General features: G+C 42.8%; 6 protein-coding genes and 1 long non-coding RNA gene across 17 annotated transcripts; 2 read left to right on the forward strand and 5 right to left on the reverse strand.

Annotated features, from left to right (window-relative positions):
* Positions 1–7105: 7105 nt before the first annotated feature.
* On the reverse strand, positions 7106–15420 carry foxl1 (forkhead box L1). The gene is made up of 2 exons (XM_086208467.1): positions 15263–15420; positions 7106–9894 (listed from the first exon to the last, which is right to left on the reverse strand). Exon 2 carries the CDS (start codon positions 8576–8578, stop codon positions 7475–7477), a length of 1104 nt encoding a protein of 367 aa, XP_086064593.1. The 5' UTR covers positions 8579–9894; positions 15263–15420; the 3' UTR covers positions 7106–7474.
* Positions 10343–14609, reverse strand: acd (ACD shelterin complex subunit and telomerase recruitment factor). The gene is made up of 2 exons (XM_086208466.1): positions 14355–14609; positions 10343–13876 (listed from the first exon to the last, which is right to left on the reverse strand). The coding sequence occupies exon 2, from the start codon at positions 13828–13830 to the stop codon at positions 12127–12129; it is 1704 nt and encodes a 567-aa protein (XP_086064592.1). The 5' UTR covers positions 13831–13876; positions 14355–14609; the 3' UTR covers positions 10343–12126.
* gan (gigaxonin) lies at positions 13655–22375 on the forward strand. Of its 2 annotated transcripts, none has more exons than XM_086208464.1 (13): positions 13655–13845; positions 15643–15867; positions 16021–16135; positions 16281–16631; positions 17387–17455; positions 17570–17721; positions 18063–18184; positions 18375–18487; positions 19020–19169; positions 19454–19590; positions 20101–20235; positions 21132–21241; positions 21330–22375. In XM_086208464.1, exons 1-13 carry the CDS (start codon positions 13829–13831, stop codon positions 21500–21502), a joined length of 1869 nt encoding a protein of 622 aa, XP_086064590.1. In that variant the 5' UTR covers positions 13655–13828; the 3' UTR covers positions 21503–22375. The 2 variants fall into 2 exon arrangements, with proteins under 2 accessions (XP_086064590.1, XP_086064591.1); XM_086208465.1 differs by lacking the exon at positions 13655–13845 and adding an exon at positions 14642–14796.
* A 9172-nt stretch (positions 22376–31547) lies between these two features.
* cmip (c-Maf inducing protein) lies at positions 31548–73046 on the forward strand. Of its 3 annotated transcripts, none has more exons than XM_086208468.1 (21): positions 31548–32493; positions 51306–51431; positions 54604–54654; positions 55082–55243; positions 56301–56342; positions 56741–56803; positions 56920–57000; positions 57545–57648; positions 57839–57943; positions 58686–59138; positions 60769–60834; positions 63382–63408; positions 63494–63542; positions 63630–63737; positions 63821–63937; positions 64357–64497; positions 66764–66811; positions 66905–67051; positions 67167–67272; positions 67740–67810; positions 68756–73046. In XM_086208468.1, exons 1-21 carry the CDS (start codon positions 32170–32172, stop codon positions 68807–68809), a joined length of 2445 nt encoding a protein of 814 aa, XP_086064594.1. In that variant the 5' UTR covers positions 31548–32169; the 3' UTR covers positions 68810–73046. The 3 variants fall into 3 exon arrangements, with proteins under 3 accessions (XP_086064594.1, XP_086064596.1, XP_086064595.1); XM_086208470.1 differs by lacking the exon at positions 31548–32493 and adding an exon at positions 48328–48879; XM_086208469.1 differs by lacking the exon at positions 31548–32493 and adding an exon at positions 49378–49739.
* LOC147258557 (uncharacterized) lies at positions 35875–37905 on the reverse strand. Its single transcript, XR_015116788.1, has 3 exons — positions 37779–37905; positions 37185–37337; positions 35875–36103 (listed from the first exon to the last, which is right to left on the reverse strand). It is a non-coding gene; the product is annotated as an uncharacterized LOC147258557 (long non-coding RNA).
* A 684-nt stretch (positions 73047–73730) lies between the features above and the next one.
* Positions 73731–105155, reverse strand: plcg2 (phospholipase C, gamma 2). 5 transcript variants are annotated; one of them, XM_086208472.1, is made up of 33 exons: positions 105005–105155; positions 93274–93469; positions 91871–92020; positions 91362–91455; positions 91232–91279; positions 90925–91009; positions 90099–90179; positions 89930–89970; positions 89747–89819; positions 88900–89001; positions 88085–88203; positions 87227–87312; positions 86773–86890; positions 85996–86164; positions 85803–85898; positions 84327–84413; positions 82993–83156; positions 81707–81907; positions 80947–81066; positions 80668–80848; positions 80408–80476; positions 80199–80302; positions 79949–80045; positions 79794–79866; positions 78558–78730; positions 78172–78274; positions 77306–77509; positions 77039–77178; positions 76354–76462; positions 75838–76002; positions 74951–75039; positions 74680–74846; positions 73731–74577 (listed from the first exon to the last, which is right to left on the reverse strand). In XM_086208472.1, exons 2-33 carry the CDS (start codon positions 93455–93457, stop codon positions 74535–74537), a joined length of 3735 nt encoding a protein of 1244 aa, XP_086064598.1. In that variant the 5' UTR covers positions 93458–93469; positions 105005–105155; the 3' UTR covers positions 73731–74534. The 5 variants fall into 5 exon arrangements, with proteins under 5 accessions (XP_086064598.1, XP_086064597.1, XP_086064599.1 ...); XM_086208471.1 differs by lacking the exon at positions 105005–105155 and adding an exon at positions 101039–101090; XM_086208473.1 differs by lacking the exon at positions 105005–105155 and adding an exon at positions 94181–94196.
* Positions 105156–106800: 1645 nt separating this feature from the next.
* On the reverse strand, positions 106801–114770 carry meak7 (MTOR associated protein, eak-7 homolog). 4 transcript variants are annotated; one of them, XM_086208476.1, is made up of 9 exons: positions 114695–114770; positions 112557–112733; positions 112103–112345; positions 111853–111997; positions 111565–111776; positions 110364–110550; positions 109002–109120; positions 108549–108728; positions 106801–108301 (listed from the first exon to the last, which is right to left on the reverse strand). In XM_086208476.1, the coding sequence occupies exons 2-9, from the start codon at positions 112725–112727 to the stop codon at positions 108179–108181; spliced, it is 1380 nt and encodes a 459-aa protein (XP_086064602.1). In that variant the 5' UTR covers positions 112728–112733; positions 114695–114770; the 3' UTR covers positions 106801–108178. The 4 variants fall into 4 exon arrangements, with proteins under 4 accessions (XP_086064602.1, XP_086064604.1, XP_086064603.1 ...); XM_086208478.1 differs by having other exon boundaries at positions 112557–113065; positions 113141–114767; XM_086208477.1 differs by having other exon boundaries at positions 112982–114767.
* Between the last annotated feature and the right edge of the window lie 10059 nt (positions 114771–124829).

Raw genomic sequence — 124829 nt, forward strand, 5'->3', positions numbered from 1 at the left:
AGTGGATGAGCGACCAGGTGTTTTATGCCAACAGTCTTGATAAGTGATGAGCCGCAGGTGCGTCCGTCCAGGCGAACCGTGAGGGTTAGAGGCTTGATTAGACCTGGTGTGTGTTTTTCTGTTCATCAAATTATTTCAAGTTCTGTTACCAACACTGAAAACTGATGAAACATTAGCAGACAGTTCAATTGCATTATTTTCGATACATTTGTTTTTATTTCGTTGTAAGATTTTCTATATATGTTGCATTATATTACATGATATTATCATTATATGATATTATATCCGTATATCATTATCCGCGTAAAAAAACTCTGAGTATTTTTCACAGCCTGTATATTTTCATTTTATTTGAGTTAAAGAAGACCAATCTCTGTCCCTCCATCTTTACCAGTCTTTTTAAGTCAGTAGTGTGTGTGTGTGTGTGTGTGTGTGTGTGTGTGTGTGTGTGTGTGTGTGTGCTTATGTGACTCCTGCCTATTCACAAAAGTATAAGACATTTCAAACCCTCAAAAACTCTTTGTGGAACTCAACCATGCAGTTAGAGTGGAACTGGACCTCCTGAATGTTCATGCTCTGTACCAAACACGTCAAAATGAAAAGACAGTTCCATATAACAAACGAATGTGAACTCTGGTCCACTCACAAGCTTTCTAACATCACAAGATTGATTTTCAGATCTTCTTTCAGTGAAGCCGCAGCAGGCTTCAGATTGTTTTCTCACACGTTTTCTCTCGCACTGCTCCAAAGGTCAAGAATGACCCTTCATGTTAACAGCTGTAGTAGTGCAGTTCTACCCGGGCAAAGGTTCAAAGTTTCAGTTAAAAATTTTATCTTCTTTGTTGGATTTTCTCTTTGTTTCCTCTCTGAATGGCTTTAACTGTCATTTCATCGTGTTTTATTTCATCCCTGAGTGCAAACAATCTGCGACAACTAATGTGCAACATCAGTCACACATCTCTGAACCGTCCAAGTGGCTCAACATCAGCAGACTTCACTTAGATTTTCCTCCCTGTTGCACTTCCACACACAGTCACCACACAGCTGAGACTTGTGGGTTTCACAGTAGACACACACACTTGCACGTGTACACAAACACACCTGCACGTGTGCACAAACACACACACGCACACACACACAAACACACGTTGACACGCTCACAACACTCTGTACATAGAAACAAAACTATGATGCATTCATAGTCCCTCTCAACAACAACACTTTCTGCAAACGCTCAATTTGTGCAAGAACAGCTGTGTGGTATAAATCTTAGCTGGTTTTGTTTTGGCTTAAGTGTTACAGACAAGTAAATGTGTGTGTGTGTGCGTGCATGCATGTGTGTGTGCGTGTGTGTGTAATTGTGTGTGCGCACGCATGTGGGTGTCTGTGCGCGTGTGTGTAGTAGTAACACAACTCCCACATTGCATGGACGTTTCTTCTTGTACTGTATATCCCTGCATGTTTCTGTTTTAAAGATTTCACCGGTACCCGGGTGCAAGGACCCATATGAGACAAGGATGTGTTTTAAAGTTGAGACAGAGTGTGTCTCCAGGATGTATAAATCAATGTAATGTCCTTTGAAGTGATGGGGACACTTGCGCGCGCGCGCGCGTGTGTGTGTGTGTGTGTGTGAGAGAGAGAGAGAGAGAGAGAGAGAGAGAGCGAAAGAGACAAGGGGCGCCGTGGCCAAGAGTGAGCCTGTGATGCAGCTCCCCTTCCTCCTGGATTAAGTGTTAAAGTCAGGGTGGTCCCAGTCTTTTTTTTTGGGGGGGGGGGGGGGGTGCCTTGTAATCCTACTGCTGTGTGGTAGTCCTGCTGCCAGTGCTCATGTACATATACACATGTATACACATATATACACACACACACACACACGGACGCACGCACGCACACAAACCCCATGAGACTGTCAATATTTATTTACAGTTGAAGGGAGTAAAGCAGCAGTGATGTTGAAGAGTCTCAGTGTGAGCAGCGGTTCAGCAGCCAGCCGTCTCCTCGCTAAAGCCAACAATGATGCCATCAAGATTGGAACTGATTTCAGCTTCGCTTCAACTATAACACATGCAATGTTGAACAAAAATAAATATTTGTCTCTCTGAGTTAAACTACTACCATGCGCTTGTGTATTAAATATGTAGAAAAAAAATCTCACTGTTTAGGTTCGACCTCCAACAAGCACGGAAGAACTACCGCAGTTTCAGAATGTAGAGCTGGACGATACTGGCATTTCACTGATATAACAGCGTCAGCGGGGGTTGGTCGACATGCACTGATATGATGTATTGACGGATCAATGCATTTATCTATAATATATGATCAGTTTGTAATCTGTACATTGATCGTGATTGCTACCTCTATACCGCTGTATGCTTAATTTACATGGCTACCTTACAATACCTACATAAGCACATTCGAGAGATAGATGATACTTATACATGTGAATTAAACTGGGTTACATTGATAAAATTATCAAAAAGAAAAAGGAAAAAAGAAAAGATAATCATGTACCCTACAGAGTCAGATGGCTTCGATTGATTTTGAACAGAATTGTATGGTGGAACAAGGCTGAGTTTAACAGTTTGGGGTAAAGCAAAAACCAATGAAGGGTTCAGCAGCAACATTTGCTGCCTCCAACTCTCCATAGCGATGTCAGCTGCAGCTTTCATGTGGAATGATTGTCGGCTCTGTCTGAATTTGTTTGGTATGAGAGGATTAGTCTATTTCCAGAAAGTCGTGGCTTGCATGTAGGCTATATTTTGAGCAGTGTGGGTGCACAGTGTGATGTGTGTGTGTGTGTGTGTGTGTGTGTGTGTGTGTGTGTGTGTGTGTGTCTGTGTCTGTGTGTCTGTGTCTGTGTGTGTGTGGACCTCAACTAGCAGCTATCTTTTTAAAACACCCCCAAAATCTCCAGTCGCTGTTCGTTAAATGTCAAGGCGATTGTGAACAGTGTGATTCGTGAGAGTAGCAAATGTGTGAGCAACTCTATTGTTATTCTCTGTTCATCCAATTCAGACTTTCCTGTAATTTGTCTAAAATATATATGAGATGTCCATAGCCTGAGCTGCATGAGCACCAATGTGTGTGAGATTTGACACAGTTACTCTTTGTTTGTGCATGGGTGTGCGTGCGTATACGTGTGTGTGTGTGTGCGTGCGTGCGTGCGTGTGTGTGTGTGTGTGTGTGTGTGTGTGTGTGTGTGTGTGTGTGTGTGTGTGTGTGTGTATGGGGGGAAGTTTGAGCTACATGATGATGATGATGATGATGATGATGTACTGGGGTGTTGAGCCAGGAAAGCTGATTAGCAGCTAATGTTGCCTGAGCCGAAGCCATCAATCTTCATCACGGCCCCGCCCTCCTCCCTGTGCTGAGTGTGTATTTGGACAAGTGTAGCCGGTTTATGTAGAGAGTGAAAAAATACAATAAACACTAGGATTAGGAACCCTTTTGAACCGGCGAGCTTTTAACCATGTGATTTAGCACTGAGACGTGATTGCACACGGGGACAATGACTGGCGCTATGTTCCTCTGTTCCTCTGACTACAGAGACTCGACAGTCCAACAATCCTCATTTATACCCACGCTTGGACCCCACAGGAGCTCAGGATGACCGGTTTCTCTCACTGAAAGACTCATCAGGTTGAACAGTTCATGTTTGATCCCTGAAGATAAATCCATTTTATTCTGGTCAAAGGAATTTATCACCACAGTTACCATCAGATGAAATGTGTTCCACTGTCAAGGAGGCAAATCTTTTAAGGTTCCAAACATTAAACTTCATCAGCTGAGGAAGAAAGTGATACAGTGTGTAAGCCAACTGCGAACCCAAGACACAAAAGGACTAATATCTTGACAATGTAATGACAGCATCAGCACACGGGAGATGTGACCGAGTGTGTGGAGAACAAAATGAAAGTTTGTTACAATACCAACCTTAAAAAAAGGATTTCACCTGGATGGAGTATTTTCATAATCGTGATATTCTTTAAAAAAAAAAAAAGAATAGCTACAAACTAATTTCAAATAAAATCTACAATATAATGGCCTTTTTATGTGTGATATTTATATTTTTAGATTTGATCTGACTTCCGTTAGCAACGTAAATTTCAAGTCCGTAATGGGAGTACGATCAACCGTATACGTCTTTTTTTTTTTTAGGAGTTGGATGGTGATGGTGTGTTTTCATCCCTACAAAAGGGACATTCGATGTTCTGAACACCCACTGTGTCTGATGGGTCTTTTCCTGGGGAAGAATCCTCTTTCAAACAGGAAATGATGCATTTTCTGTTTCTGGTTTGTTTGGATTAAACAGAAGAAGAACGAGGTTTCCAGAGCAGCCATGGCCACGGTCGCTGAAAGAGACGGTAGTTGACATTCACTGAGACAACCTGAAGAAAGGATAAACACCACTCTCAAGGAGCCGTCGCCACCAGCAAAAATGATCATTATTATTCTATAAAGAACATGTAAATGAATTGATTACATGTTTATGATAAAAATGGGTGAGTGTGATTGGAAAAATGCCCCCCAAAGTCACCTGACCAGCTTTTTCCCCCGGATTTATGGTGTGGAGGGAATAGTGTTGTGTCTTTATCATAGGCTCAAGTGGAACGTGTCTACAAGTTTAAAAACAAATGTGATTTTAGAGCAAAATTATCAAAGCATTTTGGATTCTCAAAGAAAGGATTCTGTTACACTTTAACTCATCTGTCATGATATCTTGTTATGTTTTGATAATTTTGTTTTCAAATGACATTTTTTTTTAAATTGCAAATCTGTTTCGGTGAAACAATAAAGATAAAAAAGCGCTGTGGAACAGTAATGAATCCTGCAATCCAGGAGGAAAATTGATCCCAGAGGACGAGGAAAGATTTCGTTTTAAGCTGATTGAGGAATTGGAATGTTTCATGTCATTTATTGAGAACGAATGAAAGTAAATGCATGCAGCTGATGCCCTGGTGACACAGACTGGAGGTTGGGTTGTAACCAGGAGGAGAGAATCTGAGCCGTGTTCCACGGGCATTAAGCATCTCTATGTCCTCAGTGAGGAGTTCAGACCGGTGCTAATGCTTGACCACAACCCATCAGCACCATTTATTTTCTTAGATAACAAATAAGACTGCTTGGATTTCCTTTTTGTCTGAGCTGCTTTCTCATGAGGATCTTTTACAGTGCAAACACTCGCCCAGACCATCCGAAAACTAACATGTATTAATTGTCTTTGCTTGTGGAAGCTCTCCGAGATCACCGGAGGATGAAGAGACGGCCGGGCCAATTACGGCGCCAGCTCTTCACTTCAACCAATACTTCTCACTTATTTTTTTTCTCCTCCTCCATTTTCCCCCCCTTCCGAGTGTTTCATTTGGTTTTATTTACACATCCGACCAAAAGAATCCTATACAAAGGAAATGCTTGTGATTGTGAGTTCCTCTCCTCAAATGTGGGGACGTTTATTTATTTCAACAAACATTCCTGATTTGCAGAGCGCCTGCCTCACACAGGCGTGTGTGTGTGTGTGTGTGTGTGTGTGTGTGTGTGCGCGCGTGTGTGTGTGTAAACTATAAAGCTATAGGCCTATATTTAGACATGGCTGCTGTCTGTTTGTAATGATGCTGTCAGCATAGCACTCTGATTTCATGCAGGTGTCATTCTGCGGCATGTTGGAGCTATGAAAGGCTCATTTAGGCCTGACAATAGCATCAGACCATTAGATGCACACTGGGATGAAAGAGTTGGAAAGAGTCGGAGGGTCATGAAACACGGACCAGAGAGATCAAGAGCTTCTGTAGTTGAAAATAGCTCAAAACCCAAAATAGCATCGTGACTAAGCAGGTTTTTCTCAGAAAACGATTGTTAATGGACGCTTGATTTTTTTTTTGTTAACTTTTTCTTGTTAACTTAAACAAAAACAACGATTCTGTGAGGTTTGTTTTTCATGAACTGATGCTATGAGGCCAACTTGCTATGGCAGGGGTTCTCAAAGTGGGGTCCAGGCACCCCATGTTTCCTGAGGGTCTGTTAGTTGGTCCCCAGTTTGAGGAATTGCTTGAGTTCGTTTCTACTTAAATGCTTGTTACGGATTTACATGAGCATCATGTGAAATCTGATTAAACGTCACTAAATCCGATCATTGAATAAATCGTAATAGGAAATATCATTTTCCTACCATTTGTTACCTTGTTCTAAAAAGAAATCAAGCATATTTGGTGTGAAAAAATAAATCTGATTAGCCAAATTAGCAAAAGATTAATGACTTAATTTAGGTGTTGTTTTTTTTTTGCAATAATAATAATAATTAAATAATTTTGAACATTTACAATGGAAAAAGCATTGTATCAAATTGTTTCTAAATTCATCGTTTACATCAGATATCCTGTTGAAATAGTTGGTGACAGGCCGCTGAATGTCAGGCGCAATAATACAACCTCAGTGTCAGTATTCTAATGTGGGTCTGTTGCTTAATGAGACTCATCGTGTGTTCCAGAAGAAGTTTAAAAGCGTTCAATAACCTCTGGTCAATGGAAGGCTTGGACCTCATAATAATTGTTTTCAAGCACAAATGTGAGTATCATTTTCCATAATAGGAGCAGCACAATTAATACATTCATCGTGTTATCTGCATAATTACTATTATCTACTAATCTGATGTTGTGCGAGAGATCTATATTAATTCAGTAACAACAACAGAAACTTGAGTCACGCTCACTGGGACGTGGCACTTTAGGCCGCGTGTCCGCATCTTCCTGTATGGACATAATAAATGAAGCTTGATACTAAAACTAGTTTTGCACTGATGGTATGTTTACATCCTGGATTGAGACTGGAATGGGTTTGGTCATATTGTCTTCACTGAATGGGCAGGACAGCTAAACTGACAGGTGTTTAATTCTCAACAGCTCAAGCCTGGTGACCCTCAGTCCACATCAGCATTCAGAAGAACGCAATCAAGAACGTTTCATCCACATTTGTAGAACTGATGGCCTCTTATTGGCCCCTTTAATGTCATTCTACCACTTTCTGTGAATGCAGCAGCCTTTTAATTACAAAAAACAGTGCGAAGATGTCATTTTATTCAAATAGCAGCAGCCTCCTGCACTTGAACAGGGTGTCTCATGCCAAACTGCAGTTTATTAATAAACTTGATTGTATTTCACACATGAAGCTCAGAGAAAAGTTGAATGTAAAATAGTTTTTGATCTTGAGCACAAATCCTTTATAGTACCAGTGCCCCAAGTCCGGTTAACAAATGCGTCACTGATGTGCTCATAGTTACTGTAAGTGGGTTTTTCTATCATGAGTGACGTAGCTTGCATACCGGAAGCATAACAAGATATTTATGTGTTTGTGTTTAAAAGCGGAACAACATGTGCAGAGCAGAAAACAAGAAAGCAGCAAGAAGCAACTTGTGGACGTGACACATTCGCACATTTGTGCGTATAACACACCAGTCTGGTTTTCTGGGTTTGAAGTCTTCTCATTTGTTATGGAGGACTTTGTCGGGGTAGGTGAGTGACAGGTAAGAGCAGAGAGGAAATCCCACCGGGTACAACTGATGCTGCACAGGTGGACCGAACACCGCGCGTTCTGCCTCCGTCGCCAGTCCGCTGTTGTCGCTGAGCATTTCGTCATCGTTCTTGGATAAGATGCTCTCGATGCTGAAACCTTTGGATTTTTCCCTGCTCGTAGCATTTCCTTTATGTCTGTCATGCACACGCGAGACTAAGTCCGTGTTTCCTGTGCAGCTGACGGCGCAGAGCGGACCTCTGCCTCTGAATGCGGACCTCTCCTCTGGCTGGCGGCGCAGCGACGCGCCGGGGAGTTGTGCGCCCTCCATCCACAGTGACGCGTGGCTCTGAGCCGGACACTGTTCTGACTGAGGGCCGTCAAACCTCTTCCTGGCAGGCGCAGTGACGTATTGATGGGGTAAATTTTGCGGCTGTTCAACATGATTGAACTCGACAAGAACAGGTTTAGAGTCTGGTTGTGTCTCCGTCCTCTCTGCATCCTGCCTGACTGAGACCTCCGCCACCACCAAGGCGCTTTGTTTCAGAGAGAACTGAGGGTCCCTGGACGGCCCTGGACCTTTGGTTCGCTTGTGTCCAGCAGCTCTGGAGTCCAGGACCTCCTGCTGAATCTTCCCCTTTCTCTTTCTCCGGCGATAGTTGCCATTCTCAAACATATCCAAGCACTTGGTGTCCAGCGTCCAGTAGCTGCCTTTACCGGGTCGGCCCTTCTCTCTGGGCACCTTGATGAAGCAGTCGTTGAGAGAGAGGTTGTGACGGATGGAGTTCTGCCAGCCCTGCTTGTTGTCGTGATAAAAAGGGAAGCGGTCCATGATGAACTGGTAGATGCCGCTGAGCGTTGCGCGCTGCTCCGGTGCGCTCTTGATGGCCATGGCGATGAGCGCGATGTAGCTGTAGGGCGGCTTCTGCGGGGGTTCCTGGCGCGTCGTCACGAAGCTCAGCGGACCGACTCCTCCGCTGTCCCCACCGTACAAGTAGATCAGCGGAGGTCCGGAGAGGTTCAGAGCCGAGGACGGCACCCCGAATGAGGCCAGACGGCCGTGGTAGAGAGCCATGACGCCGGGGAAAGTTGAGGCTGCTCCCGGAGCTCCTCTCCTGCACTGACTGACTCCCCAACCTCATGAGGACCCCAGAAGAAATGTTAATAATTGTTGTAGGTTTGCTCTGTTATGTTGACTTTGCGCTGGGAAATAAATTGTCCATCATAAACAGTCAGTGGTGTTCTCAGCCCACCCACATTAATTAAAATTTCATTGCGCTGAAACTCCCTCACGTCCCCCTTCCTCGGCCCAACAACCAATGAGGTGCCGGCTTATTCCCTCATCTGTTTATAGAATTAGCCGCTTGATAAGTCTGCCCACCCAGGTTGAATCAAGCTGTGTTTATTTGGAAAAATTTCCGGGCACCCAATACATAAACGCACTGATGTGCTGTTTGAAATATCACGTCCACCTCTGACGCTGAGAGTTGCTCACACAGAGAGAACAAGCAAACATTGCAGAGTCCTTTCTGGGACTTGCTGCGGCTTTGAGCAAATGAAAACAAAGTGTATAAAAGGAAAATAACTTAAACAATTTCTTTTAACTCGTGTCAGACTCGTCTCCTAACTCCACTTCTCAGGACTGCGAAATTCTCTAGAAAACACGCAATTACAAGCAAAGCACAGAACTGTCCAAGTCACATTATAATCAGTATTATTATCAATAGTAGAAGTAGTAGTAGTACTAGTAGTAGTTATTTATAGCTGAAGATTTTCCCACTCCTCTTAATGATTCTAAGTTGATTAAATAAATTAAATTAAATGAATCAATAACATTGTCCTGTGTTTCTTTCCTTTTCTCTCTGTTCAGTAGCGTCACAATCATCAATCCTAATCGTCTGGTCTTTGAAAAACCTTTACATATCAATCTGTTTGCTCTATTTAAACGCCGTTCTTGTTATTATGTTGAGGTCATTGTTTGACGAGAACGCCGCCCGCCTGTCACAGTGACCTTGACCTTTGACCACCGAAACATTTGCAGTGGATCCTTGTGGCCTATTCCATTCCGGAGATGGCAACTTTAACCGTTCTCATGTGGGGCGAGAGTGACCTTGACCCTTGACCTTCGGTTCATCTGCGTGTCACAGAGGAAGCAGAGTTCTCGAGGCCCTCCTGAGGTATCACGTTAACGAGATTAAGATGGATGGATGGATGGATGGAACGACGGACCACTCCTCCTCTCGCATATATTTTCCACACTTGCGGTGCATGTTCCTTTTTTTCTCTCTCACCATAATGAAACGAAGATTTAAACATGAAGAAAGAAGCTCCGCTGAAAGAGGTTTCCACCAAATCGAGAGGCGCTCTTCTGATGAGGAAGATTTGTTTCTTCTGCTTTCAACAAAGACAGACAAAAGGAAACACGATGTTTTTAATTATTGAGAAGCTGCAGGCCGCTGCTAAGGGCTACATTGCCTTACAAGGAAAACATGGACGGTGTATTTTTGTGGATATGTGCATGATGCTTTATATTATGTATTTTCCTGTTTATAGGTCAAAGGAGGATTATAACAACTTTACAAGTGCGCACAGCTGGCTGCTGCTTACATTAGAGGTTTGGAGCGTTTCAGTGGATAAACTCAGAAACTCAGCCTTTTCTCTGTTTCTCTCTCAGCAGACTCGGTGATTCATTAGCAAATAAAACTAAACTAACATGAAAGTATGAGACGTTTGCAACATGCAGGATCTGACATTTTCGAAGAAAGGCTGCTGGAAAATTCTGCCTCTCTGCATTGCAGGAGATTTTTAATTTTTTTCAGAATACTCGTGTCACATTAGCGACGAGAGCAGGAAGGATGTTCCACGCGTTACTGCATTTAAGATTCACGAGTTTACAGGCCGACAGTTAGAGGAGGTGAATTTACAAAATGTGTGGAATGATGACATCATGCAGCTCAATGAATCTCACATGTGAACCAGTATGACATCATCAGTGTGAGAAAAGACATAACTCAGGCTCCAGACACAACATTTCAACAGGTTATTACAGATTGGAACCGGTTGCTTCAGCGTTGTTATCAAGTGAAATTGTGAGTCTTATAACAGCGTGAATCCACATTGTGTTTACTGCCAAACGTTTTAGTTGCGGCCTCCACACAAAACCCCAACACACTTCACCGTTGAAGTGGAGTCCAGCGCTGCATACCATGTGTATGTGTTCACCATCATACTCACTGTGTGAATCCTCACTTCCACAATAATAAACTGTTGTAACCCCATCAACATAAGAGTATATTTATACTACAAATACTGCATCCCCGATATACTGTATACTATAAATACTGTACTCATCACAGTGACCGTGACTTTTGACCGCTAAAAACATTCCGGCTAGTGCTTGAGTCTTCGTGGATGCTTGTGTAAAACTCTGTGTGTGTGTGTGTGTGTGTGGAGGGGGGGTTCTTGCGTGCGTTCCTGATACATCCCATTTTTGTGCAGTGACAGTGACCTCGGACCCAATATTCAGCACCGTGCAAAGGATGAAGAAATTCTCTCCTGACAAGTATTCCTGACATGGACGGACAGACAACAGGACAACGTTAAACCTCCGGTTAACGGTCGTCAGTCTGGAGGTGTTAAAATTGATCAAACTTATATTTAAGATACCAAGAGCTCAACTTCAAATACAGCGGTGCCGGTTATTACGTGGCAAGAGACTCCCAAGCAATACCAGATATTGACTGGACAAATAAAACACACCTCTCTAATTGTGTTTCACCGCCTGTTATATTTTATGAGTATTTTAATAGTCTGATGGTGTTCAGAGAGACAACAAAACATTTCCACGCTCCCGGGGAGTGAAGTGTTTTTAAAGAAGCACCAGTTAGTTACAACTGAACATGGTGCCTGCAGTGAAGATCTGTTAAATCATCTGACTGATTTTAAAGTGTATAAGAATCCACACACAGGGAGTGAATTATGGAAGCTGATTAAAAAAAAGGGGGGGGGGATCTTTGTGATCTGTAAGAATGGACGAATCCAACAACCTGTGTGGACTTCGGTGACATCTACTGGCCTAATAGGAGAGTACAATATTCCGCTTCAACTCGAGTTGCTCAAGGAATTCATTATTTGTGCAGGGAACAATAAAGAAACTTGCATCTAATTGGGGAAATGCTCATCACCTATTTCTCATGTTTTACCTCAGATAGCCTGCATGAAGAATCTCGACTCAAATTTCAGTACATAACAACAACAGTTGGAGTTGACATCACATTGGTACTCAACTACTTTCAGCAGAAGTGTGATCAGAAAGTGAGAAAGTGGACCTTGAGGAAGGATTGTGTTTGCATTTCTTGAACCTGATCAATTCTCTAAAGTTCTGTAGGTTTGTTTTTTTCATACTTTTTTACAACTCTGAACATCAATGGACCGTTTACTTTTACAAAGCAGGTTTTAATTCACTTCACTTCTTAACCATACAAAATGGATTCAACTAAACAGAGCTGTTCGACGCAACAAGTCACCATATTTAGTAAATCAAACACATTGTTCTGAATAGTTTCTAACACGAAAAAAATAGCACCAACATTTTGGAGCTAACGTGACGTGACCTCGCTCATGTCAGCAGGGGTCAGAGCTGCTATGTACGGGTACCGTGTGTGTCGGAACCAGGAGATACTTCACGGCCCAGTGCAACAGAGACTCAGACATTTTGAATTGACTGAAATCCTGCAGATTCTGTCCAGACACGCTGTAGGTGTAAGAGAAGCACTTGCCGTCGCTGTGAAGACTTGGTGCTTTTCTTTTATGTGTCCTTCCAGTTTGAGCCTGCTGACACGTACCTCTGTCAGACCCTGAGCCCGCCTGTGAGTCAAAGAGCCATGAAGGGGGGCTAGCAATGATCTGAGCTTCCTCCTCCACTAATATGCTCAGTGCATCTGGTGTGACCTCTCTGTTTGTCTTCCTCTTTGCTTTTCTACATGTTGTCTCTACGTGTGCGTTCATGTCCTGTCTGTCCTCGTGCAAAGCAGGAATGTTTTGTGCTGTGTGGGTGCTGTGGTCATCTGCAGTGGGCGAGAGGTCTGTCGGCCTTGTGAGTGTCTCAGATAGACTACTGACACAAACTGAAGTTGAAGAGCAGGGGTTGGTGGGCGGCGGGTTCTGGTATGGCGGGAAGTAGCTATGCTCCTCTTTGCTGTGGACAGGAAGCTGTGTGCTGGGAAAGATGGCAGGCATCTCTGCTGTGCCGTTAGCAGCGGTGGGACTGTGCAGGGACCCGACTGATTTTGCATCTTCAAACTCATCAGAGGACCAGGAGGACACACATGGTGGAGGAAACATGTCCCAAGGGTTGGCTGAAGGTCCTTCATAAATATCAATCATCCCTGTGACCATGTCCTCCACAGAGGAAGATGAGTTGTGGTGTTCCGTCTCTACAGCGGCTGGCTCAGCTATCCACCAGGCAGCCTCATCAACAGACGGCTGCGTGGCCTCAGAATGTTCCATCCTTGTGTCCTCAGAGGCAGCAGGAAGCTCACTCAGTGTCCTGCTTCCTCTAGTAGATTGTAGAGCATTTTCTTCTGGGATGAGAAGGCACTTTATAGGGACGCTGAAACCGCTCTCTCCTTTATACTGGATGCGGTCTATGTCCCATGTTGTGGTGGTGAACGTATCTTGATGGTTCAGCTGTGGGATGCAAGTCGAGGTGGAGGGCTGCTGGCTCACAGCTTGGCTCTTTACTGTCATCAGCCTCTCTCGCACATCTTCCACCACATCCTGCAAGCAGTCATGCTGCCACTCCCCCAGCAGCTCTGATAGATCAAACCCAGACTGGCTCATCTGGGAGTCCACGGTGTCCCGACTCAACAACTCCCTCCATGTCCTGTGGATCTTCAACCTGACAGAAGGCAAGATGGTGCAGCAAGGGGAGCTGTCCTTAACTGGACCAGCAGAGGTTGAGACCAGCTTTCCAACTGATAAGAAGAACCTGCACTTGGTCTGCTCCATGGCCATGTGAAACTGTAGCTGGTAATCCCGGATGCAAACAGTAGTGTTTATAAGACTGGTGCAACACTCCCTGTCCTCCTGGTCCTGTAGATGCTCCCAGGCTTGTGAGGTGAGAATGGCAGGGATCTGGACCACATCATCAGACAGGAAGAGGACCCATGTGGGGCCCTCAGAACCCTGGGCCTGGGACTGAGTCATCTGACCCACCGAGGTGACATGAGCCTTCAGCTGCCCGCTGCTACGGTCCCCCTCACCGCCGTAGCACTGAATCAAACGCTCGATCCACGGAGATAATTTGCTCCGGGTATTGCGAGACATGTTTGGACTTCCACGGTGCGTCTCCTGTTACGTTCTGTCAAACACACTGTTCGAGCGAAGAACAACATTTAAATATTACTTAGTAGCCATTATATGTCGAGTAAATGTCCTTTAAAAGAATAAATTTTGAGAGGCGCTAGCACATTTGGGCGCAGACAACACCAACAGTTTTACAAAAATGTTGCTCTCCCATCTTAGCTAGGATAGCACATTAGCACGTCAGCATCACTTACTGCTATGATTTACAGATTTACTGCTATGATTTACAGATTTACTGCTTCTTTATTAATATATATTTGTTTTGTTTAACTTAATTGTCTAGTAATATTGCTGAAGAACACCGGAAGTCCGTTTGGTTGTAGACTTTCTCGTTCAACTGGCTGTGTCACAGCCAGGCCTCGATCCACTACTTTTTCATCCGATCTTTGTACAACCAAAACGAAATCTAAACAATATATACACGTGTCTTTTTTGGTTTATCTCAAGTCGCGTATTATTTGGAGAAATGCATTAATACAACATACCGTTTATTTGTTGCTAAAGTCATTGGTTTGCAATACAAAAGTTTGCAAACAAAGTATTGAGACGTCTCTTAGCTCCACGTTTTCCGTTGCGCCGATGCTGCGTTCAGGGCGGCTCAGGACCACCAACACTACCGCTTCATGACAAAATGTACACATTTCGTTTAGAGCTAATCCGTGGATTTGTTTCAGATTAGCGTTCGCCACATGTTTCTTTTTATCAACACATTTTCGTATTGTTACTTCTTTTTTAGGATGCGGAAGCCATGTATTCGTGTCTTCACAGAAGTTGTTTTAACGAGCCCACCATGGGCCGTAAATCTAACGCAATATGAGTCTTGACGTATACATATAACATCCTACCTTAGAATGACTCTTGTCGCTGGAAATGTAGTTAGGTCAGGCTGTGTCCTTAAGCAGGAGAGGCCCGCTTTCTTATTTTAAGGTAAGACACCCAACACGAGTACATTTTCATTGTAAATAGAAGGAAAACATGAGACAGCAACATTGAACAATTGTAAACAGAAACGGGGCTCGAGCTCCCCCCGTTTGCGGGCTCACTCGGCTAACAATAATGTTGACATTGGTGAACTCACACCTTCCAACCACAATGAATTGTGAATGGGAGACCTATCTGTAGTGAATCCTTTTTTGGTTTGTTTTGACATAGGACATTTGTAAATACATGTCGGTTGCAGTGCTAACGTTAGCTTGTTAGCTTTTCTCCAGCTGTTCGCCGAACCCCATTGATGAGCCTGGGAAGTTGGTCATGGAACTGAACTCTGATTCACCACAATTGCCCGTCTCCGAGTTAGGCGTAGGCGACTGGACTTCTTCTGGTGTAGACGTTTCACCTCTTATCCAAGAGGCTTCTTCAATTCAGTTCCTACAATGGCATGTTGTTAACTTACCTGTTCCTGTTCAAACGAGTCGTTGTACGAGCCGTAAATCTGCTCCACAGTCGCCATTCAAGTGATATCCCTGCCGACGCATTTAATTTTATTACACACACATGTTTATGTATATATTTTGGCATTTGGATAATTCCTATTAATGCTATTAATGTGACAGTGTGTTGTCACCACCCACTGTGGCGTGTTGTTGCAGAGGACGATTAGGGGCGTGGCATCATGAAAAGAAGTGCTGTGTCTTGTCGTTTGTGTAAGCCGAACTGAAGACTGTCACTTGAACATTTGCACTCATTCTTAACACAATGTTTTATTGTTTGTTGGTGAGTTTTGATTTAAAATTAAAAGACGTTCTGTAAATTGTCCTTTTTCTATGCACAAAGGAGTGACCAACGCCACAGCTGGACTGTTAGAGGCCTAAACATGCCAGATTCTGCACCTACTGAAGCTGGTTCAAAGGTTTCTGACCCACAACATTCCCAGAATCTCCTCAGAGTCCTTCGCAGCTTCTGGCAAGAGCAGAGCTTCCACGATGCCCTGCTGGTGGTGGATGGAGAAGAACTTCCTGTCCAAAAGAACATCCTTGCTGCGGCCAGCCCTTACATAAGGTCAGTAAACCTCATCATGTGTTGCTGATGTTTAAGCTACATGGGTGTGGCCACTTCCACACTGGCAATGGCACTAGGCAGAGGTTGAAATTGTTGAAGGTGTCTTATTTTCATATTTGGTCACATTCAGCTGTTTTGATGATTTGATGTTAGGACCAAGTTGAACTACAATCCTCCAAAAGAAGATGGATCAACGTACAGGATTGAGCTGCAGGGGGTCTCCATGGCAATCATGAAACAGATCCTGGACTACATCTTCAGTGGTGAAGTGAGTGTAGATACTTTCAAAAGTGATATAACATACATCAGCAACATATACAGAGTTAAGGTGTGGGAAATACAAATCATTGTCATATTTAATTTCACTGTTCTGCCCCACCCTCTAGTGTTTGACTGTCTGCTCTGACACACAGATTACTTTGAATGAAGGGACAATCCAGGACATGGTGCAGGCGTCTGACCTGCTTCTCATGACTGACCTCAAGTCCTTGTGCTGCCAGTTTCTTGAAAGTTGCATCACAGCAGAGAACTGTATCGGTATCCGTCTCTTCTCCCTCCACTACTGCCTCAACCACGTCCACTATGCTGCCACCGAGTTCCTGCAGACGCATTTCCGTGATGTGGCGCTCACTGAAGAGTTCAGAGAGATGCCTCCAGACCGTCTCTGTGAGGTGTTGGCCATGGAGAAGTTGAATGTTGGCAATGAAAAGCATATCCTTGAGGCTGTGGTGAGATGGCTCGCACATGACCCGGATGATCGCAGGGTAGGTAACACTGACTCACTCAGGTTCAGTGAGGACATGAGAGAAGTGTAAGTTCTATAAACAGATATTCGTATATAAATGCAGAGTCTGTAGGCAAAGGATGATGTTTTAGTACAAGTGTTCTTGCTTGTGTAGGCTTTTGGTCCATGCAGGTAAACAGCTAAAGATGTGGAACAAATTGGCAACACATTGGCAGCTTGAGTGTACAGGAAGCAGAAACACCTGCAGAGCCACATTTGCTGGGGCGACATGGTGGTGCAGTGGTTAGCACTGTCGCCTCACAGCAATAAGGTTCTGGGTTTGAGCCCCGGCTCTAGCATGGGGTCTTTGGAGGATGAACCCCGCCTCTTGCCCGAAAACTGCTTGGATAGGCTCAAGCCCCCACCCTCAGTGACCCTTAACAGGATGAGGAGTAGAAAATGGATGGATGGAACCTTCAATATTTCAGCACAGTTCTGTAGCTCAAATTGAGGAATATGCCAGAAATGCTTTTTTCTCATTGCTGTGGTAAGTGTCTGTGTATATATGTGTGTGTGTGTGTGTGTATATCTATATATATAGAGATATAGATATAGATAGATAGACAGATATAAACTATATCTCAGAGTTTTGTTTATAGACTTGTCAAAGTTCCTCTGGGATGAAGAGCGATGATCACTGAACTGGTCTTGATATCAAAATAGGTGGAATGCTCCTTTTTAAATGTTCTCACATTAAGCCACACAAGTGAATGTTGCTCCAATGTAAATCTGCAGGTTCACATGAAGGAAGTGATGTCTGCCGTGTGGCTGCAGGGCCTGGATGCCAGTTACCTGAGAGAGCAGGTACTGAAGACCTGAACCCCTCCACAGAAGCCATTTGATGGAGGGGCTGTGGGATCAAGGGTTGTTTTTATGGTCAGTAGCCAACCTCAGCTGTGCTGTATCCTATCCCATCAGGCCATGGGGGAGCCGCTGATGAGGGAGGTGATCCGAGAGCACTGTCAGTCAGTGCTGGGGGACACTCAGCTGCAGGGCGAGGCTCTACTGGCTGCTTTCAAACCTCGAGGTTACTCTGAGTGCATTGTTATTACCGGAGGAGAGGATCGCAAGTGAGTATCAGTCTGGTGTTTTTTAACTCGTGCCATCTACAGTCTGTTTAATTCTTCTTCCAGATTTATCACCAGATTTAAGATTATCATAATCTTGTATGGTATAGTAACACTTAAGTAGCTGGTCAAATTTTCCCTGACATTATAACTTTATACACAATGTTTCAGATGTTTTCATCCAACTTGATCAGATCAAGCTGTTTTTCAATTACACGCAAATCACAGTTTTGCCCTCAATGGAAGTGGAAATGCTAAACTCATTTAGGAGTGAAATGTAGGCCTGGGCAGAGGAGATTACATTTGTGATCTGTCTTGTCTTCTTGCTTTTCTGTCCTGCACAGAACCAGGAAACCATCTGCTGTGACTCGCTGCATGTGTCCACTCTACGACACCAACCGCCAGGCCTGGATTGAGCTGCAGCCTATGAGCATCGCCCGCTTGGGCCACGGGGTGGTTGCCGCTGGTCAGTGAGGAATTAAGACAGGAAAATACATCCATCATACTGGAAGTGCTGCTGTCGTCGCTTTTTAACAAAAATATTCATCTTTGACCAGGATGGGGTTTTTTTATGTGGTCAATTTTACGAACTACATTCAGCAAATACACGAGTCTGTAATAACGTTATTTTTCCTTTTTTTAAATTTTTTTTTTAGAGGGTTTTCTGTTTGTGATGGGTGGAACAGATGAACACAACACGGTCCTGGACAGTGGAGAGAAATATGACCCAGACTCCAACAGCTGGAGCCCCATACCCCCGATGCTACAGGTGCACAACTGCTTCTTTTTATACCTCATGATCCCACATAGTTTCTACATCTTTAGTTTGCTTTGCCTTTGAAAACGCTTCATTTTGCTGTTGTGCTTGATTATTTGAAGCAAGATGAATTAATTGCTGATCATAGAGCCAACTTTACATTATTTTAATCAGTGATCACTAAATATCAGCAGTATTCAATACTCAAGTATCAGAATCAGACTTCATTAATGACTGATTGATTTTTATGGACACAGGACTGCTGAGCCTCAGCACCTCCAGTATGATGAGACAACATGTTTTTGTTACAGACCTGCGTTTTGAAATTACTAGAATTGATAAAGGCATGTTTTATGACCCCAAAGCTGATCTCCACTGATTTTACACTCGAGTGTTTCCAGGTGCTGGATAGTCAGAAAACCTTGAGTGGGCCCAGAGGGAGCTACGTGACATCAGAATCTGTATAATTATTGATCAGTGCGCAGATGCCAGACATTCAGGGCATCACAGCGCCATTGTTAAATAGTCATTTGACTGTGTGCAGGCTCGTCAGAACATGGGTGTGGTGGAGCTGGATGGTCTGATCTATGTTCTTGGAGGAGAGAATGAAACAACGGAGCTGATCACAGTTGAAGTGTTCGACCCTCACTTCAACACCTGGAAGATGCAGACCAGCATGACTATGATCCGAAAGGTAGCACATAGAACCACTGACGGAGCTTCCTGTCTGATAAGTGACTCCAATCCAGACGTGCCTTAAACCTGCATTCTCCTAGTGGCCAGTGGAGGGACTACTGTCCATGTGACCTCTGAAATGACCATGCTTCTCACTTATTCAGTGGTCTCAGTGGAGTTCTGTGCTCCAGAATTTCAAGATGAAACAACAGAACTGAGCTGTCCGGGGGACCAGACAAACCGCAGTGAATGTCTCTTCATGTACAGTAACGTGACTCATACAGTGTCTTCCTTCTCCCTCAGGTGGGCTGTTATGCCACCATGAATAAGAAGATCTATGCCATGGGTGGGGGCTCCTACGGGAAGCTCTTTGACTCAGTTGAATGCTTTGACCCCAAAACTCAGCAGTGGACAGGCCTCTGTCCTCTTAAAGAGAGAAGGTAAACCTCGGGTTGTGTGAGCTTTTTTAGTAGAGCTGGACAAACAAATATTTGTTTTCTTCTTCTCTATTTATTTTTCCTGTAATGTCCCTTTTTTATTTATTTTTTTTTAACCATCTGTTTTAATTCTTACTGCGTAATTCACACATTTAACTGAGCTTGCATGTATGGCATGACGGGAAACAAAAACCGCCTTGTGGTCATTGTCACCTCTGAAACGTGTCAGTTTTATTTTCAGTTTGTCTTCATTCAAATGTCAACACAACCACACTGACCTATTTGTTCAGGGCAACGAAGGAGCCATTATTCAGCCTGTTCAATCGCTCTGTGTCCTATCATGATTTATAGCAGCACCTGGAGAGATGAAATGAAACACTTAGCTGGTTTTGGATATATTTTGATTTGAAATCTTAGCTGTTATTCACAGAATTGCTGTAGCTTTGTTGAAAGTAATCTCAATTTGTGTGTAACAGTGTATACATCAACCAAATTTACATTTTTCCTGTTCAGGTTTGGCTCAGTGGCATGTGGCATCGGCCAGGAGCTCTACGTGTTTGGTGGAGTGAGAAGTCAAGAAAATGATAATCCCGAGCAACGGCACATGATGACCTGCAAGTCTGAGTTCTACCATGATGAGATGAGGAGGTCTGTAATAAACTGCTTTGAAGGCGTTTTTTCCCCCCTCCATTTAAAATCAAAATGTTTTAATACATATTTGATTTCCTGATACCCGGCTTTGCATATGGGCCTGTGACTGACATATATACTTTTACCAGTGTCATCGGTGTCCCCTCTGTACCACACCATGCTATTACATGGTCAGCTGAGGCTCAGGTGCGCTTGATATACTCACCTGTGTATATATATTTCTCCTCAAATGTACACTATTTGTAAATCTGTACTTTGAATGCAGGCAGGATTCAGTAATCCTATCTTTCTATCTGTGTGATTGGAAGAGTAATAGATGCACTATGCAGCAACATGTCTTTTTGATGTAAATGGTAATTTCTTCATGATAATAACCTTTAGCATTAGCATGAAGCGCGCTAATAAACACAAACTATTTTGGGCTGCTTAATAAAGATCTACAAATGCAAATAATTATGAATAATTCACTGACATGGCTATGAAAGTCGTAAAATGCAGTCAAGGCTGTTCTTATTAGCAGGTAACAGCAACATTAGCCATCAATTGTCACTGTTAGACCTAACATTCAGCAAAACAATTTTACAGGAAATATACATGTAATACAAAAAAGATGTAGCTAACTCAGTATTCATGGACCAGTAGTATTGTGAGGACCCACTGCAGTAGGAGAGGCAGTCTCATTGTGTCTATAATTGTGGGAAATTCCCGGCTTCATGGCTCTAGCTGTTGAATGACCAGGAGGGGGCATCTTAGTACACAAAAGCTTCCTGATTGTCATCGGACACTCCAGGAAGCCCCAGATGTTGCGGTTGAGTGATACAAATATTAACCAGTAAGCAAACAGGAAACACCATTTTAACAGTTTTTCCCTGGTATTGTGTGGTGGGTTGCAGGTGGATGTTTCTGGACGACCAGAATCTGTGTATCCAGACTAGCTCATCATTTGTCTACGGCGCAGTGCCCATCGGAGCAAATATCTATGTCGTGGGAGACCTGGACACAGGTCAGAAACAAACCAACATGCTTCACTGAGTCCAGTAAAACAGCCTTCACATTTGAATGCATAATGTTGATTTTTCCTGTGTGCACAGGTACCAACTTCGACTACATCCGTGAGTTTCGCCGTAGCACAGGGACATGGCATCGCACCAAGCCTATGTTATCCAGTGACCTCTCCAAAACAGCCTGTGCTGCCCTGCGCATTGCTAACTGTCGACTGTTCCGCCTTCAGCTGAGTCAGGGCTTGTTCAGAATCAGAATCTGATTTCAGGACCACCACAGCTGCTCCTGCATCAGTCCGCACTCCTTCACTTTTGCACACTGGTACTGTCTACCTACACACGGTCTAGCTTTAGGGATTTATAAGGTATTGTGGTCGCTACATAAGGTGGATCATGATTCTCCATTGCTTACATGGTGGGGCAGAAGTTTATCTTAAAACACTTAAATTTTTCTTAGTTTGTAGGTCGAGCATTTTCTTGTATTATGCTCTTTTCAAGAGGTTTATATTTCTTTGTTTTTAATGTTTTCTGGCGATCTGCTGTTTGGTGGGGGACTCAAGCCATGGCCCACCACAGTATTATAGAAGGAATTACAGTTTGAGGCACATTTTAGAAAGGGAACCTTTTAAAAGTTCTGTTGTGGTGCAATTTACATTTGTGCTGGTGGTCCTGCTGCTACTGTGGAGTTTGAGTCCAGAATATCTGTTAGAGTTCAGTGTTGGGACCAAAGTGGGGAAGTGCCTTAAAACTGCATTCTTTTTATTGGCCAGCAGGGGGCATCTCCACCGGTTGCAAAGAGGTGTCTGTTCTTATCGAGTGTTTCAATTGATTTATTACTTTGGTGAACATTTTCGTGAAGAGTTTCTGATATCAGTCATTTACAGGGAGGATATCAGTAAGGCGATAACCGTCATTATCACAGTGAAATAAAACAATTTGCTTTTCAATTTGTTTTGGAACACAAAATCACGTGGAAAGAGTGCAGACACTTAGCTAAAATTGATGTACGTTCCTTATGATGTAAAGATGCTTGTTCTAGTAATAGGACGCAGGTTACAGTAGATTAATTATGTTGCAAATGCCAAGCTCACAGTGTGACAAAAGCTAAAGCTGAATTAAAATTACCATTTGCACAATTGCTGATAGTTGTGATGGTTGTGAAATTAAATTTTAAGTGTGATATCTTAGCTTTGTCTTATGAAACTACATTATGCTGCTGGTGGTGCTTTCATTCTTCTTCTGAGCTTCATTCCTCTTCTGTTTCCGCACTAAATAACTTGAGCAGAAACCCCCGCTAACTTGAAGTACTGCTTTTAGGTACTAGAATCTAGCTGGGAATAATCAGTACAGACATCAAGAAGATGTTTATGAAGGGCACAAAGAAGAGATAAACCCTTCCCCATACTGCCAGTCACTCAGTCCGTGTGATGCTAGTCGCTAGCAAGTAGGTTTTAATACAGAAACAACTGCTGCAGCTCCAGATTGACAATCACAGATATCAGATCAGTCGCAAGCATGGATGGTTTCACAGTAGAGCCCGATGTCTTTTGACTTCTCAATCACTGTCTTGTTGTCTGAATCAGTGGTTCCACTTTGGGTCGTGTAAATATTGTGCAGTACTCTGCTAATCCTTTAGTTTAGCATTTGTACCAGCAGAGGCTCCCCTCATCTGCAAAGCTGCACATTTAAATAAGTCAACAATTGATGTGTAGCGTAAAAACTATATATTTTTTGTTTTGTGTGATGCACGGTGACCACATCACAAAATTTGTGAGATTTGATGCAAAGTCACTAGAAAAGAATGTGGATGTCATTTTATGCAATTGTGGTAATCATGTATCGTGGCAAAGCAGACAAAAACATAAACACTGTCCTTTTAGATGTGGCAGCATTCGGGTTTATGACTTGTTCATAGGAGCATGTCTGCATCAGGTATGGACATAGTTGGCGTGGCAACACCCTTTGTTTTAGAATTCCCATTTTGAAGCCTCACATCTTGGCTTTTTGTTAATGAAGATGACCATATTTGGCAAAAGCAGTGGATCTGACTGAGACACCAAAAACATTTCATTTATCAGATCCAAAAACTATGTCATTGAGGAAGCTGTGACATTTTTATAGAGCTACCAAGTGCGTAGAGGGAGGAGTTTTGGATGAGGGGTGAAGTGAAACAGCAGACTTGAATTCTCCGATAAAGTGTTGTTCTCCTAAAAAGATTTTTGGCTTTTGTCATTAAACATCTTAATCAGTGGTAAGTGATAGTAAATATATGACCAACATTCAGTTGGGCCCCTACAGTTTAACAGCACGTCGCTCTGAGGCTGTTACTGAATATCTCTGCTAATGTGTCACGGTTGATCTTTTATAACAGTCTATTAAAAGCAGAAGCTTCGGTGATCCTGGACATGTAAAACATCAGTAACTTAATTATGAGAGGATTGAACTGAGGTGAATTAGATTCAAATCACTGAATTATTAGAGGAAGCTCTAAAACTAAATATGACAGAAATCAGCTGATGTGAAAACAACATAAAAACAACTGTTTCGTCCTCGTATCTGCAGCATCTCTGTGGCTGCTACTTAAGGACACGATTCCTCTGCATATCCCTCTTTACCAACTGAATGTTGCACAAGTGCTTGACTTGATTATCAGTTTTTAATTGTTGTTGAAGCTCTTTTGGTGCAGCTGGGTCAGAAATAGACTTTACTGCAAGTGACTCTCCAGTTATTGGGTGTGTTTTGCTGCCTTCACGACCTTTGACCCGGCTTTCCAGTCAGGACAGTTTTGGCATCCCTTGACCCCGTTTGTTCTGCGTGACTTCCAGCTGCTGCTGTCTATCCGTGGCTCAGAGGCAACCCATACAACACACACACACACACACACACTCAGCTCACGCTGTGATACAAACACACCTCATGATATCTTGAAAAGGAATACAATATACACAAATAACATTGAGAGGATTGAAGTTAATTATGGTCTGAAGATTTGACAACAAATATTATATATTCATATTTCTGTGCTTGCAACAATTTCTCTTGTCGGATCAAGCAAGTATATTTGATTCGATTTGTATATCACTTCTATAACAATCATAGAATTTTAGAAATTGATGTACAGATTGATTCTGGAATCAAAATTTCACCATTTGAATCTCAATGCCTCCAGCCAGAAAGTGCTACCAGATAGTCTGTCAACAGACCAAAGAGTTATCAACACTGCATCAAGCTGACCCTCAAACTGTCACATCAACAGAGCATAACTGCAATTAGAACCTGCAAAACTTGTCATCTTTTAAAATACTTGTGCCTGTGCAGGTTTTTCAAGTTGTGTTGTTGATGCAGTTGATTTTGTTGAGCTTGAAACAATGAACATCCAAAAACTGAAAACCAGAAAAATGTTGAATCACAGTTGAATCATAAAGAGTTCATTTCTGGGGTTGGAATAAGTATTAATACTCTAAATATATTTTGCTGCATTACTGATACACTGGCACCAAATGCTGTTGTTGTTGTTGTTGTTGTTGTTTTATGAAAACAGCTGGCCTTTGAAATATGTTCCCCCATCACCAGAGTTATTTATTCTATGTGTATTAGAGGCACTGAGTTAAGACTATGCACTTTGTTTAATCTCACCACAATACACTGAATAAATACCTGCTTTTTCCCCTTCTTTGAGGGTATTTTTCCTCCTTCACTGACACAGATGTTGTGATGTGTTGCAGATGAATTGCAATATTTCCATTATCACAGAATCGTTACGTCGTGTCACTGTTGTTCTCTTGGGCAATGTAGCGTTTTGTCAGTTACTCTTCGTTAATCCAGCATGGAGGGGGGAAAAAAACAACCCGCTGAAGTATAAATGACATTTACCTGTTTTGTCAGACGTGATTCTTCATCTTCTTACCCAACATCCTGTTTTTGTTTGGTTTTTTTTTAAATTCCGTCGTGTTTCATTTACAGTAAATACAGTTTGTTTCGGAGCTTCTCTCTGATCCTGAAAAGCATGTTCTCGCATGCTGGTACGTCATCTGTGCTGTGATGCACTTGAACACACCATATGGAAAAATAACAGGGTAATTGAAAAGAGTTGCGAAAGCTGGGGTGTGGGACGGCTTTTTTTTTTTTTTTTTTTGGTAAGTGATACATGAGGAAGTTTTATTATGTGTAACCCCTGAATGTCCTCTGTTACATCAAAGACATTAAAGCACTAAAGTGATGACCTGCATCTCACCCCTTTTATTTTTCCTTTTTGTTATGATGCAACAAAGCACCAGTGCTGGTCGCTCTGAGAGCCTGACCTAAACTTACATCTAGGTCTAGGTCAAGTCTATCCTCTATGCAGGTGTTTACGTCGGTCATTGACAATGGAGAGCAGAACATTATATTTATAATACAGTTGGTGACCAGCAGGTGAACAGACATTGCTGTTTGTTGATGATAGGACGTAAAAAACAGGTAGAAAGTTGCGCCGGACACAACAGATGTGGGCATCAAAATAAAAAGTCTGAAACTGTAATGAAATAGTCCTAAAACAAGCGTGTCATTGTCAGGGCATCCCTCACTGCCAAGCCACTTTGTCAGCTCCACCTGCTCACCTGCTTGTTCGAGCAAACATTTATTTAGCGGATCAGAACCTCAAACATGGAGGCTAATGAAGGTCCTCCTGGGTCAAGGGGATGATAGAGGACTCAGATGAGTGTGTTGCAGAGGTTCTCGATGTGAAAAGGCCTTGATGATGGCAGAGGTTGCGGGAGAACGACCAGATTTATTGCTCCTGTAAATGCAACAATAACTCAAATGACCACTTGCTGAAGTCGAAGTATGCAGAAGTCCATCTGGGATCTGGACAGGAAATCACATGCGAGCAAAACTGGTCATAGGAAGTTCCCCTGGTCTGATGAGTCTGGATTCCTCGTGTGACCCTCACATGGACGGGTCAGAACGTGGAGTCAAAGCTACAGAAGTATGGGTCCATCCTGCTTGTATCAACGGATCAGGGTGCTGCTGGTGTCACGCTGTGAGGGATATTTTCTTGGCACATTTTGGGCCCCTTCGGTCTTCTCTCGTAAGGTCCAAAAGAGAACATAAAGGGATGGAGATGCAGGATAAGACAGCATCATCTCAGACCGTTCCGGATCCAGCAGTTCTGCGATGACGGGGGTCAGAAGAATGGCATCATGAAGGTGCTGCTCGTGTTCTTTCAGAGCTGTGTGATGTTCTCATGTCGATATGACCAACTTCTCTGAAGATTGTTTCCAGCACCTCAATAAATCTAAACCACAATGAATTAAGACTTCCTACGACTTCCTAACATGTTATGTCTTGTTGAACACAGGGATTTAGGCTGCACTCTTGCATCTGTACCATACGTGTTGTTGTGTATGGACGGTCTTCTCTTAGACACTTACTGTATATCTTCCAGAAAATAAGCGTCTGTCCATTTTGTTTTTTTACACATACTGAAAGATAGGGTTATCCTATGCTATAACGTGCTGCTTTCCGAATTAACGACAAAAACTTGAATCAACCAGATGTAGACGACAGCAGCACGTCAGAGCCGTAGAATCCCGATAATGAAGTGAGAGAGACAGAGCTGAGTAAAGAACAACAACCAACCAGAGGGTGGGGTTGCTGAGGAAGTTTCATTCTCGTAAGAGTGGCGTTAGCGACGAAATGATTATCATACTGTATCAAAAAGAGCAGACAGGGGTTTCCAGATGTGCGGCCCAAGCTCTTCTACTGCAGCACAAAGACGTGAAGCTAAAAAGCAGCGTGCTGGTGTGTGTTCTCCTGCGTGCTACCACCGTCCAGCCAGTTACCTTGAAAACAAAGTCACATGCAACATCGATTTGCTTTTCTAAACCGTAGACCTCAATTGTGAGTCGTCCTCTGGCGACTGTGAGCACCAACGCTAAAATGCTGATGTTGCCATAGACTTTATAAAGTGTAACACCAAACCCTCATGAAACATGCTCATTTTGTCCCTTTAGTCACGATGACAACCTCATACTGCGTTGAAATCATGATCGTTTGAATGAATGCTGAAGATGAACAGACGAGGTTCGTGTTTCGGTCCTGTGTGTGTCGTGGATCAATCAGGATAAGTCTAGACGAGGGATTAACTAAACTGGATTATCCAACCACCTCAGAGGTAATTCAGTTAAAGTGAGGCAGCTCTTGTGATGAACTGACCTTACGAACGTGGGTGGGGGAGGGGTTACTAAAGATAATTATTCATCGCTAATCATGGCCAAACTGATCAGCACAACAATGCTCATCCACTGAAACAACAACTCCATTTTGGGGGGACGTGATGTTTTATTTTCACCACAACTTCATCATCAGCTATTTTGGTTTTTAGCATAAACAAACACACTGACCAGCGGTGGTTCTGGCATGGTGCCATAGATGAGCTCTCCCCAAACACTCACACACACACACACACACACACTCCGCCCTGCACTCACAGTCACCAATGTCGCAACATTCTGGGCTATTCTCTACTTTAACTAGAATGAAAAAAATATACACAAAAACAAAAATTGCAATGTGTGTGATAAAAATGGTTTTTTTCAATTACTCACACACACACACAGATGTGAATCATTCTGAATCCACACACACACACAGATGTGAATCATTCTGAATATACACACACACACCCCTGGCAAATTGTCAAAAAAATCAGAACTACCACTGATTGCTACTTTTTTTATCATTATTGTAGGGAACTTCCAGTAATTACTAATATTTTACAGGTATCATACCACATTTAAAAGAAAACAGTTGAGTAACGTCACCTTGAGGAGCACTGACTGTGCCAGTCAAGTTCCAGTTGAAATGTTTAGAATCTTTTCAGCTTAAAAGAAGGTATCATTCATATTTTTACAAGAGACGGAATAACATTTAATACTTGTGTTTGGTGGCCAAAAGTATCGAAAAAAATATACATTTCCATTATGGCTTAATCAGTGTAATCAGTGACTGTCTTTCATTGACGTTTCGCACAACAGTGGAGCGTCTGCCGCCGGCATGCTCGGCGTGTTCTAACTTGTCCTGAGAACAATACTGGCTGGAGTGCAGTGTTGCAACAGAAAGGTCCCTCTAACGGGGGACTGCGTGCGGAGTGGAAGCAACCAGCTTTTTGGAGAACTTCCCAGTGGGAATGTGTAGAAACCTCAGAGGTGCCTGTTGTTGTTGTTGTGACCCGAGACCCTTGAGATGCTGCTGAAGCTTCTGTTCCTCATCAGTTACACTCGGAGCAGAAGACCTGGCTGTGGCCCTCCCTGACTCTCACCTGTGGGCCCACAGCCTGGCTTTCTCAGGCTCAGTCTTTTGCCTTTCGTTGCTCCTTAAATAACGGATTTATCACTCGGTCACGCACAATCAGTGATGTCGGTTCTCTTAAATTTTCAGAAGATTTTGGCATAGAATCCAAGTTTACAAAACTCCTCTCCACTGTTTTTTGCCATCTTCTGTACGGTCAATCTTCTTTACCCTTGAGCATTCGTGTTCTGGTCACGCGGTAGAAACATTTAGCCTGGTGAGACCGTTCTTATCTCCCCAGCCCAAAAGTTGAGCTCTGTAGCAACACCTGGACTCTTTTTTTTTTTCTAGAACAACTAAGAGAAATTAGAAAGCAATGGAACCAATCAGGATTGCCTGCTCTTCTGCCAGTCAAAGTAATGTAGCTCCTCACCGGCTCTTTGAGTTGATAATGTGAAGAGCATCAGTATTAGTATTAGTATTGGTCCTAGTAGTATTTATATCAGTATTCTCAATACTGTATTAGCATTTTAGTATCAGTATTCTGTTTGCTTCTACATAATTGCTCTTATTATGCTGGAACTGACTGCTTGTTTAGAACCTGTGGATGGGATCATTGGTGGCTAGCTGTTGTTATAGTTTGCCGTCCTTCTCCTTCCAGCCTGCTCACGTCCCCGTCTCTCCATCCGTCTCTCCTCCTTTCTCTCTCTCTTTATCTCTGTCCCTCTCTTTCCTTCTGTATATCTGTCTTCCTCCATTATCTGTCTTTGTCTCTGCCCCGCTGTCCTGCTCTCTTTCCCCTCAACCGGTCAAAGCAGAAGGCCGTCCCCACTGATCCTGGGTCTGCTTGATGTTCCTGCCTGTTGAAAGGAAGGTTTTCGTCACCGCTGTTTCAGGATGTGCTTGTTGATGGAGAATTGTTGGGTGTAGATTCATTGAAGGAGCGAGGTACCAGACCTGCTCCACTAGTAAAGAGTCATGAGAGAACTTTTGTTGTGATTTGGCGCGACACAAATAAAATTGACTCGACTTGAAGATAGGCCCCCATCGGTAAAACTGAATAGAAGAAAAATGGCATCTTTCAAAATAACTAGCAGGAAAGTTAGTAGAATTATTAAAGTTGTAAGTACATCTATTGCCGAAATCGGGTCAAGGACTCTTAAAGTATGCACAAATGGAGTTTCTCTTTGGAAAACACATTTTTGCCATTCTTCTTATTTTTGCAGCCTGTAACAGCATCACATGTTTATTACACTGATCGACTGAAGGAGCCTCTCTGTCAAGGCAAGCACTTGGTCCTCTCATGGTGGTTCTAGATTGATCAGGACCCAGATCAGCTTACAGATGGACACCACATATGGATGGTTTCACCAGGCTCACCATGTATTGCCAGGACAATGACCTGCTCTGTTCATTCATAGACTGACTTGGACATTACAGGGACTTTGGGAGCTGCTTCTCATGGTGTCTGCTGGTCCTGATAGTGTTGTTGGAAAAAAGCAGGATGTTTCACTGTATATATTAGAATAAGCAAATCATCGATATTTCTTTTATACTGATTTGGTTTAAACAATCACAAAAGGGAAGCTAAAAATTATGACTGAAAGACGAGAAGTAGCAGGATTACACATAACATGTCATCACACAGGTAGCGCGGTGGTGCAGTGGTCAGCAAGAAGGTTCTGGGTTCAACTCCTGGCTCCATCACAGGATCTTTCTGTGTGCATGTTCTCCCTGTTCCTGTGAGGGTTCTCTCTGGTACTCCAGCTTCCTCCCACAGTCCAAAGACATCAAGAGGGGACGAGGCTGATTGATACTCTAAATTGACCGTAGGTGTGACTGTGAGTGTGAATGGTTGTCTGTCTATATGTGTTGGCCCTTCCAGGGTGGATCCAGCCTCTAGGCTCCAGCCCCACCTCCATCCCGGGACTCAACAGGTTAAGTGGAAGAAAACGGATAAATGGATGTCATCACACCAAAATTTAATTAAGAACAAAAAAAAGAGCTGGGCACAAATACTGGCAGATTCTTGGGGATCGAATGAGCACAGGCTGATTCATAAGTTAGCTTGTGTTCCTTTGAATAGTGGAGCGGACATCATTACGGGAAATCATGACCTCAGGGCTTTTGACCACAATCACATCTGGTGTGTTAGTACTGTATCCATGACAATGACAAACAATTGTTAAAGTGTTCTCTCTGTACAGGAAGTCAGCTTACCTGAGTCTGCCAGCTAGGACAAGCTATCTGCCAGGTAACACATGCTAAACACCCACTAAGACAAGCGAAACAATAGTTAACCAAGCTAACCGCCAGCTAGCACAAGCAAACTGGCCAGGCTGCATCTCGTTGTCTTCGCTGCTCGTCCACCATTTCTGAGCACATTCAAGTGTCCGTTCACATTGGCCCTCCTGTCAAGATATTGCTTGACAACCCCAGGTGTCCCCTGCTGAGGCCTTGGCCACCTCATAGATACACAACTCCAGTTCCGCCTCTGCTTTGGATCCCCTTATAAACTCTGACTCGGCAGATAAAGATGCAAGAATGTGGAAACCTTTTAAATTAGATACATGAAATATGAAAGGTAAGAATTCCCACTGATAAATCATAATTATTTTGTTTGAGAAAAGTTGATACTTTGGGGGGGAATGGTTGATTATAAGGGAAACAAAATATGGGCTATTTTTCTTGAAATTACAGGATCTTTTCAACAGGAAACTTCGATAGAAGTCAAGAGAGTTTGTGAGAGAAGCGCGTAGTTTCATGTTAAATGAGGAAAACTGCGAGGCGAGCAGCATCATTTCCAGTGAAAGGAAAAGGGCTGGATTCGCATGAAGTCGCTGTGCCCTCCTCCATGTCTCTGGGCGCAGGGGAGGGAGTTGAAGGGGTGAGGAGGGTGAGGTGAGGAGAGAGAGAGAGAGAGAGAGAGAGAGAGAGAGAGAGAGAGAGAGAGAGAGCCCTCGGCAGACAGTCAAGCGCAAAAGACACACGGCTCATCCGCTCGCCTCCCCATTGACGTCAGTCCGGTATCACATGAACGAGCGGCGACCAATCGGCACGGCGCTGCTGGAGAGAGCTGGCTCCTTTACACCAAGATAGGGGGAAAAGACTGAATAAAAGGAAACCGTTCCATTGAGCTTGTAATGACCACCAAACCACACGGAGGAGCGTAGAGACGCCGCCATTGGATATTCGGACCTTTTCTCTTCCTTCCCATGCGTTTGTCGCGGTGGATTATTGTGTTTGGCACAGGGGCGGACGGAATGGATAAGGCCATGGCCCTAACATATTGAATAGCTCGGCGGTGGTGGTGGAGGTGGAGGGGGGGCGAGACGCGCACCGTGGAGACAATTCATGGGGCATTGTGCGGGGAGGAAAATGGTGGATTATTTACTCTGTATCATAAAAGCCTTGCCCCGACTGGATATCCTGCCATAAGACTGTATTCGGCGGCGTTTCTGCGGCTGTCTCGGCCGTGTCTACAGTCATTGAGGTCGTGTTATAGCGGTAGGTATAGGTACCCCCCCCCCCCTCCACAGCTCGATCACAGCAGACATTTCTGTTCCCTAAATACATGTAGGATTCTTATATCCTTGCGACGCGTTCACCCTCTTCCCCGAGAGAAACATTTGGAAACAATAAACAGTTGGATTACCTAACTATGGATTTCAACAGCGGCGGCGGCGGCGGGGGTAACGAGCTGCACAACAACCAGTTTTATCAGTGCGAGGAGAATAAACCTCTGCTGGGGGAGATGTCGGAGGGGAATAATAACACTAAACTGGGCGCAGGGCCGTGCAAAAGGTCCCTGCAACACTGCAGCAGCAGTGGGATGCGCTACAAGCTGCTTCACGAGGGGGACATCCAGGTGTGCGTGGTCAAACACCCCCGCACCTTCCTCAGCAAGATCCTCACCTCCAAGTTCTTGCGGAGATGGGAGCCGCATCACCTCACGCTCACAGACAGCAGCCTGACCTCGGCCACGGTGAGTAGCTCTCTCAAACCGCTTGTGTGTGTGTGTGTGTGTGTGTGTGTGTGTGTGTGTGTGTGTGTGTGTGTGTGTGTGTGTGTGTGTGACACACACTACATAATATGCTGCGTTTCACATTCCACAGGCAGCTTTGGTGTTTGTCTTTTCTTGTCTGAACGCAGAGGACGCACCGAGATTACGCACAGTCTGTTTTTGACGCAGTTCATGAAACAGCGTGTCATTCACTGTTGATAACAGTGGAATTATTATGCACTCACACCCTCCCTTCACTTCCTTGTAGCTAACACACCTTTGTAGCCTCATTCCTGGTGTGTGTGTGTGGGGGGGGGGGGTCATTGGGGTCGTTTAGCATAAGTTTTTAAGTCTGATTTTAAATGATAAAATACAAATTTTGGACTCCCGGTGTTCAGGAGTCAAACCCATCAGCAGGAGTGTGTTAGGGGCCTGCTAGCTGACTGACATGAAACCATTCTACAGCAACCTGCAGTGTCATACACACAGGTGTTTATGTTGCTTTTCAGATGGAAAGGTGGCTGCTCTGATTGTGTGTTTTTTCAACAATATTGTGTTGATAATTGTTCTAAAAGGTCAGGATATTTCCGTCCGTTGTTGAGGTGGTCTGTAGGTCCTGCTGATCAGCTGCTGGGCCCACTCAGCCTACCAGGCCTAGCTGTCATCATACACATCACTGTGGACAGAAGTAAATTAAAATAAATAAATAAACACAACAACGTGACCTCTACTTGGCGAGAACCACAATAAGATCTATTTTTAGGCAATCGGGCCTTCCCTAAACAGCAGGATTTACCTGAAGGAGGCTTGAAAAATCATAGCCGCCTTGTAATTATTTACTACAATACAACTCCTGCCTCATGTAATTAACTGTAATTGTTTATCATTCATCAGAATAATGCCAAAATATTTTTTAAAAAGCCTTTATTTCCTCCTCTGTTTTTATCAACACATCTGACATTTTCCACAAAGCCAAACCCAATGTTTTATCAACACACCTTGTTAGAGGCTTTTTGGATGTCTGCCTATCACGCCCTCGCTAGACCAGCGTGCTGAATGCGTTCCAGCATGTGAAACGTCTTGGAAGCTGGTGGATGTAGCAGGACTCAGTTTAGCAGCTTGTTTACGGGGACTGCTTTTTTTTTTTGGCCGATAGCTCCGTGTCACAGTTGGCTGAATTAATACACGTCACGTAAAAAGGAACATAATAAGTGCTTGTGTTAGAGCGCCGGCTATTAGCAGCCTCATCATACCGATCGTGACAAACGGGTCACTACTTGATCTGTATCGTAACATGTTGGTGTATGATGTGATATATATTGCAAAAATCTTCATCATTTCCAGAAATTTTCAAAATGGAGCTGAATAAAATGCCATAACATACATAAGTCCCAATATGATTTTACCACAATATACTGTGATACAATATCAATATCAAGAGCTTATTTTATTTTTATTTATTCATATTTTTGTTGCACAGCTCTAATTTCTGTACTTATTTTCTGCTGCTAATCAAAAGGACATGAATATAGGTTGGCTTTTGTATCTTAATTGCACAATCAAACATGTTTTGCTGTCAGAAAAAGGTAATTTGGCATCAAAAACCTTCCACATCTATGTCAAAAGGATGTTTTATTGGACGTAAAAACAGATTTCTGATTAAAAAATGCATTCATTGGAATCCAAAATGTTTGTTTGCAGATTTTAAAAGATTTGCTTCCAAATCCAAAAGTGTTGTGTTGTGTTGCTTGTCGTCATGTGTGGGCCTGGCGTGCTGTAGGGCAGGATGAAGCAGGAGAAAATGATTAGCAACAGTTTCCAAAGTTTTTTTTTCTTCTCCAATTTAGATGTATATCACAGTATTTGCTTTGGTATATCAGATCCCACATAAAATAATAAAAAAAAGCATCAATAACAACTCACGTTCATCATGTTGGTCCCGCTTAGTAATGAGAAGTGTAACAATATTTTCACAGCTTTTCAAACATTTCATTTTCTGCATCTGAAAATAACGTTTTTAGATTTTCACAGAAACGAGGATCACAAATCAATCGTAGCCTACTTGCAATAAAAATAGGGCTGCAACTATTTTAAGCTGGGTAAAACACACACACACACACACACACACACACACACACACACACACACACTAGTCGTAGATCACCAACAGAATGTCCACATGAGTCAATCATGTTTTGCACTTTACAAAAAACTGATTTCTTCCTTTTAGATCATTCTCATGAAAATTTTGAACCAACAGTCTCCCCCTTTCAATGTCATGTTTCTATGAAGCGACCAGCCGACTGTCTGAACAAAAAAAAAAAATTGCAAACCAATGAATTAGTAATTAAATTCAGCATCAACTACTTGAATATTTACAACTATTTTCAATTCCTTCAAATAAAACATCTTTGTAGTTGTGTTGTCGTCTTTGATTGCATGATAAACATGCAAATTTAAGTACATGTACTAGCAGGATATCAGTATATGTACCACAGTATGGTTCACCAGATAACACATAGTCATTATAGTGTTGCGTTCCCATGGAAACCAGACACACCAACGGCTTAATTTAATGAATCTGGTATGTCCATCGGAACTTTTTTTTTTGTCAAATCAAAACATTTGCTCTCATTATTGTCTCTGCTAATGTTAGCATGTTAACACTCATTAGCCTGCTATAAAACATCCCAAAGGCTAATCCTGCGCCTGCTGTTCCGGGTTATTAACTGAATTGATATTACAAACCCAGTTTACACAGCTCGACCTTTTTTTTTTTTTTTTTTTTTTTTGGTTAACAATCCCTTCAGTTGTATGTTGTTGTTGTTGTTGTTGTTAAAGAAAATTACCCTGCCGCATAGCACAAGCTGCTGACTGTTTTTGACGAACAAATGTAGCTACATGCTAACAGTATAGCATGTTGCTGAATTAGCATACGTGCTCTGCTAAGAATCCTGTAAGGGGAAGGTAACGCATTGTTCTTATAGGGCCCCTCTATTTTTTAAAAAAGGCCTCATGAAAGATGCAGACCCGAGAAAGCTTTTTTTTTTTTTTTTAATACAGAGCCCCCCAAAACAACACCATTATCATGTTTAAGGAGTTTTCAATGGAAATTAGAATAACTCATTATCAGTCATAATGAGATGGGTTTTTTTAATTGTGGAGCTCTGATGTGTTATTGAAAATCTATGTTCAGTTTTTAAGACTAAATATAACATTTCAGGCAAAGCTTGAGTTTTTCCTACTATGTACAATTTTATCAGTATTACTGTACTATTATCAGAAGCATTTATTATTATCAAAGTCTGAAAAAATGCTGCTTGCTGACAGTTGTTTTATTTTTATAAATACATGTGCGTGTCATTTGAAGAAGTCGGCAAGGAGCCCACATGCTTGCGGTGGCGGCTTTATTGTTCTAAGAGGCTGATGGCGAGGGGTACACCTGGAAGGGTCCATCAGGGAGGTTCCAATGTGCCTCAGTGCTTGTAACATCTCTGAGAATGTTGTAATCCATCAGCAAGTGAGCTGTGGGTGTGCTTTCTGTTTGTTCAGGGAGAGTAGATTCACACACATCATGTAGGTGCAAGGCTATCTGGGAAGAAAAAAAAAAACACACACACACGTAAAATGAGGTAACACCTGCACACTTACTCACACACAAACATTTATTCAAGACCGACTTGGATCTCCATCTGGCTAGAAAGAGTATCATATTTGTGGCATGAAACAGCAGAAAAGCCACCGTTAGTAGAAAACGACTGATTCCTTTTTCTTTTAAATCACGTCACGTGGCTGGTTTATCCCTCAACTCGTGTGTGTGTGTGTGTGTGTGTGTGTGTGTGTGTGAGAGACACCCTGTACACAGCGATCATGTGCCTGCCAGTTGGCTTGCTGGCGATGTCACATATTCTTTGCGTAGTAAAAAGCAGGAGCCTGCAGGAAAGTGTTTTCTTTATGGTGAAGCCTGAATGTGCATTTCCCAAGTGAAGTTGTTGGGCGCTGATGTGGGCAGAAGAACAATGCTGACCGATTTGCTGTGCTCTTACACAGAGACTCCTTCCAGTAAAGAGGCAGAGTGTTGACTCTCCAACAACGTCCCCACGCACTGCAAATAATTGAGATGATTGTGAGGAAAACTTTGTGTCACTGAACGCAGCTTCTTTTCTCTCAGTAACAACAATCGCATGAATTCTCTGTTTATGTAAAAGCAACTTTCAAAAGGACCCTCAAAGTCCTGCAAAAATATTTGTTTCATTTTATAAGCTGTGTTAAAATTCCATTTCTTGGTGAGCAGTTGCTGTCACAGTCTTCTGGAAGGCGTTTTCTCTGTCTGTACGTGTATAAAAGAATGGTGCGGGGGTGACAGATAGAACAGAACATAACCCTAATCACATTTGCGTAAGAAGACTGGTAGCGCGAGCAAGAACTTCCTGTGTTGTAACTCGCTCACAAAAGGCCGAGATGAAAGGAAACCTGTTGTGCTGCAAGCTTGAGGGGCTCATTATCCGAGCAGGGTGAGAGACGGGAGCCTTTTAGAAATCAGTCAGGGAGGTGTGAGCGTCTCCTGGTCAGGTATGAGTCTGAGGCTTCTAATGATTACATAAGCAACCATGGCAGGCCCTGTGTGGAATCCCATCAGATTTTAATAACGCTGCTTTTCCCTTCCACTTTACCTCACATTGAGACACTTTGTCAGCTGAGTGTTTTCCTGCTACACACGTCATCTCAGCTCAGGTGATACTAAGGGTGGAGGGGACACACACGGGCAAAATACGGCCCCAGGGTTGGAGCCAGCATGTGGACCATCTCATTCAGGCCACAACATCCTGAAATGAAAGCATAACATCCCTCAAAAATAAAGACAGGGCAGCATTGTGTTGATAAATCTCTGTGTGAAGGAGTCTGCACTGCTAAAAAAAAAAACCTCAAGTCAGACAGAGGGCGCTGTTTAGCTGACACTGAATGGTTTTAACTTTTTAAAGAATGGATATTCAAATCTCTTTTCTCAAGATTTCAAAGACAGAATGTATGATAGCAAGAGATTATCGAGGTGTAAGGAATGCACAAAAATGAGAGCAAAAGAGACATTTTTTAAAATAAGCATGCAAAGTAGGCTACGAAAGCCCTGATCGTCAGGCGGAACATTTTTACAAAGCAGCTGACAGTCCAAAAGTTGGCAGCAAAGGTTGACTATATCCGTCACGCATGCTCGCCAAACAAACCCAGGATTCTGTTTAATTGTCCAATATTTGTAGCCCTTCACCTACTTAATCCAAGTCAGAGTGGCCTTCGCCCAAAAGCAGGGCCCAGGTTGTCCTTTTCATTGGATGTTAAGATGACGTCGTTTCCCAACTCTTCTTTTTACTTTCCGCTTGTTCAGATGTTGAACTGCAACTGTTGGATGGATCACACACTCAAGATAGGAGTCACCGTAAACTGAAATACAGTGAAAATGAGTGCTTTTTCTGCAGGGTAAAACTTGCATTCTGCTTCATCATGGAAAGACACAGTCCAAGAGAGATGATGAAGGCTAAAACACAGCACAGGTAAATTACAGTGGCAATTGCACATCTGTCAATCAAAACGTTTGATGTATCACACACCCTCTGATTATAATCAGTGGTGTTCTGAACTGAGTCATTCATTCACACATGGAATGATGGACCACATTAAAAAGGAAGCAAGGGTTTAGCAATCAAGAACATGTCACCAGAGTTACACGGCTTAGGATAGTTCCTCTGGATACGAGTTAGACAAACCAGCTCACTCACGTAGCTTCATGTAGGGAAGGAACGAGGTGCAAGAGAGATGTCAGTTCATAATTCCACCCATCCATTTTCTACCATTTATCCTGTTAAGGGTCGCGGGGGCGCTGGAGCCTATCCCAGCGGCTTCACCCTGGACAGGTCACCAGTCCATCACAGGACCAACACATAGAGACAGACAACCATTCACACTCACAGTCACACCTACGGTCAATTTAGAGTATCAATCAGCCTCGTCCCCTCTTGATGTCTTTGGACTGTGGGAGGAAGCTGGAGTACCAGAGAGAACCCACACAGGAACAGGGAGAACATGCAGACTCACACAGAAAGATCCTGTGCTGGAGCTGGGACTCGAACCCGTTACCTGCAAGCTTCTTCTTGCAACAGTGCTAACCACTGTGCCGCCCAGTTCATAATTCTAGTGGGATCAAACAGCAAAAGTTGATTTTGAATCGTGCAAAAGAGCACAATTGCAGGTCACACACTTCCTCAGTTGTGTTCCTCAAATTCACGCATTAACGCACATTCTGATTTACACCTGCTTTTAACGGGTTTCACATTTCCCCAGTAAAAGATTTTCTCTCACATCTCCACTTTTCCCTCGACCTATAAATATTCTAGCTTATAAATTCACAAGTAGGGAAAAACGCCACTTGCCAATCGTTGCTCCTGCTTCAGGCAGAATGTGGTTTATGCCATGTGTTGTCTCCTTGTACATGTCAGGTTTTAGTTTCACATATTGATAAAATTACACCTAAAACTGTCACTTCAGAAATGTGTAAATGGCCTGTTTCATCTCCGTACATATGATGTTGACGCTTTCAACAGTGATACAGCATGAAACAAAGTCATTTCTTGATTTTGATTGGTTTCAGTGACGTGTGGTGATGTGCTAATATGAGTAAGAACAAATGTTGTCCCAAAGTACAAGTACTGTGAATTATTTGTTCTTATGTGTAACATTGAAGTTGTCTAATCATTTCATTTAAATGTGGTATATTTCCAGAACAGACAGAAAAAATATACATAAAATGATGGCTTTATGATTACATTTCATGTCAGATGATGGGTCCTGGTCAGTGAGATATCTTTTATCTTTTATAATGATTTTGGTGGTTTTTTTATTTTTATTTTTATGGTTTGGAATTTACAGCAACACCAAAATCAGCCTGCTACTTTCGATTCCTTATGTATGGTAACATCTTACCCCCCCCCCCCCCCCCCCCTACACACACACACACACATACACTTCTATTAAGTAAAATATCTACAGCTCAGCTTCTTGATGTGGTCGTATAATACAAATGTCTTCTCTTTAAGAACCTGAAGTGTGGCACTAATCCTGGTCTCAACCAGCTTTAAACTAGGCTTAAACAGAACCTTTGTTTGGTTCCGTCTTTCACAAAGAGGAAACTCTTCTCATAATCTTTCCTTTTGAATATCCTTTTTTTTTAAGGCTGTTTGTTTTTTTATTTTTATACAGTCCCTAACAGGAACCTTTATTGTGTCCCTTATTGTTTTCATTGTATCATGCACTGCAAGACTAAATCCCAAAATAAAGGGCGGATTGTGCAATAAATTACACTTGGGCTTCTACTGAGGAATCTGCAGTGTGCGTAAGAGAGCGCAGGGACAGGACACATAAAGGAGACAATGAAGAGAGTGTGTGTCTTTACTGAAGCAGAACCAGAGGAGGTTGTGATTAAAGTACACATCCACATCAGCTGATCACGTCACGCTGCTCCTTAAAGCAGAAGCAGGACGGATAACCGAGCTGCCAGATGTTTGCAGTCGCATTGTTCTAATGTAGAAGAAGGAGTGAGGGAAGCACACACTCACACACACACACACACACACACACACACACACACACACACACACACACACACACACACACACACATGTGCGCGTACACACACACACACACAGCACTGACAGGCTCTGGGCAGGCCTCCAGGTCAGGCTGCTGCTCTACATGTTCACATTCAAATACTGGATCCTCCCAGCTTTGTTTGAACAATGCAGCCATTAGGCAAAGATTTGAGTTATAGTCAGGAACGATAGCCCTCGCTGCTACGGTGAGGGATGATATTTAGAATAGATTGGAACTGGACGTGTTTCTTTCATTCTGCCTTGCTGTGTAGCGTAGGCCTGCAAGTGAAAGCCTCAACAGATAGAGTTCAATGAGAGAGATGAGAGAAGTAAACCCTGAGGGTCGTTCTGGACTTGTGCCTTTACCCCGAAGTCACACACACACACACACACACACACACACACACACATACACACACGTGCGCACACTTCTACAGCTACACAAGGTCATCTTAAAATTTTAATTATCTATTAGTGTACAGTACGTTTACATCACCATGACAATGCGTAGTTTCATATGAAATGATGTCATCGTCGTACATGTTCAAATGCTTAATAATATTCATGGAGGACGGCATCAGTTAACCTTCTGTTTCATAAATTCAAAGTATTGTGTATTTTTATCTGATTGCCTCAGGCGTGCAAGATGTTTAACAGAGCTGATCATCACTCTGGTTGTTTGGTCAAATTTGTTACACCCAAAAAAAGAGAGCAGTAGAAAATGTGCCTCCATGATCATACGCGCCAAGTAGACGTCAATCAGAGGAACTGTTGTTGAGTTACAAACAGAAGTTCATTCACACAGACAGAGATTTCTTGTGTTTTCAGTCATACATGACCTCAGGAATAAGTTTCCAGTGTCTAACCTTTATATATTTACTGAATTTACTCATGCTAACCGCTAGCCCGAGATATTGTCGTGGATCAATACAGTTGATTGATAGCGCTCTCTCGTATTGAGTGACAAAATAAAGCACAGCACCTTGAGGTTGACAAAGAAATACAGTGAACAGACGATAACATCATTCATCAAGGTCAGTATTGGACAGTCAGACAAAGGTCAAAGGTCAAGTCGTGTTTTTTTTTTTGTTATAAATGCTTTCTTGCAAAATAGCTGCTGTCAAAGGCAGCAAAGTGGCTGAAAATGGAAGAGGAGATGTCAAAGAGGAGAGAGCAGGGTGGAGGAAGAGATGAGCTGGTAATGAGAGGGTGAGATAGAGGGAGGTGAAATGTTAAGTCAACACTGGTCGGCGTCTGTCATTAGCTTGGCGGAGGCTTGCGTATTCATCAGAAGCTGTGACCTGGACTGATCCTTCCCACAGTCCGCCAGACACATCATGGGACGATCATGATGGAACTTTAATCTCTACAGATGAAAAAAGTTGTAACTTTCTTCTCATTGAGCTGCATTAACAATTGTGTGTGTCAAATTAAAAGCCTGTTCTGACAACAAGCGGTATGAGAGCTCCGAATGTCACTGAGAGCACTTTTTTTTAGTCTGATAGAAAAAAAAAAAAAAATAATAATTCTACCCAATATAATTTTGATTTATCAGCCAAAACTAAAAAAAGTCATCCAACTCTTTGTGTTGTATATCATATATATCTAAGAAGACATTATAGTGGTGACTAAAAACAGAGGCCAATGCAGGTTGTGTGAACATACAATCAGTTTATGTACAGCAAAGCCAGATAACTGCAGGATATTAGATTCTGTTATGGTACATTCAAAATAAAATCTATATTTTGCTCTGTTATGTAATTTTTACAAATCTTGCAAAAAGGCGCGTCAGATGTGTTCCTTTCCAAAAACAAACAAATAAAAAAGAACAACCTCGGTGGGCCTTCGCTGAATTTACCAATTGAACGCGGGTTTGCCTCCTCCCGTTGGGCCGTGTATCAGCGATCCAATCATCTCCAATAGCTAGAAATACAACTGGGACTTGCTCTCTTTGTTTATACGTGATCGTGACAGATATTTTATCCCATTACTACTTCGGTTCAAACACTATCCCATCTACATGTGGTGTGATTGTCCCCTGAGATGTAAGTCTACCCGTATTTCGTCAGTCGGTGTTTGTAAATTTGGGACCCAGATTGAAAACAGTGACAAAGGAGAACAAAAACGACAATGAAACACTCTCGCTGCTTGCAAATGTATTATGTTGATGGTGCTGCGATGAAGAAACGAGAGACTCTCCAAGAAGCTCCAGCGTGCTCTGACTGCATGAAACACACAAGTTTGGAAATCAGAGGCAAAGATCATTGTGTTGACGACTGAAGAGTCAGTTACGTTCTGTTCTGCCTGATTGAGATGACGTCTAAAGCTCATTCATCTATCGCTGCATTGACTAAATGGAGAAATGAAAACACAGGATGTGTGTGTGTGTGGGGGGGGGGGGGGGGTGAGACCCTGCTGTTGCAACTGAATTTGACTATAAGCTGATCTTGTGTCTATGGATTTGATTGAAGGAGGAACAAATACGTGTTTAATTTTGACTCCATGTTGGAGTTGGCGGGATCTGGTGACGTTGCTGCTGCTGCACTCGTTATTATTCGGATCGCTCTTGATGTGTTTCTTAGCGCTGCGACCGTTGTTGCTGCTCTTGTTCATGCAGTGGTTAATGTTGATTTTTCATTTGATGAACATGGACTTAAATACTGCACTCATCATTTAGTCCTTCGGAATGTGACAAATTGCCGTCACGCAGTACAAGCAGCCATGCTATCCAACCTATACTCTCCCCAGTGTGTCTGTGTTTCACACGGCGTTATTTAAAACAATTTAGTTTGAAAGAAATATATTTTCTGCTTTTCATAGAACTTTCCTTTTACATTAAAACCAAAGTATGACCCTGTCACAGCTCACTTTCATTTCAAGTGGGGTTCCCTGGTTCCAACTCTTAGTAATATATATGTTACTATATTATATAGTAATATATACATTCAAGGAACGCACGTAAATGGAGGATGTCTATTTGTTCAACATGATTTCATTCTATCACTGGCAGACAACTAAAATTTATAGATGTATAAAATTAATTCATTTTCATGAATCATAATTGTAGTGTAAGTGTGAAATAAGCGTGTTATTATTAGTTATATAGCCCATACTTACTTCCTAGTGCTCATAAACTCAGTCCAGCCCTTAATCTGACGTGTCTTGTCTCGCATTTTGAGAGGAGTTGAAGCCAGCGTGACATTTCCATGTATAATTCAGCTTGGGACGCAGAAAGTCACCCACATTTGAGAAGCTGAAAGCAACTCATTTACTGGAAAAGCTGCTGGAATAATTGACGTCTGACTGCTCAGTTTAGCAACTCTGTTTCGAAGAACTTGTGCAATTTCTCATAGTTGCATTGTTTTGTTGTCAGAATATTTGTTCTACTATCTGTTTCCTGCAGCAGCTTTATTGATATTATACAAGCATGGCTGTTATTTGTAGGAATTTATTTATAAAGTCAACTCTGTTGTTACAGCAAGCAGCTGACCATAGAGCCCCGTCACCAAACACAAGCCCTCCCTGTCCTCTCCTCTGTAAACGGCTGCGTGACGCGTTGACAGTGTACTGCAGGTCAACGCTGTTTTTTTTCATCCTCCAAGTTTATGGGCAGCAATTTAGTTGTTCCTTAACAAATGCAGAAGTTGAAATGCAGCTCATCATTCACGGAAGTGACTTTTAAAAGTTCGGGAACAGGAGCGGTCTCCCACTTGTCCCTAAACAGATCATATGACAAGCTAATGATGGTGTGTGATCAATCTGTTGGTCACAGCGAGGGTCTCCTAACAAACAGAGCGATCTCACATCTGGGTCACAACTCAATGTCCTTTTGTCTGGGACCCACCGTCATGTGATTACTGGTGAATATGAAACCAGGGGAACACACGACGTAAGTGATGATGTGCTTGATGACAGGAAGAGGAAGAAATGTGCACTCAGATGTCCTCAGATCCACCGGCTGCTGCAGCAGGAGGGTTGTGGTTTTCTCTCTCCCTGAACACCAAACAAAGCTTCATTCATTTTCCACAATCTCACTTTCTCGGTAGATGATTTAACGGCCCTAACTTTTATGACTGCGCATGTGTGTGTTATGTTTATATCGCTGAATATGATCAGTGGGCCTCATGCTTTTATCTTCACTTGTGTGCGTGTATGTGTTTTCTGCTTGGTCAGAGGTCAGATCAAAATTAAGGCTGCACAATTAATTAATGACTTTGCGATTGTGCATAAAAATATACACAGTGGTGCTGCATAACGTAAAAAAAAAAAATATTTGACAGACTTCAGAAAACTCCTGTTTGATACAAAAAAATCCCACCATGTACATTTAAATGAGTGTATCAATGAAAATAGGAATAATAATGTCAAATAATCATTCCCTCTCATGTTGAACCATTTACCATCCAGACTTCTATGGTCTGCAATTATAGAAAATATACGCGCTATAAATCAAGGATACTGGGACACAAAGCATTGTGTCATGCAAGCATTCACCCTTTGATGATCAGGTTGGGTGCTACACACCCCACACAGCCCCCCCGATGAGTCTAAGTGAGTCAGAGGCCGCTGCCCTGACCTGAGGCTCTGTAGAAAAAGGTAATGAATGGAATGTGTGAGAGGAGACACGTGTAGGGTAGAAGGAAGAGATGAGGAAAGGATGGAACGGAGAACACAAAGAAGATGGGAAAAGAAGGCGTAAAATAAAATCAGTAAGTGAAGGGGAAAAGGAGTGATACAGAGGAGGAGTGTGATAAAGAGAGTTAAAATATACCAAGGATTGTTGAAAGGGAAAAGGAAAAAAGAAGATGAGGAAAGGACCGTCGAAGGAAAAGAGAGCCCATACTTCACCCATAGGTGTGTTTCCTCTGTTGACTCATAAAAGGCGCAATTAGACAGTTTTTTGTTTTTTTTCCTGTCCTGCAGCGTTGGTGATAGGGTTGTTTATCTGTGACTCAGCTTTTACGTGTGTGATTCCTAAAGTAACGTCACACCTGGGATGAAAAAATAAGAAGGTTGTAGACAAAACCCCGACCTGACTTGGTCTCTCAGCCCCCTCTCAGTCAAGCACTGGTAGCAGGAGTGACTCCAAGCAAAAGGGACGAGAGCCACTGAGAGCTGATTCATGTTCTGTCTTGTCGCGCCCAACCTGGAGGTCACAGGGTCACAGATAGATGACAAAGCAAAGTTCAACTCTGCTTCGGGCTTTTCTTTAGTCTTAAACTTTTGTTGTTGTTGTTGTAATATTCAGACTGACCTCTTTGACCCTCAGTCAACCATTTGGGATGTTTAAACGGAAATAAACGATACCAGCACACCTTGTATATCATTATCGCTAGATGACAAAAAGGTCTGCGACTGCCATTTGAATTCTGAAACTAGTTTATTTGATTTAAAGCCTGAATCTGAGAGTTAAAATGCCGTCAAACGAATAAGTAGAAAAGTGTTTTCCTCTGAGGTATGGCAGACTCGCATAGAGTGAATCTTAAGTGAGCCTGATAAGCAGGAGTGGCTGCAGCCACTAGAGGGCGCCTAGGTGCAGCTTTCCTTGAATGACAAAATAAAGTTTTTTGTTTTTCTGCGTGTCCTCTCTTGTGTCTTACACGATCCAAGTGACAGAAAAATAAAAGATGAGCATGTGACCTCAACTGTAACCAGTTAGTGTTATTTAATCTAATCTGAGAATGGGGATTATTTTATTGCTTTCTCTGTTATTGCACAAAGCTAGCGAGCTTTTATTGGAGAAAAAAAATTTGCCACTGGACAGTCTTCAGGCACGCCATGTTCATACCGGTATTGAAGAATCTGTATGAATCGGAGTATGTCGGTAGTTTTATACATTTATGTCTGATATTTGATCGGAAATATCAGATCTGGAGAGAAATAACGGGGGAAAAAACTGCTATGGAATACATTCAAATTTATGTACATGTTTGCGGTGTGGTTTACGACAGCCTGATGAGATAAGAAAAGATAGAATAGAATAATCCTTTTTTTTTTGGTCCCAAAACAGGGAATTTGACACTGTTACACCATTAAAGTAGATAATTAGGTTTGAAACATGAGTACATAGACAAGCATGATGTAAATCAAGATGGAACCTTAAACATGATGCCAACAAAAGAAGTAAATGGGAGAAGCAGATCTGAACTGAAACTATTCTGCATGAGCGCATTGATCATTTATGCTGTCATTTTGACAACAATACAGTGGATAAAGTGTGAAAGGGAAGTTTCAGGCCATAGTGTAATGACTTAGAGAACACAACATACAACACATTTAAAAAAATCATCGACGGTAAACATTATTTATAACAAGGAGGATTTTTAAAGGGATGTGGGATTATTTTCACTTCTAATCATGACCTTGTTAGCATCGGCGTTTCACCCAGCAGGAGGTGTAGATTGGATGGAGGCTAGTTGGTGTATCCAGACATGAATCATGTTTATGAATGTTGCTGCCGGTGATCCGATCATCACTGATGCTCTCAACACTTTTCTGTTTACAGTAAATGTCTCGCTTTCTTTCTTATCTGCTTCTCCTTGGAAACAAAAAAATAACATAACATACATCTCCATCCCCTTGTTTCTATGGCAACACAGCAGCGGGAAGAGGAGGCAAGAGGAGCGGTAGCCTCCTCCAATCCTCCTCCACCATGAAAAGGAAAACAGAAACAGACAGGATGGGAAAAAAGACAACAAGCGAGGGCTGGTAGCGATAAAGCAGGGTTGAGAAGAGACAAAGTGAAAGAAAGAAGCAGAGAAGGACTGAATTTGAGAGGATGAGACAGAGAGAGAGAGAGATAAACAGAGGTAAAGGAGGCAGGCAATCACTTGGTGCTCGTGTGCAGGATGTAGTATCTATGGTAACCTCGGCTGGTTATCAGAAAATTGAAGCCCCATCTGTTTGTCTCCATTCTACTCTGCCTGTGCATGTTGAACAACACAATGCCATTTAGCTCCTCCTTCACTGCACTATTTCATATTCTTCTCCAGATTTTTGCATTTCATCCTGTTGTTTGTGTGGTGTGTATGCTGCATCCAGCGCCTGCAAAAACACAATGTGGTATACACACATAAACACAAACACAAAAAGAGATGCAGAGGCAAGAGCTGGTGTTTACTCTTCCATGGAAATGAGACATCTCGCCTAGAACCAATATTTGCCATAGATGTCGTCTGTAATGAAAATCCTGTATGTGTTTCACAACAGTGTGTGTGTGTGTGTGTGTGTGTGTGTGTGTGTGTGTGTGTGTGTGTGTGTGTGTGTTTGCTCTATGGAGAGAGATGGGTGCAAATAAAGAGAACCACCTGTCTGCTCCACTCTGCTGCAGTAAGACGCCAGGGCAGTTTGCTGCTGCTTCCATGTAACTACTCAAATGTGTTTGTGTTGAGAGTGGAGCCGTGACTCTGCGCACGTGTGTGTGTGTGTGTGTGTGCATGCGCGTGTGTGCTGGAGGAGGCCAGAGACACACTGTTTATCTGTCTGGATGCAGCACAAGAAGAAGAAGAAGCAGACCAGCAGTGGAGTGATACCAGAACAGCCCATAGAGATCAGACAGTCTCAGGTCATTCACATTGTAATAACAGACAATTGTGTTACCATGACAACGTAGTCATATATATAGTGTATATGGACTAAACTAAGATGCCACAGAGAAGACTTTAGCCTTGCAAGGTTAAAGGTCATGATATATTCACCACATTATATTTAGCATTATTTTAATCCACTGCTTGACCTTTGTCTAGAGTCATAATTAGGCCAGAACTTGTCCCGCATCGCGAGATGTTTCTCTGGTTCAACCTGTTACCACCCTGCTATAATTGAGAAAACACTTGGTATGTGTGTTTTTATACAAAGCAAACACTTTTGACTGTGCTTTGTATATAAAGCTTTTTCTGTAACCGGTGTGCGGACTGGTAAAAACACCCCCGTTTGATTACAAATGCGCTAACCATATTTGTTTTATGTCTTAACAGCTAGAACCAAGCAGGCATGAGTTATTGTTAAAAGTTTGAGTGTATACGTTGCTACGAGCTTGGTCGTTGTTGTTTCTCATTGCAAGGGGGGGGGGGGGGATTTGAAGTTGACGGTGTTCACAAAATGGAAGTGGCAGTGTGCCGATTGAAAGAGTCGCCCAATGGCAGCTTATACACATAGATAATCATACAGACGGATGATACTCACACACCGGGATCTTCATTTTATCGAGCATGAAGCTCCATCAATCAAACTTGAAGGGATACAAAAAAAACATCCTCAACTTAAGTATTCACTAAGGTTACTTAGATCAGGCATTTTCTAGCGGTGTGCTGGGTGAGAGCTGATGTCACACAGGTGTTGACCTCCTCCGCCAAGGAGATCATGTGATCCCCGGCGTGTCTGACTGTTGGTTGTTTGGTTTGTTAGCAGGGTTTCTCATGCACGAATGGGCCGATGAAGTTTAGTAAAAGCAATGCTTTATATTACAAGGAAGGCTTTGGTTACCGATGGGGCGGCATGGTTCAGAGGTGGAGTGGCCGTTGAGCAACCAAAGGGGCGCTGGTTTGAGTCTCTCTTCCCCTGGTGACCATGTCCAGGTATCCTTGAGCAAGAGACTGAGCTCCAAATTGCTCCTGATGGCCCTGTGATGGACTGACGGCTCATCCAGGGTGAACCCCGCCTCTCACCCAGTGTCAGCTGGGATAGGCTCCTGCCCCCCCACAACCCTTAACAGATAAGCGGTATAGAAAAGGTATGGATGGATTGATTACCGTTTTGGAGTCAATCTGGATCAAATTGTGGATCTGTAGACTGTTCTAGATCATTATATTAAAATAGCCTGGTGTTGCTACATGTGGTTTATTTTTTTCCTGGACAGTTTCAACAAGTCCTTCACGTCCATGTGAAATAGTTAAAAGGACAATGCTCCCGGAAATCATTGCAACTTTGTGTTATCCAGAATATCTTTTTTTCATAAATACAGTGGTTGATCAATCTAAAAATGGAAGTGGGCGAGCTGTATTTGGTGGTTGGAAAGTAAATTTATGAACAGATTTTGAACCTTGACGTTTCCCCTCAGCCATTTGAGTTTCACTTCATGGTTTAAGACATGAGCTGAAGCTGTCTAAGCCAGACTCCATCTCAAAAAGAAATTTTTAAAAAAAGGAATCTTTTTCTTTTTTTTAAAACATCAGTTATATTTATTTGTCATATAATTGCTAAACCCTAATCATCTCCATGTGCAAGGCTCCTATTTATTTTTGTGAAATAAACAGCTGCAGATAGTCTCTGATGATAGTTCCTCCCTCCCTCCCGATCGCTGTGTTTCCCACACACGCAATCAGACGAGCACATGGTTTGGAGCAGTCTGAGGCCTTCATCCAGTCCACTTTCACATCCAGTGTGTGTGTGTCAGCATGTGGAGGGCTCACAATGAAATGCCTGTCCTCTATACATTCCTATGCACATGCAGTAAACACACAAACCCACACAGAAACATGCCAGTTGATCTGCTTCTGTCTACCAACATACATCACATGTAAACTGTTCTGTTGGTTTCAGTCTTAGAGTTAGCACATGGACTCATCTGTACAGGAAATGTTCTTTCAGATGGTAATAATGAAAGCTCGGTCAGACAGAGCTCCTGCGCTTCCTCCTCAGTAACGTCGATCACCTCACTTTTTTCGCTTCATTTGTCTTTTTTTTTTTTTTAATTTTGTGATGGAAATCTGCTTCGTTCCTGTACAATTTTTGTAAAAACCATGATTCCTAAGCTCGAACGCGCATCTTCAGCTACCTAATACGATGCCTAACTTGCTCCATCATTGATAAATGAATGAAACAATCACGTCCCACAGCCATGAGAGCAGCTGTAAGGAGATGCAGTAACAGAGCAAGCTAATGCTAACGGTGGTGGTGCTAACGGCATCTGTGGACATAGAGGGGTACTCAGCAGGATGTTGAATGTCTCAAATAATATAGGAGGACTTTAAAACATTTGGCCTAAAACACGTCAGTCTGTAGGTCAAAATGACATTGGATATAAAGTTAAACACTTGGTTCTTTACTCGTGTTTATGCTTCTTCTTTCTCTTTTCCTTCTTATTTCTTGGTGTAAAATTTAATGTCGTCAGTGAATCAGGTTTGAGAATCTGGATTCATCTGCTGATGGCAGAGAACCAAACACATGAATGCTTCTCAAGGGTTACAGAGAGAGAGAGAGAGAGAGAGAAAGAGAAAAATGTCAGCCACTGAATGAGTATCTCAAGAGTTCTTTGTGAAAATGGCCTTGGAAAAACGAAAAGTAAAAGAAAGAAATGCTGATAAATGCCAGAAAGCATTGCTGCCTAATTAGGGTGCAGCAAAAGCCACTGCAGATGACGTCTGCAGGGCCCATTTGTGTGGATACAGTCCCCCATCAGCAATAATTGCTACTAAGTCATGCAGTGACGCTAATGTCTGGGAAATCTACTGATGATTCATTTACTGCCATTTCTGCATTTCTTACAGACACATATCCTATTATAGATCCACTGTGGTATTCAACTTTTTAAACTTCTCCTGGGGGTTCAGAAGATATACAAGCTGAGTTTCCTTGTGGCTTTTTCTCGGCCTCTTTATTTTTATCTGTTTAGATTTTTTTCTTCCCCTCCCCTTCTCTCTCAAGACTCTTCTGTTCCTGAGTCCGGAAACTTGTGGTAATTTGTCAGCATTTCTGTAATCATTTAGAAACTAGCAAACAGGTTGTGGCCTGTTACTCAGTTGAATCCACATCAACTCTCACACAATGGTGAGAAGAGTGTGTGCACGTGCGTGTGTGTGTGTGTGTGTGTGTGTTTGCTCAAAGCTACACAAACATTGAATTTCTAGACGATGTTTGTGTATTTGTGTGATTAATGGTTTGGCTAAATTGATTTTCCAGTTCCCAGTGTTTCAGTGAAACACGAATCAAACATCAAATGTCATCACAGCTGATAAAGCCGCCTCTCTGGACTGTATAGCCGTGTATCGTGTGTTTACTCAGGGCAGGTTAGCTCAGGATATGCCTTTTTCCAGATGACTGCCAGTAAAAATAAATGCTGTTTTTCTCCTCCGGCTGTGTTTAAATATGCAGCATGTACTGTAAATGTTGTAAATGTGACACACTCATATTCCCTTGTGTTTTCTCTCACACTTCCAGCCCACGGGTTACATGGAGACGTCATTGTCTTACAGCTCCATAGAGGACCTGCAGCTCCTCTCATGGGACAATGCGCCAAAGTACTGTGTCCAGCTCAGTTTCCCCGGTGGCACCGTCCTGCTGCAGGTAATGCACATGTGAAGTCAGCCTCCCTCAAAACACAAAAAAAGAAATATTTATTTTACCCTTTTAATCTTGAATTCAGATGAACATCCTGGTAGACATTTGGACGTACAGGTGGGCGACGTAGAATTCATCAAACGTCAATATTTTGGATGTGAAATAAAGATGGAAATATTAAAATGTCCATACCAATTTGCCTGTAAGTTACACCAGCTTACAGTGTTGGGAGCCATGCAAAGACACACACACATGCACACATACACAGATTACAAATAATTTTAAAAAATGAAACTTAATCCTCTCCGTTTTGAAGTTACACTCTGGTGTGATGCAGCCGTTGCTGGCATTTCTGTTCGTCCCTTTTAAATAAAATCACGACGTGAATAAACAATTACAGCACTTACTAAACGATATTGATTGAGTCAGCTAAAAATTGTTTGTAGATAGGAATTTGATTCAGAAATCAAAACGCAAATACTTGAAAGATTTGTAACGGAACCCCTGAATAAAGACATGGAAATGTTTTAAAACTACGTTTTTCTCCGTGAAGTTGCAAATGATGTTTAGATCATAAAGCGATGGCAGCGGGTATGAGAACAAATCACATCATTTATAATTGTATGGCACCACATAGAAGAGCACGAGTGAAATAAGTGGATACAAACATAAAGATGTTACCGACGACTATTTGTTTTGCCGAGTGTAAAGGAGAGGAGTCGAATTGGCTGACTGTTGATTCAGTGTCATTAACAGAAACATGGCGCCGTCGTGTATGTTTAGGCTTCGTTGATGTCAGACTGCTGGGGTCCCGTTGTGTCCTGGGTGGATCAGCAGCGGGACAAAGGACACATACACACATACGCCATCCCTGAAACAAGCCCGGTAGTTTTAATGCAGGGACAGACGCTGTCTACCGTCAAGTATTCTTGTCCAAACCCACTTATATAAATAGATTAAAGGTCTGGGGACAAAGCAGCCTGATAACTGACCAGATAACTAGTCGGTCACTGGCCTTTGATTAATGATTAGACTGAGAACTTTGTTGCTGTATTTTTACACGTGTAGATTTCTGGTGTTTTCGCTTGAGAATCATTTATCAGATGTCATTTCATACGGCTGCGTAGATTGTACTGTTTCAGAATCTCCTCCTCCGTGTGCCCATGCGTGTAATTCAGGGTTGGGATGATGTTCCCTTCTGATTACCTACAATTGTCCCCACCACTAATTGGATATCAATTGCATCTTCATTTAAATTAAATATAATTTCCAGCAGCTCTGCGAAGGGCAACTCCCTCATGCTCTCCCACTAGATGAAAACTAGATAGAATTATTGGTCTTCCCACCTCCTTCAGATGCCTGCTGGATGAATCAGAGGCAGCGTCAGAGATGAAGATAATCCAGTTAGTCGTGTCATTTTTGCCTTTATGACCATGTACATTATGCTAGCTGCCGCAATCAAATTAAACACTGAAGTACTCATGTCGTGTCAGCTAAATATGTCAATGATAAAAGTACTACTGATGCAATATGGTCCAATTTGGAGTTAAATATGAGTGTCACACAGACTTCTCCCTTTATGCAGGAATGAACTTAAAACTGAAATGAATCAGTCTCATCAAAGCGTTACTGATTATTCACCTGTAAAATAATTTTCTGAAAATATTATTTTATTTACGTCACCATTCCCATTAACAAATATGAGGCTACTAAGGGGATTTCCGGAGTTGTTTGCATGGAGCTGCAGTATCACTTCAAGCAAACCGCGATGCCAATTTTAATGGTTTGTAAAAACAAAACAAAAACAACAAAAAAAAAAAAACATAAAAAAAAGGTTTAAATTCCACCACAGAAGCACAGAAATAAATCTGGGCTATCTCAGTGAAAACAGCACATACTGTTCCGAACACACTGTTCCTTTTAACCCATCTACTGTATAACATGCACCATTTCATCCTCTGAATACACAGCACATCTAGACTGGTCCGACCTCAGAAGTAATAAGTGCAAACACGCAGGAAATGAAGTGGAAGAATGGCAACATTATTTCTGCTCGTCTTAAACTTCCCTACATTCATCATTCCACTTTGCAATGCAGCTTATCGGTGCTGCAAAAAAAAAAAAAAAAAAACTGTGTGAATTAAATTAAAAGAAAACAACTTCAGTCATGGGTTCAATCTTCTCCTCCGTCCTGTTTATGATGCATGTCTCAGATATAAATACGACGTGTGTTGACAGTTTCACGACTGTCCGATTCCAGTTAATTCAGTCCAGCACCAGGATGTGCCTTTAAAGAGGCGCACCCTGGTGCTGGTACTCTACAGAAAACTTCTGCTACTCATCACCACCGTTTCAGTACATTTTTCTTTAAAAATATCGATAAAGACGCAAGAATTCGAATTCCTCTCATTATTGGGATTTGTATCGCTATAGCAATTAAATACATTACTTTATTTTGTAAGTTACATTTGTTCCCTTTGGTATCATTAGGTTTTTCTTTTATGCCATTTTGACCTATCATCACCTTCATGAAGGCTGGATTGCAGAGAAACGCTGGAGCTGCCGTTGTTGTCGGTGTGGTGGCGAGCAGCTTCCTCACTGAAAAAACACCTGGAGGAAAAATGAAAGATGACAAACAATCAAGTTGAAGCCAGGATATAAAATCAAAAATTTCAAATTTCTCCTGGAGATCAATAAAGTAGCTTTCTAGCTGTCTAGCTATCTATCAAAAGACCGAGTGACTTGAAAGACACAATGGAGCTGCAGAGCAAGTCAGAATTGACTGAGTCATTGGGTTTTTCCTTAAGTCTGAATTGTTGCTTGTGTTGTACGTCGCTTTGGACAAACGCGTCTGTTATTATTAATATAATTATAATTAATATTAATTTACTGATATTCCACTGTTGGCAGCCGCTGATGTCAAGGCTAGAACACAAATCTGTCTTGACAACTGACAATTCTTGGTTTATAAACTGTACTTAGAAGAACAATACAACAATCTGTCACAAAAATGGCGTGGTTCATGTTCAACACAGATGCTTAGATGCTGGTTTAATACCAGAGATCTTATTAAACAGATCCCGTGTGCGTGCGTGTGTGTGTGTGTGTGTGTGTGTGTGTGTGTGTGTGTGTGTGTGTGTGTGTGTGTGTGTGTGTGTGTGTGTGTTTCATGCCACAGGCGGCAAACAGCTACTTAAGGGACCAGTGGTTTCACTCCCTGCAGTGGAAGGTAAGGTTACAATTTAACAATTAATTGATTTATTTCATTAGTCCATTAATACCCACCCACCCCTCTTCACTCCACACACGACCTGAAGCCTGAAGATCGAGACATTCTTTTTTTTAACCTCTAAAAATACCAGGATTAGTTTGTTATTGTATCCATCAGTCTTCTAGCTCTTTACCTGTGTGTGTATCAGACCTTGATGTCAGTAAAGTTGTACCAGGAAGTAAACTTGTTGTAGTTCAGAGTAGCTACCAGTAGTAGTGGACCGATGTCACATTTGTACAACTTGACACAATCAAAGCATGTAAATATTACTCAGCTCTGTCAGCGATGTTGTCACGTTGGTGTCTGAACGAATGCAGGTCGCGGCTACAGAAGATTATTTTTGTAAGAAATAGCACAAAGGTTTTGTGCTTTGTGTTTCCTGTAGAAAAAGATATACAAGTACCGTAAGGTCTTGAACAACCCTAGTCGCTGGGACGTGGTGCTGAAGGAGATCAGAGCGCTGGTGGACATGGCGTTAACGTCGCCGCTACAGGACGAGTCCATCCACCAGGCTCCCCTGCATATCATCTCCACCCTGCTGGCCGAGGTAGCAACCAACACCCTCATCTGAACCTCAAGATTTTCACTGATCACATGAACAAGAAACCATAAATGCCTTCATGCACTCAGCCACTGACAAGGAGTTGACACTATGGAGTCCGTTAGTGCAGAAAATTTCAAAAAACCCTCAAAGAAGTAAGTGAAAAAAACTGTGTCAGATATAAAAAAAAAAAAGTTAAAACAAAAGTTCATTTGAAATCACTAAAAATAATTTAAACAATTTTTAGTTTACTATTTACATTTTTAGGAAATAAATATTAATATTTATGTATATGTATTTATAGACATTTGCACAAGTTTTTTTGTTGTTTATTTGCTTGTGCAGATAAAACAAAACAAGCAAGTCAATACTTCCCCAGACCATGAGTGTTTATAGTGAATGTCAAGAGAAAAAAAAAATGCAAATTTAAGATCCTTTTAAAGTTAATTGTTTTATTACTTGAGATATTTTTTGACCTTTGCGCCGGTGAGGTAACGTGATCACAAGCGCGTGTTGAAAGAAGAACGTTTTGGTTTCGCCATCATCATCATCATGATAAGATCTGTAGTCAATATAACGGTTGATGTTACAAAGAAATAATCTGAAAAATCTTCTTATCAAGAAGAAAATGTTTGTGACGTGCTATTTTCTGTATTCTTGGCAGAGGTGTGCACAGCCTGAGAGGTTCTATTTTACGATTAATTTCTCCAGAGGGAGGTTCTCAAGCCAGTAGCAGTTTCTCTTCCCCTCCATGCGGGGATTTTGATTGCGCTCTCTTGTGTTTCCGTTGCCTTTTCTTACTAATGCCCCTTGACTCTTGTCGTCATTCTGGGATTGGAGGCAGAATATTCCATGGAGGTTGTTAAGGAAGTTTTGGCTCTGTGTCTGTATGTTGATGTATTATATTATTACACAACAGGAACCTCCCTGACTCCAAATAACCCCAAACTAAAAACAAAAAAAAACTTGAAAAGTAATCCCATTTGATTACAGTCTCACTGGCACGCACAATCACCGTAATCCATTTAGTTCTTCAGTAAACTCCTGCTTTTCTTCCTTGCAGAACTCTAATCTCAGCACTCAGGATCATGAGAACATCATCGTGGTGAGTATGAAGGTCACTGTAAATTGATATTCCACGTCTGGTTGAAGTTAATGAATAACAAGCAGGAGTCTGGCTCCTCGTTGTTTTGGTAGAATAATATTATAGATTCCCTCCGTGCATGTGTTACACTTGTGTGTTTGTGTCCGTTTTTCGTCGTCAATGCCCATATGGCAGTACCTGGACACAAACACACCAGCTCGATGCTGAGAGAGCTTGTGATGTTTGTACAGCTCACCTGTGGGCTGCTTTTACAAGGTTCCCGCACCTAACACGGCAGATTTATACTGCCGGCTCCCAGCCAGGGTAAATAAGAGATAGGATATGGAAAATTGTTGTATTTATCTGCCTGTGTGTGTGTGTGTGTGTGTGTGTGTGTGTGTGTGTGTATACGTGTACAGGCCATAGCTCCTCTTCTGGAAAACAACCACCCACCACCTGACCTGTGTGAGTTCTTCTGTAAGGTGAGATGATGCAACTGTAACTTTTTTGGGAAATGTAATGCTGAACATTCAGTTTCTGTGGTGAAGACGTCACGTCTGAAAAAAAACAAAAAAAAACGACACTGTGTCTGTTGCAGCACTGTCGGGAGCGGCCGCGTTCAATGGTTGTTATTGAAGTGTTCACTCCTGTGGTCCAGAGAATCCTCAAACACAACATGGTGAGAAATGATCTGATATTCAGGGAGGGAATCAGGTTCCAGTATGGAGCGGCTTGGTTTCTCCGTCAGTGATTCTTACAGGTAGTTACTTTCCCTCAGGCTAGTTGAAGAGGACGTGCTTCCAATGGGGAGGTAAATCTCATCAAATCCCTAGAACCTGAGATCAGAACCGCAATCTTCAGAGTTTTTAGTTATAGAATATAATAATAAATTCAAAAAATAGTCCCCAAAATATATAAATATAACAGAATAAATACATGAGTATAAAATCTGTCGTCAACTCCGGTTTGTCAACCTGTGGCAGTCATTAGTTTGGCTGAATTAGACATTTCCCTGCTGTTAGTTCTCATCTTTGATATTCTCATAGTTATTTCATGCTCTGAGTTAATGTGAAACAATAAAGTGACATGAACAGGATAAAATGCTGAGCAAGAGCATGCTTGGTCACTGGAGTTGTAGTGTCATTCAAGCTAAACTGAAACAGCTACTTCAAAACGCGTGAATCCTGTTTTGAACACAGTCTTGTGTTTTGTGTGCTTGGCAGGATTTTGGGAAATGCCCCCGACTGCGTCTCTTCACTCAGGAGTACATCCTGGCTCTCAATGAGCTGAACGCAGGGATGGAAGTCGTCAAGAAGTTTGTTCACAGGTGGGAAACTCGCACGCGTCATCAGCTCCTACTAAACCAAGGCCCTGTAGTTTTACGCACAGAGAACTTTTGTATGTATGACGGTGATTTTTCACGTTTCCTCCTGTACTTCAAAGCGATGACGATGTTGACCGAGTGGAACTACGCAAACAAGTATCGTGTCATCTAACCTGCTCCATTTGTGTTGCAGCATGCATGGTCCTACGGGCCAGTGCCCGCACCCACGCGTCCTGCCAAACCTGGTGGCAGTGTGTCTCGCCGCCATCTACTCCTGTTATGAAGAGTTCATCAACAGGTGAGTCACACTTCTCATCTCCTCCACAGACCACGGGGGAGTTTTTAGACTCTCAGCTCGCCTCGTTACCTACAGATCTGATGTGGTCAAGTGTTTACACGATGTTCAATGCTACAAATATTTGCGTTCTAATGGATTCTGGATTATTTCCTCAATTAATGACAAGGAATAGATTAAATAGATTAAAAAGTGATTACCTCCCTTAAAATAAAATCACACTTTTTTTAATATTAACTGACATTTTTTGTTGTTTTCCATAACCTCAGATTAGACAAAAAAATATGACTCGTGTATTCAGAAGAAACCTTTAAACAAGGAAGGGAAATTGGCTAAAAAAAAAAAAAAGTGTTTACGTCCCGAAGATGAACTCATAGCGTGTTTCTAAGGGATGTCGCGTCTTTGATATTTATAGTTGTTTGTTTCTGATGTGTCGACTGTGCATGGACAGCGTAAGCTAACGTTAATCACCCCAGAGAGAAACACTTCTTCACAAATTTTTCCAAAACTCCAGCACACAAAGGAACCATCACTCTGGCACCCATCTCTCAGGGCTCTAATTACGTCATTTCCCTCTGTATTTCTCCTCTCCCTCTTCCTGCAGTGTGTTTTCAGCAGGTCTGTATGTGTGTATTTACCCGTGAACACAACTGTTGGGCTCAATACTTGATGTCTCTGCATTTCTTCAGGGGATCGTGTCTAGTCTAGTCACCTCTCTCTTTGTCCCCTCTGTCCCTCCCTCCAGTCGGGACAACTCCCCCAGTCTGAAGGAGATCAGAAATGGCTGCCAGCAGCAGAATGACCGGAAACCCCCGATGCCCCTCCGCCTGCTACGCCCTGAGCCTCCTACGCCACCTCCTGCCACCCTGCTCCCCCTCTCCCCTAACCCTAGCCTTCCTCAGCCGCCACCCCCAGCCCCCTCAAACTCTACACCGTCCATCCCCATCTCCTCCCCGACACCCTCCCTGCCCCTCTCCCCTCCTCCCTCTGTTGTCAACTCCAGCGAAATTCTGGTAGAGCTGGAGCGCAACAACAACTCAGCCAACGCCAGGCGAAAGGCTGGACCATCGGGGGGCGACAGCGAACCCAACCTCATCGACTGTCTGCTGGTCAGCCCGGCTGTCAACACTCTGTCCATCCAGCTACCGGCGCAGGCTGACCGCGTGCTAGGCTGCTTCGCTCTCATCCTCAAGATGCTGTGAGTTTACACCAGGGCTGTCATGGCAGATGTGTCGGAGTCAATTAACTAGGACTGCGTTTCATTTCTTGCGGTCATGTGTCACTATGAAACGGTTAGGTTGGTGGTCCATGACAGACATAAGCATAAAACCAGCAAAACTCTCCAACACCTCAAAATCCTGCAGTACAACCAGATCAGTATGTGGCAGTAGCTTGAAGCAATACTTGACCCAAAAAATGTGTTTTCAAGTACTCATTACTGCTGAATCACTTCTTTGTGACTCTGGAATACAGGAAGATCCAGCCATGTATATTTAGCTCGAAGGTAATTGCAACCCATGGTTTGTTTTAGCTTGTGCTTGTGGAATTCTGAGCGTGCAGCTGGATGAAGAAGATAAAGATCATGCCAGTCGATGCACTTCAGGGTTTGTAAACATTTTTGGACAGCTGTGCTGTTGGTAGCCATTGGCGGCTATGGGGCGCCATTAGCATTAAGCTAAATATATGTATGTTGTGTATGTTTCGGCATTCTGGATACAGAAAGAAGTGACGCAGCAGTGAAAAAAACTCTTCAGGAGATCAAGACAGTATAGTCTTTTTTTGGTGAAGTATCATTTTGATATGCACTCAAGTGAAAACTGACATGGATCCATTCATCCATTTTCTATACCGCTAATCGCCATGGTCACCGGGGGAAGTGAGGATTGAACCGGTGACCCTTCGACTGCTAGACGGCCACTCTACCTCCAAACCATGCCGCCGCCCCCCCTTGCTGACATGGATGTTTGGCCTTTTTTCATTTATTAATTTGTTGATGTTGGAGCGTTGACACTGGAGGTCCTACAGTACGTTCTCTACTGTATATTTTAGGTTCACTCCTCGAGAGTTGCATATCAGGTGGAGCTTTGTCAAATATGCCTTCAACTGTCAACTGTCTTTGAAGGGTGCACATTAGATTTACCAGCCTTGACACCAGTCCTCTCTTTTAAGGTTTACAAAAAGCACCAAGTAGTCATTTACTTGTGATATTCACACAGTCTCACCTAAATTCGAAGTGTGAACAGATGCTAGTTGGACCGAAACATGAGTCAAATTGATACACGGCTGTTTTTTTTAAACGTCCAAGCTTTTTTGTACTTAAAATAACACTCATCCCAACAACCCAGGATGTGTGCTAGTTTGTGAAGGTGACATTATGAGAGTGCGCGAGAAGAAATTGTTGTAAATGGGTTAAACAGCACGGAATGGAGCTGATTACATACTGTGAAAGTGGAGCAGCAGTTACGTGTGTGTGTGTGTGTGTGTGTGTGTGTGTGTGTGTGTGTGTGTGTGTGTGTGTGTGTGTGTGTGTGTGTGTGTGTGTGTCCGTCCTTTTGTTGGGTTGTAGGTGCTGTAACCAAACAGGATGACCTAAAAAGAGTCTGTGCATTTGTAGCCTGTGTTACTTAACACACAGTAACGCGATGCTTCTATACCTGCTGTTAAATCTTTGCTGCACGTCTGCGTCATCTGAGAGCAGCTCCTGTTTCAACCACTCCTCTGTCGTTTTGTTCTCTGCGTAACTTATCTAGGCTACACCCTCCTCCTCACATTGTCACATTGACTCCCCTTGTCTCTCTTTTCTTTTAATGACTGTCTGTGTGGGTTAGGTCGGACTATGATGACTGGAGACCTGCTTTGGCCAGCCTGCTGCAGCCCATCCCCTACCCTAAAGAGTGAGTATTCACAGTCTCTCTCTCTCTCTCTCTCTCTCTCTCTCTCACACACACACACACACACACACACACACACACACACACACACACACACACACACACACACACACAAACAAACTTGTCACACCTCAGCTCCCACTTATGAATTCAATGCAATTCTATTTTTGTTTTACACGTCTTCTCCCACACTTTCATCCAAAACTAGTCTAGTCTAACTAGTCCTGTCTCAGTTCATTTAAAGCAGGACTTTAAAGCAACTCATCCACTGGGGGTAGGTAGGTGGGCATGTGCCACTCTTGCTGTATTTTTGTCTGCCCACTTGTACCTTCTATCATTACTATATAACTACAATATTCTTACTGCAGTTCAGGGTTGAGAGCAGCAGTTACTACATTACTGTATTACACTTAGAGAAGACTGCAGGTATTGAATAAGAGCACTTCCTCCCTTGCTGGCGCTTTTAGTGAAAATAAAACAACATCTGTTTTTAATACTCATTTTTATTTCTATGTATAAAAATCACCCTGCACAGGTCACCAGTTCATCACAGGGCCAACACATATAGACAGACAACCATTCACACTCACAGCCACACCTACGTGTCCAGGGTGAACCCCGCCTCTCGCCCAAAGGCTGCTGGGATAGGCTCCAGCCCCCCCGTGACCCTTAACAGGATAAGAGGTAGAAAATGGATGGGTGGATGGATGGATGGATGGATAATTACTAATTACAAGTCATCATCAAATTACATCCATCCATCCATCCCCTTCTTCTTAGCTCAACGGGAAGGAACATCTTGAGGGAATGTCCATGATGATTTGAGGATTAATTAAAAAGATTTTAGTGGTCAAAGGTCAAGGTCACTGTAACAAGCACACTTAGCAGATATATACAACCACATGGCAATATTTCTGGTTTCTTTCTTGGATAAAAAGCTAAAGGGCTCTTCATCCTGCCCAGAGCAGATGTCAGTCACTCAGTTTCTCGCCCTCAAAAGCACTGTGCAACACTGCCATTCAGGTTCATAGTATTTGTGTTATTGGCATCAACAAATCTAAAGTCAACAACAAAGTATTTTCCTGCACTTTTAACAGTATAATGTTCAGACGCAAGGGCGTGCCACGACAAGCGGGTGCACCATGAATCTACATTGTGCTTCTGCACTGGAAACATGCCATCCTTTAATGTGTGAAGAATTTCATGAACGTAAAATGGAGCTGAAGGAAAAAGAATCAGAGTGTTGTCTACGCTGTAGCAAGACGCTAGACTTGACGCACTGTTTCAGGAGAAACCTTCAGTCTCTCATGACGCTCTATATTCAGTTTAAGAAAATGTTCCCGGATAAGATTTGCAGAGAAATACAGAATCCAGCTCACTTGATTCATGTCCAAAAACACCAACACTGCCATAACCATAATCATAGTTCTACCCAGCACCCAAACTCTTTGAGTCTCTGGGGAAGCTTACATGTTTCGAGCTGGGTCCTGCGGGGGTTTGGTTGCTGACGTGGGTGAGGCTCCTCACTTCCCCTCCCGGGGGCTCTGAACTGGGAGGATGGCTCCTCTCTTCCCAGAGATTCTTCTTTAATTTGCTCTTAACATCCCTGAGCCATATTTGAAAGTGGCTGACTGCTGCAGAGGTTCATTAGCGGTGACAGGCTGGGAGACTTGTTTCTTCTACGCTGGGACTCACCTGTTTCTCACCTGCGCCACTGTTGCCTTGTTGATGGCTGCAGGCGTCATTAGGAAAGGCAACAAGTCTCCCAATACCCTGTAGCTGAGGGTACGATGAGTCACGTCTCACACACGCGCGTGGTCAGGTTCTGCTGCACATACATGTAGCAAAAACAAATTAGATCATTGTTTGAGTTTAGATACGTGCTTTTCAAAGTTTTTGGGAAACACAACTCACATTTGCTCGAATGGGGCAGCAACACCACCGTTTATGCTAAACTAACCAGATTCTGGCTAAAACTTCATATGTACTGCACAGATACAGCGTGAGAGTGGTTCTTCTCAGTGCTCGTCATCGAGAAAGCCTACAAGTATACTTAGCAAAATGTCACCTCATCATTATAAGGAAGTTGTAAAAAGTCTTGAACGAATGCTTCAAATAACAATTCTGTATACTGACACAAAGCACAGTGCTTCTCAAGCGACACGAGTCACATTTGCTGGCTTGCACTCATACATATTGACATTTTTGTAATTTTTGATCAGTAGAAGGCATTCAGATTTGATTACTTTGAGCAGAGCTAACTGTTGCTGCTGCTGCTGTTGCTGAAACATCATTCAAGGATCATTAAAATGCCATCTGATGTAAAAAAAACAAAAAACAAACCTTTAGTGGCTCTTGTCTTGTGTGCACGTGTGGAAATTGTCATAACGGCGCTGCGAACCCTCTGAAACTTCTCTTCACTGAACCCACCGAGATAACGTAACATTTACCACAAGAAGGAACACATTGAGCTATTATATTTTTTTTTAAAATGCATGCAGTTAATATTTCATGGTACGTTTCTCCTTTGTCTTTCCCCCTTCTCTCCAGGGCCCTTGCACATGCCAAATTCACAAAGTAAGTACCTCGTAGATCATGAACTTGACCTTCACGTCGAGTCCGATTCCAGTTTGACACTCATCATGTTCCTCTATCTAAACAGGGAACTGAAATATGTTATTCAGAGGTTTGCGGAGGACCCAAGGCAGGAGGTGAGTGCACGCACACGCATTTTCCACCTTTCAGCAACTCCCAAGCTTTTAGAAATGTTTTTACAAGCAGATTTGTTTGTTTTCCAGGTCCATTCCTGCCTTCTAAGTGTGCGTTCAGGTAAAGACGGATGGTTCCAGCTCTACAGTCCAGGGGGGGTGGCTTGCGATGATGACGGAGAGCTGTTCGCCAGTATGGTGCGTGGATGGACACACGTACGCATATACGCACATCCTGTAGTTGTGGCTGCTGACCCACCTCCCCTATTCCTCTTCTCCAGGTTCATATCCTGATGGGTTCCTGCTATAAGACCAAGAAGTTCCTCCTCTCTCTGGCTGAGAACAAGCTGGGTCCCTGCATGCTGCTGGCCCTGCGTGGAAACCAGACCATGGTGGAGGTACATCCACGCTCCTCTGTTACTCCTTATAATTTACCAGTGCTTCAATAGTTTGGTTGATCTATTCTTTTCTTTACAAGCTGATTGCTGTGTGTTATTATGATTAGCAGCCGATATTGAATCTTAGCAGCAGCGGAACTAGTAACTGTCGTGAATTTCATACCACGCTTCCCTTGATTTGGAACAAAACAAGTTAAGAATGTGGTCTCATAACTGTAACAAATTGAGGACATGATATCCTGATCTACATGAGGTCACATGTTTGTGTCAAGTTAGATCCAAGGTTTCCCATAATGTACCCAACAAAATCAAACATTTCCTGGCTGGGTATATGTTTCAAACCTCACCTGAGAATTCTGATGTATCTCTATTAAAGTATGTTTCTATATGTGTGTGTGCGCGTGTGTGTGTGTGTCCAGATCTTGTGTCTGATGCTGGAGTACAACATCATTGACAACAAGGACACCCAGCTGCAGATCATCTCCACCCTGGAGAGCACCGAGGTGGGCCTCCGCATGTACGAACAGCTCTGTGACCGACAGAGAGAACTCAAAGAACTGGTGAGTTAACACCCCCCCAGACACACACACACGCACACACACACACACACACACACACACACAGTCAGTACTTTATGAGGTACACTGAGGCCTGGGGTTAACGCTGTCGGACTTGTTGGCGCCATGCAGCTCTTGTAGATTTCGTAGTTGAGAACATTGTGTTCTGTCTTGGGTCAAATGTCTGTCAGGTTCCTGCTGGCAAGAAAGTAAAGTCTCCAGGTTCTCATGACAGACAAATTGTTCACATCCCTTTGTATGAGCTGAGTTTGATTTGGGGGCTCCGTCATCTATTGAACACAGCTGCTTGAAACAGCCACACACACGCACACACACCCCTACACACACTCTGTCTCTTTTGTTATCTCTCTTACCTGTTGCTGTTTGTTTTGTTTTGTCTTGAGCAGATCTAAAGTCGAAAATTAAGATCGAGTGGCCGGGAAGCTATTTTTCTATCTTTTTTGTCTTCTTATTTGTTGGTGGGAGGATTTATTGTCACTAATATCAAAGTTAAGCTCTCAGTCTTCATATTTTAGAGGCTGATTTCAGTGTGACCCATATAACCACTTGAGGAATGACTAGGAACAAAAATGCTATTACTAAAATTTGTTTCTGATTAGTACTTGTCTTTTGACTGACAGATATATTGACAATATATCATAAAAAAATGAGTCAAAAACATATTGAGCAGATTCATTTCTGATATTGATGTTTGGCCCATGAAATATTCATTCATGATCCAATACATTTTTTGCCTCCTTCTTGCATGACAAGGGTTTATGTCAGTTTTGATTAATGTTATTAATTCTTGTTGTTTTTGTGTCATCATTTCAGTGGTTATTGCGCAATTATTTGTCCTTTTGGAGTAGAAAAAAATAAACAAAAAAGAATTGATAACAAAAATAAAATTAATTCAGTCCTCCGTATAGCTGTCTTTACCAACATTTAACTTCTGTAAACTGCTTCGAACACCTCTGTCTGGCATCTAGTTGTACTATTAATCAGAATCAAGACTTCTTGGTAGCTTCATTCTTTGTCACATAATTGAAAGTAAACTCTAGGATAAAAAAATCCCAAGATTATTGTCTGGAAATGCTGGAAAGGCAAAGCTCAGACCAGTAACAGCGACTGTCCCTCTCATCTCAGTTTGCCTGCTTCACTCACTGAGTCACAACCACTTGACTCTGTCTGACTGCAGCGGCAAGCTCTTCACTTATATGTGGAGGTGGCACTGGACGTACACTCATGCGTGAACAACTCACACACATGACACATCAAGAAATGTAACTGTGGAGCGAGGATGTACAGGGTGTATTGCACCAGAGGGTCCAGCATCCTAAAGTCAGCTGGGAAGAATTTATGCTCTGTAGTAAGATCAAGGAATGTGCCTTTATTCAGGATTTGTGTGTGTGTGTGTGTGTGTGTGTGTGTGTGTGTGTGTTATTGAAACAAGAAAAAAACAGTTTGAATTAAATGTGGAAATGAATAATCCTATTATTAATGAGTGTGTTTTTAGCATTAAATGCTGTCAGTCACTGCACAGTGGTGCAGTGGTTACAGCAAGAAGGTTCCGGGTTCGAGTCCCAGCTCCAGCTCAGGATCTTTCTGTGTGGAGTCTGCATGTTCTCCCTGTTCCTGTGTGGGTTCTCTCTGGTACTCCAGCTTCCTCCCACAGTCCAAAGACATCAAGAGGGGACGAGGCTGATTGATACTCTAAATTGACTGTAGGTGTGACTGTGAGTGTGAATGTGTTGGTCCTGAGATGAACTGGTGACCTGTCCAGGGTGAACCCCACCTCTTGCCCGTTAACGCTGGGATAGGCTCCACCCCCCCCCCCCGCGACCCTTACTAGTAAGGAATAAGCGGAAGGCAATGGATGGATGCTGTCAGTCAGTCTTTTCAGTTCAAATGCAATTCAAAGTACATTAAAGATTGAGAAACTAAACAAAAACAACTGGAAGCAAGTCAAAACAGACATAGAGACCAATGCACACTGAGCAATAAAAACAGAATTGATCAAATTTTTAAGTCTTTATCACAGTCCATTTCTTATAACCTAATTTCTTAGTTTGTAGATAAATTAATTTTGAGAAAAGTGTAAGAAACATTTGACCACTACAGATCAGGTATTTTTTTCTCCCATTTCCTGATTTCACCACAAATGCAGCGTGCTAGTTGCTGCTCAGACGCACCATCTACTGTCTGTAAAAGTTCCTGCAAGGCCTTTCAGCTCAGACGCCATCTTTCTTTTTCTTGTCTGTCTTCTCAGCAAAGGAAAGGAGGCCCCACCCGCCTGACTCTGCCCTCCAAGTCCACGGTGAGATGAAACTGATGCCTGCGCCACTCTACACTTATTTTCCTCTATAAGCCAATGCAATATTAAAGTGTATGTCTCCTCGTGACCCTTTAGGACGCAGACCTGGCTCGCCTCTTGAGTTCTGGTTCTTTTGGGAACTTAGAAAACCTGAGCCTGGCCTTCACCAATGTCACCAGTGCCTGTGCTGAGCAGCTCATCAAGCTGCCTTCACTCAAACAGCTCAACCTCTGGTCCACTCAGGTATACACACACACACACACACACACACACACACACACACACACACACACCTACATCATCTCACAAGTGCATGTGATGTGGAATGATCCAGCTGATGTGTGATGTTTCCCCTCAGTTCGGGGATGCAGGGTTGCGGTTGTTATCGGAGCATCTGGCCTGTCTGCAGGTGTTGAACCTGTGTGAGACTCCGGTCACTGATGCTGGTCTGCTGGCTCTTAGCTGTAAGTACACACACACACACACACACACACACACACACACACACACACACACACACACACACACACACACACACACATCCTTGTACTTATGTCTTTGTGAGGACTTTCATTAACGTAATGCATTCCCTAGCCCCTCACCCTAACCATCTCCACTGACTGCGTGATTCTAACCTTGACCCTAAACCTAACCAGAACCTGACCCTAACCTGGACCCTAAACCTAACCAGAACCTGATCCTAACCTCGACCCTAGAACCAAGTCTTGACCTTCAAATGGCCCTTTGAAGATGTGAGGACCGGCTAAAATGTCCTCACTTTCCAAAAATGTCCTCACTGTGTTGGTTACATACGTATTCTAGTCTTCAATATGTAGCAAGTACAAGAACACACATACACACACACACACACGTGCCCAAGTGCTTTGAGTCAACACGTTGAATGTAATGAGGAGTTTGTGTCCTGTTCCAGCCATGAAGAGCCTCTGTAGTCTGAACATGAACAGCACCAAGCTGACAGCTGACACATACGAGGACCTCAAGGTAAAACTTTTTAATGATCCTTGTTCTTGTTTTTTGTTTGTTTTTTTCCTGAATCCTTTTAACTTAATTACTTGGGTGGTCATGTGGCATTCAAGGCGTTGCCCATAATTATAGAGACATTTGAAAGGGCATTATTTCCTCTCCGGTCCAGCCCTTATAATCTTCCAGTAATTTCTCATTATAATCTCTGCAATGCTTTAATTGATCTTTTTAATGTTTATGCTGACATTTTTAGCATTTCATAGAAAACAGTCGTCTAAGATGATGATTGAATTAATCCAAAGGAACGCTTCATGTCACGGGCGCAACATTTCCTCATCACTTTCAAAAGAACAATAAAAAGACCTTGTTGTTAATTTTTCACGTGAAAGTATTGGACGTGTCAGTGGAAGTGAAGTGAAGCTGCAGCTTTCCGGAGCTTTATAGTTTGAGCTCCTTGTGCAGTTGTCCAGCTCCAGCAGAGAAAAACCCGCTGATAGCAAACAGAAACTTAGCGTCTAGCTGGGGGGAATAGCGATAGGAGCAGTTAGCAGCTAATGAGAGATAAAAGAGAGGGAACATTCCTGTGTTCACCTCTAGAATGTGTTAGAACGCAGCTCCACGTCTACTGGATGCTTGTCTTTGCCCCTTTAACAGAACTGTGTTTTCAGGGAAATCTTATTTTCCCATCATTCAAGCTCCACTTTATATAGTTTTTAGGCAGTTGAAATAAAATCCGTTTGGAATTGGGGCTTCTTAACCAGTCAATCCATCTTTGCCTACATCGGTGACAAGCTCACACATCGAAATAAAACACAAGTATTTTTTTCACTTGCGTTCAGAGAAATCCTCATAGATTTGGACATCATTCAGTTCTAGATTCCAGGCACGGCGCTGTCCAACGCCAGCCGCCAACAAACCTTTAAAGGTGTTGATACAGTTTCCATGTTTCCTCCTCCTTCACAGGCCAAACTGCCCAACCTCAAAGAAGTGGATGTTCGGTACACCGAGGCCTGGTGATCGACCACGCTCACACACCCTCATGCATATACACAAACACATACACACAAATGCACACAGGATCAGAAGCATACATGAGCATACATTGAATTGTGCGGTGATGTCATCTTCATCATTGCTATTGTTAGACCAGGATCTCAGAAACCATCACCACCCGAGGATCAAGCCGTCCGATGACACCGCCATCCCTAGAAGGAAATGTCCCCTTCTAAATCAGCTTTATGGACCTTGTCGCTCCCCGTACTTCTGTCAGCCGTTAAGTGGACCTTGTTTTTGCTGATGTGATCAGAGGACACACAAGAACTCTTTTTCCTGTCTGACCTTACCCTTTGACCTGTCATTCATACGTGGTTTCATATGCAGCCCAAATGCAGCTCTCCCGCCTTGTCACAAGGAAAACCTGAATGGACCCCCTCCTCTCTCTTCTGTTTATTTTTCAATCCCTCATGTAATGAAGAGCTGGACCCAGCAGCTCTTCTCTGATCTGATCCACCATGTAGCTCTCCAGACTGACACATTACCCACTTCGCCCGTCACACTCTCGCGCCCTTCGGCTTCAGCTTTCAGGTTCCGATTCCGGCCTTTTTTTTTCCAGACTTTGATGGGGAAAAACTGAAGTGCTGCCTCTTAAGAGCATGGAAGAGCTGCAAGACTGTGCCTATTCCTCCACATACAACACATTCAAAAGAGGAAAACAAAACAAAAAAAACAAAAAAAAAGTTTTTATCAACTTAAATCAACATATTTTTCCAGGCATCTGTGCTTTCATAAATTGTGTGTTTCTATATGAAGATCACCCCCCCCCCCCCCCCCCAGTGATGACATTTCAGAAACATTTTGGGATCTCTGTAGGAGAACCCAAACGGAGATGGCAACATTTTCAACCTTTTTCATTTGTTTTCAATGTACATACTAATGATCTCCCATGACTATTTAATAGGACATTTGTGTAGCAGTAGCTGGGTGGTCTGGGACTGCCTGATATTTATAAGTTGTGTTTCTAAAGCCTCCTTTACTCAGTCTCTCCAGGATTTTGTCCTGACAGTAATGAAGTACACAGGCCCTGTTGTTGTTTTTTTGTTTTAGTTTTTTTTTTGTGACACAACACAAGAAGCAAACCAGGAGGGCCCGTACTTGGATCCCTCTGTGCTTTGCCATGGTGGTAACCTAGATGTGTAAAATGGACCTGTAAAACGAGACCCATCACCAGCTGAGAGTTTGTATATTTTCATATCTTCTAATCTTGTTTTTTTTTTTTTCTTCTTCTTCTTTTTTCGGCTCTGTTGGAAAGTTGTTTGAATTGGGAGAAAGAACACTTGCCAAATATCGTTATCAAAGGTCGTTTTTGTTTTGTTTGTGCAACAACCTGAGCTAGTCAAAGCTGACGAAGTGGATCCCGCGGAGAGACACAACCTGACCTCCCTGAAGAGGACAGAGTGGATCGTTTGTTATCTTTCTACCTGTCACCTGGTTTTCAGTTGTTCTGCTGTATTTCTAATAATACAGGGTGGCATTTTATGAGGCTATTTCTCATCGGAAGATGGGACAAAATTATTGTAAATATTTTGTCACTATAGGCTATAAGGGACGAACGTTTGGAGAAAAAAAAGGTTACCTTTTAGCCGTACTTGTCAGTCTACATTCCCTCAAAGTGTTGCCAGTTTTCTTGAGGCAACATGTCATCAGATGTGGTAACTGCCCTGACACACTGCAACGCTCCTTCTCTGTCTTGTCATGTGTCAGTGGCCCCACCCACACAGACAAGCCTGTCAGAGCTCCACCCCCCCCTTTTTTTTTTTTCCAGTGCGTGTCGCTCTGACTGCGTCCATCCATTTTATTTGCAATTGTCCACCTCCATTTTGCTCCGGGGGGACAGAGGACAGACAGCCGTCCGCAACCAGATGTTTTTGTTTCCTATTTATTGGGTGCCATGATAGTTTTTCTGTTTGGCCTGTAGACCCGGGTTGTGTGTGGCCATCTTTGGGTCTGGCTGTCTTTCATATCTTGTATGATGTATATACAAATGTATATAGTCTTTTCTTCCCTTCCTCTCTTTGAATCCTCTGTTTTTCTTCCTCTTCATCATCCTTTTTTCTGTATTTCTCTGCCTCCCTCCATCGGCAGGCTGGTGTTGCCTTCATTTTAACGACGTGTGTGTGGTTGTTTTTTCACACAAGTGCACTGTAATCAAAAAAAAAATGTTTTCAATGCATAATAGTTTCCAGCTTTATTGATTTGATCACTTTAATCAGACATTTGTTTCTTGTGGGTTTTTTTTTTTGTTTGTTTGTTTCTGTTTTGCATGGACATGTTGCTGCATCCTTTCTGGTATTTTTATTTTATAATTTTGTTTTGTAAAAGGTTTGAATTGTGATAAAGGGTCTGATCACTATATCACTGAGTTTAAGGACTGAAATGGAGAGTTTCAGTCAAACTTATTTCTGATAGGTTGTTGCCAGGATCTACCCATGACCCCTGACGGACCCTACTGGTCAAGACAGTCAGGGTACAATTTATTTTTTAAGACGCCAATTCTGGCACTTTTAGACTGAAGCCACCCCGAGCTCAGATTTTGCAATGCAAATATGACCACTTTCATATAGAAATGCAAATATTTCTGGTTTCTCTGAAAACTGAACTGTAATCCAGCCACATTTTCCCATCAGAGTTGGACCACACTTGCTGGCCAATTTTTTTTTTTTTTTTTTAATAAAAGATGTTGGCTCCACACATCAGTTTAACTTTTCTGTAGTACTGATTAAAGTCTGATTGTGTTCAAGGAACTGTTTGACATTTTGGGACATACATTAATTCACTTGCTTCGTGTCTCATTCAGTTTGTTCAGGAGGGGCTCATTGCACCCTAAAATGCATGTAGCGGTTTTAATATCATCTGTATTATTATTTTTATATTACCACAGAGCTAATAGGTTATTGTAACGCAGTGCGCTATAATTAGACATAGAACTGGTGAGTTAATTGTGTGACTGTAATTGATTGTAGTGTAAATCGGTGCTGGGACCTTCTCACACACACACACACACACACACACTCACACTGTGCAGTCGATATTAGGCAGCAGTTAGCGGTCACTAGCGGCAGTTAGCCTAGCTTAGCGCAGACACTCAAGGAAAGCCGTGGCAGCCGTGTTTCTTAGACGACCAGGGGTGTTTCTAGGTACTCTGTGGGGGGCTCAAGGGGGCTCCTGCTGCCTCCAAACGAACCTTAACCCCTCAAACCAAACTGACAACAGAAGAATGGGGCCCCTTTTAGGGGGTTTCTGGACTTGTCATTTGTATGGAAGAGTCCTTTACACAGCTGATGTATCGGTTCTCTACCGTCATTGGGATGTAATCAGCCATGAAGGCCCTCTTCCAGCCCGGGACCCCAGGCATTAATACATCTACTCAAGTCTTACTCGAACACCAAGCATATCCTATGTCCAAGACAAGCTGTATTTGATCATAGTGTAGCATCAGCTGGTTGCCCAGAAACATCCTGGTGAGGTCAGGACTCCAAGAAATGACAGCACCCATCCAAGAGTTGCACGACTGGTTAAACTACAGCACATTTTGTACCGTGTCAGGTCAATATTGAGCTGGACAAGCACCGATAGGCACTCTTTCCCCCAGCTCCTTGTCCTCAGCTGCTAAGCTAAGCTAAGCTAAGCTAAGCAGCTTCATATTAGAGAGTGGTAGCGATCTTCTTTAATTCTCAACATGAAAACAGAATTTCCCAAAATGTTGAACTGTTCCTTTAAAAAAAAAAAAAAAAGTGGACGGTGTTGGGGAAATCATGTCACTGTACTCCCACAGTTTTCGAGGACGACGAGCTGCACCTTGTTCCAGAAGGTTATGATGGAAGGTTGGGGTTTGGTTTTTTTTTTATGTTACTGTAGAACATGTGATAGCTGAGTAGAACCTCTTCCGTTCTGTCTCGTCTCTGTATCCTGTGGAGCTCACTGCACTTTGCTCTCGGTTCATCCTGATCCCTCCTCCCTCTTTCGTCTATGATCTCAGATGTTTTTACTCCTCACAAATTGTAAAGAGTTTCTAACATTTCCAACGTGTGAACAGCTGTGCTTGGGTCTTATTATGTACGGAGCAAATGTGGCAAATCTGTCGGACTGAAAAAGCAACAACTTGATTTTCTCATGATTCCTTGTAGTAAAATATGTATCTATATTTTTTTTTTTGGCAGCTGAGAAAAGGGCGCCCATCATTATTCTCTTTTTTTTTCAGTCTTTCTCAACATTGATCTGCTTCTCCTGCTAGGTTGTTATTATTATTATTATCATGATTATTATTGCTGCTGCTGCTGCTGCTCTGTGGCTGTTGTAATAAAAATACAAAAGATCTTCAACAGGAAAAATAACAGCAATGATGTGAAATAATTTCAATCAAAAATAAAATGTCTGTGAATATGTTACATTTGTGTGATTTTTTTTTCTGCCCCTTTACTGCACAAAGTTCTTTGTAAGATTATATATACATGCACATGTAAAATGTAGAGCAAAAAAAAAAAAATTATATATACACACACACACACACACACAAAACCCTTGTTTATTTTTGTTCACTAAAATGTTATAAAGTGTGTGGACTGATTTGGTAGTCACATTAATCTCAGGTAGACAGCTTCATGTTAATGACACGCTGTGTCAATTTGTTATTTTGTAATATGACACTGGAAGCCTTCCTGCTGTTGTGTTGTTTTTAACTCAGGAATGTAAAAGACTATCAAATTCATAGAATGCAGTATTCATAATACAATATTGTTAAATTGTCTTTCCCCTATTGCGTCATCCTGAAACACTGAGACCAACAGACCTAAAGTTTGTCAAACCAGATGACTCCGGACTGACATGTCACACAAAATGGTCACAGTAATAATAAACGCAGACACCTTGAAGTCATCTGGATTTATTCAAATACCTTAAATGCAGTCACCGCTTCTTTATCAACTTTACAGACACAACACGTCACCGTGGAGAGGAAATTATGTCAAAGACTCTCTGTGTACCACTCAGAACATGTAACCGGACACACAATTGATGAATTAAACTCAGATGCCCTGACAGAAAATCTTCTATACTGCTGTGAACCTGAATCTCATCTTTAATTAGAAATAAATATCCCCACAATAGCAGTATCACTCTTACGTAACACGACGCAGTTTGACGACAGATCACAAGCGCGGCACGACAGGCTGCAGAGAAAGTAAGTTCAACTACATAGCTTGATTATCACACATTATTTTATATATATATATATATATATATATATAGTATATATTATGTGTGTGTGTGTGTGTGTGGTCTGATAAGTTATCAGCAAATAGTATCCATTCATCAGGTATCATTCTGATACTAAGCCTTTAAATGGAGCCAATCTGTGAAGGTCATGAGAGCAACAATGAAACCCTTTCAACAGTAGCTTGTTCCACATGAGCTGATTGGACATCAGCACACTTTGCAAGCCTCAGATAGCCTGAGCACATACACTTGTAGCCTGAAAGATGCCCCCCTTAAGACACGACCTACTACTTGTTACAGTAAAGGGTAATATTACAGTGCAACGTTTATTTTGGTTGCAATTTTTTTCAAAGAGGAGGAAAAGCCTGAATAGAACAGAATAAATATATCATCATTTTTGACACATTTTTCTTAAAAAAAAAAGTGATCCCCGCAAATCTCCATGATTCAGGCAGGAAGACCAGCGGAGTCCTCAGGAATAGAACTTACTATTGTTTATCTTCTTTTCTTTTGTTCTGTGAAAGAATGGAATTACAAATAAAGTCATCCAAGAGTGGGACAACACATCATTTAACCAGCTGACTTTCCCTCTGTGCCGCCGAGAGTTAAGGACTTACTTGTGTTTCTCGCTGGTGCTGAATTCTCTCAAAAGTTGATTTTGTTGGCGGGGAAGAGCCACACGCTGGATATTGGTGTGTGTGGTGTACAGGAACGGTTCGCTGCCGAGCTCGGCCGGCTTCTTCTTCAGCTGGCTCGATGAAGAGTACAGCTCCTCCTCCATATTCTGAGTGGCACCAGTTGGAAGATCGAAATCACAAGCTGCAGTTATACGCCATGTATCCCCACAAGAGCACAAACAAATGTGTGTGCGTGTGTGTGTGTCCTCACCTCTGCCCTCTGGACCTTGATTTCAACCAACAGAGAGGCTAATTCTAAGTTTTCGTTGTAGCCGTTCTTTAGAGGAACAGACCGGAAGCCTGCCAACACAAGAACATTGTTCTCAATACAACTCATTTGTTTAAAACACGGTTTGGAAACCTGCGGCTCCAGAGCCGCGTGTGGCTCTTTCGTCCCTCTACTGGGGCTCCCTGTAGCTTTGGAAAGTAAATAATGAGTATTGATCAGTGGTGCAGTGGCGGCACGGTGGTGCAGTGGTTAGCACTGTTGCCTCACAGTGAGAAGATTCTAGGTTCAAGCCCAGGATCTTTCTTTCTTTGCATTTTCTCCCTGTTCCTGTGTGGGTTCTCTCTGCTACTCCAGCTTCCTCCCACAGTCCAAAGACATCAAGAGGGGACGAGGCTGATTGATACTCTAAATTGACCGTAGGTGTGGACAGGTCACCAGTCCATCACAGGGCCAACACATAGAGACAGACAACCATTCACACTCACAGTCACACCTACAGTCAATTTAGAGTATCAATCAGCCTCGTCCCCTCTTGATGTCTTTGGACTGTGAGAGGAAGCTGGAGTACCAGAGAGAACCCACACAGGAACAGGGAGAACATGGAGACTCACACAGAAAGATCCTGTGCTGGGGCTCAAACCCTGAACCTTCTTGCTGTGAGGGGACAGTGCTGACCACTGCACCACCGTGCCGCCATATGCAAACATACTTAATTAAAAGAAACAAAACAATATAGTTATAATTCCTCTTTTTCAACTCAATGACTGATGTCAAGGCTGCATTACATAAACCAGGCATAGATGGTCTTGTCTGATAGAGAGACCCTGAGCTTCACCTGTACCATCGCACGCAGCTGTGTGTGTTCTCACCTGAGCGGATGCCTTTGACAGGTAATGTGGCCTGAGCAAGGAAGTTGGGGTCTGAGAACATGTCCTCCTCATTGACCACGAATCGCAAGAAGGTGAGCCCCGGCTCGTACACTTTGAAATGGAACGTTTCGGTGGCTTTCCACACCGGGTTCAGACCATTATCCCCTGCAGAGAGAGCAGTACTGGTTTGTTTTTTTCCTTTGTCCCTGCCTTTCTTCCCCTCCCCTCGTGACTCCCTCTCCTCTGAGGTGATCCCCCCCCTAGGCTGCACATCTGCACTGCATCAAGCTCACCCGATGTCTAACCGTCTGCATAGAGGAAGCCGGTTCATCAAGTCAGATTGGCTGCTCACCCCTCACAGTGCGCCGAGCAGCTCATGTTCATCACCTGCCACCCCCTCTCACATCCACCTCACCTCCAAAGCTTACTTAACTACTGATTCCTCTTTTGTGTCCATCTGTACGAAACCTGAAACATTCTACTCCCTTGCTCTTTCTGCCGCCCCCCCCCCCTTACGGTAGACGACAGTCTTGAACTTCTCCTCAGTGTGACCGCACAGCTCGACCTCTACGAATGGACTGGCAATGCTGCGGCTGGCCTTTGGAAGGTGTCTGGCAGCAATCACCTGCGGACAAACACACGAGTTTTCTCATGACCAAACAGGCAAATATTCAGATAGGAAATGTCTGTATGTGATGGGCCTGTACAGGAAGTGCTGATATCAAAAGAATTGTCTTTTCTTAGAACACTTCAGGACCAGTCGCAACAATACAGTGTGTATGCAGTCACACCACTGACTTAGTGAAATTCAGTTTATTCATTGTATTACTGATGCACAAATATGACAAGACTGGCCATAATGCTGCTGACAAACTGTAATAAATGTACCAATTTGTCAGGAAACTTCTTGTCTTGGATTTAAGAGAGAGTGAAGAGCTGCTGAAGTAGAGGTGTTGTAGTTGTTCTTGCTTTCAGCTTAGAACAAAAGTTTTGGTGGTTTACTGAGCACACGGCTGTGTAAATACACAAGGTTGAAAAATTCTGCATTCTGGAGTCCAAAAAAGTAAAGCGGGAAGGAAAAGCATATTTGAGAGCCCAAGACAACTATTTATTAGTATTTGAAAGGCAAAATAGATTTTCTTAGGTGAAATATAACTGTACTTTGTGCGTGTGTGTGTGTGTGTGTGTATTGCTGACGTACCCTAACCATGATGTTAAACTTGACCTCTTTCTTGTCCCGGTGAGGGTCATAGCTGTCAGAGCGCATGGACTCTGGCTGCAGAATGTAACCCGCACCGCCATTCAGACTGAAGAGGGCGCTGTTCACCTGCATGTATTTATCTGAGTGGACACATTCAAATATTGTTTGAAATGCTGCTGTGACTAATCCCTGATTGAAACATATTTTTCTGGTAAGTGGATCCCAGAGGTTCCCCTGGATTCTTGGAGCTCTGCCCGGATAAACTACCTGGAGTCTGGAAATTGAGGGCCACCATGTGACAGCCGACAGCCCAGAGAGGGCAGGGGTCGTAGTTTGAGGACTCCACACGCTGGCCTTTTGGGTAGATCCGACTCAGAGACTTGCGGTTGTACAGTAGGAAGTCCTTGGTGCGACTCTTCCCGGGTATCTTATTCTCCACGAAGGAGCGGATCTCTTTGTAGCTGTAGCTGTCTGCCAAGACCAGAGAGGTAATGTGATCGCTGGAGCAGTGAAAATGTGCACATCTGATCGCTTATTGTCTTTACATTCCACAGGACCCTTCAGCCTTTTAGGAGTTACATGATACTGATGATATAAAATGGTGGTATGACAGCGGATAGATCCTGCTGCGGGGACACGTGCAGACAGGAAACTAACATGGAATAATCCATCGACAGCCATGAAGGGAACTCTCCCTTCACAAAGGCAAAGTTTCAATCTCCTCATCGAAGAAGCTCTTCTTCTAAACCGGCTTCTCCGTGTTATAAAGTTGATAGGTGATACATTTAAATCCAAACCGTATTGAGGTGTGATATTTAAATGATAATTGTTTTCAGGCATCGTATTAATCAACGCCAGATCAGCGTACACCGTGACTGGCGAGGTAGAATCACAAGATGATGTCACTCAGATCTGTACAGGTTCTATGCTTGACTGATGAATGAGGGCCATCCTGTCCAACTTATTTCTATTAATTATAAGATTTAGATCTCTTTGTTAAAGAGCTTTGGGTTGAGGTGCAAAATCAGGTTTATGGTAATGGATGACCATGAGGCTGTAAGACACCAGACTGCAGAAAAGAAACAACGTGTTGCCGGTAAGTCTGTGGGTTCAATACATTTCTACACATTTACCAAAGCGGTCTTTCTCTTTGCTGCGCGGTTGACAGTAGACCACTAGGTCTGACATCTCCGTGGCAACCTCGTCCTTCTTCTCAACTTCTTCCTGCTGCTTGATCTGACATTGGACAAGAAAAAGCCACTTCCTTTATGCTGAATGATTGTGACAGACCAGACGCCAGTCATTAAATACGAGACACATCGACTGAATCCTAAACAGCACTGAGATCAGTAGCCTGGGACACTGTTGCAAAATAACATGTACGGTTGAGGGTTATTTTCACATACAGTTCAACCGAAATGTTTCAATCTCATCTATGAATGCCTTTAGCTTCTGACCCAGTTCATGACCCTATTATGAGTCTATGACATGACTCTGCTGGCCTCCATCAGACACTAACCTCTTGTTCTCTTTTGTACTGCTTACTCATCTCCCTCTGGGTGATGTCCCAGGCCACCTTGTACCACTCAAACAGCTCCTCCAGAGTGTCCGCCGCCAGGTCAAACTGCAGGCTGTCCTGCTCCTTGTCCTGCAAGGTCAACACGTGGGGCTTGCCGTTTTTACCGTTCTTCACTGGAACGAGAGATGAGAAAAGGGGTTCAACTTCCAACAACGAGCTGATTTGACCGAATCTCTGAGTTTATAAGAGACAGGTACCTGGGAGGAATTACTATCTGCTATTTCAACACGTCTGGAAGTCAACTTTGGTTTTACATTTTTACTTAATGCTGTAACTGCATTTGACTTCTGCAATGAATCCTGGCAGTGTTTCTGCACTCCATTACTGCTGCTTAGACTTACATAGGACAACTTTGTGACAATAACTGAAAATTAAAAACATCCTGTTGTCTGTTATGATCATTTTACAGGTTTGACCAGCATCCTTGTTGGAACTCAATCAGCTCTGTTAATTCGGCCCTTGGAGATTATCAGGTTTTGAGGAATCAGTGGTCCAATTGTTGACATAAATCTTAAGCTAAAAATATGCATAACTCAAAAGATTCTGAGAAATCATTTTGCAATAAAGAGAATATTTTGTAAGTGATATCATAAATAATCCCAGGTGTTCTATTCTTACTATGAAGACCTTAGATTACGCCAGCCTTTGCAGTTGTGACAAGGGGATTACAACATAAATTCACCAACACCTCAACATAAAACTGCCTTTTAGTTTTACACACCTTTGGAACGTTTGTTCCATTCATCTGTGACAGGCTTAACCTTGCTGAAATAAGAGTAGCTGAAGCAACATGTACCTTCACTCAATCTCAGATGACCGCAAACCTCTCTTTTAAAGATTAGATGATATTTTTTTAAGACTTATGTTGCCTCTTGAATATATTCTGGAGTGAAACCCTAAGAGAAATAATTAGACAATTTATTTCATTTATTTTTTGTGTGTGAATGCAGTCTTTCCTAACTTTCCTCTTCATTTTGAATTATTGAAATGGCAAAATTCCACATTGAAGAGGAAATTTGTTTTTCAACAGTTTCCTTTATCCAGACTCCTAATGACTCTCCAGGCCAACCCCTTCTCCTGAACATCCTGAGTTGAACCTTGAACTTAGTCCCCCTAATCTAGGACCCCCCCCCCAAACTCCCAACTCGAAGACATCCATAAAATAACTGTACTCACAGTTTTGGATGTTGCACTTAGAGATATCCACAACACCCTTACATAGTTCACCCAGCGGATTGTCTTCCATGTCCTGTTTTGATGCACATCACAATCATAGTCAGTATCAATGATAATTAACCTCTAGTTCAATTAAGCTAAACTCTAATCTCCACCTGTGCTAGGGTCTCAGCTTTGGTGTTGTTGGACACTTCCTCTACATAGTTGGATGGAAAGAAGAGCTGCACGTTTCCTCCATGGTCACCTTTCCACCTGTAGAGAGCCCAGGGAACAGCGCTGTTGTTTACTTGTGTGTGTATATACTTGTAAGTCATGAGTGTGATGCAGATGCACAAAGTGTGCAAAAACTCCTTAACAGGGTCATAATTGGTTGCTGCCAGTGAGTGTGCATCGTAATAAACTCACCATCCCTCATTTTCCTTTGACACATTGTGTATCAGAGCCCCTTTATTGAAGCTTAGCTCATCAGGCCTCACTGCCTTGTACGTGTATACAGCCCTAACTGTGCTCTGAGGCGAAACGAGAAAAAACACACACACAATCAACAATGTTTAAAGGGAACTGGTCAAGATTATAGAGTACAGTGATGTATACACACACACACACACACACACCAATGATGTCTCTATCTCGTTGGGATCCACATATGTCTTCATGGCACAGGGAGAGGCACAGTCTTTCTCCTGGAAAACAGAATCTATTGTTAGTTACCGGTCATTGCAAGCAACATGCTTTGGCCATGCTATCCTCATGCTATCATAGATGGCACTATCATGATAACACAACTGTGGTAGCTAACTCTCAAACACACATCGTCTGGACTCTGTATGTGGTAACTGAATTTCCCAACAGGGATTCTTCCACAGTCACTCACTCTGCTGAAGCGCTCCACTAGCTCAGGCGTGACCGGGTACCGTAGCTTGATCTTGCGATATAGCGGCTTCTTCTTAAAGTAGTTGACCAGCTCCACTAGGCTCTCAAACTCTGTACTGCTGCCCAGCAGATACACATTGCCCTCCTTCTGGATACGGCAGTGTTTCACCGTACCGTCGCCTCTGAAAGACGGAGACACCGGTTTAAGTACAAATATACTACTAATGACATATAAAAACTAAATAAATACAGACACGCAAATTCAAAGATGTCAGAGCACCTGAATGTGATGGCAAAAGAGTCAGGGTTTTCCTTCTGTCGGATGAGGAAAGCTCCGTCTCTGGGAATACTCAGCAGGTAAGCCTCTGCCTGACCTCGGCTCAGGTCACTGTAGAACCACCTGCAAAACAAATACAAGTTTGGAGTTTTACTGTGCGTGCATGTGGGCATGTATTGAAGAGTCTAAAAACATCAGTGGTGGATCCCGATATTATTTTAAGCATCTGAGAAAGACAGAAGACTGAATTGCACTTTCTCATTTCCTTTTATTTATAATGAAATAGCGCTGTCTTTTAAGACCTGCACAAGAGCAAAGAGGCTTCTGGATGTTACAGGTCTGGCCTGAGAGGCACCAGGCATTGACATACATCTCAGCTCGCAGGAGGAGTGCCTGTATGCCTCTGCTGTGAGCGGAATGGTTGCGGTGACGACTGAATGCAGTGATACGTTCTGAACTACACGTAGTAAATGAAGCAAACCACATCTCTTCACTGTCTCATGCTGGCAGCTCTGAAATAACACAACACTTGTATTCAGGTCATTTATGACATCCACGTAGAGCACGCTGTGATATATCACCAACCCATTGATGAACTACATCAACTGAGAGGTAGTTATGATGATCTTTACTCGATTTAATAAGACACCTTTTTAGAAATTGGACAAAATACTACGATATCTCACAAACACAAAAACTCAACTCAGTTCTCCCATAAATGTTGAGGATGTATTCGCCTCATGCATATTCATATGTGACAAACCCTTGGTTTAGATGAGGGTTGGGCTGAGGAACAGGGTCAGTGAGCCGCAGCTCGAAGTCTTGGCAGCGTAGCGGGTTCTCTTTGTAGTGCTGGATCAGGGAGTACACGGAGGGAAAGTGCAAGTGTGGCGTCAGGTAATAATAACTGCGTGTCCCCTCGGAACCAGAGCGGATTCGACAGTGCTGGACTTTCCCATTGCGCCTGAAATACATGATGAAAAGAACAAATCAATGCATATAACAGGATCTTATCATGCACTGAAATAAGATAAAAATCTATGTTTTGGCTCTTTCAAACGTTTGTTTATTCTTGGTCTCACTGAGAGAATAATTCTCTCTTGCATATTCAATTAGCAGCGCCACTGTTGCAGTTATGCACACCTAAGTGGTGGTCGTGAGGGGGAGTTGAACACTTATATTCAACTACCTCATCCAGATTTATCCTGCCAGCCTGGGGATTGAACCAGCAACCTTCTAGTCACAAGATCCTTTCTAAAACTTTAGGCTACCATTATCCAAACTCAAGATTCTTGGCTTGGAGTGTTGTTGTTTTTTTGTCTGTCTCTTAATCGGTTAGGCTCTGGTGATTACATTTTTATTGCATATTTTTAAATGAGGGGCTGCACGGTGGTGCAGTGGTCAGCACTGTGGCCTCACAGCAAGAAGGTTCCGGGTTCAAGTCCCGGCTCGGGCGCGGGATCTTTCTGTGTGGAGTCTGCATGTTCTCCCTGTTCCTGTGTGGGTTCTCTCTGGTACTCCAGCTTCCTCCCACCGTCCAAAGACATGCCTGTAGATGCTGGGATAGGCTACAGCCCCCCCGCTGTAAGGAATTACTAGTAAGGAATAAGCGGAAGATGACGATGGATGGATGGATTTTTAAATGAGAGGATGGGATGGTGTGTGGGTTACAAAGCTTTTGGTGAGGTTTTAGCAGAGGTTCATAAATTCTTTACTTTCACCTCCACATTCACTTTATAAGCACACTCATAATTAACCTCTAACAGACAGACGACACTGGCAATCCATATATCAGGGTTAGAAGAAAACACTAAAATTCCATTTTGCATTTCATGACTAAATAAAATTCCTCCAGTTTAATTGGATGTTCCTTTGCTTGGCTCTTCCTGTTGTAGGGAAGAAATGTGTTGGAGGGAAAACATCTGCAACATTGTGATGATTGTCAGTTCATCATCTCATAAGAAGTCAAAGCCATGGTCACCTTCATATGCTGCATCCATTGAAGGAAACAAACTTTGATAACCAACAAAAAAGACAGGGAAACTCTACCAGAAGGAGAGGGTGAAGTCTGTGACAAAGGTGTCGCTCTCTCGGACCAAGAAGGTGCCGTTCCTCCCACTGCTCTCGTCACAGTAATCGTAGAGGAGTCGCTCGGCCATCGGCCGGCCCTCTTTCATGCGACCATGAAACCACGGTTCTGAACAGTGCATGTCCTGGTAGAGAAGGCAAGGCAAGGCAATTTTATTTGTAGAGCCCGTTTTCACCACCAGTTTGTCTCAAAGGGCTTCACATGGCATCATAACAACATCCTCTGCCCTTAGACCCTCACATCGACTGAGGAAAAACTCCTTAGAAAACCCTTTTAACAGGGAAAAATCTGAGAAACCTCAGGGTGAGCAACAGAGGAGGGATCCCTCACCCAGGACGGACAGACGTGCAGTAGATGTTGTTACAGACAAGAAAACAGTTTACAATACAAAATGTGGGAAACATGGAAATGTTAATAACAGTTGAAGAAGGAAGCTTGTGGTAGGGGAGGCAGGGAGAGCAAGCCAGCTTGATGGGGGACTGGATGGCAGACTGGTTCATGGGAGGGGAGGAGGACATCCAAATGTTTGCATCTACATGTGTTTCATAAGGGATTACTCTCCTTCCTTTCAGTTACAGAGGCAGAGGTTAAGATGTCTGCCCCCATGGCCTGCTGCTAGGTCTCTTATCTATGGTCCATCGTGTTTACTGGAGACAGGAACCACATTTTCACCCCCCCCCCCCTTATCTTACACTACCCTCTTCATTATGTTCCAATACTTGCTTGTAGAAGGTATTCACTTTTAACTATTTATTTTATTCACTTTGTGATATTTTTTTTTTACTTAAAAGTTTTTACCGTAATTAAAATGATCATTTTTGTTGTTATTATTATTATTATTATTATTATTATTATTATTTTGTGATGGGAGACAGGCAAATTGGAATTTTATGATGTATCTACTGGGTTTTTATTGTGCAGGTCACAATGCAGCTGAAGACTCTTGAACCATCCAACATCCAGTTAAACTTATCATTTGCTCAAAAATGATGTGTGTATGCAGCATTTCTAAAAATGTGAGTGTTTATAAATTTTTTGCAGGGTTGCCAGGATGCAAAAAAAACTCAATTTCATTTATACAATTAGTGAATAATGAGGAGACGACAACTGGAGATCTGTACTGTAAACAAACACAAGAGTGTGTCCTCATGTCCACGTACTGTACTGTGTATAAAAATTCCATGAACCCACTTACTACCGTGAGTCTTTGAAAGAGGATTCCCTTTACATATTCAGATAGAGGCCAAAATAAAATGTCTTTTATTTATGTGATAATTTCTTCTTTGTCTTTTACCTTCTTTGAATCTTCCTTCTCCTCCTCGTTCTCCTCTGCATAGTAGAGCTTGTCGTCAGAGATCACACAGTAGTGCTTGTTCCACCGCTGAAAAGCATGCAGCAAAATTAACGTGCTGAATTTCAAATGCAACTCAAAGTTTCAGGGAATGTGCAAGTATATTATAAAATAGTATAATATGTTCTGTTACATTCTGGGTTCGAGCCCCAGTTCGAGCACAGGATCTTTCTGTGTGGAGTCTCCATGTTCTCCCTGTTCCTGTGTGGGTTCTCTCTGGTACTCCAGCTTCCTCCCACAGTCCAAAGACATCAAGAGGGGATGAGGCTGATTGATACTCTAAATTGACCGTAGGTGTGACTGTGAGTGTGAATGGTTGTCTGTCTCTATGTGTTGGCCCTGTGATGGACTGGTGACCTGTCCAGGGTGAACCCTGCCTCTCACCTGAAGGCTGCTGGGATAGGCTCCAGGCACCTTCTTGCTGTGAGGCGACAGTGCTAACCACTGCACCAACGTACCACCTCATGTTATAGAACACAAGACATAATGAAGTTCATGCATTTGGAAATAAGCCCAAGGAGAAAATAGGTGTTCCTTCACAAATCTTTGTTTATAAAGCTTGGCCTGGTGAAGGCCGACACACTGTCGTGATTTCCACTGGTCATGTGTGTGGGAGACTTCACGAGAACACAGCACAGTAGTACAAGACAGAGCAGGAAGGAGACAAAAAAGAATGATGGTCATTCTAAATGTCACTGTTGCTTTAAACCTTCCCACCCACACCCACTGAGAACAGTGGCAGTTACAGCTTCAGTGACAGCTGCATACAATGGAAAACTCTAGCAGTGTGCATGTCTGACTCAAGCACCCACCCACCCACTAAACACACACACACACACACACACACACACACACCCCTATAGCTTTCACAAACCAAAGATCATGATCTGAAGGCATGTCAGTAATATATCAACAGGTTGGATGGTGAATCAAGTACCAGTATGAAGTAAAAGCCCTTTTTATTGCTGTCCATTATAGTGAGAGTGAGAGTGAGAGTGAGTGCTGTAAATAAGCCATCGAGCCGGCAAACTGAGGTTAGCAATGTAACTTTCCCAGTGATTGTTTGCTCTCATACTTTAAAAAAGATGTGTTGATGTCGTAGAGAGACAGCAATGATCGTTTTCATCAAATTAATTCAAAGATTTCGATCCAATCAAGAAATCAAAAACCCTACAAATATAGGTAGGAATTTACAGATAAGAAATGTATGCAGGTAAGAGAGTCCACTAAAAGTCATAACACTCCAGAAAATATGGAAATGTAGAGATAGCAGGTATGAGTGACTCGTACACGAGGTTCACGCATGAGAGATTTCACGCTCCATCAAGATCACCATGTGTTTCCAAACCCAGAGCTGAGCTACAGTGGATTCAGTTTGAGTTGCTGTAGTAACAGATCATCTGGAAGCACTGACAGTACCTGGTCAACAGGGTCCCACATCTCCAGGTCCCCCTGTTTTTGTCCCTTCCTGAGGTCTTTGGTAAATCCTTCTCCTTCCACACTGAGTTTCTTATGCTGCACAAAGTCAACAAAGAAAGCATAACAATACCATACAGTTCACACAAACACACACACTCACATGCACACACACACACACACACACACACAGCACCTTGAGTATGATCTTGCCCTTCAGCTGTGTAGGTGAGGGGAGCTGCTCTGCTTTTTGCTCCACAGGCTCCGACAACAGTTTGTCTCCAAAGACTTCTTTGAAGATGCGAGCCATCTGACGCTGCTGCTCCAACGGGCAATGCTCCTCTATGGACAGGATGACTGGGAACCTGTGGACACAGAAAACAACTGAGCTAAAAGCTGTCAGATCAGTTGTCCTGAAAATATTTGACTTTTAATGACAGCATCTATATTTTGATTGTGTCTATGAAAGAGGGATTGACAGTAACCAGAATAAGAGCTTTGATAGAATGTAATGATACTTTTTTTGTATCACAAAAATTTTTTTACAAAATGGTTGGAACACGTCTGTCATTTTATTTTTTTATTGAAGTGTCTCTGTTTACCATTTCTATGCAGTCTAAGCACATTTATCAATGAAAACTTTCATGTAAGTGTCATCAGGATGATAAAATGTAACAGTCATAAAAATGATGATGATTCATTCTACATATATGTACAAAAATGAGTACAAAACTTTTACAGGTTATTTTAAAAACAAACTTGATGAAGATCTGTGCAGTGAAATGTCCTGACACAAGAAGTATTTTCTAGTTACAGGGGTATTTTGCAGAGGCTATACCAAGATGGCTGCCAAGACAGATTTTCCAGTGGATACACAAGGTCCCAACTAATTAAAAGATTTATAAAAATACAAAAAAAGTCTCAGGTTAATCACAATTTGACAAATGAATCACACATTATCTGCGTTTCTTACTCAGAGGCCACAAAAGCGTGCTTGTTGATGGCTTTGACGACGTCCTCAAACTTGATCTTGGTGGTCCTGGTCCAACCGTGGTAGATGATTGGTTCCCCTGGTCCTTCCCAGCAGTCCACTGGGTACAAACACCAGACAAAACACAGAAAACGAGCACAAGGAGAGTAAAACTAACAAGCTTTGTTTTCATTTTTATATCAGAGTCAACACCACTCACTGAGAATGAGTTAACCAATCAGGTAGTGATTTCTCAGTATGTCTCCTAAAACTTGTTGATTAGTTAAATCAGATGTGAAATTGGAAAATTCTTAGATAGAGAATTCCTTCCGTCATGCCCTGAGTTCCTCTGGATAAAATAACATAAAGAGACTTAAAAAAAAACAAACATATATAGCAGCAAAAGCAAAAGCATGCTCACTAACTGTGAATACATCCATGGTCAAAAAATACTGACATTCAATACAGCGGCATCCCAGACGCAGGCAGCGCACGTAAGCCTCTGTGGAAGACTCGCTACGAAGCTGATCACCTGTCAGGTAGCTGGAGAACACACAACACCAAATTTCACAAAGGTGAAAACTAGGTCACGTGGAGTGAGGTTCTGGTGAGATTCTGCTTGTGATGCCATTGGTTAATTAGGATAGTGGGTTCCATGTGTGATATGATGCTTTCTTAAATATAACTAATGTCTCTACTCAAGTTCAAAAATAGGAAACTACCACCCATTAGAACAGTAAGAACATCGTCCGCCTCCTTCCCCGGAGCCAGTGTTCTAATTGAGATTATTCTGCAGTCAGGCATTGAAGTAGTACAACAAACATCCTTCGTTTCCCATAATGCAACTCAATAGGGTATTTTCATCAGAGCATCCCTGCCGCGTGAATGCTGTCTCTCATGCTTCTTAACAGTAGCGCCCAAACCAAAAGTAAAGCCCAAACCAAGAAAAGTGGTGGCGGTGATGACATCATCAGGGTTACTTCATAAGAACCTCCTTCAGAGTAATAAGTGTGACATCAGGCAAAATCACCACACACAACAAAAACAGTTTGCAACTAAAAAAAATTACCACATTTAAAAATAACTCCAAAAATCATCTCCTCCCACTCAGAGAGCATGAATACTAAAATAGCCTCCCTTTCACCAGCTGAGGTGATGAGTCACAGATTTCTCCTGCTTCAATATTCATTCTCAGTGTTTGTGACCTGGAGGTTCCACATCACACTTGTGTTTGCTGAACTCCTGCTCAAGACCCTCTACTTAAAATCAGATTTTCAGTGAATATAAAAAGTGTGCGTGCGTGTGTCATACTGACGTGTTGTGTGAGGAATTGATCCAGTAATGGGACAAAGGGTTGTTCATGTCCAGCTTGCTAATCTCTGAGAACTTCTCATCCCACACGGAGTTCTCCTTAGAAAACAGGAAACTGAGGAACTAGGAAGGACAGGAGGCACATCAACTGTTACATTGGATGCAGTTGCTGGATGTTGCTGCTGCTTTCCTCATCACGTAAAACTCTCGCATTGTCTTGCTAAAAGCGATACTTAACCAAAAAGTTTATTGCATCTATCAAGCTGGCGAACAAAAGAATACCGCCGACACACTGCTGGTGCAGTGAGGGTCCGGTACTGAAACTTCACTAATGAAGATACACACACGAAAGTAGGTGGGAATCTTCTTGCTTTTCTTTCAAGCCCTAACAGATAGTTGTCTTGAGCTGATGAGGATTTTTGTCCCTTCTGAGACACTTATTTTGTAGCTCCATGACGCAGAAAGAGCCAGCCACCTGTATTTAGCTTCTAAGTACAAACTTAAAGTGGTTTGTTCATGTTAGCATCAAACCGAGAGTCTTTACGACCAAAAGAGAGTCCGTAAACAGATGTTTTTGGGCAGTTTCGCTGTTAGTAGCCGGTGGCTTTGAGGCGGCATTAGCTTCAAGCTAAATATATGTGGTTGCTCTGTCTGCATTCAGGAGTCACAAAGAAGTAAGTTCTTGAAAGTCAAAATACACTTTTGGGAGATGTGTTGCTTCAAAGCAAAACAGCAGAAGGTACATGGCAGCCAAAAACCTTTCCGCCTGTAGTTGTTCCTAAGTCTCATTTACACACTGAAGGCAGAGAAGAGAATTACCTCGCTGACAGTGAACTCGGGGTCATTGGTTCTCCTCATGGTGTCATCAATGAAGGTCGTCATCAGCTCTCGGACCTTGTTCAGATCACTGGCCCACGACTCCTGAGGAGCCGGGAGGATTACACTTGTAATCAAGCATTTTTCATTTCCTATGACTCTCCTATTGAATGTTTGCGCAAACTAGCAAAATTGATAAACCAAAATGTGCCTGTCGTCCATCACACAGCAGTCTGGTATCCCTGGCAACAACACCTTCTGTCGTATTTATGTTAAAACCCTTTTGTGACAGCGTGCCCTTTTTATCAAACAGGTTCATATTTGAGATACCTTGTTGTTCTATTTTATTTTTCTCCCACATGCTGCCTTTGAGCCACATCATTTGCTATCATGGAGTTTCATGTCCTTTTACCCTGACGACACACACCTTTAATCCCCAATAAAATCCACAGACGGTGACGTGTGTTATCTGACTCAATAACTGTGTTGAAGATATAAAAATGAGGTAGTAAATGATTTTGTCCAAGACAAGACACAATATCTGTACAAGCGCCAAATTTTCAAATGAAAAACTAAACATCAATAGTTGCATCTTGTTTTTAGTGACACTGCAAAGACTCCATTGCTGGCGAATTAAGAGTCATCCTCACTTCTGGAATTTGAATATTTAATCTTTTCCTTTTTACAGCGACACGTGGATCAATGATTCCTTTGCAACAGACCTCCTGAAAAAATTATGGTGATGACAAAAAGGTTGTTCGATGCACACAGGGAAGAAGGGGGAAAAAATGAGACATGAATGCAAAGCTACAGTAATTCAATAAGACTGATGTCATCGCCATTTATTTACCTTCTGCTGGTAGATGAGGAATCGCTGGAAGTCGTGGAGCAAAACCACCGAGGCGTCAGGCTTGTCTGTGTTACTGAAGAGAGCGTAAACAATCAAACACTTGCACGTGTGTGTGTCATCTGTAACAAACACCAGTATGAATACTTGATATGTTCGCAAAGATGAGAAATGACAGGCGCTCACCCCAGGATAAAAGCACAATCCTTTTTTAACTCATCTAGGATCTGAGTTAAAGACAAACAAACAAACAAAAACAACAAACAAGAACCCATATAAATACATCTATGAAAATACTTTTTCAAAATTTCAAATTACGAAAGTGTTTACTCTAAAATGCTAAAATCATGCATGCCTCGTTCTGTTCAAATATTATAAGATTGTAGAGTTTATGAAACTGTTCAAAGTCCAGGCGGTCTTCTTTCGCTCCCAACTCCTGTGAAGACAGAGTTCAGACTGGTCAGCTGCTCCCTAGCATCCTCACACCACTAACCAACCCCCACTCCCTCAGAAATCGCATCATGTCAAGTCAGCACGTCCGGCTGACTTGACATGATGCTTTCAAACTCGTAAATAAAAACAAAAACAAAAACAACCCCAGCACTCTGCAGCTCTCTTTGCTTTAATACCTGCTTTGGTGTTTGCAGCAACTGTGGTGATGGTATTGTTGAACGTACGACCTAAAAACACTTGGCAGCTGCTGCAGGTTTTGTTCTTGTTTCTGGTTGATTCTAATGAAGCTATCCAACAACATACAAGCAGCGCTTCAGCTTGGAAAGCTACTGCTGTGGAATCAGGGTGAGCTTGGACAACAAATCAAAACATTAAAAAATACTTATTAGGTTCGGATGGATGAAATGTGACCGAATTGTATTTAAGCAGAAATCTTGCTGTCTAGTCTGCAAACAGACATTGGCTGTGCCCTTACAGCTGTTAAAGTTGTTGCGTTTGTTTGCGTAGTTGCAGGAGAGTGTGTTGATGTTTGTCATGACTGGCCTACAACACATCGACAGTGGAAGAAGCAGCTCCCTCTCTGTTCTCTTCCAAAGTTTACCTGAAGCTAATACCAATATAGATGGTGTTGTATTTGAACAGAAATAAAAACCAATCATTTCAGAGAGCAATAAAATCATTTGTGACATCAATGAGGGTACGGGGGGGGGAAAAAAAAAAAAAAGTACCACGAATTTGTCCTTGAGAGAACGCAAGCTGGGACCCTTGTAGTTGATCAAAGGAAGAAGAGTCTTGAGCTCCTTCATGGAGATACTGAGGACACACCGAGACACAAGAGACAGACTGAACTAAAACCGATTGGGGTGCTCTTAAATAAAATGTCCAAATGTTGAGAGACACTGTTTCATCTGACCAAAAATGTTCAGGTTTACAAAATATATCAACATCATAACCAACATCGATAGTGAACTGAGTGGAGAAAAAGAAGGCCAGCGCTGTAAGAAGAGAAGAACAGGAAGTAGAAGAATGTGGTACCTGTTGGTCTTTGTCTGATTGAGAGAATACATCTGCTTCCTAAGCCAACTGCAACAACATGAGACAATGGATGGCCATGAATGTGTGTTACGTGTGTGTGTGTACATGTGTCGTGCCAGCGTGTGTGTACCTCTCTACAATAACTGGAGTAGGAGCCGCCAGTGTTTCTTGCACTAGCATTTCTAGCCCGGTCAGCCATTTCTGTGCCTCCTCCACAGAATCAGCTATGAAACAAGATGAATGTAAAAGATGATTAAAGCGAGACGACGGATCTGCAGCATCAACATAGCTGTTGTTCATACTGGCAACATTTTACACTTTAACTTTCCACACTTCAGCGCCGATCGTCATATACACACTATGAAATCACAATTTGCCTCAAGGGGTTTATGATCTGTATAAGTCACCACACCCTCTGTCCTCAGGTCCTTGATTCAGATCTTTATGCTAAGCTAAGCTAAGCTAACATGCACCCACTTTATGCACAGACAGAGGACCGGTGTCCCTCGTCTCATCCGTGCAAAGAAAAACAAGACTGGCTTTTCCATATCTTATTCCGTCAAATAAAAATGATGTGATTTTCAAAGTCAACACGACTGATTCATCTGATTTGTCTACATTCAAAAGATGAAGACTCACCTCCGAGGCTCAAAGTGTTGAGGACAAACTGTGAGCCATAGAAGATGGTGAAGCACATCTTGTCATCGTGTTTATCCTTGCCATCTTTAAAGCGCTCAAAGTCTTTGGAGTTCCTCCCTGGACGGATCTCTCTGATCTCAAAGATATCCACTGAAACACAGCAGCATACAAGTCTGGAGGTTGTGGAGCAACGTCACCGGTATAATAGTAGTTGTTGTTTTATTAGGGTCATCTCAGTTCTGCTTATTTACAGTGTGGTTTATTCGCACTTTACCTCTCTGTGGTGCTGGAGAGTTAGTACGCTATATGACACACCTACTATTGATCAGCATGGTACAGGTGACGCTAGACGATGCTGCAAAAACATTACACTGAACAGCAAACCTCAAAAAATAAAATCTGGACACACTGTTGTTATAAAAGTAAACATGACGAGGTCTGGGTATCGACATTGCAACAGAAAAAGAGTCGATTTCTGAGTTGAAATGTATTTCTTCTGTTGCCAAACTGCTTTGACCAGAGGAATGTGCTGAAACACAACACTAAAGAGTTGATATCGACAAATTAGGTTCAACATCTTGATAAACCAGTTTGTCTTTTCATGTTATGAACGATTTCAATTGTGTAAAAATGCAGAGGAGCAAAACAAAATTCTTAAATTAAAAACAAACAAACAAACAAAACAAACCCTGATCATGACTCAGCAAAAACTGAATCGGTTTTGACGGGAAAGTGTCGGGAAGGAAACATACGTTCATCTTTCCAGCCCGTTTCTACCAGTAGTGTCAACAGAGAACAGGACTGAGAACCCACCTGCACCATGAACTCAGATCAGTACCTCACCTCAGCTTCACCTGCCCTCTTGTTTCTGTCCCTAGACATCTTTCGTCAGAGGCCCCCTTACCTACTTCCTTCTCACCTGATCTCCATGCTCACCTGCTGCTCAATCAATGCTTTCCTTGAATAAGCGCTGCTCTGTGGCTACATCTAGCTATCCATCTATTTAGAACTCTTTCATTAAAAAGTGATAATCATCACAACAATGTATCACATGACAAAGCATCCTGCTGCTAACAATAGCCTTACACAGTTGCTGGCTAGGAGCTGGTAACAAGCCTGAGACTACTCGAACCGTCTTTATTTTTCATGTTTATAACTCATTCTGGATCAGAGGAAACAGAACCTGTTCAGTCCAAGGGGGAGTGGCTGGTATCAAACACCTGCATGAGCAAATCATCACACCTGTACCTGCTTTCAGAGGATACTTCCTGGTCTCCTACCTATAGCCGTCATGTGACCTACACTTCTAACGACAGTAATTCAGGCACCAAACTTTGCAGAATGGTGGTTTTAATGATGAACAGCTGCTGTCTCTTGGCTTAGAGCTCTGTTCAAATACTCACGGACTCCATCGGTCTTGTCGGCGGTGCGTGTCCATGCCACCTGACAGGTTTCCATGATGACCTGCACGGTGAGACGCTCCGCTTTCTGCCTGAAGACTGTCATGACCACGCCCATCTCCATGTCCCGCTTGATGATATTCTTCTTGTACTCGCTCATCTCCCCCTGCTGCCCCCAAGAAGCCATCTTAACACTCAACTGCAATTTGGGACAGAACGAGAGTAGAAGTGAAGTAATGTTCTAAGACCAGGATGTGTGCTGCTTTTGCAAGAGAACATTAGCATTGATTACTAGCACCCAACAGATACAGGATTTTTGAGCCTGATACTTCAGACCAGTAGATAAAATCACCAAGCACCAATATGTGTAACGGAGAAGAATTTTTGTGCTGGACTGAAAATAGAGCCTTTCTACGGTCATTGTGAACCAAATTTTTTCTAATATGAATACAAAAGGATAGAAGGCTGATTTCCTAAGCAAATAACTAAAAAAAAAACATGTTAAGATTGTCATACATGACCATTTCAATAAAATAGTAAAACAAACAAGCCGGAGGCGTTAGAACGCTCTCTGCTGGACACACCACATTGGACCATTCTTAAATCACCATGTACTTTTTGGGGTATTTTACCTGGTGTGATAGGCCGATAACAGCCGATAAGTTTGTCGGTGTAGGGTGTAGGGCTGATGTTCATTATTCAATGTTTAAGATTTTTCTGTCAGTTAATATATGTTTAATTGTCATTCAGTGATGGTCACATGAATTTGAAACTGATACTTTTATTTTGAAATGACAAAGTGAAAATGAAATATTATGTAAATTCACCATGAAAACTAAAATATGTTTTAGTTTTCCCGGTCAACGGAGGAGGAGCTTCAAATAAACCAGTCAAACTGAAAGCCGCTTACGTTGTCGTGCCTACGGGGAACCACAGTGAAAACTCGGACTGTTCATCAACGCGAGTGAATTAAGTAACAACACGGCAAGATTGAAGGATCGTCTCAATCGGCTTCCGTGCAGTTTGATGGCCTGCAATGTGACTTAAGCACATTACTCAGGAAATACAAAGCTTGAAGGTAAAATATACTCCCTTTTTACAAGTCACATCATCTCATTAAGTTTTAGATAGCTTGTGGACACTAAGTGGAGTTGATAATTAAGTGTTTATTTTAATGGTTTCATGTGATTTGCATTATATTGAGTGTATTGCAGTAGTGATATTTAAGATTAAACTCAGTGGTTTCACATACAGTAATTCACCAATGTGCATTTTTGATTTTTATTAAAATTGATACATTAGATGAGAAAGATGTTCATACCAGTAATAACTATTTGTAAGCAACCTAACTGCAAGTGTCTGCGAGATTTAAGCGGTGAGTTCAAAACGTCAGAACCAAAAGAAGAAATAAGTCAGCAAAATTACAGTGTTAGGGATGTGAACAGTGTGGTGGTGACGGACAAGAGGATGCTCAGGAACTGATGCGAAGTCAGAGAACTCTGACAGAAAAAGGCAAAGAATTGCACGAAGAAAAGGTTAAAGGGCTTCAACAAAGGTTCAACTACATGTATGGCAAGTGGAAGACATGTTAAGTCAGCTGAGCAGCTGTTATCACTCGTAACAGGGACTTTATCTGATGATTTGCTCCAAGACGTTACTGGTGATGTTGCGGTGCTTTGTGCAGATGTTAAACTCAGCTATGATGAACTGTGCAAGGTCTCACCTCCTAATGAAGACACACGCCAAAGAGTGGATCAGTGTGCGGCAATAACAAACTTTGTTGTATCCAGAGCTTCAAGTCGGTTTGGTGGAAAGATTCCAGAAAACGAGCAAGAGCGGCCAGAAGCACGTTCTGTCTTCAGTTCAAGTAGCAGGAAGTCAAGTTCTGTGCTTTCTATCGTGAAAGGTGCCTCACAACATTCATACCAATCTTCTGTGAAACGCCAAGAAGCTGCTGGAGAAGCTGCTGCAAGCCAAGCTGTTTTGAGGTGCTACAAGAGCAAGAAAAAGAACTTGAATCGCAGCGCTTAGACGCAGAAGCAAAGAAAAAGATAGCTGATGAAGAGGCAGCCGCCGTTAAGCGTCGCTTAGAAGCTAACATTAAAGCTAAAAGAGAAGAACGTGCAGCTCGACAAAGAGGCTTCATGAAAAGAGAAGAACAAGATTGCAGTTAGGGGAAATGAAGGGTCTTAGCGCTGAGCAAGCAAGAATGCGGGTGTATGATCAGATTGAGACGGCAGAAGAACAAAGACAAGACACTGTAAAAGACACTAAATCAAGAAGACTGTAAATCAACAGAGAGAAACAAATAATCAAGGCCTTCATCCAGTGTGTCAAACACTGAATGGTATTCCACAAGCTGCAACCTCCTCTTCGAAGGATAGTACAGCAGAGCTTGTTAAGGTGTTGGCAGGTGCACCGAGCACCAATAGGATTCCAGTTCCAGAACCATCAGTATTCAGTGGGGATCCTTTGAAATACAGTGACAGGAAACTCTCGTTTGAAACGCTCATTCACCAGAAAAATATCCAAAACAAAGAGAAGATATACTCCTTGCATAGACATGTAGGTGGACAACTAAAGAAAGCACTTGATGGCTATTTCCTACTTGGTACTGAGTCCGCCTAGGCTGCTGCATGGGAGGTTCATGAGGAGAGGTGTGGAGATTCACAATAGCAAAAGCATACAGGAACAAGCTTCAAGCATGGCCAAAGTTGGGTTCCAAGGACTGCTTATAACTCTGAGAGTTTGTAGATTTCCTCCAGAGTTGTGAGGCAGCTATGGGCCATTTCAAAGCACTGGGGATCCCATCCATCCATCCATCCATTTTCTTCCGCTTATTCCAAGGGTTGCAGGGGGGCTGGAGCCTATCCCAGCGGCTACAGGCGAGAGGCGGGGTTCACCCTGGACAGGTCACCAGTCCATCGCAGGACCAACAGATAGAGACAGACAACCATTCACACTCACAGTCACACCTACGGTCAATTTAGAGTATCAATCAGCCTCGTCCCCAATTGCATGTCTTTGGATGGTGGGAAGAAGCCGGAGTTCCAGAGAGAACCCACAGGCACAGGGAGAACCTGCCACTGGGGATCCCGAATGACAGGAACAGGATAACTCTGTCAAAGTTACCAGACTGGCTCACAGCAAACTGGAACAGAAGGGTTACTGACATTCAAGAGGAAAGTAACCAGTTCCCCTCCTTCAGCCGATTCATTACGTTTATGGCCAGAGAAGCAAAAATTGCTTGTAATGCTGTCACAGTGTTGCAGTCTCTAAAACAAATGGAAGCTGAAAAACCTAAGTACCAAAGACCTTAAAATGTAGGTGCAAAGACACTGACCACAAGTTCAGATGAACAGGCTAACATTTCTTGTATACTTTGTCAGAAAAGTGGTCATATGTTGCACAATTGTTGGAAGTTCAGGGAGAAAACAGTTTCAGACAGGATCAAGTTTATTCAAAAAGACAGGTGCTTTGGATGTCTGAAGTCTGGTCATCATTCAGAGAGTTGCTGATGTGATGTGTGCCACAAACAACATCCCACATGCTTGCATGCACAACAATCCAAAGAACAATGTCAGGTCAAGAACAGGCAAGTAGCACTCAAGAGAAACACAGAAGAAATCCTCAATCTGTGCAACAATAGGAAGAAACAACACTTGCTACTTCAAACCAAGTGGTATTAGAAGAAGCTGACAAGCAAGCAAAAGTGTTACTTTCATTATCATCTCAGTCAGTACAAGAAGTTCTTGTGTGTGCACTTTTGGATTCTGTGACACAACATTTGTTCTAAATGAGATACCAGAATCTTTAGAAGTAGAAAAAGAACCTGTGTAGTTCCAGATCTTTACTACGACCTCCACAACCACTTTAGTAGATTCCCCAAAAATAGATGACCTACAAGTCAGAGGGTTCTACACTGATAAGAGCCAACAGTCTATAAAGGAGGCTTTACTCCTGCCTAGATCTCACATTCCAACAGATGAATTGCGAAGGCATCTTGAAGGTCTTCAAGTAGAAATTGCACCCTTACAGGACTGTGAAGTCGGGATGTTCATCTGATAAAACTGCTCACAGGCTTTGCTTCCAAGAGAAGTGGTGTCTGGCAAAGAGAATGAGTCTTACGCACAGCGCACAGACCTTTGATGGAGTGTTGTTGGCCACAGCCATCCCTGCCTGGATTACGGTGACGACATTGGGATTAGTCATCACATAATATTGAGACAAGTGACTCCAGGTGTTGATTCATCTGTCAAACTCAGAACCAGAGTACACTATGTCAACCACATCAAAGTGAAAGGAATCCTGCTCTCAGACATCATAAACATCTCAGAATTGGACTTCCCTGAAATAAGAAAGAAAAATGAGCCAGTGTCTCAAGAGGATTTGCATTTTTTTTTTCTCACTAAGATGAATGAGAGCATTGCACAAAATGACAGTGGTCACCATGAGATGCCATAACCCTTTTAAAAAAGAAAGATCAAAGTTACCAAATAATAAGGCATTTGCCATACACCGTCTCAACTGTCTTAAAAGGAGACTTAAGAGAGACCAAACATACTACCAAGATTATATTCAGTTCACAGGTGACATCATTTCAGGAGGTGATGCTGAGAAAGTCCCTGAGGAGGACATTGACCATAGTCCATACATAATACATTGGTATTTGGTACACGTTGGAATTGGTACACTTCTTGTAGATTCACCCTTCCTGGAATCGATGCTAGTGCTCGCTAAGGCTTATAGAATAAGCTAGGAAAAACAAACTATTGCACTGAAAAATGGCTGACTGTGTCATAGCTACTACGCTACTCAATCGACTGCTTATTCCTGAATGCATGCACGTGCACTAACCGTCCCCCCATCCCCAACCATCTTGTTGGTGATTGGCTTGAACGTGGTTTGTTATGTTTATGTGCACATCCTGTGCACTCAGTGTTTGTTTGCTGTTTGTGAGCCCTGTGTTGTTTCCAAAGACCGGACTTTTTCATTGTGTATTCAGGGGGCAGGCAGCTAGCAGATCAAGGGGAGACGCCTACAACATACAGCAATGCTTAGTGCACCTTTAAGGAACTCAACAAACAAGATCTGCAGGAGTTCTTCTGGACTGATTCTACCATTGTTCAAGGCTACATAAAAAACGATGCCAGAAGGTTTCAACTGTGTGTATAGCCAATCGCAAACAAAGAATCAAGGCAAGTACAAAGTCTGAACATTGGTCTCATGTGGCATCTGAGGATGCTCCTGCAGACCATGCCTCACGAGGTTTGACTAGACAACAGCTGAAAAACTCCAAAGTTTGGCCAAAGTTTCCGTGGCAACATAACCTGCCTGCCAGAGAAGACAAGGTGGGAGTGACCCTGAACTCGACAAAACCTTTGTGTGTAACACTTAAGCAAAGGAAGGAAGGTCATTAGTGGATCGAATGAAGAACTTTTCAGATTGGTCAAGGGCCGTCAAAGCCATGGCTAGACTCAAAAAGCAGATCAGGGAATACAAAGACAGGAAGCAAAGAACTAACAAATGTACAAGTCTGGAAGAAAGGAAAGAAGCGGAACTTGTAATAGTTAAGTTAGTACAAGAAGAAGCCTTCCCAGACTTGATTCAGAGCTTGAAACAAGAGACTGCCACAGCACAGAGCAAAGCTAGTAAGATGTACAAAATCAGTCCATTTTTGGATGAGGACGGAGTGGGCGGGCGTCTGAGTCAAGCCACCTTACACCCATTCTTGAAACATTCGGCACTTCTACCAAAGAATAGCCATTTATCGGCTTTACTTGTCGAGCACTTTCATGAAAAGATCCAGCATCAAGGTCGTGGAATGACGATGAATGAGCTGCAAGCAAATGGATGGTGAATCCTTGATGTAGCAGTGCAGTTTCATTGCAAATGTGTCAAGTGCCGAAAATACAGGAGACTGATAGAAGAACACAAAATGGATGACTTACCTCAAGACAGACTGGAGGCTACGCAACCTTTTATCTATGCTGGCAGAGACTGCTTGGTCCTAACTATGTTACAGCAGGAAGGAAAAAGCTCAAAAGGTACAGTCTCTTACTTACCTGCCTATGTTCAAGAGCCATACACAGAGATGCTGGATGGCATGACAACTGATACGTTCTTCAAAGCTTTAAGAGCAATCATTGCAATAAGAGAAAAAGTTAAGGTGTGACCAAGGCACTACTTTTGTTGGTGTGAAAAGAGAGTTTACAAAGCTAATGCAAGGAATGCATCAAGAAAGAATGAAAGGTCTTGGATGCAAATTCTTCATGAACACCCCGACAGCGAACCACATGGGTGGAGTCTGGGAGAGGCAAATGAGCTCGATAAGGAGTGTCCTTGCAGCCGTCCGGGACCACGACGGCTCAACAGTGCTTCATTAAGGACTTTCATTTATGAGGTCGTGGTTAGAATCAATAGCAGGCCTCTTACAGCGGAGCATTTAAACGGCCCTTCTGGACCACAATCTTTGACACCGAATAACCTACTCAAAATGAAGTCTGCGATCATACTGCCCCCACCTGGACAGTTTGTCAAAGAAGATCTGTATCATCAAAAGAGGTGGCGACGGGTACAGTATTCGGCTCACTGGAAGTTTCTGGCTAACGAATTTTGGACTTGATGGAAGAAAGCGTATCTTCTGAACTTACAGTCTGACAAAAGTGGTATAAGAACAGAAGGAACGAGAAGGTCAATGATACTGTCCTTTTACAGGAAGAGGTGACAACACACAAAAAGTGGAAACTAGCCAGAATCAATGAAGTCTACCCAGGGTCAGATGCTTTGCTGGTTAGTGACACTGTATTTGGCAAAAAAGGGTAAACTAACAACTAAAACTGTGTTAATTGAAAGACCTGTACAAAAGGTTGTTACTTTGATTAAAGCAGACTTTGTTGTTTGACTGAAATCCTGCTAGTTTAAGAACAAGGACATTTTTTTGATTGAGGATGTGTGTCTGATTACAGTACAGTATTATGTATAGAGAAATCCAACTTTAAGAATTGTGTGATTGAATTGTGTGGGAGTGTAGCTCATGTCAATTATTCATTTAATATCTGTTTAATTGTCATTGAGTGACGGCAACCTTTATTTTGAAACAGAGACTTTTATTTTAAAATGCTTTTTTTTCCCGGTGCGTGATTCCTGCGCGTAGTGAGGGAGAGACCTGAGATGGCAATGACTCACGTGTGTGATTAACGATACCAACCAAGCTAACTGGTTAAGTTTCCTTTATGAGGAAAGGAGCAAAGACCCAAGAGTTATTCCCCATCAGGAGGCATGCAGCCAATGAGGGATTTTCTGTTTGTCTTTAATTGACCTTAACGATTTCTTTTTATGGATGTTATTTCTCAGATGTTATTTTTAATACTGAGTGTGTGTGTGTGTGTGTGTGTATGTGTTTATAAGTTGTAGTTTTCCCAGTAAATGGAGGAGGAACTTCAAATAAACCAGTTAAAAAGAAAACCGCTTGCGTTGTCATGCCAACAGGGAACTACAGTCGGGTTCTACTGCTTACACACCAAATGTTTACTTCATTGACTTGAACATGGGAGCAGCGTTTTATTATCCAGTCCCTCAGCTTTGTGGAAGTAAAATTCTCAAATTTGAGAGTGCCTCTTGAATCAACATTGAGAAAAAGAATTTTTCCTTTTTTTTTCTTGTTACCATAACAACTGCATGCAAAAAAAACCACACACACATTGTATCACGTCTACATGGAGTTGGTGAAGCTAGAACATACGAATGAAAATGAAAGTTTACGGACTGCACTGTGGAGTTGGGGCGCGTTCTTCAGCGACATTGCTACATCGTCCTGCTTCGTCGTGTTACAGCTGTGACTGCTGACAGTAAATCAGATTTTCCTGTGACACATTAACGGTCCTGCAAACAAAACACTTCTGTAGGATTTTCCCATGAACACAACTGCAAGCAAGTGTCCCTCACCTGGACGATGTAGCTCAGCTTACTTAGTTATTCATCCCTATTGCCCCTGACTTGATGTTCAGCGTTGCTCTGAATGGAGGGGCGAAGGAGACATGATTGCTCTCCTTTTTTAACAGAATGTAACGACACGTGAGTTGCGTCCTTTTGTGTGAACTGCAGATCAACTTGTCTGAGCCTGGAGACATCATAACCTGTAATCTCCTGTCATAAATAATAAAGAAGAAAAACAAGGATAGCAAACAGCAGTTATAAATCGTGGATGATTATGAGCTCAGGCTAAACTACTTTGAAAAATTACCCAACTGTAATTACGTCAAGAGATATCACGATTGCAATTGGATTTGTAATATTCGATATTACATCAATAAATCTGGTGATTGTGCATGTCTTCTCTTCAAAATATACTTTTCTGTGAGTCCACTGCTTGCGAAGGAAAGAGGCCCAAGCGTGGTTCCAGTGCAGCAGAGTGGGACAACAAACAGACGATAGCAAACGAGTGTGATATTAACATTTTCAAAACGAGTGTGAGTAAAGGATTTCAATTTGCTATGCTGAGTTTCTCATTTTACGTTTAGGTCGCACGTCTCCCACCAGTGAGGGACGGGCAACCCTGGCCAGAGCAGTGAATATTAGTATCATTTCACACTAAGAACGCTGAGCATACAATGTGTTAATTCATTAACTACTCCTAAGACAAAAAGGATTGGGGTTTTTTTTTTTAACCAACTTCTTTTTCTACAAAATACTTTGACTTATTTCAAATGTTGTACTTTCAAAATATTAAAAGAGGTGCGTCCTATATTTTATTGGTGTAAGTCGAGTGCTCGAGGTTGGTACTGATGTGGATTCCTGAGGGTCATTTAAATAAACGCACGTAAATGTGTGCCCTGTCCTACAGTCTACAGTAACATAATAGCACGTCATTCAAACTGATGGGGACAAAGATTAACGTCACATATAAATAAAAAATAAATACATTTTGTAGTAAAAAAAAAAAATTCATATGAAATACAGAAGATACTAAGATCTTATAAAATGAAGTGTGTTCTACGTCTGGTAGTAAGCAGGTATGATGTGAATGAAACACCTCGAAAAAGTGCATCATATCATTGCGCCATGTTATCTTGGTGAGGAGGCTGACATTACAAATGTGATGATGTCACCAGGGTTACTGCTTCGCCTGCATCAACAAAATACACAACGCATCTACTGGAGTGGCTGTGCGTGCGTGCGTGTGTGTGTGTGTGTGTGCGTGTGTGTGTCTCCTCTCCTCCGTTCCGTGTTAATATCACATGCAAATTCTGGAGCTCCGATCCAGATCTCGCTGTGACCGCGTTCTCTCTGCGCTGCTGGCAGGTCGTCTCCGGTTTCATTAGCACAACTTAGTCTCTCAGTTAATCCTGACGCCGTTTAGAACTAGAGGGAGCCGTGATGTCGAGAGGAAAAGGTGCTGGTGATAAAGACGAAGGCAGTGTGTCAATAGCCTCCTGTGACACTTGGAATAAATCCGATCGAAGCGTGTGAGTTCCGTTTCACCAGACTGAGACATGAGACAGCTGCGCTCGTGGGTCTGAACGGGGGAAGGAATGATGTGCAGCACAATGAACACTCATGGATTGTCTCAATAATTCTGAGCCCCAAAAAAGGATTAAAACAAAAACAAAAACAAGATTGTGAGTCATTATGAAATAGTTTTGGTTTTAATCCACAGTTACGATTTAAGAAGCAAAAAACATTCAAAAACTTCTGAAGTGAAGTTAATAATCAACTTAACGAACCGGAACCCAAATTTTTGTAGGCCAGACGACAACCAGGGCTCACAGACAGAGAGATTTGGTGTCTGAAGCTTTCAGGCAGGTGAAGCTAATCATTCGTGTTTTAGATACTGACTCAACATGTCCTCCAACCCAAACCACCATATTCAGTTTGTTCTGATACAGCAAGCATGTCTTCCTTGACGTATCATTTTATGATGTATGCACATTGAGCTGTTTTATCACACGGTCACAGACAATTCACGTGAGTGGAACGGGCTTTTGGAATACTGTTTTCAATTTGCAACAATCAACGTGAAATTAACAGTCACTCTGCGATGCCAGTGAACAAAACAGCCCGTCCTCACCCAGGCCGTCAGTTGGTCCTAGGTTGGTGTTCGTGGCGTTGCGGTGCTAACCCGCCTAACCGAGCAGCACCAAACACCGGACTGACCTCATCAAACCTTCACAACAGACTGAACTGCATGATTACTTCAGAGGTTGGCGAGGACTAAACCACAGCGAGAGACACAAATATGATTCAATATTTTAAAATATATCAAATATTTTATATGCGACGGCTGACGTCATCGTGGTGGAAATACATCAAGGCACAGACGGCAATACACCTTGCTTATTTGAATATTAATGAAGTGGTTAATTAAACAGAACACTGACGAGGGCCGTCTTGCATAATGAGTCATTTTCCTTAGCCGGCGTCTTCATTTCTGGGTGAGCTGTCTCTTTAAATAACAAACTACAAACGCTTCAGCGATGCCATCAAACCGTAGTTCAACCCCCTGCTGTTCAATTCAGTTCATGAGATCCGCCGCTCTGCCTTCTCCAGAAGATTGTTGCTCTAATCAATGCTTTATTAAAGAAAGCTTTTTATCCAGACGGTTTTGTTTTTTTTAGTTTTTTTTTACACTCAGTTTATCATTAAAACACGTGTTGAAGCAGATGCTTGTTCTGGCTGGAGCACAGTTCCAGCAGCTCTAAAGACGTGTCAGTAATCCTAATTAAAAAACGTATCTAGCAAGTAATAGTACAGGTAAATGTCTGAGAAAATGGTTGTCTAGTCGACCGGAGGTTGACAAAGTGGGGTCCTGGAGGGCTGGCATCACCTGACTTTCAGTTAAATAAATATAATGTATTAAGTTCCTAATTCTTAAGTCATTTTCGCATAAAATAACCTTTTAACCCTTGCTTCTGGTCTACTTTTTCTATGACTTAAGAACGAAAAAAAGAAGACTTTAACCAGAACACAAGCAAATAATAATAATAACAACAATAATAATATTAATAACAATAATAATAATAAACTTCAACCTTTGCGATCACAATATTTTGATTGAAGCTGTTTATCAAATCGTATTTATGAGGGTGAAATGGGGGAAGCTGGATCTGATTTCTTGTGTTAAAATAGGAGTGAAATGCCTCTGAACGTGTAACACTAGCTTCTGTACATCAGGCTCGATTAAATCACTTCCAACTGGGCCGGCAGCTCACCGAGGGTCAGCTTGGGGGTCAGGACCACGGTAGACCTAACAAGAGGTCTCTGACTGCGTGCCGAACCATTTTCGTATCACAATAAAAGCTTCTACAGTCCAACACCGAGAAATACTACCAGCCATTATCTTCTTATGGGATGTTGACGCCCCTCGCCCGACTCTAGACGAGTCCGCTAGTCGTCAGGCGATGAAACAACAGAATGCGTGGTTTGAATGTGGTCAAAGTAACAAGCCAAACCCGCTGAATCGGTCTAAATATTAACAGACTCGTGGGCGCGGGGGCTCCGGCTCGACGCCTGCGACTGCCTGCTCTAATTGGGCTCGTTAAGCGCACCTGTGCCCACTCAGGTCAAATGTCGGCCGTGACACCGAGAAGCCTCGACCGTCTCCGGGCTGACAGCCGCATCTGGACACACTCCTCGTCTGCAGACCAACAGATACGCCGCTGACTTCCGCTAAGCTTCATTCTGCAGGAGCTCCAACAGTCCAAACAAGTTCCATTTAAGAAAAGGACAGACTTACCTCCGACTCTTTTCAGCAGTCTCAAGTTGCTCTCTATCTACTCATGACTTGAATGTAAGGAAACGAACCTGGGGAGGATATTGACACCCCCCACCACCACCACCACACACACACACACACACACACACACACACACACACACAAAGTCGAGCCGCAAAACAGTTAGTTCCTCTATCTGTGTGTACAAGGAAGTAAAAGTTAACTTGCATTACAGGCATGGCCAGCATGTTATTTTAAAAAAACAGTCCGGAAGCGAGGACGGTATCTATGCAAAGTACACTGCGCTAAAGGCTGGACGAGGACAGGATGGGCTGCAGACAAGACTGGGGACAGGCGCTTATACTGGGAACGCTGGTTCTCCATGCAGGATCCCAGCACTCTTTAGGATCGATAGATTTAAGTCACATGACAATATTTAATTCAGGCCAGTGACAGGGGAAGTGTTCAGGCAGTACAAAGCATTCACATCATGCACCTATAAAGTAGTTACATATGATTAGGTGTTAGTTTATGAATGACATTACCTGACGACCACAAACTACTTCATTATATTAAGATAAATCAAGGGTTATGTTTTTTGTTTTGTTTTTTTAAAGAAGTTTGCGTTCACAAAACTCTTACACGCTTGTATCTTTGTTGGGTGCCAGACCTCAAGAAGAAGACAAAAAGTTGAACTTCTTGAAGCTTTAAGCCGTTTTGAATCAAGAGCTTAGAAACAGAGGCAGAAGATGCTTATCAGTGATAACACGCCATCGTCACACGAGCTTAAAAGACAAAATCGTGGAGTTCTCGAAATAAGACGAAGAGCTCAGATATTCATCTGAGCTCACGTGATTACACGCTCAAGATCGCCGCCGTGACTGTGGCGAAGAATCCAGAGCTGAACAGTGTGACTGAAAAAGATCAGCACGGACGACAGGTAAATTCTCCTGTTACTGAGTACGAGGGGCTTCCTACATTACAAGTAAATGTCCTCTTTTCAAACCGGTGTGAAAGTTGTGGCAGTAAAAATACTGAGGTGCTGCTGCATAGGAGAAGCAGGATGTTGATGTTGCAGCTACGGCCCACGAGTGGCCGCGGCCGCTGCTCCCTCAGTTACACTGCTGCCGTTTGTCATCGCTCCCACCAGTGTGACTGACTGGTGGTGACTATCAACGCTGTCACTCTGCTTGCTATATGGTGAGCGTACAGCTCATCTCCAAATATGGTCATCTATTTCCTCTTATGTATGTATATTTATTTTGGCATGCTGTCTTGTGTTCAAACTCTTCCAGACCTATTTTAATGTGTGTTCTCCTAAAATTAGCAAATAAACAGAATGAAGAAGCCCAGTTCAGCTTCCTAGCACAACTAGGACCAGAGCTCAGAGCGGATCAGCAGCAACCTGCAACCCTCCACAGGCGCCCTCTTATTCTATCATGTCACTGAGGTGGTTAGGAAGGACCCAAACACAGAGACGAGGAGGAAAGGGCAGGACTTGTCCAGGTGTACATGTGAAGAGCTCGCAAAATAAACCCGAGCATAGAACAGAGAGGGTAAAACTGAGAGAAACTGGGATGAGCAGCAATGTTCTCACAACCGCCGGAGCACGAAAGTCAACCTGAAACGCACTCGCAACAAGAAGCAGGTGGGCCAACACGAAGGCAGGGCAGGAGCCGAGAGAGGGGCTGAAGTTGAGCGGCCAGGAGGGAGGAGTTTTCAAAGTAAAACAGGAACTGATAAGAGTGAGCTAAAACAAGAGGAGAAAAGCTTCGAGTCCAAAACTAGACGTCCACGACTGTGACATTAGTAGCATCTTTAAATATTTATTCTGAAAAGACATTTTCACTACGATCACACAGGATATCAGTTGCACACAGCACTGACGAATATATTGTAAGAGACATCTGATTGACCGTTCACTTCCAAACTCCTCGTGAGGAGGCCGTCAGGGCCACCCCAGACCGTTCTCAGCCGTTCTGCTGGTAAAACCGATAAAACCGCTGAAATGATACAGTGAGCCATTTGAGAGAGAGATCAGGGTTACCAGCAGGCTCTGGTACACTGAATGATCCACACATCAGTCAATACTTGTGACGAAGTTCCGCATTCTTGTCTTCATTGTATTTGTTAAAAGCTGATGCCTTCAAGCCTCAGTACAGTTACAACACACCTTGGTACAATAAAATTCACAGTATCACATCTGCATCAGTGGTATAGCTACCGTATATTCATATTTTTTGGTATATTATTTGTCTTTAACCCGTTGCCCGGTCTTCCACAAAGTGTAACTTTGCAAGCAAAGCACGGTTGCTGCGGCGGGGCTATCGGTGAGACCAGGATTTGAGAAGAGAAACAACATGCCAGCTGTATTTTCCACATACATGAACAAACCATTTACATCAGTGTGTTCAGCTGAGTCGGATGTCATAATGCTGAGGTTACAGCGGGAGAGTACAGTCCCTTCACGAGGCTGAGCAGTTATCGTCACCACGGCAACGGGAGCCGCCGAGCTGACTCAGATCAGCTGGTTCGCCTGCTTTTCTGATGTCTGCGATTGCGATTTCTGTCGGCTAACTTTTGCTTTAACTTACTTTAACTAGTCCAGCCTGTGTACATACACAGTTGTTCAAACATAGATGCATTAATCTAACAGTGCGTCATGATATGTTACTTTTCAGAAAATCTATACTTACATATTCAAATATACATGAAGTATGTGCTCTCTTAGGAACCCTAAAGTTTTATGTAGTTCTGGAAAAAAATTTCCATCTGCATTCCTTCAATGTTTTGACATTTCAATTATTTCTGAGGAAAAAATGTCTTTGAATTTGTAGGATTTGATTCAGGTAGACTGTTTTGTGGAGGACAATCAATCTTTTGGGGGGGGGGGGTGTGTGCGGTGCTCATCTTGTTCTGAAAGGTTTTCCTTCATCAGAGTCCAGAGTTGATTAGTAGAACTGTGTGTGTGTGTGTGTGTGCTTTAACTTCAGCTGATCAGACTTTAGCTGCCTCTTGATAGTTAGCCCGGTTTTCGCAGCGATGACATCATCTATGGGCAGCACCAGCTTTTAACGACTGAGACCACTCTTCAGTCAGAGCAGATGATCGAACCCTGACGTGGGTCCGTTCCAGCTCTACCAAGGGCACATATGTGTGGTGAGATTGTTCAGCTCCATGTCCCGACGGCCCCCCTCACGACTCCTCCTCTGGCTCCCTGAGGCCCTGGCTGTGCAGAGTCTTTCCTGTCATCTCCATCATGGCCTGGACCTCTGGATCTGCATCCAGGACGCTCCTCTTACCCGCGCCGTCCTCACCCTGAGACACCAACACAAACACCAGGGCTTAGTTCTCCACGTACACTGCTGATGCTTATGGTCAAGCTCAACTTTCATTAAAATGAATGTACATTTCAGTGCACATCCAGGTGCGTTTACAACTTCACAACTCTTCAGTAGGAGTTTCTGAGGAGCATTTGATTTGATGCAAGCGGCACCTACGAGTTTATCAGTCTTCCTTTCAGTGTGAATGTTTAGAACAATACAGGGAGAAACATGAACTCCACCTCCTCTGGTTCTGGGGGCTTTCCAACTGCCCACACTTCCATCGTGTCTAAAGTGAAGTCTTCATCTCCGGAGAGTTGAGGACTGCCATAGGTTGTACATTTGGGTCGTGCACGGCTATGGCCACGTCCAAAATCACTATCCAACCACAGGCCGAAGTAGCCGTGCTGGCCGCCCATGCCCTGATGACAAAAATCCAAGTGTTATAGTTTTGTGCTTGTAGTAGTTATACAGTCACTGATGTAGCAATGCGTAATGTATTAAATAGAGCGCTCCAACTGTAACGATTAGTTAGCTATCATCACCTGCACACACTCCTTCTCTTTTATACTGAGGAGCACAAATTAGGGCTCCGAACAACAAATGTTCTTCATCATATCCACACCTCAAAAGGTCTGAGGCTGTGATTTTCTCTCAGAAACAATTTCTCCTCTGTTCAACAAATGGAATCTTACCAGTCCGTTGGGCATGGTCTGCTGGTTCTGGTTGAGGTACATGAAGTGTTCGTTATATCCTGTCGCTGAATAAACTCTCAATCTGGGGGACACTGAGAACAGGAAACATCTGGAGTCACCTGCGCACACACATGCGCACACACATGCACACACACACACACACACACACACATATACAAATCATGACAATCTGAGGGAAAAGTCAAGTGGTATTCAAACAAGTACTATTACTTCCTCAATGTGTCCTTTTATCAGCGCTTTATTTTCTGTTTCAGGCTGGCATCTGTTTGACTGTTAGCAGCAGCTTCTTCATGTTCATGCGAGTGAATTCTCTCTGTTTGCCATCAGGTGGATGTTTGTTTAACCTGGAAATTCGAATGTTGAAGAGTCTATTATTATATATGATTATAGATTCTTAAACTGTCTTTCCATTCAGGTCCTTGGGGAAATTGTTTGCATGTTTCTGTGTTCGGGGTTATTTTTCCTTTTTCACCTCTTCAAACAAATTGCCCACAACGCAATGAATAAGAGTTGTCAGAATGAATGAATGAAGAAATAAGGAGATGATAAAATAATTTTTAAAAAATCACTGTACAAAACTAACAGTTTAATAGAGGTGACTTGTGCATTTTGTTCACAATTGACTGATGAATTGGTCCTGTCAAAAAAGAAGAAGAAGAAGAAGAAGAAGGCAACTGCCTATGCTGGTGTTGTGTGGTGAGGAAGCCAACTGGCTGTTGTTGTCAGGTACCTTCTGCCATCTAGTGGTTCTTCTTTTAACTGCAGCCTTCGCACTGCATGACACATTTATTACACAACTAAACTTACAGGAAGGTAAAATGTTGCCACACCGATCCCTCCATCATGCCCAACTGCTGTCATGTCTGCTAAACATGTCAGGCTGGCAGGAAGCGCCTTTCCTAACAGCTGTGTCCTCTTTTCCATCCAGACGGAAAAAATACTGAGCTCCAGCTTGAGGTCCAACTTTAAGTGCAATTCAGTTTAAGATGTAATACCTAAGGGACAGCGTTGGTCGGCCTGCAATAGCTGTTTATATGGAGATCAGTTTTAGTGATGGTAACAACAGCAGTATCTTGACAGATTTTTGTGATGGCAGACTGCTCGTATGATGAGGAAAACTACAGAAACCTACCACAACGCAGGTACAGCTCAAACAAAATGTGAATTGGCCGATACAAATTTGCTGATGTCATATCTACGTCACATATTGATATCTAATTTATATCTTGTGTGTGTGTGTGTGTGTGTGTGTGCGCGCGCGTAGGAATCTGCTTTCTGAAGACTGACACCCAAGATACCTTCATCACATCGAAAATCAGGTGGCGCTCGTCTTTTTCTCACCCTGGAACTTGGGTTTGACCTCCCAGGCGTGAGAGGCGAAGCCACCAAAAACATGTCCCTTTGTGTCTTTTATAAGCAGCAGGGTGGGACCCCGCTTTGTCAGGCCAGCCACCATCCTGGTGAAACTCTCCCCGTGCAGCCGTGTGGAAAACACAAGCCTCCAGGGGGCGCTGTACCTATCCGGTAGCTGGAAAAATAACCAGAAAAGACAGTGAATAATAGTGATGTGCTACACTCGGTATACCGACTGATTTCACATCCTTATCTGTGTTTAGGTTGGTCAGTATCTTATATGAAAAACAAGTGATCAGGTTGTTTTAAGGATGCACGACACTGATATCCGATATGCTGACATTTTACAACTACATCAGCCAATGTTAATGTCCAAAAACAAGTTCTGACCATTTTGCTCCGAATGATAAACACACATACATCAAAATTTGAATTTTATTTGTTTCCAAAACATTTGGAAAAGCCCACAGTTTATTGTTATTTTGTGATAAACAACAATAATGCACAAAAAATGAAAACACCGATCTTGATTTGCTGGGCTGATTTTATTATCCACCATCAGACTGATACTGATATATTTGAAAGATGTACCAGTATCTGCTGATGTTGATGGTGAGCCGATATTAACACGCACCCCTTGTTTGTTATGTTATTGCTGTGACAACTTTCAAGTGCCGCTCACACATATGGAACATGACGTAAGTAACATACAGTATATGATAAATATAACTCTCTCAATCGGTCCATTTTTTCCGGACAGCACATTTAGGCTTGTACTGGAAGATCCCCTCCACACACGTCCGATAAATATTTCCGAAATTGTGTGTTTCTGACAGCTCAAGTCAATTCAACTTGACCACCAAAAAAGGAAAAAACACACTTTGGACTGGAGGGAAACTTCAAGAAAGATATTTTGAATGTTTCAGACCAAATTAATGGTAGGTATTGGCCTCTCACACACACACACACACAGATCTGGACCATCTGTTCCATTTAAAAATGGAACAACTAAATAAATCCAAAAGATATAACAAGCTTTGAGTCAGGAGAAGAGCCCTCAAAGAGAGAAGACACCCTGCCAACGTTCATGGGACATTTTTCTGAGAAATCATTTGAAAATATGTGAATCTGGCCCAAGAAAAGTTTGGGTGGATCAAGAACTGTTGGCGGTGCACGTCTGTCCACTGACCTGGGGAGCCAGAAACATGAGGGTGGGAACATCCAACAGACAAGTCAGCTCTTTCCACGGTGTCTCCCTACAGGGAGGCAGCAGTGGGGGGGCCATTCTCCCACACAGAGTCACGCTCAGACCCTCAGCTACAAGCATCTCCAGGTACAACGATACCTGGGACACTCTGAAGATCCAGTCCTCCAAACAGGCGACATCACAGCCTCCCTGTTCTGCAGAATGACGAGGAGAGTCACATTGTGTCCCTCTTATATGGTCAAAACCTTCATCGTTTTGGTTTTTTTTTACCTGATGGTTTCAGCTCAGAACACATCTGCTCTGCCAGGAGTTTGACCCCCAGGGAGCCATCCCCCATTCTCTCTGGCTTCCAGCCCTGAAGGCAACCTCTGTGGACCAGAATTTGAACTACAGCAGAGATCAGGTCCTCCAAGAACTGTAAAGAGAAGCCAGAGAGGAGCGTCACCAGGAAAGATGAGGGTGGCATAGCCCTAAAAACAAAAAGGAACTTTAGAAGATTTCATAGTTAGCTTCTACTCACCTCTGCTACCTGCTCACAGGTGACAGCTGAGGCTCCACGCCGGGACATGGCATGGATAAGAGGCGCCCGTTCTTCTGCAGTGCCTCGTAGCGTGTCTGCTAGGAAGATGACCAGCTGTTCTCGATCCACTCCTGAAGCAGCAGGACTGGTTTTCCCCGGCGCTGCTGGTCCTGGGTTGATACTAGACATGCACTGGTAGATCCTCCTGATCAAGGAGTCTGGTGCCAGGCTGCCCATAGAGGACTGGGGACGACAAACATGGGTAGTTTTTGTAAAACTGAAGTAAACTGAAAGAGATGTAAGGGAAATAACAATTGGAGATGAAGTGCAAGGTGAACCAAATGAAGAAGAATAATAAATAAATGAAGATATTTGTAACTGTTTATCTGCTGATCGAAGGTACAAGAGATGATCATTACAGACTTGATCTTTCTATACCTTGTAACATTCCCACCTGAAGCATCTCAAGAGTAAGAGTCTTCCCTGCTGCTGTTTTCTTTGAGGCTCCTGCTGGGACCCCGACATCCCCATGAAGCCTGTCAAAGACCCCCTCAACAACCGGCCGCTCTTCAGGGCGGAAGCGAGCCAGCCGCTTCTGCAGCACCACACTCTCAGCGTTGCCCATGTTGTTCTACAGTCGCACAGAACAGTTGGGAGGAATGTGACATTTACCAGAGTACAACTAAAGGACAATCTGCTCTCCAACCAATACATATTATTGATATCAGACAACATAAACAATAAGTTTATCCTATTGAAAACTACTGTTAAAAATCAAAATACTGTGTGACTTTGAAGTGAATTTATTTGGATAAACCATTTAATTATTCTAGTGTTATCCAACATGGTGGTTGGGCTGGGGTTAATCGCGGGCCTTGCCGTTGTGCGGTGGATCGCTTGCTGGCAGTTTTACTAGGTCTGAGGTGCCCTGGACCGTATCAGCATCTATGGAGTACTCAGCCCCTGTATGGAGGAAGATGAGGGTATGATTGTTTTGTCCAGGGGTGGCAGTCCCGGACGCGCGCGCCTTCTGCTCACCCTGGCATATCACCTCGGGGGAGTGGGGGGGTCCTGGCTGGCTGGCTGGCTGGTGGTGCCCCATAGCCTGAAGCCCGCCTGCTCTGGGGGGAGGGGGAGAACAGGGGATGGGTGGAGGGGATGGGGATGGAGGGTTGGGAGGGTAGCTCTGTACGGGGGCGGTGGGCCTGGTCATTGTGGTGGGCTGTGGTTGCCCCGCCTGGGCGTGGGCGGGTGTCGGCCTCGCCGCTGGCGGACCTCTTAGGGGGCTCTGGCCGGATCTCGGGCCAGAGGGGCCCTATGCCCCTGGGCTCTGCTCGTGCTGTGGGGGGGTTGCCCGGCAGGACCGGGGTCCTCTCTCTGCCCCGTCTCTCTGTGGGTTGCTTCCGGGTGGGGGTTGCTGCTCCTATGCTTTCCTGCGGGTCCTTGCATGGGTTGGGCCTGTGGCTGTTTCCTGGGGGGAAGGGTGGCCTGGGGCTCCCCATGTTCTGGGGGTTTCTGGGTGCCCTGGTGGCCTGGTCCTGACCTGCCTGCTATCCTGGACTGGGGGTGTGATGTCCTGGCCCCCCACATCAGCTACAGTCAGCTACCTACAGCATCCAAGACAGACCGTAGCATACACACACACACACATGCGGTGCACAACTGATCCATAATCACACACTCAGACATTTATTTTAAAATTATATTAAACCACATGGTAAGCCTGCACTGGAAATTCTGCAACCAATGTTTTTCTTTTTTTCTCTCTGTTGTTATTACTTTTTTGTTACTTTTTGTTTGTTTGTTTGTTTTCTGCTATTGTTGTTGTTGTTGTTGTTTTTGCCCCCCTTGTCGTCCCTATCCTGTCCCTGTTCTCTCTTCCTGTCCACTCCTGAGCCTCAGTCCGGTAGCTTTATCAATGAACCAACACCATTCCTAATAAAGTTTAACACAAACGGTGATAGGAGGAGTTTATCAGACTCCTCCTATGCAGAGTAAAACTGCTTCAGTACAACATGGCACCAGGAGCACCGATGCTGCTTGCCCCAGCTGCTGAACAGGACAGGTTAAAAAAATAAAAAAATTCTAGTGTTCTGGAATATCAAAGAACAGAGACATTAGCGTGATTACATCAGAGGAAACACTGACAGACATTTGTTCCCACTTTTTGTTACTTAGACATTCAGCTTCAGTGTTACAATTGCAGCATTGTACTCAGTGTGCTTTACATCCCAATTCATACTAGTTGATGCAAAATTTGATGTAATATTTCAGAACAGCGGATCTGTCAGTTCTGGCGAGATGATTCGTCGAACAGCAGATGTAGAAGCTAGATGTTCTGTATGAAATGCCCCTAAAGTTCAGTCAAATGTGTTTAAAAAAAACCACACTATTTAACAACATCAATAATTAAGCGCAAAATAACATTCAGCTGATGTTTAGCCTCGAGGGCTAGCTAGCGAAACACCATCTCAACATGTCCTAGGGAAACCTCTGCGCATTAAACGCCTCTGTTGTTGTGAACAGAAAACAAGGAAGACATCCACAAGGCTGAGCGACTTGAACACGAACGCTAAACGTTCCTGCGTTTACCTTTTAAAAACACATCAGCTGAGCTCAGCATACTGCAGCTGTTGATAGCAACGTTCCTTCAACGGCGACTTCCTGGTGCAACTGTCTGTGACGTGTATGGTAACCAATCGAATGAGCCAAATGCTCAACTGCTTCATTCCGATTGGTCTAAAATTCTGAGGGCGGGGACACACAGCCAGAGCTGCGTTCACGAGCGCCTGCTAGATTTGTATCCTCATGCTGATGGGGAATTTCAGCCATAATCCACGACAAATGGCGGATATTTACCTAAACAGAGACATATTCACGACACTGACCGTCATAAGTTATTATATTTAACTATCTATACATTTATACACTGGCTATGATTTTGTGACCCTCAGACAGGTTCAGTATTGTGATGAAAAATGTGTTATTACTTAAAAATGTGAATTTTGGGGGGGTTCCAATGTCCTCCAAGAGCACAGATGACATCCATTTATTTATTTTTCAATTTATCCATTTTAAATCAATCAATACAACCAATTTCAAATCGGCTTAAAGATCTGAATATTGAAAGTTCTGCAATAAGTAAAAGATGGTGTACTGCTTCTATTAAAAAAAAACAGAAAAAAATCTATAATTGTTTAGCAAAATAAATAACTTCTAAAATGGCATGGGACTGATGACATCCCTCACTTTGCACTTCATTCTGTTGGAAATCACGTGTTCTCTTGAAATGCAGTGGTGAGCAAAAACATTCTTCATGGACACGAACTACATGCAAAAGAATATACAAACAGCCGCTGTGGGCCTGTGTGTCAGCACGAGGGAGTGAACCCTGTGGAACCATGCACGGTGATGTCTCCTCTGTCACCAGAAGAGTGTGCACAGGAGTAGCAGAAGAACTCCCACAGCATGCAGTTGAAAAACGCCTTTTAAGGGCATGGGACTTAGCGCGCTGAGCTGGGTGTGTTGCATTGTAAGGAAGCCTTGTAGGCAAGTGCGTGCACCCATTTGAATGAGAAGGTGACACGCCGGCACCTGCCCACATCAAATAAACGGCCTGATGCAAACAGGATAGCCATCATCAATAAGTGCACGCCGTCTATACGATGAACCGCAGAGCTAGAAAATCCCTGAAAGAAAGTCCAGGCAGGTTTACCTGGTAGAGAATCAAACATTCCAGCACAAGATGAGACTGGGAGATAGACCTTAGTACTGGTACCAGTCAGTTTAATGAAAATCTCATAATACAAAGTTCTGCTGCTATGGATTTGTAGATTTGTCTTCTTTTTTTTTAGAATAAAAGTGGGAAGTGCATCCCAGAGGCATTCTCTAAAGGAACTTACCATCACTTGCATCGTCATTGCACTTTTGAATATTCAACATATTTAATGTTGGTTTGATTAAGAACTCATTTTCAACCCGGGAATTTAGTAAAAGAGTCAAAGACCTGGAAATTATTTTGTGTTAGCGGCAAGTCCACAGTACACACTCTCTCCAACATGTGACAATGAATGAACTCAAAAGTGAAAGTGTTAGATGCAACAATTATGTTAAAATCTAGATAAATAGCATATCAAAATAGAAAAGACTGACCGCAAATTTAACGCAGCAGACTGCGTTAACAATGTCCGTTACTCAGCAATGGCTTTGCCTGGAAATAGTTACATTAACCACCAGAACTGAACGAGCTGAAGGACACCGAAGGTCAGCTTTTATTTTTGATGTTATAGAATGTGAATATTAAACACAGTGGTGTTATAATAGCTGTGAGGCCTCGTAGTGGCAGCACATTAACATGAGACACAAAGAAGAGAAAAGTTTGTTCACATTTGCCAACACAGGGCTGCTAAATGAATCATTGAGCCTCCTCATGAATACAACTTTTCATTAACAACTGTAACTGATCTGAAGTCACACCAGTTAACGTCTCCCTCTCCCGCCCTCTCGTTTCATACGTGATTTCTCTCGCTTCGCTGATGTTTCAAGCGGGCGCAGACACAACTGGGCTGCGCGGCTCACCAGCACATGGTCGCATACAGGAACACATTCTAGTAAAAAAGACACACAGATGATTGCTATCTCTGTCAGCTACCGCATTAGCTTCTCTCTACTGATTCAGCTGTGAACATGTTGAGACTTGAGGGAAGTGAGTGTGGTTAGTTCTTCTTTTCTCTTCTCTTTGCCCCCCCCACCAACCCACCCATACACACACACACACACACGCACACACACACACACACGCACGCACACGCGCACACACACACACACGCACACACACGTCTCAGCTGCAACAATATATGGTAAAAGTCTCACAGCAGAGTGACCGCACAGGAAATCAACAATTGAGTATCACGCTCACCAAAAGGGGAAAAAAGATGGAAACAAATTCCTGTTGCAGCATAGTGTCTCTGCCGGAAGCTGTCACCAGACATCAAGCGCGCTCTCGTGCGTCTATCTCAAGAGAAGCTTATTATACACTTGTTATGTGTGACTTCAGTTTTACCCACACAGAAGCAACAATTACACACAAGAACCACTGATGTTTGATTTCATTTTTCCAAATTGCTACAGTTTTTTGCTTTGTTTTGCGGCACATATTCAGCAGTGAAAATGACAGGATTGAGAAGTGAATTGCAAGTCACAAGGGAAACTCACACGTTCTTCTTTTGCATGCATGCTTTACATGTGCGTCCTGAACGATTTGTATGAGGTTTACAACCCACTGAGACTGAGACTTTTTTTTTTACAGTAAGACTAAACCGCGACATCATGCAACACATCACCTCAGGCTGCAGCTGAGCTTTATCTTAAGACCACTGCAACAAAGGTTTCTCTCATTGTCATGAGGTTTCGTGCTGCTTGATAATCCACAGCACTCCTTTAATCCGTCTTGTGAGCACACACGCTGAATAGAAGTGTGGTGGGTTGCAACTGAACCTTTATTTGAATTGGAGACCATTTCTAATAGTGCAAGGGGTGCAGAAATACTTTGATGAGAGTGAATCTGAAATAAGAAAGCCAGCTCTCTCTCTCTCTTTCTCTCTCTCTCTAACACACACACACGCACAAACACACACACACACACACACACACACACACACACACACATACACAGACGTTATCACAAAAATCCATTAAATCAAACATCAATTAATACATCAATATCAAATTTGGTTAATGTGAGTCTGTGTTTATGGTACATTTACCATAAACACAGACTCACATTAACCTCATTTTAAAAAAAGTGAATATCCACCCATCCATCCACTCACCCATCCATCCATCCACCCATTTTCTACTGCTTATCCTGTTAAGGGTCGCAGGGGGGCTGGAGCCTATCCCAGCAGCCGTCAGGTGAGAGGCGGGGTTCACCCTGAACAGGTCGCCAGTCTATCACAGTGCAGTGAATATCCTAGAACGATAATTTGTTGGATGGTGGTGATTATTTATTTTTATTTTTTATTATTTTAGGCCAGGTTAGAGTAATGGTTTATAAAATATGATCTCTCTCTCTCGCTCCCTCTCTCTCACACACACACACACACACACACACACACGCACGCACGCACACACACACACACACACACACAGATATTGCTCTGGCTGTAGAAATGGCATCTAATCAGGGTTGTCCAATAACAGTGATGCGCCACAAGGCATCAAAGCATCAAAGCCGACAGTGTAACAAATAACATGAACCCTACATTTTTCAGTTTATTAGGAGAAACAAGTATAACTTTGGAGGGCTGGCTGGGAACGCCTCGGGATTCCCCCGGAAGAGCTGGTTGAAGTGGCTGGGGAGAGGACAGTCTGGGCTTCCTTGCTGTGGCTGCTGCCCTCACAACCCGGACCCACCGGATAAAGCGGAGGAGGACGACGAAGATCTGTTTGATAAAGATGTCACTCATCCTTCATCTCCCAGTCACAAGTGAGACTACTTGAGAATGTATGCTGAGTCAATGAAGGTATGAATGAAATATTATAAAGTTAAAGAACCATAAATCCAAAAGAAAAGTACAATCAATTTTCCTTCATTTTTCAGCATGCAGACGTTCTCTACATAAATTGGTTGAACAGATATTGATCAGACTATTAAACAAGTGCTTCCCATGAGGGTGAACAAGTGCATTCCACTTTGCTGAGTCAGTTGCCTTGTGATTGCGGACACGAGTCCCCTCAGCCATTAGTCACGTTAGCGGTAACTGCTGCTGTACCTCTGCTTGAAGGTATGTTCACTTCTATCCTGTGAGTAATCGCTGACACATTTTTGGAAATGATGGAGATTTTATTCTGGAACGGTTCCATGCTCTTGCACCAACACTGACATGTCTCAACCACATTCACAGAGCCTTCATTCTTCACAACCTGGTGTAGAAACAAGTCTTGCCCACCGTTACATTCAAATCTTCACAGTTTGGCTGCACTTGCTGTTAAAATCTCATCATTTCTTGTCCCTCTTTACATACGGAAGTTACCATGTTGATTTTGATTCATACTGTCAGAGTTTGCAGTTTGGATAAGTTGATGTAAAAAAACGCACACGTGTGTGTGTGTGTGTGTGTGTGTGTGTGTGTGTGTGTGTGTGTGTGTGTGTGTGTGTGTGTGTGTGTGTGTGTGTGTGTACATAGTTGGTCAATATGAATTCCTCCCACCAACAGGGTGAATCAACCACATGAAGCCATCGTTTCCACTTCAGCACCTGATTCCTCCACAGCTGCGATTTAAGCAGGTGATTTAAGGCGGTATTAGAAAAACTGCTATTGGAGCCATTCGGGGCGTCATTAAAATGCAAAGTCATTCTAGATCTTAACATAAAGGTCTCTGCGCAGAGGCAGCTGACCTTTCACTGGAACCTCTCTAGCGGTAGACAGAGTGTAATGTGCCAATAGGGCGACGTCAATAAATGACTTTTTTTACAAGATGTCACTGATCCATGCAGAACAGAGAGTTATAGTTTAATTAAAAGGAAAGGAGAATATCCATTAAAAATAGTAGAACAATTTATTCTCCGCTAGGCTGACTGTGGGAGAGAAAGTTGAAAAGAAAGATAGAAAATGAAAGGAAGACTGTGGAAAAGAGGTTTAAAAGGCAGAATTAAGTAAGATAGTGTCTGACGGAGAGGAAAGATATAGTAGAAAGTGGATAAGAGAGAAGACACAGTGTGTGTTGCCTGAAGGCACAATAATGAGACGAGCTGTTGTGCAGGCTGATCGTAGTGTCACGCAGTCATGTGACACTCTTATGATTTGTACACAAATGAATCTGAAAACATGCGGTGCTGTTTAACTGTACTGGGTTATACTGGGAGGTGTCCCTACACACAAATCGCATATAAATAGGACAGAAATTTAAAATAAATTATCAGAAACATCTCTCAGATTTGGATGAGGTAAATTTCCCACTCTCCAGATGCTTGTGAATGCATCATAATTGTAGGCTGAAGAGCTCAGGACAGGGTTGGAGTTACGTAGACTGTCATCTGGCTGCAGCAGTCCATCAGCATAGCCCGTTGCACATTTTGAAGTCTGGCTCTGAAACCGTCAGTGGAAATGGACGAATGCTAAACAGAACTCCATTAGTTTTACCTTTTCTACTACAAAAAATAACAAATGCACAAAAAAGGAAAGCCCTTTTCTCTAATAAGCACTTGAAAAGCTTTAATTTGCATGACCGACCAGCTGTTTATGATGCTGGTGTTTCCCAAATATTCTCAGGCTTTGTCTTTATCTCCAGACATTGTTCAACATGGCTGACACTAGCACCAAAGAACAGTTACTACTTACTACACTGACAGTGAATCCACAAGATTTTGCTTTTTGTTTTCACTAGATGACCAGATGACCAAGGCAAACTATACGTACTGCGTAGCCAAGTTTGTTTGCTCCAATCCAGTTGATAGAAACACTCATTCACATTTGCTATTTTGCGACATTTTCAAAAAAGTACTTGATAAATACATGCAAACAGGATGACGGCTCCCACGTGAAACAGCAGTCTGGCTCTAGCTTGTTAGTATGCTTACAAATTGTCCCTTTAATCGCTTTGGCTTTCTGGTGGTGGTAAAAAAAAAGAAGAAGAAGAAGAAAAAAAACCAATAACAGATTGACATCATAGCAAACAGACACCCCACTGTCAGCTTGCATTTACAGTATAAATGTGCTCAGTAGACTCAGTCAACAGATGCTCATTTGGAGTAGGAGGATGAAGTGGTCCTCAGTTCGTTAGCCTCTAACAATGGCGTCTCTGTGCCAACACTGTGCAGCGCTGGCACACAGGAGCACTGAGAACCGACCCATTCACACTCACATTCCCTCTCTGTCACTCTGTCTTCCCTATTCACATGGCCTGGAAGAATCTGAAAAGAGAACCACCCCAGCCCCAACCCCTATTTGCTTTGCTCAGTTGCACATATTTCAATTTCTATGCTCCCCCCCCCCCCAAATCTCCCCCGTCTCCCTCCCGCCAACCATTATCTCTGTCTCTCTCTATTTCGCTCTCTCCTGCTTCACCCAATCAGGGTCCCCTACAAACATCACTCCAGAGTCTGACTGAGTCTCCTGACACCTTCCTACTTTACACTTACAGTTGGTTCCTGGTCCATAAAAGCTTCAATAAATCAATGCAGTCATCGCCGTTTAAGATTAGAAGCTGCAAATTATTTGTTCACATTCCGGCTATTTCAGGAACCTACAGATACATCATCTGAATTTAAGGTCATACGGCTTCTGTATTTACTCAGTCAGGACAGGGGGAAGCGTAACAATGGATGTTGCATCCACCTGAGGAGCTCCAACTTTTCTGGAGGAAAATACTGTAACTGCTCTTCACCTGCTAAATGCGCCATTATTCTTATTCTACGGCCAACCGTCTGCTGGCTGCAGCAGATTTGTGTCAGTTTCATCTGAAAATGTGGTTCATAATGAACTGAATTAAAAAAAAAAGAACAGGAAGTTACAAAGTAAAGCTCGCAGAAGCTGAAAGGAACTCCAGAGGTGTATGATGTTTTAAGAGTGAAGCTTTTCACCTTCCATTTGGTCTATTATTATTATATTACACAGGTTATTACAAGCTATACTATTAAGAAAATAATATCATGTGAGCTACGGCACAAGGACTTTCCTTTCATTAAAAGCAATTCATTTAGTGTGGAGAGACAAATCACCTCCCCCCTAAACACACACACACACACACACACACACACACACACACACACACACACACACACACACACACACACACACAACAAACACACCCGGCCCATCTCTTTCTTGGAGACATTATGAGCCTCTGTCCAGGAGGGTAGCAGCATTATTCACTTGCACATAAATGACTGGGAGCTCGGTGGTCTGGTTGAATTTACATCCCTGCTGAGCAGCAAGTAGACAGATGATAGTCAAACAGTGGTCAAAGGGCAGCAGGCTGGACATGAATGAAACCAAATAGGTTCCTAGATGTGTGTGATAGTTGTAATAACAGGGAAAAAAAGACACATTAGCAAGATGCAGATGATTAAACTTGAAGGGAGTGGAAGTGGAAACGCACGAAGCTCCATTTTCTGTTTTGTATCTTGATTGGTTTGCCTTTTTAACCCTGTAAATCCTCATCCTGTCAGATGCAGCGTTCTAATAAAGATCAAATATGACACCAGCGCACAAACATTTGCAAACAATGCACTTAATTGTAATTGCAATCTCCCTCACACACACACACACACACACACACACACACACTCAGTGGGCACATGACTCACTGTGGGCTGTAAAATATGCTGATATGTTGAGGAGGTCTGCGGAATGCAGGAGGGATCTGAGTGTTGTCGCTCTGCAGGAACTGATCTGACAGAACTTGTTTAGACGCTCCGACAGGTTCCCTGTGCTCAGCCGTACACCAGCAAATACAAACAGATCGAGATGGATTCAACAATCACAGCACGAGTGTCAAAATCAATGCAGTATATATACTGTATAAAGTACTACTGGCAGGAGAAGTTCATCCATTGAGTTTTAAACTTGTAACATGATTGTCAGACGTAATTGTGATTGTATTTTCGCTTCTCTGCACTGGCTTCCAAAACAAATCAAACCACCCACAAAGCCCTTGACAGCCGGGCGTGATCAGCGTCCAGTAGCACCAGGAGACCACACCCCCTCTGACACTGTGATGTCCAAGTAATGTTCGAAGTAAAAGAGGGGAGAGTTGAAGGTTAAGTGTACACTTCCTTATTTTCACTCAGCAGTTTAACTGTGAAACTTTGCACCCTTCAGACTGTTTAAGGTTGACATCTTGACTCCAGTACAGCAAGGGGGGCACAAGATTCTGGTTGGGACAGCAAACTCTGTAGCATGTGAACAAATTTTGATCCCTGATGCTGTGGAAGAGTAGAAGCAAATACAAACGGCAAATGTTGTGATCGTCATTTCCAGTTAGCACTTAGCGGCTACGCTCGCAGCTCTGTGAGGCAGCACGTTGGTGTGGTAGCTAAATGCTAACATCCGTGTGTCAGTATTTAATGGACAGCATGAAGTGGACACAAAAGAACTCAGTGTCCCGCTTGAGTCCCAGCTGGTTTTGTAGGTCACCCACTTAATCCAGCAGTGTCAAACTTGGGTCAAGTAAAATTTTCTCAAAGATTCGTTCAGTCAGTTTAGGTAGCAGAGTTTTTCTTTTTAATCATGCTGGTATATTTACAATTTTTCAAGTTTTTACTACTAGAAAAAAGGAGGTGTAACGTCATGATTGGCAGCTGCTCTTGGTGACGTACCAGTAGTTGCTGGTGATGTAACACCAAGTTTCTCGTGATGATCATTCCATGAGTAAAAATGACGTTGCAAATCCGGTCACTAACCACCGAAGGATAAAAGCACTCTCTCTTTTTTTTTAATAAATTCAACAAAAACTAGGCTTGAGACTTTCTTCAATCCCCAGTAATACACCCACCAGAACTGAAGTAGACTGGATAGGAGGTTAATGAGAGAAGCGAACACACACACATATTCAGAGATTCCTTGTTAGGGCAATGCGAGTTCACAACTCAACAAAATTTATAAGATCAGGTTCAGTTTTAGATATTTTAATGCTAAAATGTTCATGATTATACCTTAAAGGAAGGATTGAATGTCCTAATAGGTTTTTGTTATGGGCTTTCTTTTGGGTGTGTCTGTATAGATGGAGGGTGTGTGTGGTCCCCTCAGAGTTACTAGTGTTACTCATGCTCTTAGGTTGGGATGGTATTGGCTTCTTGTCCACCCACCCATCCACACACACACACACACACACACACACACACACACACACACACAGTAACATTAGCTTGAACTATATCCTACTCACTTCCTTGCAGCTTACTTAAAGCCACAATACAACAGCTCTGTTATTATGTAACCGGCTATTAGACTGAGACAGATCACAGCAACCACCCGACTAGCCTGTCTCACACACACACACGCACACGCACACACACGACACACACTGATGGGGGTCCATGACTAATCCTGAACACCACCAGGATCACTCATAGTGAAGATGAAGCGTGATGAAGCGTGATGAAGCATTCTCAGCGGCGTGAGGCACATATACTTTTTTAAAGGGACGTCAGTGTCGAGTCTCGGATGATTTCACATGCTGACTTCTTACCATCGTGATGTGAATGCAGGGTGGAGTCCTTCGACAGCGTTCAAAGGGAGGACACAGAGCAGTAACGTGTTTGTGCCTCTGCATGTTCCAGTACAGGGACGGGAGTGCAACTAATGTGATCACTCAATGTATAATTTCATCTCATCATGGAGCAGAGGACGCTAGCCTGGTGGAAACACTAATAAATAGCATTATGGCTCCTGATCGATAATAAGTAACCCAATAAGATTGCTTTTGAAGTGCCTACCATTGAATCAGTGACGTATTAATCTAAATGACAGAGAGGATGCTAACAAAGGGATGACTTCACTGCTGGATTACCATGACAGTTACAGCAGTGACCATGGCAACCTTCGGAAGTCCCCTCGGCTCCCAGAGACGGTTGCTTCGTGGCCGTCCGATTCATTGCGACCTCAGTCGTATTACAGTTAATAACTCCACGACACGTTTGAGCCCAAGTCCACTCACATAGTAGCTGATGAACGAAAACATCTAAGACAGTGGATCAATCATTGGAGCTTAAACTGTTTTCAGC

Source organism: Aulostomus chinensis, chromosome 7 (genome assembly GCF_037954235.1).
Source record: "Aulostomus chinensis isolate RoL2024-O1b breed Wild chromosome 7, RoL_Achi_v1.0, whole genome shotgun sequence".
Classification (NCBI taxonomy): Eukaryota; Metazoa; Chordata; class Actinopteri; order Syngnathiformes; family Aulostomidae; genus Aulostomus; species Aulostomus chinensis.

Excerpts from the sequence above, each read along its gene's own strand:
- foxl1 (XM_086208467.1), bottom strand. The coding sequence starts at position 8,578 with ATGGCTCTCTACCACGGCCGTCTGGCCTCATTCGGGGTGCCGTCCTCG.
- gan (XM_086208464.1), top strand. Across the intron at positions 18,185-18,374 it reads CCACGGGGTGGTTGCCGCTG|AGGGTTTTCTGTTTGTGATG; the intron begins GTCAGTGAGGAA and ends TTTTTTTTTTAG. Across the intron at positions 20,236-21,131 it reads TACCATGATGAGATGAGGAG|GTGGATGTTTCTGGACGACC; the intron begins GTCTGTAATAAA and ends GGTGGGTTGCAG.
- acd (XM_086208466.1), bottom strand. The coding sequence starts at position 13,830 with ATGTCTCGCAATACCCGGAGCAAATTATCTCCGTGGATCGAGCGTTTG.
- cmip (XM_086208468.1), top strand. The coding sequence starts at position 32,170 with ATGGATTTCAACAGCGGCGGCGGCGGCGGGGGTAACGAGCTGCACAAC. Across the intron at positions 60,835-63,381 it reads CCCATCCCCTACCCTAAAGA|GGCCCTTGCACATGCCAAAT; the intron begins GTGAGTATTCAC and ends CCTTCTCTCCAG. Across the intron at positions 66,812-66,904 it reads CTCTGCCCTCCAAGTCCACG|GACGCAGACCTGGCTCGCCT; the intron begins GTGAGATGAAAC and ends GTGACCCTTTAG.
- plcg2 (XM_086208471.1), bottom strand. The coding sequence starts at position 101,074 with ATGTCGCTGAAGAACGCGCCCCAACTCCACAGTGCA. Across the intron at positions 92,021-93,273 it reads CGACAAGACCGATGGAGTCC|TGGATATCTTTGAGATCAGA; the intron begins GTGAGTATTTGA and ends GCTGTGTTTCAG. Across the intron at positions 79,867-79,948 it reads AAGCTGAGACCCTAGCACAG|GACATGGAAGACAATCCGCT; the intron begins GTGGAGATTAGA and ends GCATCAAAACAG.
- meak7 (XM_086208476.1), bottom strand. The coding sequence starts at position 112,727 with ATGGGCAACGCTGAGAGTGTGGTGCTGCAGAAGCGGCTGGCTCGCTTC. Across the intron at positions 112,346-112,556 it reads TTACTCTTGAGATGCTTCAG|TCCTCTATGGGCAGCCTGGC; the intron begins GTGGGAATGTTA and ends TGTCGTCCCCAG. Across the intron at positions 108,302-108,548 it reads AGCCCCCAGAACCAGAGGAG|GGTGAGGACGGCGCGGGTAA; the intron begins GTGGAGTTCATG and ends TTGGTGTCTCAG.